The following is a 144179-nucleotide window of genomic DNA, read 5'->3' on the forward strand; positions in this document are numbered from 1 at the left end:
ATGCATCAAATGTATATGGATTAGACACTGTCTGAACCAGACAGAGATGAATATGCAGACATTTAACTAACCTAGTGAGTTACATCCGATTAATTCATTTAAAAGCACGTCAAGGTTATAAGCATTTTACTCATATCAGCTTTGAATCTATTTAAGCATGCTAGGACAGCAGATGCACTAGATTAGACTAGGTTGTCCGTAATTTCCTCAGGATAGACAAGTCATGTTATTGCTGAGAGCAGGCATGGGTGATGAGCTATTAAGCTAGTGTAGATGGAACCCCAAATTTATGGTGGAAGTGCTATGGTAGTATGTCCTACAAATGCATGGCAGAGCTGTAATACATGATCATAGATCCTAAAGTCCAACTAAGGGCTAATCTTGAGATTAATCAAGGCAATACAGGCCCTCACAAGGTAAGAATACAGTCCACCTATCAGGGAATATGAGCCATGATAAACAAATTAATGACCAGCTTATCCCTTTTGAACTCAACAAATTTCATATAAAGTAATACCAAATGAAAGGTTTTCACATTATCAAAGGACTTGCATACAACACAAAAGGAAAACGACATTTGTTCAACCATAGGAGACTGTTTCATCACACTTTATTTGACACAATTCACATATATACACCATGCTTTTAAGTTAACAGCTTCCATATTGAACTTAAGACATGCTTTTGATTCTGAATCGAAGCTTCAATTTGAACATTCAACAAGGGGTGCTTAACAAAATATCAATCTTGGCTTTGTAAGCAAATCTTGCAAATGCACTTGAGCATATTATTACCAGTTTAGTAAATCTTTTCAAAACTCATCTTAAGTAAACACATAGTACATTTGCTCAAGTGAAACAAATCTTTAGACCAATTGAACCTTATGCTTAAACATACACTAACTCATAGTTTCTTGCTAAACATCTGACAATCTTTTATGATAGTGGGAAAAAGCATGTAACTCTTGCTAGTGATATTAATTAGTTCATAAGTCGCATAATTTTAATGACTTATACACAGCTAACGATATGGGCATAATTAAGCAAGTTGTGAGCCTTAGACATGCAAGATTAAGCCATTCAAGTATGCAAATATGATCTTTGAAGCTGACTTAGGCAGATAGCACATCATTTTCAGGGGTTAATCTAAGTTCAACTAAACACAGAGAAATTAATTCTGTTAGAAAGTTTACCAAATAATATAAGACTAAACGTAGATAAAATGAACAATAGGCAACTAGGATGAGCATGCACAATCTACATTGGGTGTGACTAAGATTAGGCATGTACACAATTAGGCAACCAACAACTAACTAAGCTTATCCAGTAAACTACAGATTCAATGCTAAAACAAACATGGCTAAATGAGCCTGATCAGGTACAAATTTAAATAGAAATGATCATATAGTACACAACTAATAGTTTTGTTAACAAAGGATTTTAAGCAGTATTACAGGACTTAATAGGGTGTTGGTGCAGGTTTGCAGACTATGAAGCAACACACCACAAAAAAATTCAGTATATCAACACATAGGTCACAAATGATCTTGAACTTGACCTAACAGATACGGACATATCTCAGATATTCAAAATCAGCTTGTACATTAGTCAAAAGAAAACAGACAAAGGGTCGAATATGCTAATCATGATGCCAAGCAGGAAAGCTTATGTATCATCTCACATGTATTTAACTAAGCTGATCAAATCCAGCACCCATTAATCCAGGTTTGACATAAGCAATTGACAGGCATAGCAAATTTAAAACCATATTAGCAGAAGGGGTAGGCTTCTGGATCGTAAATGAACACAGTACTCATTAGAGGTCATAATGGTGAAACGACAACCCCAGATTTTAGAGGACAGGCAAGGATTATCACCACTCTTCTAAACAATATGTAGAAACAAACAGAATAGGCATTATAATGGTTCTTATTAGATTCTAAACGGATGAGATAGAGTCTAACTAATCATAAAAAGAAACTAATGCCCATAAACACGATTAACAGGTCTCCTAATCTGAATCTACACATGATTAATCTAATGACATGCTAACCAACAAATATAAGCACCAAGTGAATCTAAACTTGCATATAAGGCTAACATACTCCCATAATTAAACTAAACAGGACCGAACATGTTTAATTCGACCAGAATAACTACAAACACAATTAAAATACGACTACGCAAACAAATCGACAAAATAGCTTAAAACACTCAAACGATTACTAAAGAATTTGAAGGAAGAGAATTCACCTTCTTCGGGTGCAGCGAAGTGGGTGCGAGGCCTTCGATCTACACTCGAACTTATCGAATCTGGGTTCGTGTACCTCGGATTCAATGCAATACCAAAAGGGCGAAATAAAATAGAAAATCGATTTAGTATGTTAAATCGATATCAAGAATGTTACGACTGCTGCTAACTTAATGCTTTCTAGGGGGATTTTTGGCGACAAAACGAAAGCTTTCAATTTCTATGGAATTTTTTAAGCTAAAGGACTCATTTTTTTCAAGGGATTTTGTGCGGCTCAGAACTTAGTTCTTGGGGAATTTTCTCAATCCAAAAAAAAAACCCCTTAAAACGATTCAAACGCCCCTATTTATAGGGTTTTGCTTTGCATTGTGTTGAATAAAAAAAAAAGACGCGTGGGGGACAGAGAGAATGGGGATGGCAGTGAGCCTGGGGAGACAAGGGGAAATGGAAGAGACAGAGGCAACGTGGGAGAGAGAAAGGGGCGGGAGAGAGGAGGAGAGAAGAGAGCGGAAGAGGAGAGGGAGCGGCGGTGATGAAAGTGAGCAAGGAACCCTAATGGTTCCTTGTTAAACGAAAGGGCGGGTCGGGTCAAAAATTTGGATTGGGTTGGCTGAAAACATTGGGCTGGTTAGTTAAAATGTGGGCTGAGAACAAAATATGGGCTAATGAATAAAATGTGGGCTGCTTGACAAAATTATTATTTTTTTTTCTGAATGTGGGCTGCCGTGCAATAATATTTTGAAAACAAATAAACGCTATCATTTAATTGTGCGAAATAAAATGCGATGCGTATGCATAAGGTGGTAAAAAATGTTGAAACGCAAATTATGATGATACTGGTAATAATAATAATAACAAATAATAATAATAATAATAATAATAATAATAATAGTAATAATAATAATGGTAGTAGTGACGGTGGTAAAAGATAATGACAGGATAATGAAATGCCGGTATTAATAAAAGCTAATAATTATAGTAAAAAACGCAAATAATTATTTTTTAAAGTTGCCAAAATATTGGAAGCGAAAAATAGGTATTTCGGAGGAAAGGTGGGACAAAATTGGGTGTTAACAGAACTCCACAAGAGTTTAATTTTGCTCTTAATCGTTTTCGCGAAGAGAACAATCGGATGCAAATACGTTACCGTAGGGTAGAATATGGTATACATGGTAGCACAAGATTTAGATCCAAGTGGGATTCGGACTGTGAAATGTCCGATGAAGATTAATAGTTTTCTTACAATAAGGTAAGTAGGTAGGGTCAAAAAGACCCTCCCCCCTCGCCCCTCGCCCCCCTCCCCCCCCCCCCCCCCCCCCCCCGCCCCGAGAGTACTTGGGGGTTTGCAACTATATAAGTAGCCCTTTTTTTGTTATTAGACTACACCATATTCAATGTCTAGTAGTAGAAACTCAGCTTGGTCTTTACTCCGTCCAAAAGAACCAAATAGCAGTGATGATGAGAGTTCAAATCATAGCATTTTTCGAGCGATACCAGTTATTTCAAACTAGATGAGCTAAATCCCCACCTTCTTATAGAGCGTAATGATGATTTCTGCAGTGTGAAATATTCAGATCCGCGGGAATATTATTGCGGTTTACGCCGAGAATGGTCACATCGGCTTGCCGAATCAGAACGTCTTGTTCGTGACTTGGAAAATCTCAACGCTCCAATCCCAACAAGGTACTCCTTAACCATGCCTCAAGCAGGTCCAGAAACTTGCGAGCTTGCCATGCAAAGGATTAGAAAAGAAAACAACAGAGTGCTGGCAAGTCGATGTAGATTTTACATGTTAAAGTTGGCCGAAGAACAAGCATCATCAACCGGTAGAGAACTAACTGCTACTGAAAAAAGATGTGTCTTAAGAAACCGCCAATATTTTTCTGAGGACGATATTGAGGACTTGTACTCTGATGATGATTAAGAATGTTGTGATTTTAGTTTTAAGTTTAATTTATGATTATGCTGTTATTTTGAAGAATATTAGTATGTTAAGTATTTTCATCTACTCAAGGTTATGAATGATGCAATTTAATTAAGTTTATTTTTTTTTGTATGAATGCTGCCATTTTGACTAACTTTTGATTAATTATTAATGAACAAGTTTAAGTATTCGTAAAGAACTTCAAGCTAATGTCACCGAGCCTTCAAACGAAAATGGCGTTCGAGCACTTTTCAACCACTAAAACGGCCATCCGAACTTTTGTGTATCCTTGATGTATTGATCCTACCTTATTAATCGCACAAAAATAAGTAGGGTTCTATATAAAATATTGAAGTTTTGGGGTCCCGAAGCATGATTAATCTATGGTCAAAGTACGTTAAAAAGTGTAATGGAAGAAGGGTTAACCAAAAGGGCAAAAAAAAAAAGGGAGGGACTATAGCGCAGTAATTTACTGCGCTATAGTAGTTAACGGAGCCGTCCCCGTTAACTGCTTTAGCGCAGTAAATTACTGCGCTAAAGGCATTTTGATAACATTTTTTTTTATTGGGATATTTTAATTCAAAATATATTTTTTTGGGGCATTTTGGTTCCGGACTCGAGAGAGACACCGTCATCTTCAAAAAAAAAAAAAAAACCATCATCACCACCATTTTTATCTTTCGTCCCATCCACCGCTAAAAACACCACTTCTCTACCTATCTCTCTAACCCTCCAAAACCAGCGACCAAAACAAACCACCATCTCCTTCCCTATCCCATAACTACCACCGCACCACCTCCTTGAAACCCCACTGAACCCACCTGAAAAACCCTACCGTCAGACCTCAAACCCGTCACCCATATCATCACCACCAACGTACCACTTTCAAACCGCCACCAACCCGCCACTGCACCGACATAAACCAATAACCAAACACCACCCCGAAACAGACCTATTAAAACACCATGCGTTTTAAACAATTGTCTTTCCTGTTTGTTTTGGTTGAGTTCTAAAAGGTCGAAAGGTTCGTTCGTATTTTGAAAGGTCCGAGTTCGAACTCCGTTTAACTTTCCGGCGAGCTCGAGGTTCTCAGTCTGACGGTCCTGTTCTCAGTTTAGAACTACTGTTCAAGTAAAAGGAATAAAAATCGCTTCAGTTGAGGTCCATCTCTTTCCCTTTCACTGTTGCATTGAACTTTGATTAGATCTTGCATGTTTGTGGTTGCTGCGATTACTTCACTGTTTTTCGAATTGAGTCTTTCGTTATCATATGTTCATTTTTTGGATTGCTTTTGGTTAACTGATATTAAAAGAAGGATATTTAGTTTGGCTGAAGGGAATTAACTAGAATAGAGAGGAGTACGTACTGATGGAATATGGTTCAGTTTGTGGATTTCCTTTTAGTCTCAAATGCTAAAGAAAGGGTAATTTAAAGTTGACTAAGTTGGGTTTAATGATTAATACGTTTTTGCTCTCATTTTATTGGGGTTGGGTAGGCAAATATTAGGTCTGTTAATTGCTCGCGTGCTTTCATTTACTCGCTTTTGAATATTATGTATTCATTCCCGGGTGGGATGTCCCGGAAGAAAACAAATGTAAAAATGATGGCCGCTCGTGGAGAAGACCCCGGGATGTCGGGGATGGCTTAGAATAAGTTAGCATAGGATAGTATAGGTTTATTTTATTGCAATTTTCTTTTATTTTTTGGGTTGTAATAATTCTTATTTTGAGTTTTCTCGTGCGTGTGCTTGTTTGTTTTATGTGATTGAGTTTCCGCTTAAGCCAATATGAGTTAATTAAAAACCACGGGACTTGAGGGATGCCTCACACCTTCCCCTCGGTCAACAGAATTCCTTAATTGGAATCTTCTGTCGTTGATCAGTTTTAGAGTCAAACTTGTTTTGAAAGGGATATTGATTTTACGGTGCCTTGGCACACCAAAACTCAATACCAGGTGGCGACTCTTTTTCTCTAAATAAAAGCCCTTTTCGAAACACAATTTTCGTCACTTTCGATTTGAAAACCCTTTTGAACTTAACATAAATTAATCACTTTTTGTGGAAAAAAAAGGGTGTGACAGATGTTATTACATGGCATGCAAGATTAGGTCACATAGGGCAAGGCCGGATGAATAGAATGGCAAAGGAAAGGCATTTAGGTCCTTTCTCTAAAATTGAAATGCCAACTTGTGAATCGTCTTGCCGAAAAGATTACATGTAAACCATTTGGGAAGGCTAAGAGAGCAAATTCCCCATTGCAATTAATCCATTCTGATATCTGTGGTCCAATGAATGTGAGGGCAAGGTCTGGTGCTATGTACTTCATTATGTTTATTGATGATTTCACACGTTTCGGTTACGTCTATTAGCTTTCTCACAAATCTGAAGCACTTGAATGCTTTTAAAGATATATGAATGAAGTTGAGAACCAATTAGCTAAAAGTATAATGACTTTAAGAACTGATAGAGGCCGTGAATATTTATCAAAATAGTTGGAAGAATTATGTAATGAAAAAAGCATTACCAGACAGTTAACAACTCCTTACATACCTCAACATAATGGTGCAACAGAAAGGAGGAATAAAACAGTATTGGACATGACAAGGTCAATGATGGCGCAGGCAAATTTACCTATCTCTGACTGCGGCCTACATACTAAATAAAGTGCCTTCTAAATCAGTTACTTCCACTCCCTATGATCTATGGACTGGTCATAAACCGAACCTGAATGATCTACGACCTTGGGGTTGTGCTGCACATGTAAAAGATCATTTTGGTAAGTTTGGAAAACTGAGTCCAAAAGGGAAGAAATGCATCTTTATAAGATACTCAGAACACTCCAAAGAATATGTGTTCATTGGTGAATTAGAAGATGGAAATATAACTGAAATTGAATCACGAGATATCACATTTTTAGAAAATGATTTTCCCAAAAAGGAAGAAATAAAAGAAGGAGAGCCTATTTACGAAATGTTAAATTCAGATGATCAGACAATGTCTTCGGACATGTTTGATAGTTAAATAGATCAAGGATGGGTTCCTGGCCAGTGGGAGTTTTGAATCCCAAAATCCTTTAGAGGAATCTAAATTTAAAAAACGTAATAGTACCAGAAAAAGTGTACCTAAACGATCTTATGAGATTGAAGATTACGTTTTCCTAGTTTCTCCCACATAATTGGATGAGCCTAATTCTGTGACTGAAGCTTTGACTAGTCCTGGAAAACTTGAATGGATGAAAGAAATTTTGGAACGCTTTTGAATGAATAGTTGCAAACCCATGGATACTCCTATAGCAAGAGGTGAGACTTTAAGCCTTGAAATGTGTCCATAGACTGAAAAATAAAAAGAAGACATGTCTTGAGTTTCATATTCTGGTGTTGTCGGGAGCTTAATGTATGCTATGATGTGTACTCGTCCGAACATTTGTTATGTCGTAGGTCTAGTTAGCAGGTATCAGTCCAATCCTGGAAGAGATCATTGGAAAACTGTGAAGAGGATCTTCCAATACCTGAAAGGAACTATTGATTATTCACTATGTTATAGCGGAAATGATTTACACTTGAGATGATATACAGATGCTGATTGGGGTGGTGACCGGAACAATAGAAAATCAACATCTGGTTATGCTTTCTTACTTAATGGTGGTGTTATTTCATGGAAAAGTACGAAGCAAACTTGCACGACTCTTTCAACTACGGAAGCTGAGTTTGTGGCTTATGCATCTGTAGTACAAAAAGTTTTTTGATTAAAAAGATTCTATGAGCATGTGGGGGTAGCAAAGAATTCTAAAGGATCAATGATTTTACATTGTGATAGTCAAGCGGCTATTGCATACACAAAGGATCCTAAGTATCACAGCAAAACCAAACACATTGACATCAAGTATAACTTTGTAAGAGACACAGTAACAAGTTGAGACGTAACTTTGCAATACATACCTACGCGAGAAATGATAGCTGATCCTTTTACAAAGGTGATATCTAGAGACTTGTTTGAGAAACATGTTATGGATTTAGGTTTGCGTAGGATATGATTATATTTTTGTATTGTAAATGACTTGGTTGTTACAATATTTCCATCAATATTTGACTCTTGAATTTGTGTTCATATCTTATATGCATGTGATGATGTAATTTTATTGATAAAGTGTTTCAAACAAGTCGCGAGATTAGCTCTCTCACACGAGTAATCACCTCTTACATTGAGTAACGTGAAGAGATGAGTTGCACCACCATGTTATGACTTGTTTTCTAAGCCAGATATGAGTTTCTCTAAGAAGATGGATTTGAGGATCATTGAAGAGAGAAGCTCAGGTTAGACATCTGGAGGTTTCTAAATCAAGATCTGTATGGTGTTGAATAAGTAAATGAATGAGACACACGCACCACTAGAAAGTGAGAACACCATAGCACGTGTTTCATACCACGTGTGCTAAGTGACTAATGGGTTAATGGAAGAATGGATCCCTGCTTCTTCATTGTGTGAGACCTCAAAAAGTTACATTAACTTTTCAATGGAATACCCTTCGACCTTTGACTGCTTCTTAAAGTTTCAATCAGTGTTGCTATTTTAGCATGTTACTAATAGTCATGAGTGATTCGGCAATGCAGTGCATGTCTAGGAAAGTAGTTGATCTGGAATAGATAGATTCGAGTGGAAAGGGAAGACACTAAAAAATTAGTATTTTGACTTGTATTCGCAGGCCGGCCATTACACTTACCATAAGGTTGTCAAGTGTAATTGTTGATATAAAGTTAAGCATGAACTCGAGTTCACCTCTTAGAAGGATTAGGGATCGGATAAATAACTACTGGTAGCCGATGATGTCTGGGGTATTGCGAGTAATATGATCCATATATTTGTAGTGGATTCTTTCCGCACGTGATTGAATTCCCATGTAGAGCTTTTGTAGCTCTTGATGCACGCAGGTCGCACGAACTATTTGCCGGTATGAATTGTGTGTAATTCTTACATGGTGCTTGCTTGGGTCTAGCCCATCATGATCAAAGTGGGAGATGTTGGATATTGGGCCGCGGGTGGCTCCATGTGGGCTGACCCGACCCGGTTAGTAGAGATAAAGAATAAAAGAGGTTATTATGTGAAAAGTTATATTTTAAATCAGATAACCCCACTAAGGAGAAACTGTATTACGTAGATAATATGGAACGGTTTCTTCTCCATAACCTCTGCCTCTCTTCTTAAAAAGAGCAGAACAACGCATATATGAAAATATGCAAAAATTATACACATATAGAAAAGGCATTTTCTTTGTGGAATACTAACTTTGTTTCCTGGAGAATCGAGGTTGGACTTGTGGCAATTCTTTCGGTAATTATAACGACTTCTGCTGCAACAAAGAGGTACGCAATCTGTTATTCTTGCCCTGTTATTGTTGGTGATATTATAATGAAATTACAATTACAATTGAAAAATAAAAAACGAAGAAATAAAATTATTTTCGGCTGAGGCGCGAATATCTCGCTCTCTTTAAGGAGATTCATTCCCACTGCAACAAATCTATCGGTCCAGCAGTAATCTTTCTGACTTGTCCCCTCCAGGATACAACAGCCCGATCACGTCGTACAACTCAACAAACTCTGGACAAGATGTTGAGTCCAAAGCTCCACCGAAAAGAAGAACACCTTCCTTCGAACTAATAAACTATTTTTTTTCTCACCTTTTAAGAACTCTCCAAAGTATATATTTTTCTCTACTCCCCACAAGTTAAGGATGACAAACTATTTATAGTTGAAAAATTCATCCTTGAATTAATTTGATATGAATAGGGTAGTAAAGGAGATAGATAAATAGGAAAATTACTATTTAGAGGTTACATAAGTTACACACATAAAGAGGAAGAATGAGGGTGAGTAAAGGATTAGAGGTTACACAAATTTAACAGAAAGTTTATGGCTATTTACTGCCACTTACTGCCACAACGTGAATGACATGGTCAAAAGGAAGAAAATGAGACACTAACTGAAAGGAGTAAAAGTGATAAATGGACAAAGGAGTTTCAAATGCATTAAACTCCACATTCTGCCAAGAACTGAACGTGGTGGACCATTTCAAAGACACTTTAAAAGGCAACACTTTAATATAATCATTTGTAATATTAAAATGCTAAAAAAACACTTACAATCCCCCACTCATTTTAATATTAACATAAGAGAGTTTACCAGCTGAAGGTAGATTATTATGCGTAATGAAGGTGTGCTTTGCATTGAACTTCCACTTAGTAAAACAATAATCTTTACTCCAGAGTCGTAGCGGTCTCAGACTTGAACTATGACTGCTTAAGGGAAATAAAGAATTATTGCTCACACATAATAATCAAGGTGTTGACATGAGCTTTAACAGCCAGCACATTACGACCTTGTGCTATCCCGGTTTTCATGAGTGCTTTTGAGAACGAGCCTAATTCTCATAGGAAGCGGCCTACTTCCACACTCACATAGGTGAAATCTGTCAAGGATGCTTCTGTAACTTAACACCCCACTAATATGAGCTACAGAATTTCATTAAGAGTTTATATACTCAACCTCCACACACTGTTACAGAATAATGCACTCACAACATAGGGAAGGAATAAATTAAATAGTGCATTTTTCTCAACAAGTCATTATATGATTCGTTTTTCCCATTGAACCTGGTTATAGGATCTCTAGTCCCCAGGTTGGGTTTCCTCATATACAACTCATGAATTTATGGGCTTCAATCCCATCCCCCTCGATGTGCTCCAGACCTTTTCTCTCGCCAAGGCCTTGGTTAGTGGATCTGCAAGATTATCACAAGATTTAACGTAATCAACATTAATGGTACCACTTGTCAAATATGATCTCACAGTACTGTGTTTTCTCCTTATAGGTCTGGATTTACCGTTATAATAACGGTTTTGAACTCTACCAATTGCAGCGGTGCTATCACAATGAATTAAAATATGAGGAATTGGTTTTTCAAAATAAGGAATTTGAAATAATAAATCTCTTAACCAATTCGCTTCTTCACTAGCTGAAGCTAAAGCAATTAGTTCAGCCTCCATGGTAGAGTTAGCAATAATAGTTTGCTTTTTTGATTTCCAACAAATAGCACCACCTGCCAACGTAAAAATATAACCAGTGGTAGAACAGGAATCACCAGATAAAATGTTCCAATCTGCATCAGAAAAGCCTTCAAGTACAGCAGGATATTTTTTATAAAACAAGCCATAGGTTTTTGTAACTAAATATTTCATAACTCTCGTTATGGCATGCCAATGCTCACTATCTGGCTTGCTTGTAAACCTGCTAAGTACTCCAACTGCATATGCAATATCAGGCCTAGTGCAATCAGTCACATATCTCAAACTTCCAATTAAGCTAGCATATTCCTTTTGATTTATCACATCATTTTCACTTTGAACAGGAAACAAGTGAACACTTGAATCAAAAGGAGTTACAGCATGCTTGCAATCAAGAAAGTTATATTTTTTCAAAATTTTCTCAACATAATGTGACTGGTCAAGGAATATTCCATCACATGTTTTAGTAATTTTTATTCCAAGAATTAAATTTGCCTCGCCAAGATCTTTCATGTAAAATGGCTTCTAAGAATATTTTTAGTTTCACCAATAACATTCATGTTAGAGCCAATGATCAATAAATCATCAACATAGAGGCAGACAATAACATGTGAATTATTCCAAGACTTATGATAGATGCACTTATCACATTCGTTTGTTTTAAAACCATTTTCAATCATGCAGGAATCAAATTTCTCATGCCATTGCTTTGGTGCCTGTTTCAAGCCATATAGGGATTTAGTAAGTTTACACACTTTGCTTTCTTGGCCTACTTCAATAAAACCTTCGGGTTGCTCCATATAAATTTCCTCATTTAGGTCCCCATTCAAAAGAGCAGTTTTTACATTCATTTGGTGAATATGCAAATCAAAAATTGCAGCAATAGCAATTAAAAGCCTTATGGATGTAATTCTAGTTACCGGAGAAAAAGTATCAAAAAACTCTAGGCCTTCTAGTTGTTTAAACCTTTAGCAACTAGTCTAGCCTTATATTTATCAACAGAGCCATCCGGTTTTAACTTTTTTCTAAGGACCCATTTACACCCAATTGTTTTACAACCCGGTGGTAAATCAACTAACTTCCAAGTTTTATTGGAAATAAGTGATTTCATTTCATCATTTACAGCCTCTTTCCAAAAAATAGCATCATGTAAAGATAAAGCTTCTTGTAAATTGAGAGGGTCATCTCCAATATTAAAAACATAAAAATCAGGACCAAAATCTTTTTCTACTCTAGCTCTTTTACTTCTTCTTAACTCAAAATCATCACTTTCTTTATTTTTCAAAACAGAAGTAGAAGAACTAGGTAGTGATAAAATATTTTCGTTAGTCTTATGACCCCCACTATTTTTAGAACCAAATGGAAATTTATTTTCATGAAAAATAGCATCTCCTGATTCTATTATTATATTATCTTCAAGACTAAAAAATCTATAGGCTGTATTATTTGAAGCATAACCAAGAAAAGCACAAGTAGTAACTTTTTTACCCAATTTGCTTATTTTGGGAACCATTAGCCTTACATAAGCTAGACAACCCCAAACTCTTAGATATCCCAAATTTGGCTTGTGACCTTTCCACAACTCAAATGGTGTTAATTTAGTCTTTTTATGAGACACACGATTCAATACATAACAAGCAGTTAAAATAGCTTCACCCCAAAAATTTAGAGGTGCACTAGACTCAATAAGCATGACATTTGTCAACTCAACTAAAGTTCTATTTTTTCTCTCCGCCACACCATTAGACGCAGGAGAGTAAGGTGGAGTAGTTTTATGAATTATTCCCAATGATCTAACAAAAGAATTAAACTCATTAGACTCATATTCACGGCCTCTATCACTTCTAATTCTTTTTATTTTTCTACCAAACTGATTTTCAACTTCATGGAGATAAATTTTAAAATTTTCAAAAGCATCACTTTTATTTTTCATCAAGAAAACATATGTATACTTGGAAAAATCATCAATAAAAGTAATAAAATATCTATTTCCTCCACGAGTTAAAATTCCTCCAAGTTCACAAATATCAGTATGAATTAACTCTAATAATTCAGTTTTTTCTTTCAACTTGAAAATGAGGCCTTTTGTGATTTTGGCTTTACTACAAGCTTTACATTTTTCAAAATCCTTTTTAATCATTGGGATTAATCCTAAACTACTCATGATTCCCACATAACGATTATTAATATGACACGAACGAGCATGCCAAAAATTAGTGGAAGAAAGCATGTAAACAGAATTATTAACTTTATTCATCTCAACATTCAACTTAAACATCCCATCACAAGCATACCCCTTTCCCACAAAAATACATTTTTTCACTATTACAAATTGATCAGACTCAATAATTTGTTTGAAGCCTGCTTTATTAAGAAGAAAACTAGACATCAAATTTTTTCTCATGGAAGGAGTAAAAAGTACATGTTTTAAAGTTAACACCCTTCCTGAGATAAAGCTCAAATCAACATCTCCCTTTCCAAGCACTTGAGTAGTGTGAGAATATCCAAGCATGATGGTTTTGGGCTCCTCAAATGGAGTATACACTTTGAACCAATCTTTGTCATAGCAGACATGACGGTTTCACCAGAATCAGCCCACCATCCATCAACATTTTCAATCATATTTATGTTTGTTTTCACCGTCACAAGTGGCTCTTCGGTAACGTTCGCCTGAGGTGTAGGACCACGTTTCCGAAACTTGCAAAATCGAGCAATATGCCCACTCTTGCCACAGACAAATCATGGTCCTCCATTTTGTGCTTGTTGATTTTGTGCTTGATTGTTACCACCATTATTTTTCTTGGGAGGTCTACCATTATTTTTCTTGAATATTTTCTTCTTAGGCTTCATAGAGGTATTTTTGTTAGTATTAGGAGCAGCATTATTTGAAGTAATTAAATTTACCTTATTTGTGACGGGTTGTAAGTTGCTCTCTTCCGTTTGCAAAAGCGCATCTTGGCCTCTTGCCTCTTCCTCCATGCGGATTCGCATAATCAACGTCTCAAGAGAGGTTTCCTTTTGTTTGTGGCGCATAGTTTTTTGAAATTCCTTCCATGAAGGTGGAAGTTTATCTATTATGCCACAAACAACAAGGTTATCTCCAATTTTGATCTCCTCGGATCTAAGCTCTCCAACAATCATTATAAAGTCTTGAGCTTGATCTACAATTGATTTATTGTCCATCATTTGAAAACGAAAAAATCTACTAGCAGCATATTTTTTCGCTCCAGCCTCCTCGGTATCATATTTACTCTGCAACGCTTTCCAAATTTTCTTTGCAGTAGAGTAAGTTCTATCATAATAATCATAAAAATTATCTAATAGAAAATTAAGTAAATAATACCGACACTTGTATGAATCTTCATCGTACTTTTCAGTTTTTTCTTGAAGAGAAATAAGTTCTTCATCATTCATGGAAGAGTTGTCTACTTTATTTGGATTCTTCTCAGTTAACACAAAAGAAACATTGAGAAGACTTAAGTAGGAAAGTACTTTACCCTTCTATCTCTTAAAATGAGTACCGTTGAACCGAAATGGCTTGTTAAGATCTCCTACTTTGACATCCGCCGATTTTTCAATTGTAGCCATTTGAATCTCCTTAAAATTGTTGGTGATATTACAATGAAATTACAATTACAATTGAAAAATAAAAAATGAAGAAATAAAATTATTTTCGGCTGAGGCGCGGATATCTCGCTCTCTTTAAGGAGATTCAAGCCCACTGCAGCAAATCTACCGGTTCAGCAGTAATCTTTCTGACTTGTTCCCTCCAGGATACAACAGCCCGATCACGTCGTACAACTCAACAAACTCTGGACAAGATGTTGAGTCCATAGCTCCACCAAAAAGAAGAACACCTTCCTTCAACTAATAAACTCTCTTTTTTTCCTCACTTTTTAAGAACTCTCCAAAGTATATATTTTTCTCTACTCCCCACAAGTTAAGGATGACAAACTATTTATAGTTGAAAAATTCATCCTTGAATTAATTTGATATGAATAGGATAGTAAAGGAGATAGATAAATAAGAAAATTACTATTTAGAGGTTACATAAGTTACACACATAAAGAGGAAGAATGAGGGTGAGTAAAGGATTAGAGGTTACACAAATTTAACAGAAAGTTTATGGCTATTTAGTGCCACTTACTGCCACAACGCGAATGACATGGTCAAAAGGAAGAAAATGAGACACTAACTGAAAGGAGTAAAAGTGATAAATGGACAAAGGAGTTTCAAATGCATTAAACTCCACATTCTGCCAAGAACTGAACGTGGTGGACCATTTCAAAGACACTTTAAAAGCAACACTTTTATATAATCATTTGTAATATTAAAATGCTAAAAAAACACTTACAGTTATTAATTACTACAAAGATATACAAGTACTCAAACAGACTAGACTCCATATTGAATAGTTTGTCCAAAACGAAAGAAATCAACAATTTAAACGCAAATGGGACCAAGAAGCAAATCCTTGCAAAATTGTAAACGAAAAATAATATCCATAAATCACATTACATACAATGAAACAAAAACCATATTACATTACAAGTCCTCAAATGTTACCCATCCTTACCAGACAATTTAAAAAGCTACAACTAGAAATTGACCAGTAAGTTGGCAAATAATGTGAAATTAACTATTCCTGATATATTATATAAATATGCATATACCAAAACATCAAAATATAGACATATCATAAAATCATGTGGATCACATTTATCCTCACCTCAACTCCTGCAAAATACAATTGCAAAATAGGACTTGCAGTAGAAACATTCTTTGGGAAACTCACAAAGAGCAGTCAGTCCAACATAAGATGAGTTCCCAACACGTTTGGACCTCATAGTAGTGTTGGAAGTGAAGGAACAATGCAGCGAGCTACACTGCCAGTTCTTGGTAAGGCAAGTAAGACAAGGGCTTTAGGACCCAAAATTTTAAGAGCCCCATTTTTCACTAATATTTATGAATTATTTTTTTCTCAAAAAATTTGAGTATTTTAAGTAAAGATTATATAGTTTTAATAAAAAGAAAAAAAATAATAGATTTGAACCACTCGAAACGTATGAAAATAATTTGTTCTTTTCTAAATGTCCATGTTGCTCATAGAATAATGTTAACAATTGCATATAAGAAAAGAAGCTTTTTTTTTTTAAATGATAAAATCAAAATCCAAGATCAACATTATTTTAAGAAAAATGATATGTGTAATTAAGAAAAAAAAAAAGGAACTCGTAATAAAGAAGGAAACGTGAGAAAAAATTAAATATATTTATGAATCAGATAAATATTTTAGTTAGAATTGGGGGATTGAAATTTTTTTTAGAGTAAATAAAGGAAATAATTATTATTCTAACCATGATTAAGATTTTGCTTTGGACAATTAAATCCTAACTTTTAATTCTTAACTATGACATGTGTCGCTCATCTAAGTAGAAATTTGGGGAAAATGATAAGAGTGGAAATGGGGCTCCTTCATCCATCAATATATATTCAAGATGCAATATATTCCCTTCGATTCAATTGATGTGATGGTATTTTCTTTTCTATTAAAAAAATTATATCTTTTTATATAAACAAAATTTAATTTTAATTTTTTTATTTCATCCTTAATAAGATGATTATGGTCATCAAATATTTATGGGTTGTTTAGACCATAAATTCCAAAAATATTTGATTTTTTAAAACTATATGCCCAATAAAATATATCATGACATAAATTGAAATGATTGTATTGATGACAATGTGATCAATGACAATGACAGAACCCTTTCGTCATGTACATAAAACAGTCGTGCGAACTGGATTAATAATTTACCTTACACTAGTTTAACAATTTTTTCCTCACATTTTAATATTATGAATTTATCCTTTTGTATCATGGGCTAGAGGGGTCTTTTGGAAACAACAAATGAAATTGGATCTTGGGCTATATGAAAGGCATCCCCAAAATGCTCAAATGACATGGCTGAATTGACGATGCTATTACATTGCATGGATTACGAATTGCATTTGACACAATTATCAACAATTGGAGATTGCGACTCACTCTATATAGGTGATAAAATTCCTAACCGTTAATAATCAAACTTATTTCACTATTTTTTCATGAATGCAGATACTTGATGACATTGTTGGGAACCCTGAGCTGAGCCATACTATAGCGAATAAAAGGGAGTAACAAACTTACTAGCTAAAGAAGGAGCTAGGAATTAAGTAGCTATGTGGCGATTTTCTCTTTTTTAAAGTAAAAATGTATTCGTGAAACTTTTACACAGTAAATTTTGGCGATCCCTCAAGATCCTTGACAATAAAACTTTTTCCCATTAATGTCAAATATGACAAGATTTATGACCAAATTCTTGCGATCCATTAAAATTGACATCACGATTTAAATTTTTCCCAATAATTTGAAATTTTGGCAATTTGACAGAATTTTATTACCTAATACTGGTGGTAAATTTATTCTTATAAGGTTTTCAAACGAAGGTTAAAATTTAAATAGGAGTAGTACTAGTAACACTTAACATCCTATTTATACGAATCACACAAGAAAAAGAGGGAAAAGTAGGTGCCATTTGACAGTGATATGGACATTATCCCAAATTAGAGAGGTCTCTTTTAAGGGGGAATTGGTTGTCATTTGTTGAATAGCCCAAAACTACTACTGACCATTCTATGAAATTTAACTTTATTACTGTACATGACACTTTGAGTTACAACACAAGGCAATTAGGAAGTTTCTTAGAGGTGCTTCATTAATCTATGATATTGAAACTTGACCTGTCCGTCAATGAAGAGTTTAAATTATATATGCTGGTAGTATAAAAGAAAGAAAAAAGATCAAATGTCCTTAACATGTTGAAAATGAAACTAAAATTTACTTTTCTTTCACCTATTTTAACATTAATTTTTGTGTTTAAATGCGCTCCTTCCACTTAGTGAACCCTAATTGACCTTAATGTGAACTGTAACCCCCACCCCCACACCCCATGTCGTGCTTTAATTAAATAGGTGACACTGACTTATTAGTCTACGTGGCTCTAACCATAAATAACCCCACTCTTCCGGGCTAACCTGAAATAACTAGAAACCTTTTGTTTGTATCCAGCTCCTTCGATGATTCATGTATTGCGATTTAATGAATTCAAAAGACAACAATTATCTTCCGTTTGAAGCTACAATTTTTGGTTCAGAGCTAGTGCAAACAAGTTCCAATTCGTTCTAGATCTAAGTTCAACTCAATATCTTCATCCTTTAACAATGGTCGATTCTACTTAATTAGAAATCAGCCCCAACAATTCCGAAGAAATAAATTCTGATGAATTAGATTATTTTGACTTATATAAAAAGACAGTTTGTTTTATTTGAAAAGTAACTAACGAATGGAGAAAACATTACTTGTACAATAATTAATTTAACAAATGACCAAATGAATTGTAGCAACGAGTTGATAAAATAGTTGTGTATAGAAAAATGAGAGAAAATGTGGTGAGTTTAAAAGAACAAAAATGAATATCTCCTTCGATGGAGAGACGGCCTAATGTTATGCCTAGCGACAAAGATGTAAATTTAACCAAGTGTGTGTTTAGTTAATTTGGTAGTAAAAATATGTTTACGGCCTAAGTTTTGCCTAAACGAATATTGAATTTGAAATAAACACAATACTCTCTCGCCTGACATTCCGAAAATAAAGTGCTCATTATACTATGAGTTTATGTTTTGTCCAGTTTTGAAGGATGCAAGAAATAAATACAAATAGTGATTCAATGAAGATCTTTCCGAGTGTTGTCTTCGGGATGTATCTCCGGATACCTGCATTAACACTTAGTAAAATGTTAGTAAATAATAAATATATATCAAAAAATAAAATATTAATATACATATATAAAAAAATATATGATTTTGAGATGGTGGGGATAGATCTATAATCGAATTTAAACAAGGAGAATTTAGACGCGCCAAACCCGGTAGCTAATCGGGTTGCAGCGCCAGGATATGAAGTCCTTATTTTCCGTTCTATTCGACAATCTAGAGATCTCGTCCTCGCCCGAAATTATTTTTGTTACAAATGTATGTTCGTCTTTTATTTGTGGAGGCCTCAAAAATTGATGGAGATTTAATTTTTTTCATGGCAAAATACATCAAAACACTCCTAAACTATACCCAAAATGTCGATATCACACCTAAACTATACGAGCGACCTATTACACACCTTAACATCTTAAAAGTGAATTTAAGACCACCCTACAAGGTATTATACCACTTTCACAGCGTGTGGTGTTCCACACACGCATGCCACGTTAGTGCCACGTGAAAATAAAATAAAATTTATTATTTTCAGTATTTTTTCTTTTTTCTTTTTAATTTGCACTATTTTCTTTTTCCTTTTTCTCCATTTCACCCCCACCACCCCCTACCCCGCGCCCCACCCAGACCCCCGACTCCCCAAGCCCTTCACGCTTCACTGCTGCAATCACTGCTCGTCCTCTCCGTCACTGCCAAGGAGGAACCACTGCTCCGCCTTCTTCATTTTAATTTTGACTTCTTCATTTTAAAGAGAATGACAAGGAGGATTGACGGACAACAGATTAGAAATAAATGGCACCAAATCTCTACTGTTATCAACCTCAAATGGCACCAACAAATTAGAGATTTGGTGCCATTTTGGACGGAGTAATAAATTACTGCTACTGCTACTATCAACGTTAGATGGCAACAAATTTGCTATCAATGTTACATCAATGGAAATTTCACAAGTATACCAATGGAGGATTGTTGCTTTGGTGGTGGAGTTTGACCGAGAAGGGAGAGGAGAACGGCGGTGGGGTGGGAGGGGGGAGGGTGGTGTTGGTGAAATGAAGAAAAAGGGTTTGGGGGTGTAGGGTGGCGTGAAGGTGGAGGAGAAGGGAGGGCGGGGTGGCAGTGGCGGTTGTTTGAAGCTGGAAGAGATGGGGGTGGCGTGGGGTGGGGTTGTGGGGGGGGGGGGGCAGTGGTGGTGGAGGAATAATTTTAAAAAAAAAATTATTTTAATTTTGACTTCACTTGCCTATTTTTGAATTATAAATTTTATTTATGCCACATCAGCTCTGGAGGGGTAAAAAATATCACTTTTGAATATATTAGGTGTGTAATGGGTCGCCAGGATAATTTAAGTGTGAAAATGACTTTTGAGTTATAGTTTAGGGGTGTTTTGATGTATTTTGCCTTTTTTTCATTGGCCATGAAGTTTAAAATTTATTGAACATCCACAAACCAGCAAATAAAAAATCCGTTCCTACCCTCAATCTCCCTTTTAAAAAAAATACATATGTGCAAAGTATTTAATAATTGAAAAACATCTCAAAAATAAAAACAATATGTAAATAAAAATGTCAAGCATACAGTAAAAGAGATATGAAATGCAGAGCAAAAACAGAACGCCACATTTCAAAAAAAATTATTCGTATTGTATGCAAGTGTAGAGATTGAAAATTCCTTTTTCGGTAGAATATGAGAGATTTGTTTTTTCTTTTTTCTTTCTTTGGAAGATGGATGTGTGAACGAGCTTTTAAGAAATGAAGATCTTGTTATGAAATATAGTAAATATAGAGTATGGATGTCCACTACACAAATATAATGCCTCTTCCATTATCTTCCACCATTTTAATGGATCTTCCACCATCTTAATGGTTCTTCCATTATCTCATATATTGAATGCATATGTAGATAAATAGAGGCATAAGTTTTCATATGGGATATACTTGAACACATTTGGATGAATAAGAAATCTCTCCTCTCTTGTCTCTCTATTTCTATTGTGTTCATCCTTTACTATTGTGACTCTTTTAGCTTCATTTTACAACACGTTATCAGCACGAGTCTCTAACTTCATTACCGTCGCTCCAATCACTCCAAGTTGAATCTACTTTTTCATCTGGTATGCGTTTTTACCACCCTTCTAATATAAGTTATGCAAACAGAAAGTTAATTAGCTTCTAAGTCATCTGCCAATTCTATTTTTATGCAAATATTTTTGTACCATACATTTGGTCTGTCAATTGATATTCCGCTGCCAATTCACTTTTAGTGTTCTCATGAAATAATAAATCTTTATGTGCTATAGTAGTAAACATTTAACAGTTAACAACACTAATATGGTAATTTTTATAAAACAGTACTTTAAATATATATATTGGTTGGTGGTTGTGGATTAGTTGTTCTTTTAATAAGACCATGATTATATGTTACTGTTAATTTGATTGGGTTATATTGACTACAAGTTTGAGAGAAGAAACAGGTTGTTTTGTGAAAAAATAAATAAAAAAAGTATTGTTTGAAAAAAAAAAATGTTTTTGTGAAAAAAAAAGGAAGGTACTGTGTTTGTAAAAAGGTATTGTTTTGTGGAAATTAAACTTACTATTTTTGAGATTATGTTGTTTAACTGTATCTAACTCAAATATTTCTATGATAGTTTTGATCATCATGTCGAATTTGTCGAAGCTTGAGTTTGTGGCACTTGATATCTCGGGAAAGAATTACCTATCATGGGTACTTGATGCTGAAATTCACCTAGACGCCAAAGGTCATGGTGCCACTATTACTCAGGATAATACAACATCAAGTCAGGACAAAGCGAAGGCAATGATTTTCCTTCGTCATCATCTGGATGAAGGATTGAAGGTTGAATACCTGACAGTGAAAGATCCACTTGAATTGTGGACTGGTTTGAAGGAAAGGTATGACCACATTAAGGTAACGGTATTGCCCAGGGCTCGTTATGAGTGGATTCACTTACGGTTACAAGATTTTAAAACTGTATGTGATTATAACTCTGCTGTCTATAGAATTACTTCCCAACTGAAATTATGTGGGGATAATATAACTGACGAGGATATGTTGGAAAAGACTCTTACGACTTTTCATGCCTCCAATTTGGTATTACAACAACAGTATCGTGAAAGGGGTTTTAAAAAGCATGCTGATTTGATATCATGTCTTCTTGTGGCTGAGCAGCACAATACCCTTTTATTGAAAAATCATGAAGCCCGTCCCACTGGAACTGCTCCATTCCCGGAAGTGAATGTGGTAGCAACACATGGCCCAACTGAAAGAAGACAAAATAATCGAGGCCATAATAATGAGCGTGGGCGTGGCAGGGGCAAGGGACGATATAATAATCGTCGTGGTGGTGGTCACCATAAAAGGGAGAACAATATGGGTTATCAAGGCAATCCTTCAAGGAACAACTGTCATCGTTGTGGTTTGAAAGGTCACTGGAAAAATGAATGCCGGGCGCCTGAACATTTTGTCAGGCTTTATCAAAATTCCTTCAAAAGAAAGGCAAATAGAGGTGGTGCCTCTTCTGCTAATGCCCGGGTGGAGTCACACATGACTTTTAAAAATAACGATGAGGCAGGGCCTTCACGAAAATATGATGATAATGTTGAAGCTAATTTGGCTTTGAAAGATGATGATTTTGATGGGCTTGATGATATTACTCATTTGGAAGTTGAAGACTTCTTTGGAGATCGAAATTGAGATTTGATCGTTTCACTGGGGAATGTGTTATGTTATTATTTTTATTTATGTGTTTTAAGTTGTCTTTATGTTGTTTTATTTTCGAGAAGTACTTAAATTCTCTATGTTGTTTTATCTTCTGGATTAGTAATTAAGTTTTATATTGTTAGTTTCCGTATTTCTTACGATGTATTTTTGTTTTTATGAAGATAAATAAAATTCCCCAGTCTTTAATTGGATCCAAGATGAGTAATAGAGATATGTGCCTTTTGGATAGTGCTACAACTCACACTATATTAAGAGAAAAGAAATATTTCTCTCATTTGGTTATGAAAAGGGCTTGTGTTAATACAATATCTGGTAGTACAAAATTAATTGAGGGCTCTGGAAAAGCGACCTTATTACTACCTGGAGGAACAATATTGGCCATTAGTGATGCACTATATTGCAGCAAGTCTCGAAGAAACTTATTAAGTTTCAAGGTTATTCGCCAAAATGGTTATCACATTGAGACTGCCAATGAAGGAAAAGTTGAGTGCCTTTATATTATTACAATGAAAGCTGGGGAAAAGTTTGTGCATGAAAAATTACCCGCACTTTCTTCCGGGTTGTACCATACAAGTATTGGTGCGGTTGAAACACATGTTGTAGTAAATAAAAGGTTTAATGATTCTAATGATTTTATCATTTGGCATGACCGGTTGGGCCATCCCGGTTCTAGTATGATGCGCAAAATAATTAAGAATTCACATGGGCATACTTTGAAGAACCAAAAGATTCTTCAATTTAAGGAATTCTCTTGTGCTGCTTGTTCTCAAGGAAAATTGATTATTAAACCATCAGCAACAAAGGTTGGGATTGAATCCCCCGCATTTCTGGAACGTATACAAGGTGATATATGTGGGCCAATTCACCCTTCATGTGGACCATTTAAATATTATATGGTCTTGATTGATGCATCTACAAGATGGTCACATGTGTGCTTATTATCAACTCGCAATATGGCTTTTGCGAGATTGTTGGCTCAAATAATAAGGTTAAGAGCACAATTTCCAGATAATGCGATAAAGAAAATTCGTCTTGATAATGCTGGTGAGTTTACATCTCAGACCTTTAATGATTATTGTACGGTCACGGGAATAACAGTTGAACATTCGGTTGCTCATGTTCATACTCAAAATGGTCTGGCAGAATCAATGATTAAACGCCTACAATTGATAGCTAGACCATTGCTAATGAGGACAAAACTTCCTGTTTCGGTATGGGGACATGCTATTTTGCATGCAGCAGCACTTGTGCGTATAAGGCCAACCAGTTATCATGAATTCTCCCCATTACAATTGGCTTTTGGTCAAGAGCCAAATATTTCCCATCTTCGAATTTTTGGATGTGCGGTATATGTTCCAATTGCTCCACCACAACGCACAAAGATGGGTCCCCAAAGAAGGATGGGGATATATATTGGGTATGAATCTCCTTCAATTTTAAAATATTTAGAACCGATGACTGGAGATTTATTTACAGCAAGATTTGCCGATTGTCATTTTGATGAATCAGTATACCCAACATTAGGGGGAGAACATAAGCAGTTGGAAAAGGAGATAGATTGGAATGCATTATCACTATCTCATTTAGATCCTCGAACAAATCAATGTGAGCAAGAGGTTCAAAAGATGATTTAGTTGCAAAATGTCGCAAATCAACTGCCAGATGCATTTACTAATCTTCCAAGAGTTACTAAATCTCATATTCTAGCTGCAAATACTCCAGTTCGAGTTGATGTCCCGGTAGGACAAACGGTTAATGCAAATGATTCCAGGCCACGTCTGAAACGTGGTAGACCAATCGGTTCCAAGGATAAAAATCCTCGAAAAAGAAAAGAAATAAATGATCAAGATGATCATCCTGTGAGGGAAATTGCTCAAGAAGAGGCCCGAGACATAATAAATGATAAGCCCACAGAGAAGGTCCAGATACTTCAAAATAATGATAGTGAAGAGATCTCGATAAGTTATGTCTCGGCGGGGAAAAGGTGGAACCGAAATGATATTGTGGTCGACAATACTTTTGCATATAATGTTGCTGTTGAGATAATGCAACAAGATGAGGATCTTGAGCCAAAATCTGTTGATGAATGTAGACAGAGAAATGATTGGCCAAAATGGAAGGACGCAATTCAAGAAGAATTGACTTCACTTGAAAAACGTGAAGTTTTCGGACCAATAGTCCGAACACCTGAAGATGTCAAGCCAGTGGGGTACAAATGGGTGTTTGTGCGAAAACGAAATGAGAAAGGTGAAGTCGTAAGATATAAAGCACGACTTGTGGCACAAGGATTTTCGCAAAGGCCTGGCATTGATTATGTGGAGACATATTCTCATGTGGTGGATGCAATTACCTTTAGGTATCTAATAAATCTGGCAGTTCGTGAAAAGCTTGATATGCAACTGATGGATGTTATCACAGCCTATTTATATGGCTCATTGGACCAAGAAATTCTTATGAAAATCCCTGAAGGATTCAAAGTGCCCGAAGCATACAAAAGTTCGCAGGAAACCTGTTCAATAAAACTTCAGAAATCTTTATATGGATTGAAACAATCAGGGCGGATGTGGTACAATCGTCTTAGTGAATATTTGCTAAAGGAAGGATATAAAAATGATCCTATTTGTCCTTGTGTTTTTATAAGAAGATATGGGTCTGAATTTGTCATAATAGTTGTGTATGTTGATGACTTGAACATCATTGGCACTCCTAAAGAGCTTTCAAAAGCTATAGAGTGTTTGAAGAAAGAATTTGAAATGAAAGATCTAGGTAAGACAAAATTTTGTCTTGGCCTACAAATTGAGCATTTGACAAATGGAATATTTGTCCATCAATCAACATACACTGAAAAAGTTTTAAAGCGCTTTTACATGGATAAATCACATCCGTTGAGTACCCCGATGGTTGTGAGATCGCTTGACATAAATAAAGATCCATTTCGACCTAAGGATAATGATGAAGAGCTCATTGGTGATGAAACTCCATATCTCAGTGCAATTGGGGCATTGATGTATCTAGCCAATAATACCCGACCAGATATATGTTTTGCAGTAAGTTTATTGGCAAGATTCAACTCCTCCCCAACAAAAAGACATTGGAATGGTGTTAAGCATATATTCAGATATCTTCAAGGAACAATTGATCTGGGATTATTTTATTCTTATGAATCCAAGTCAGATATGATCGGTTATGCAGATGCAGGATATTTATCTGACCCACATAAAGCCCGATCTCAAACAGGCTATTTATTTACATATGGAGGTACAGCTATATCATGGCGTTCAATGAAACAAACAATAGCTGCCACTTCTTCAAATCATGCGGAGATAATAGCCATTCATGAAGCTAGTCGGGAGTGTGTTTGGTTGAGATCAATGACTCAACATATTCAGGAAATGTGTGGTTTTATTTTGAAAAGGGATATTCCAACTATATTGTACGAAGATAATGCTGCATGTATTGCTCAACTGAAGGGAGGATACATTAAAGGAGATAGAACAAAACATATTTCACCAAAGTTCTTTTTTACTCATGATCTTGAAAAGAAAGGTGAGATAGATGTTCAACAAATTCGCTCGATCGATAATTTGGCGGATCTGTTCACTAAAACATTACCAACCTCGACATTTGAGAAGCTGATATACAAGATTGGAATGCGTCGTCTTCGAGAATTAAAGTGATCTTTTCATCAGGGGGAGAAAATACGCGCTGCACTCTTTTTTCCTTGGTCAAGATTTTATCCCATTGGGTTTTTCTGACAAGGTTTTTAACGAGGCAGCAAATAATGTGTAACGAGGCACATATATGGACATCCAAGGGGGAGTGTTATGAAATATAGTAAATATAGAGTATGGATGTCTACTACACAAATATAATGCCTCTTCCATTATCTTCCACCATTTTAATGGATCTTCCACCATCTTAATGGTTCTTCCATTATCTCATATATTGAATGCATATGTAGCACTATAAATAGAGGCATAAGTTTTCATATGGGATATACTTGAACACATTTGGATGAATAAGAAATCTCTCCTCTCTTGTCTCTCTATTTCTATTGTGTTCATCCTTTACTATTGTGACTCTTTTAGCTTCATTTTACAACATTGATAGTGTTTTTATGCCCCGTCCACTATTACATTTTAGTGGGAAGGCATATCAATATTGTATGTCATCATTACCAACAAATTGAAAAAGCTAAGAGATAAGGGAAGGTTAAATAATGTTTACGGCTATATAATAAGCTTCTGAAACTTTTGCGCGTGTTTTATCCAGTTGGAAGATTGGCACGCGCGAAAACTTGTTTTGTTAAAAAAGATAGTGGTATTCAATTGATGTCGGATAAATTAACGCGGCGTTTTGATCCTTTTGTATCAAGGGCTAGGGGTTTCTTTTGGGACAACAAATGAAATTGGATCTTGGGCAATATGAAAGGCATCCCAAAATGCTTAAACAACATGGCTGAATTGATGAGTCTATTGCGTGGATTGCAAATTGCATTTGACATAATTATCAACCATTGGAGATTGTGACCGACTCTATATAGGTAATAAAATTACTAACCGTTAATAATCAAACTTATTTCACTATTTTTCATGAATGCAGATACATGTTGGGAATCCTGAGCTGAGCCATACTATCTATATCTCTCTCTATAAATATAAAAGGAGAGTAGTCTAGCTTAATATTAAGTCAAGTGGCGTAATATAAACAAGCAACTTGACAACAAATTCTATTTGCATTAATTATTAAAGAAGTTATTAATTGTAGTTTAAAATATTACCTAATTTAATAATCTACTACTACTACTACTACTAATAATAATAATAATAATAATTATTATTATTATTATTATAATTATAATAATAATAATAATTATTATTATTATTAAAAATATATCCTAATTTAATAATCTTCTTCTTCTTCTACTACTACTACTACTACTACTACTAATAATAATAATAATAATAATAATAATAATGAACTCACGTAATATACTCATGCGATATTATTAACACATAGTAGTAGTAGTTGTTAATAAAAATAATAATAATATATATATATATATATATATATATATATATAGATATATATATATATATATATAAAAGGAGAGTAGTCTAGCTTAATATTAAGCTAAGTGGCGTAATATGAATAAGTCACTTGGCACCAAATTCTATTTGCATTAATTATTAAAGAAGTTATTAACTGTAGTTCAAAATATTACCTAATTTAATAATCTACTACTACTACTACTACTAATAATAATAATAATAATTATTATTATTATTATTATTATTATTATTAATAATGAGCTCACGTAATATACTCATACGATATTCTCAACACATAGTAGTAGTAGTTGTTAATAATAATAATGAACTCACCTAATATACTCATACGATATTATCAACACATAGTAGTAGAGTTGTTAATATTATTATTATTATTATTATTATTATTATAATAATAATAATCTCTCTCTCTCTCTCTCTCTCTCTCTCTCTCTCTCTCTCTATATATATATATATATATATATATATATATATATATATATATATATAAGGTATATATATATATATATATATATATATATAAGGAGAGTAGTCTAGCTTAATATTAACCCAAGTGGCGTAATATGAACAAGCCACTTGGCAACAAATTCTATTTGCATTAATTATTAAAGAAGTTATTAATTGTAGTTCAAAATATTACCTAATTGAATAATCTACTACTAATATATATATATATATAAAAGGAGAGTAGTCTAACTTAATATTAAGCCAAGTGGCGTAATATGAACAAGCCACTTGGCAACAAATTCTATTTGCATTAATTATTAAAGAAGTTATTAATTGTAGTTCAAAATATTACCTAATTTAATAATCTTCTACTACTACTACTACTACTACTAATAATAATAATAATAATAATGAACTCACGTAATATAGTAGTAGTTGTTAATAATAATAATGAAAATAATAATGAAATCACCTAATATACTCATATGATATTATCAACACATAGTAGTAGAGTTGTTAATATTATTATTATAATATATATATATATATATATATATATATATATATATATATATATATATATATATATATATATATATATATATAAAAGGAGAGTAGTCTAGCTTAATATTAACCCAAGTGGCGTAATTTGAACAAGCCACTTGGCAACAAATTCTATTTGCATTAGTTATTAAAGAAGTTATTAATTGTAGTTCAAAATATTACCTAATTTAATAATCTACTACTAATATATATATATATATATATATATATATATATATAAAAGGAGAGTAGTCTAACTTAATATTAAGCCAAGTGGCGTAATATGAACAAGCCACTTGGCAACAAATTCTATTTGCATTAATTATTAAAGAAGTTATTAATTGTAGTTCAAAATATTACCTAATTTAATAATCTTCTACTACTACTACTACTACTACTAATAATAATAATAATAATAATGAACTCACGTAATATAGTAGTAGTTGTTAATAATAATAATGAAAATAATAATGAAATCACCTAATATACTCATATGATATTATCAACACATAGTAGTAGAGTTGTTAATATTATTATTATAATATATATATATATATATATATATATATATATATATATATATATATATATATATATATAAAAGGAGAGTAGTCTAGCTTAATATTAACCCAAGTGGCGTAATTTGAACAAGCCACTTGGCAACAAATTCTATTTGCATTAGTTATTAAAGAAGTTATTAATTGTAGTTCAAAATATTACCTAATTTAATAATCTACTACTAATATATATATATATATATATATATATATATATATATATATATATAAAAGAAGAGTAGTCTAACTTAAAATTAAGCCAAGTGGCGTAATATGAACAAGCCACTTGGCAACAAATTCTATTTGCATTAATTATTAAAGAAGTTATTAATAGTAGTTCAAAATATTACCTAATTTAATAATCTACTACTACTACTACTACTACTACTACTACTAATAATAATAATAATAATGAACTCACGTAATATAGTAGTAGTTGTTAATAATAATAATAATGAAAATAATAATGAACTCACCTAATATACTCATACGATATTATCAACACACAGTAGTAGAGTTGTTAATATTATTATTATTATTATTATTATTATTATTATTATAATAATAATAATAATATATATATATATATAAAGAGAGTAGTCTAGCTTAATATTAAGCCAAGTAGCAAAATATGAACAAGTCACTTGGCAACAAATTCTATTTGCATTAATAATTAAAGAAGTTATTAATTGTAGTTGAAAATATTACCTAATTTAATAATCTACTGCTACTACTAATAATTAATAATAATAATAATTAACTCACGTACTATACTCATACGATATTATCAACACATAGTAGTAGTAGTTGTTAATAATAATAATGAACTCAGCTAATATACTCATACGATATTATCAACACATAGTAGTAGAGGTGTTAATATTATTATTATAATAATAATAATATCTATATCTATATTATAATAAAAGGAGGCAGTCTAGCTTAATATTAAGCCAAGTGGCGTAATATGAACAAGTCACTTGACAACAAATTCTATTTGTATCAATTCTAAAAAGAAATTAATTGACATTATTAAATGAACTCACCTAATTTGGTGTATTGATTGGACAAAATTATTAATTGATATTCTTGGATTCTAATTTATAGTCAACAATTCTCCTTTAAATGGTAAGATATAATATTGTCCTTTATTACTTTCTACAATTAAGATAAATTCAAGCCCATATGAAGAGCACCCATACGATTAAATTGAATGCAATATCAAAATTAAAATGTATCAAAAAATCATGATTGAAATTCATTTGTTTAATATTTTCACTTTTAAATGTTAACGTGTAAGTAACCTATTAGGAATATAGAAAATGATAAGTCTAAACGAAATTGAGATACCGACAATTAGATTTTATCACCTGTCTTATTACTAATAAAACGAATCAATAATAGGATAATTAGCAGGAAAAAAAAATATAATGCTACTTTGAATTTTAAACCAAGTTCATACTATCTATAGATGTAAAACAATTTAAACTTAAAATAAATAAATAAATAAATAAATAATAGGATTTGAATTAAATTGAAAGACAATTACCTTTTTTAAACTAATCAAATGACTATCCTTCCTAAAAGTAAAAAAATGGAACACATCAAAGTTTTTTTGGTACATCCTTTTAAGAAGAGGATTTTCTTTCAAGCTATGGTAGTAACAGAATCAAATCGACAAGTTTTATGGCTCTGATGAACTAAATTTTATAAATAAATATCGATTTCCTTTTCTATATTTCTCTTTCTATGTAGAGAAAATATTCTAAGACAAATATTTGAACTGAAATAAAAAAATTGAATTTGAATTAAAAGTTAAAACATGTGCAATTCAAATATCATCATGTAAGGAATATTAGAATTTTTCCCCCCATAGATTGGGTTATCTTTGTAAAAAATTTATAATGCAATAAAAATTTAAAATTTATTATACCCCCTAAAATTGTAACTGATTATAAATTCTAAAATGTTTGATTCAAATTCTGAATTTGAAGTAGTTAGCCATATATTTCTGTGGAAAAATGGTTAAAAAATTGTCTCTTTTTTCGGCTTTTCTCTATTTATATATATTTTTATTTTGCATTCTCTCTTATTAATCTGCTATATCTTCTTTAAATAAATAATTTAAAAAAATCACTAATTAGAAAAAACAACTGATGCCTTATATGAGTCCAGAAAATCTTCCCAAAATTTGTAGAGATAATTAAGTAATCAATTACATAAAATTAAGAGAGATTTAAGGAGAACTTCATTAAGAAGGATTTGAGTGGAAGTTACAAAAATGATGAAGCGGGCACATAAATAAGGTGTGAAATAATAGAATATCAATCAATAATGATACATAATTATGGTATATTTATTTTTGTGCAAATTATTAAGCAAAAAAAGGGTGATAAATTTCTGGAGTCGTTCTATTTATGCCATCAACCAATTCGCCAAACATCCTCCTTGCTTTTGCTTTTCATTACTTAAAATTTTTAGTGTTTATAATCTGTATTACATGTGTAGTTTCTTGATTTTATGTTGTTTTGCATAATTATGATATAAAGGTGATTGACTTTCTTGATCTTTTTCTTTTTTATCCTTTCAACACCAGGTTTTGGTAGAGTAGGAGATCAAGAATGTTGATGAGAAGTTTTCTCAAGGACATCACTAATTCAAAATAAGAGTTAATGGAGGTTGAACGCTGAATTCACAACGTATGTTTGGAACAAGAAAATTATTTGTCGCGAATGATTTGAATTATTCACAGTGTTGATAGTTTGTAAGTTTGGTGAATGCTTGATTTGGATACAAAAGTTTATACTTCCTCTATCCCAATTTATGTATACTTTTCGCTTCTCAACATCCAAACTGCATGAATTTTGATCATCATCTTGACATATTTTTTTTATCAAATTGATATGGTAAAAGTTATAACTTATTTTTCATGTAGTTTTCAAATAAAATATTAATTTTCAAATATTGAGTTAATCTATTCCCATTTAACTTTAAAGTTTAATTAAATTGACTCTTGAAAAGTGAAAAGTATCTCATAAATCACATTTTAATATGCTCAATATTCTTTAATTTTGTCCGCGCATCGCGTGGGTACGAATACTAGTTATAATAAAAGGAGGGCAGTTTAGCTTAATATTAAGTCAAGTGGCGTAATATGAACAAGTCACTTGACAACAAATTCTATTTGTATCAATTCTAAAAAGAAATTAATTGACATTATTAAATGAACTCACCTAATTTGGTGTATTGATTGGACAAAATTATTAATTGATATTCTTGGATTCTAATTTATATTCAACAATTCTCCTTTAAATGGTAAGATATAATACTGTCCTTTATTACTTTCTGCAATTAAGATAAATTCGTGCCCATATGAAGAGTACCCATACGATTAAATTGAATGCAATATCAAAATTAAAATGTATCAAAAAATCATGATTGAAATTCATTTGGTTAATATTTTCACTTAAAAATGTTACCGTGTAAGTAATCTATTAGGAATATAGAAAATGATAAGTCTAAACAAAATTGAGATATCAACAATTAGATTTTAGCACCTTTCTTATTAATAATAGAACGAATCAATATTAGCATAATTAGCAGGAAAAAACATATAATGCTACTTTGAATTTTAAACCAATTTCATACTATATATACATGTAAAACAATTTAAACTTGAAATAAATAAATAAAAAATAGGATTTGAATTAAATTGAAACACAGTTACCTTTTTTAAACTAATCAAATGACTATCCTTCCTAAAAGTAAAAAAATGAAGCACATCAAAGTTTTTTTGGTACTTCCTTTTAAGAAGAAGATTTTGTTTCAAGCTAGGGTAGTAACAGAATCAAATCAACAAGTTTTATGGCTCTGATGAACTAAATTTTATAAATAAATATCGATTTCCTTTTCTATATTTCTCTTTCTATGTAGAGAAAATATTCTAATACAAATATTTGAACTGAAATAAAAATTTTGAATTTGAATTAAAAGTTAAAACATGTGCAATTCAAATATCATCATATAAAGAACATTAGAATTCTCCCCCCCCCCCCCCCCCCCCCCCAAAGATTGGGTTATCTTTGTAATGAATTTATAATGCAATAAAAATTTAAAATTTATTATACCCCCTAAAATTTTGGCGAAACATATTATTTCTCATTCAATGTTACATTTAATAATTAGGTCATCAAATGTATGAAAAAAAGGATGTGATTATGATTAACTTTTCAAATTTAAAATGAGATTTGGTGGTTTTAAGTTTAACCTCCTATATATACCCTTCCAGTAACACATAAGTTAAATTAAGTTTGCTCCTTAAAGTTACTCTTCCTGCCATCACCGCTTCTTTCAAAATTATTTTTTCTCCGTCTTCCCTTTCTGATAGAAGGATCTGCCATTATATATGTATATTGATTAAATAGGTCTCCATTATTTTTTAAATTATTTTCACTATGTTTTATAGCGCCACAAATGTATGGGAAAGGATGAATATATAATTTTTTTTGTGTGAACTGATTGATTAATCTTTTTTAGTTTTGTTTTCGAATGAATGACCATATGTGGCTTTATCTTGTGATATGTCGTTTTACATTCTAATTTGCATTATTTCTCTACCATTTTGTTGCATAAGTTACTTTCATGTTCTTAACTTTTTATCAATATCTCCAGAGAATTTATATCGTTAGTTCGCTTATTTGTAAATATTTTATGTAAATGCAGGTCATATTGCTTACTTATATCATATTAGCAAAAAAGAAATAAGAAACTTTATTATAAGTATTTAGTTTTCTTAGTTTCTTTTTGAATTTTAGAACATCTCATAATACTTCGGATTATGGAATGCATTAATTTATTTTTATAGTGTTTGAAACTTACATGGAGGAGCAGGAATTGGCGATGGCAATGCTTAATTTGTCGTAATTTCAAGCTATTGTTTGATCTTTTGGTTGATTTTATGTGTTTTTTTTAATTATTATTATTTAATGGTGGTGATAATTTATCTATTAATCCAATTTTGAGAGAAATATGGATAGATTAAGTAATGTATAATACAATAACAATAGACAAAAATTGTAGAAAAGATTTTTTTTCTAAAATTATCTTCTTATAGTGTAGATATATTTGGATAAGATTTTATTTGAATATGAGATGAAAATCATTTGACTTATCATTAAAAAGTTATATTATGGATAAAGTCTCGTAACTGAAATCATAACAGATAAAGTTAAAAATAAGAAATATTGAACAACAAAAGCATTTCAAGCTTTGACAATGTAATGATACCAAGTAATAAATATAATACCTATAATGATAAACAAGGAATACAAACGTAAAAAACTTTAATGTAGAAATATAGAGGAATATGACTTAACAATATATAAAAAGATTAAGCATAAAATTAAATAGTTAATACTCCCCACGCATCACGCGGGTACGTACACTAGTATCTAATAAAAGGGAGTGACGAACTTATTAGCTAAAGAAGGAGCTATATTATGTGGAGGTTTTCTCTCTTTTAAAGCAAAAACGTATGCGTGAAATTTTTACACAGTATATTTTGGCGATCCCTCAAGATCCTTGACAATGAAACTTTTGTCCATTAATATGAAATTCGTCAAGGTTTATGACCAAATTCTTGCAATCTGTTAAATTTGATATCACAATGCAAATTTTTCCCAATAATTTGATTTTTTTTGCAATTTGACAGAATTTTATTACCTAATATTGGTGGCAAATTTATTTTTACAAGGTTTTCAAAATGAGGTAAGAATTTAAACAGGAGTAGTAACACTTAACATCCTACTTACACGAATCACGTAAGAAAAAGAGGGTAATGGGGACTTAGGTGCCAATTATTGGTCGGTGATATGGACACTATTTTCCAAATTAGAAAGGTCTCTTTTAAGCAGGAATTGGTTGTCATTTGTCAAATAGCCCAAATCTACTAATATGATCATTCTATGAAATTTAACGTCATTATTGTACCTGACTCTTGAGTTATAGCACAAGGTAATAAGGAAGTTTCTCAGATACTCCAGATTGATGTTAAGCTTGACCTGTCCGTCAATAAAGAATTTAAATTATATACGCTGATAGTATAAGAGAACGAAAAAGGATCAAATGTCCTTAACGTATTCAAAATGAACTAAAATTTATCTTTCTTCCACCTATTGGGCCGCAATCTTTAACATTAATTTTTGTGTTAAAAATGCTCTCTTTCCACCTATTGAACCCCAAGTGACTGTTAACTTTTAGGTTAAAATAAACCCCCCCCCCCCTCCCCCCCTATTGACAAAATTAAGAGATGAAACATGTGGTGCTTTAATAAAAAAGGTGGCACTGACTTATTAGTCTACGTGGCTCCAACCATAAATAACTCGACTCATCCGGATTAACCAAAAATAACTAGAAACCATTTGTTTGTGTCCAGTTTCTTTGATGATTCATGTGTTTGCGACTTAATGGATTCAAAAGACAACAATATATTCTGTTTGTAAGCTACGATTTTTGGTTCAGAACTGGTGCAAACAAGCTCCAATCGATTCCTGATCTAAGTTCGACTTAACAACTTCATCCTTTAATAATGGTGGATTTTAATTAATTAAAAATCTAGCCCCAACAATTCCTGACAAATAAATTTGAATGAATCGGATAATCTTTTGGGCTGCTTTTAATATTCACGTGAAACCGATAAACCCTAAAGGGCAGTTGTGGTTCAATAAGTAGAAGGAGAGACATTTTTACTCTGAAAGTTAATGTTAAGAGCAATTAGGGTCCAATAGATGGAAGAAGGACAAATTCAATTTGAATTATTTCCAATACGTTAGGAGTATGTTTGATCCTTTTCTGGTAAATAGTTTCTACACCATCATATTAATATAATTGGTTGTAACAGGTTACTCTTCTAATTTTCAAGTTACTGGATGAGGTTTGCCATGATTACCTATTACTATAAGTGACTTGATAGCGTTATTACGTTAAAAAACTCGCGAATGAATTCCAAGTCCACCCCGCAAACAAGTCAACAACCAGCAATAAAGTGAAGTCTTTGTACTATAATTAAAGGGATGGCACCATCTATAAATTTGCCTTCTCTCAACTTGATGAATTGTTCGATTTGCATAATGCCTGGTTTAAATATCCCTTTATGCCTTGTGCTTTTCTTCATCAGTAGCACAGTATCAGATGATGATACCTGTTACTGCCCAAACACAACTACTTACAATACAAACACCTCTTATCCTTCCAACCTCCGTTTGCTACTTTCAACCCTTTCTAATGCCTCTAAGGAACATAACTTTTACAATTCCTCCACTGGTGGCAGCGGTAGCAATGGTAATTCTGAAAGATTTTACGGTCTGTTTATGTGTCGAGGCGATATTGCCAGAGGGTCATGTCAAGATTGTGTAACTAGTTCTTCTAATAAAATAATCCACAGCTGCCCCGGCGGAAAAATGGCTGTATTTTGGTCGGACGGTTGCTTATTACGTTATTCTAATCAATCAATATTCCCCGAGCCAGATTATCAATCCATAATAAAAACACCAGATAAACCTTATATGCTACATAAAACTATTCAATTTACCACTGATGAACAGAGCAGGTTCAAACAGAAGCTACAAGAAATGATGGATGATGTGGTGACTCAAGCTGCCAGTGATCGTTCGATAGGCAAGAGATTTGTCACTAGAGAAACCAAATTAAACAGCGACATAACAATTTATGCCTTAGCTCAATGCATTCCTGATATTTCTTCTTCTGATTGCCACAAGTGCCTTGGAAATGCCACCAATGTTTTCCGTAAGTGCTGTGATGAATATAGGGGTGCTAGAGTTCGATTTCCTAGTTGTGTTATGAGGTATGAAGAGTACCAATTCTACCATAGCCAAGGTACGTTTTACTAACACTCTATGCATGTTGGATAGGTTTGAAGACATAATAGTTTTCTTTATGTTGAACCCAATGTCTATGTTTTTACAACCATGGTAACATACACAACAAAGGGTATAATAGGTAATGGTAGATTCAGGATTTGAATTTTACGGGTTCAAGTTCGAAATTCTGCTATCCTGTTTAATTGATTCTAAATTTATTATTTGTACTATAATGTGATGTTCTTTTTAATACATATACATGATCTGAGTTAAAGTTATTGGGTTCAGATAACCAATATCTATTGCCCTACATCCGTCCCCTGTAATGAGATAGTTAATTGGGATTCTTCCATCTTTCAATCTTTAGGTAGGGAGCACTACTATCCGACACAAATCTGAATTGGTCCGGCTGTGAGCTTCAACTTTTGGATTGTTAAAAATAAACATGGCAAGATTTACCAAAACATTAGTAGTTTTATACAAATGAAATAAAAAATATCACATCGAAGTTATATAATAAAGCAGTAGATGAATTTGAATTCTTGAATTGTTGATGCAGGGCATGCTGGAATCCTAAAACAATTAGCACTAATTATTTGTGTAGTCGCTGTTGTCGCTATTTTGTTTCTACAATCCAGTGGAGTCTTTCCTTTAATACTGAGGAAAAGAAGGAAGAAAAGAAGTAATACTCTAAAGGAGATGAATGGTAAATTAAAATACCAATATTCTTTATGCCTTTATAAGTACAATTGAAGTCCTTCATTTTCCTTAATTTTTTTTTCTATTTATATATATTGCAGATGATCTTGGTGGGATTCTAACAACTGAATCCTTGCAATATGACTTTAGTACAACTGAAGCTGCCACTAACTGTTTCTCGATGGAAAACAAAATTGGTGTAGGTGGATTTGGTGATGTCTATAAGGTAAAGTTGTAAAGGATTTAACTTATATATAGTCATTGTATAATTTTTTCTTTTACAGTTTTCTAATCCTAACCTTTTATGGATGTTTACTTTTCATAAGTGATTAGACGCTATATATATATAAATTTCTTTTTACACGATCAATGTAATTTAACCTACTATTGTAGGTCAAGTATCATTTTCATTAGGTTATCAATTAGTTATGTTTATCATTAACATTTACTTGTAATTACCTTATTAATGACCTGATTGGTAAGTGTTTCTTATACCATCAATGCATAAGACTTAAACTCAAAATTCTTTTATATTGTCTATGTATTAAAGTTAGATTTGATTGTAAATCCAAAATGTCTATTCATAATTCTTTCATTCAGGGGGAACTTCCTAGTGGACAAGAAATAGCTGTAAAAAGGCTATCAAGAAGATCAAGCCAAGGTGTAGATGAATTTAAGAATGAGGTTTTACTTGTAGCTAAGCTTCAACACAAAAATTTAGTGAGACTGCTCGGTTTTTGCTTGGAAGGAGAAGAAAAGATACTCATCTATGAGTTCATGCCCAACAAAAGCCTCGACTATTTCTTATTTGGTTGGTTTGTTTATACTTCTCCTTTCAATTTCTGAGTCTTACTTTTCTTTTTAGTTTGTCTACAAAAGAAAATTAGTTTCTATATTTAGTAACTCTTATGATATGTTTTAAGATACGAAGAAGCAAGCAACGTTGAGTTGGTCAGTTCGTGACAAGATTATAAGAGGAATAGTACGAGGATTAGTTTATCTTCATGAAGATTCTTGTCCTCGAATCATACACCGTGATCTCAAAGCAAGCAACATTTTGTTAGACAAAGACATGAACCCAAAAATTTCAGATTTTGGCATGGTTAGAATATTTGGAGTTGATCAAACTGAAGGAAGCACTGACAAAATAGTTGGCACATAGTAAGTATTTGTCAACAACTATAGATATGCATTCATATACTCCTTTCTCCTTTTTACATCCATCATATCAATTAAATTCTATTGCTACGGTGTTGACAAAAAACTTGAACTTTTTTTAGCGGATCCGTTATGGGAGAGTGTTAATTAATGTGATTTATTTTTCTTTGTTAGCGGCTACATGTCTCCAGAATATGCGATGCATGGTCAATTTTCTGTGAAGTCTGATGTATTCAGTTTTGGTGTGCTTCTTCTAGAGATAATAAGTGGAAAGAGAAATAGATCGTTTTATCAAGAAGATAAATTTGACGACCTTCTTACCCACGTAAGAGCAAATTAATTGTATTTAAGAGTTCCCATTATTAACATTATATTTCTACAACATTCAACTTTTCTTTTTTTACAACCTGATCTGGAGGACATTACGAATGCTATGTTGATATTTTTAGGCTTGGAAGTTGTGGAAAGATGGCAAAGCTATGGAACTTGTAGATTCAACTCTTATCGGTGACTCAAATTCAAGGTCTGAAATCATGAGATGTATATATATTGGACTCTTATGCGTTCAAAATGATTTGGATGAAAGACCTACAACTGTGTTGATAGCTCATATTTTCTGTACAGATTCTGCTACTCTGTCAGAGCCAAATCAACCAGCATCTTTTAAGGATTATACTAGAATAGGAAAGATGCATCAACTCACAAGAAAATCCATTCCATCGTCCGTTATTCAAGAATCAATTACTGAAGTCTATCCGAGGTAGTATACCCAAGATCACCACGTATAGAGAATATTCTCAACTCTTAAAATCATCACAGCAAGTCTTTTGTAATGAATTTTTCACTTTCTGTGACAAATACGAAAAGACTTATTTCTTGTAGTGATAACTAGCTAATGACTCTCAATATTGAGCATTTTGGAATAGAACTTTATTTTGAACTAGTGAATTTATCTGAGCTTCGCGCGGTCATAAGTATCAACATTCCAATAAATATTGTCACTCATTTCTATTATTAAAAAAAAAAAAAACGTTCAAGTCAATTCAAAAGCTAATTCATGCACTTATATAATTTTACTTATTATCTAATTAAAAAAGATTCAATGAGTAGTTAAAAGAATTAGTAGGTAAAATTAGGATTACATAAATTTCATCTTACAACTCTACTTAGCATACAACATATCTAAATATATATATATATATATATATATATATATATATATATATATATATATATATATATATATATATATATATATATATATATGTATGTATGTGTGCGTGTGTGTGTGAGCGCGCGTGCGCTTGATCCTCACAAAAAAATGATCAAAGCAATCCATTATACACCGCTTATAACTTGTAATTATATATAACATAATTTTACAAGTATAAACAATACAATGAAATAAAAGCTTTTATGAAATGCAAATCAATTCTAACATTTTAACTTTCAAACACGGAAAAAAACACAATTTCTTAAAACACTATTACTATCATACTATTCATTTTATCTCCCTATAAGCATATAATCAATAGAATTTATCAATATTACAATTAAAACATAACTTCTTCATGAACAAAAAATAAAATTATATGATAATTCTGATACATAGGACTTATGACCAATGACAAGTGAAAATGTACAATTCCGCTATGTGTTTTTTTTTAAAAAAATTAAGTGATATTCACCCTCACGACGTTCTCAAATAGTAAATATCCAATACTACGACTTGTTATATGAGTTACACCCAATCTTCTATTTCTATAGATGAAAAACTATTAAGTATCATTATTTTGTTAAACAATTATGAGGGTGAATGATTTTAATTAAGGAATTTAAAATATAATTTGTGTAAGAACTGTTAGGCGAGCCCTGGGCGTTGGGCGTTAGGCGTGTTTAGGGCGTACGGTTGGGCGCTTAGGGCGTAAGCCTCATAGGAACTAAGCCCCGCACGTTAGCCCCAGGGCGTTTTGCCACTGCCCTGCCCCGGGGCTCGCCCCGGGGCGAGTCCTGACACTGCCTTTCAAAACAATGATACATATATCTCTGTCAATCCATGTGCAGTGCAAAATTTCTTGTTTATAACCTCATTGTATATTTTCAACTGATAATTAAATGAAAGACTTAATGTGATTTCATAAAACAGGGCATGAATTAATTCATCACTAATTGACTATAACCCTTAATTCACAAGTCTAAGATCTGCTTTAAAATAAATCATAATTTTCATAAATGAAACCTAAAATTATGGGCTTTAATCAAAATCCTAATATCGAACATAGTGCAGGTGCGTGTGATATGTTTCAAAGAAACACAAATTATCATCTTCCAGAACAGAGTATGGGAAGCTGATTTTCTATTTAGATGTACTAAACATTGCAATCATCTACTCCATTATTTAAAAAAAAATAAAAAATTGCAATCATCTACTCATGTTTTATTGTGAGATTGTCTGCAGGGAAAGGATATGAACTATTTCATCCATAACTAGGTGATATTTACTGTTAACTTGTTAAAATCGTGACAGGAACGAGAATTTAGAGAGATAAGAAAAATTAGAGAATTCTTTCTGCTTTTCATTCATCACAATGACCTCTTTATATACAAGTAAGGTCCTCCTTACCCTAGTCTAATAAGGTAACCCTATTCCAATAGAACTACAAATCTTATATTACCATAATTACAAATCACCATAAATAAGACCAAATCTATTACAATTAGATTGGAATAGGGTTCCCACCGACTTAGGGATTTTCCGACTTAACCGATGTGACAGGACAAACTGATTTGATCACACCCGGTCCCATTACCCCCCTTAAGTTGGAGCATGAGGGTCACGAATGCCCAATTTGCCAAGCAAATATTGATGCTAAGATTTGCCCAACGCTTTTGTAAACACATCAGCCAATTGCTCACTGCTTGACACATGACTGAGAAGTATTATACCGTATTGGAGTGCATTCCGTACATAGTGATAGTCTACTTCAATATGTTTAGGCCGTTCATAAAACACCGAATTTCACGCAATATATACAGCCGCTTGACTATCACAATACATTTTCACTGGAGATTTATGTTCAACTCCCATACTATGCAAAATTCTCGTTAACCATTTCAATTCACAAACTGTCATTGCCATTGACTAGGATGCCACCTCCGCTGACGAGCAAGAGACAATGTGCTACTTCTTGGTGTTTTATGATACGGGTGAATTCTCGAGGGAGATAAACCAACTGGTAAGGGATTTTCAAGTCAACGGACATCCGATCCAGTCCAAATCACACCATTCGTACAACTGGAGATCACAATCTTTTGTCATTACAATGCCTTGTACTGGGTTCTTCTTCAAGTAGTGCACCACATGAAGAGCCGCGTTCCAGTGTGCTTTATTCGGTTGTTGCATGAATTGGGATATAACATGCACACAATATGACAACTCTGATCGCGTAAAACTGAGGTATATCAACCTACCGACCAAACGTCGGTATGGTTCCGGATCTCCCAAATTGGCTCCTTTGGCCAACCCCAAACTGTGATTCTATTCCATGAGAGTATTGATTGGTTTAGCTCCTAGTAATCTGGACTCAGAGATTATATTCAAGGCATATTTCCGTTGATAAAGAAATAGTCCAGTTGGTCCCTGTGAAACCTCAACTCCCAGAAAATACTTCAGAGAACCCATATCTTTCATGTGAAAACATGCACGGAGATAGTCTTTGAATCGTTCAATGGACCTATGGTCGTTTCCGGAGATAATCAAGTCATCCAAATATACTAAGACATTAAGTTGCATACCTCCTTGGTGCATCGTGAAGAAAGAATAATCGGAATACGATTGTTTGAACCCATATTTCATCAAAGCACTGGAAAATTTTGCAAACCAGCACCATGGGGCTTATTTAAACAATACGAAGATTTCCAGAGGTGACATACTTGGCCCGGAGAGGGAACATGAAATCCTGGTGGCAATTTCATATAAATTTTCTCTGTAAGGTCACTGTGCAAGAAGGCATTATGACATCCATCTAATGGAACTCCCAATTATGCACAACCGTAACTATCAGGAAGGGCTGAATGGCTACTGCCTTAGCAACCGGAGCAAACGTTTCATTATAGTCAATTCCTTCATCCTGTTTATTCCCGAAAATGACCAACCGAGCTTTTTATCACTTGATTGTGCCATCAGAGCTATACTTGATCTTGTATACCTATCGACATTCGAGCGTTTTTTTATCCAGTGGAAATGTTTCTAACATCCACATTGCATCATCCTCCAATGCACAGATCTTTTCTTGCATGGCTTTTCTCTGATGTTCCTTTTTCATTGGCTCTGAGAAGGTTTTTGGCTCGGTTCCTGTAGTGATTGCTACAAGAAAGATTTGGTGTTGTAAGGAAAAATTATCACAAGATATATAGTAAGCTAAAGGATAAGGTGCACTTGAGGGTTTAAGAGGATCGGACGGAAGCATTGATGGGATTTCTTTTTGGAATGTTTCAGGGACATAGTCATGCAACGGAATCGATTCATGTTTCTGACGTTTACCCCGACCCAATTGTTCTACCGTTGGTATTTCATCTGCCCAGACATCTTCCATTCGTACTTCCTCCACGTTTTCTTTTTCTGGAACAGTGTCTGTCCGGTCCAATTCTGGCTATTTCGTGGGTTTATTCTCTAGTGTCAGTACTTCGTCCATTCGAGTTTTATTCTTTATTACATCATTAGTCCAGTCCATATCGAAATCGTGTTGGTTTCTTTCTTTCTCCGTTTCATCTGGGTTCACTTGCATGCTATCGACTAAGTTACCTGATCCTACAGCAAAGAGGAACTTAGTCTCGTAGAAGTCCACATCTGTTAAGACTAAATATTCATTGTTCTCTAAGTCATACAATCTCCAGGCCTTTTGTCTGTAGAGGTATCCCAGGAAGACACACCTATGACTCCGACTCTCAAGTTTGTCCCATATTATTCCCTTTCTGTGGGCATAACATAGTGACCCCAGCACCTTTAAGTGGTCATAAAAGGGTGCTTTCCCATATACAACTTCACAGGGGGTTTTCTGATTTAAAACCGAAGATGGTGTTCTATTGATCAAATACCCCACAGTCAAAACACATTCTCCTCAGAATCTGATTGGAAGATGACCCTAAAATCTTAATGCTCGCGCCATATTAAAAATGTGACGGTATTTTCTTTTGACTCTTCTATTCTACTGTGGTGTCCCTGTACAAGAAGAATTCCATGTTCGAAGGAGTAAGTCTTCATACATGTGAACTCAGTTTTATTGTCACTTTTAACAATCCTCACCTTCTTACCAAACTGTCTATCAACCAAGGTGAAGAAATTTTTCAAGGTTTGGGACACTTCTTTCTTATCAATTAAAGAAAAATCCACACGGCTCTAGAACGATAATCCACAATAGTAAAAAAATATGAAGTACCACAAGAGGAAAGGGTTCTATTTGGTCCCCATAAATCATAATGAATCATATAAAAAATATCCGAAGCTATATTATCACATAAAGGAAAAACACTTCTTGTTTGATTTGCCCTTTGACATACATCACATTCTTTATCTAATCTAATACTACTCTCTTTTAGGCCTAATGCGGTAATAGACTTCTTTACTTGTGCTGAAGGATGACCAAATCATTTGTGCCAACAATCGAACCAATTGACTGCCTCCACCTTCATAGCTCGTATCTGCAGCACATTCCAGAAATAGCAAAGTCCACCTCGACACTTACCTGTTCCAAGCAGCTTCCTCGTGGTTTGGTCCTGTATAACACACATAATTTTGTTAAATTTTACATCACAATCTAAATTATCAACAAGTTATGATACAAAAATTAAATTGCATGTTAGATCCGGAATGTAAAGGACGTCTTTCAACCAAATCCTATTATTTAGCTTAGTTGTTCTTCTCTCATGGCCACCGAGTTACTTCCATCCGGAAGCCCAACCGAACACTCAGGAATGTCCTGCTGATCGCTTAGTTTCTCCGGATTACCTGTCACATAGTTGGTAGCTCTGGAGTCAATGATCCAAAATGAGTTTTTGGTCTTACCGTCCATCTTGCCATTTGGGTTTATTCCTTGGGAATTTAACATGTGAATCATAATCTTCCGGATCTCCTCGTGCATATGGTGATGTCCTGTCCACCTGTGTTCACCAGCCCTATCTCCACTCGATCTTTCTCCTTGGCAACCACGACATTAGCCTGGTAGTTGCCTCTTCCACGACCAGATCCCAGTCCGTCCCTCTGTTATTGTGGCCCTCCTCTTTTTCTTCCTCCAATTTTTTCATCTTCTTTTTTATTTCCTAGCCAGTAATCTAGATAGCCAATGAATCAAAAACATCCATCCTCAACGTGTTCGGATCTCTTGCAATGTGTGCAGAATGCACCATCGTTTTTTCTTTCACTTTGGTCATGGTGAGGGTTTCTCCTTTTCACGGCAAAAGCCATGGTTTCACTTCGGTCCTCCATTTTTCGTGTGATTCCTCTCACACGCTCTTCTTACACCAGCTTCGAATAGAATTTGTTTAATAATGGAAATGGTTCCTGGGCCAATATGTTGGACCTCACTATTCCATACATTGCTCAATCCAATCCCGTGAGGAAAAGATGCACTTTTTCTTCTTCTCTTTTAGTTTCTAGGGCTGTCCGTAGATTGCACATGAGCTTTCCACACTTGCAAGTTGGAATCTGTTCGTAATTTTCCAATTCCTCCCATACCTTAGTGAGTTTTCCATAGTAATCCACTATGGTCCTTCCCTTCTGCTTGCACTCCGTGAGTTCAGCTTTTAGTTGTTGCATCCGAGGGCCATTTATAATGGCGAACCGTTCTCGGATGCCATTCCACAATTCTTCAGCTTCCTCTTTATATGAAATTGTTAAGCGAAGAGTTCGTTCTATGGTGTTGCAAATCCACAACACCAATAGTGAGTTTATAGTCTACCAGTCTTCTAAGTCTGGAGACTCTTCATCCAGCTTCTTGATCGTTCCGTCAACGAAGCCAAATTTCTTCCTCGCTCTTAGGGCTGTCCTCGTAGATCTAGTCCATTCTTCATAATTTTCACCCTTCAATTGGACTCGTGTCACCACAATTATAGGGTTACCGTTTGACTTAGTGTTATAAGGAGAGATCTTTATTCTTTGGGTTTTATTTTCTTCAGTGGCGATTCGTTTGCTTTTATCGCTGATTTCTCCATCACCTGCCATTATTTTAGGATTTTTATATTCTTTCTAACGTGGCTCTGAAACCATGTTAAAATTGAGACAGGGGCAAGAGTTTAAAGACAAGAATAATGGGAGAATTCTTTCTGCTTTTCATTTATCCTAATGACCTCCTTATATACAAGTAAGGTCCTTCTTACCCTAGTCTAATAAGGTAATTTTATTCCAATGGAATTACAAATCCTATACTAACATAATTACATTCACCATAAATAAGACCAAACTTATTAAAATTAGACTAGAATAACGTTCCCACCGACTTAGGAATTTACCGATTAGCTGACGTGACCGGACAAAATGGTCCGGCCACACCCGATCTCAATATAACTGCCATAAAAATGTGGGGCAGACATTCAGTCTGGATAGGGAAGAAACAATCACTTTTTGGCTACATTGCTGCTGGAGATTAAGCCGGACGGTTTTACTTATAAGTTCTAATTCAAGCCTTTTTAAGTAATGTTTATTATGAATATGCTTTGAATTAATGAAACTAAAAAAAAAATGTCGACTTTTATAATGAAAACCCGTACTAATAAGCTGGACTGCTAGAGCAAAAGTTAAAAGTTTAAGAGGAACAATCAGCAAAATGAAAGGTACTTTAAATGTGTTTTTCAACGAGTTCCTGAAAAGTTAGTGAACTGAAGTACATTCCTTATAATTGACTTTGTAGTTCTTAAAAATGTGACTGATAAATTTAAGATAAAGCTTAGAGCGGATCAAATAAATTTGTGGTCTAAATCAAAATCTTAACAAAAGGCCTTAAATGATATATTAAAGATAAAGCTACAAGTCTCCTCGCAGTGTTTGTTCTCGTGCCACATTTTGTAGAATGTAGCAGGGCTGCGTGTAATTAGGGTCTAAATCAAGATGTGTGTTCTAGAAAACTGTCACCTATCCTATCTTATATTCACCGGATATGTTAGTCATTGTAACATTATTTATTTGGATTAGTAAGTTTCTCTTTGTTCTTCTGGTGCTTTTTGTCACGTTCTTAGTCTTCTACTAAGCGCACGAGCGACACTTGACAACTTGCTCACGATCTTGTTATGCCAAGTCGGCCTAGATCACTACACCCAAGATCGCTAAGAGAATGGTAATTAAGGAAGACGAGAAATTTGTTAAAGGAATCTTTGTATTAGAGAGAACTTGAATTGTTTTGCTCTATAGTTTTTAAAAAATGAATGCCCCTCTATTTATACTACTCACTTAGGGGCTAAGTGTAAATATTAATTGTTCTACAAGTCCATTAGTATTTACAACATAAGTCCCTGTTCTAGAAATCTCTACAAAACTAGAATGTTCCAAGGACATATGCAAATCCATGGAATTTTAGGGTCTTCCAAGGGAAATCCCCAAATTTCTCTAGAACCTTCCCAAATAAGCTAGCTTCTTTTGTACACATAAGCTTCCTACATGGAAAAACTAGTTACAAGTGGTACCAAGTGTTGACACCTAATTTTGGCTCGACGTGCTTAAAATTAACGTTTTCGCGGGGGGGGGGGGGGGGGGGGGGGGGGGGGGGGCTGATTCGTTAAAGAGCGCGAAATACATTTTTTTTTTACACATTTTTACATTTTTCGACAATTTATTGATAATTGTCCTTATTGTAGGAATTTTATCAATTTATTGTCATTTTCCAAGAATCATTATTTTGCACATGTACAGCGTAATACTACCATTTTTGTGCAATTAATAATTGTTTCTTAATTTTGTAGCAATACATTTTCATATCTTACACATTAATATTTATATTTTATACTTACACATGTATTAATTAACTATATTTTAGTACAGTCCATTAGTACAGAGAAAATCGGAGCAATTAATTTTTAAACGCAGAACAAAAATTCGATCAAGTCAAGGTCTCGTCACCTTTTTAAAAGTTGACATTTGAGGTGATGAGTTGGATTCTTGATCCATTGGTTATTGTATTTTTACATAAGGGTTAAAAGGGGTAAAGGGGACAAGAGAGGGAAGATCATTATTTTTTGGACAAAAGGGGGTATTTGTTTACATTATAAGAAAAGGGGAGGGGTTAATTTTTTTTTTTTTATCTATTACACAACACACACAACATTCAGATTTTTTAAAAATCCTAAACATTTTTTTTCTCCCTCTCCTCACTCCTCCCACAGCTGTCGCCGCCACCACGCCGAAGCTCGGACCTCCGGCAACGCACCCAAACCACCCCCACACCTCCTTCTTCGTCTCCCAACCACACCACCACGACAACACCTCCAAACCACCCCCGCTGCCCCACTTCGTCTCCCTCTCTCTCTTCTCAACTGCCGCCGACCCTCCACATCGGAGCTCCGGTGAACTTCTCGCCACAAACAGCCCTTGCCATCTCACCCACTCCACCAGAAATCGCCACACAACAGCCTTTGTTTTCCCTCGCCACTGCTCGGAGAGGAGCTCCAAACTCCGATGAACCGGAGCAACCACGAACCACCCACGCACCATAACACCACTACGTCCTCCGTTCCCCATCCCCCCACTGCTTTGAACCACACCAACCACCGCTAGCTGCCCGTCGCTGGCAAACAGCCTCCACCACCATCTCCGACGACTCCCGTTTTGTTTCATTTTTTATACATTTTTCGTATACGTATGATTTTGTTTGTTTGTTGCACTACTGTTGGGCTATTTTTTGCGTTTTCAGGCAATCCTTTTGTCCCGTTTCAGATCTGGCCGGAGTTGTTATGCTCCGGTGACTGGTTGTTTTCCGACGTCTACCATGGCTGTCTTCAATATTCCTAGCTTATTTTCGTTTCCAAGTGTCCAATTGTGCTTGTCTCTGTTTGCTTGGCCATTGATGTTTATTTTGTGGTTGTTTTCATATCTTGACTGTTCTGGTTGTTTTGGTTTATGATTTTGGCTAGAAAACGCTGTCTCTTTTGCCCTCTATTGTTTCTCGTTACTGCCTTTCCCGGAGTTTCGACGGAGATTGTTCTCTAATAACCATGGCTGCCCCGTTTTTTGACTACGTTTGCTATCGCTGCTATGTTACATTAAACCATTGCCATGTTTATTATTGTCTTTTAATAATTTTTGTGTTGCCTTAACTGTTTCGAAAAATCATTGGCGCTGTCTTTGCATTTGTCAGGCGTATTCTACGAGTTCATTTTCTTAGTTATTGCTGCTGTTGTAATCTAGCTATAGCTAATTTTGCTATTGGTTTTGTACTACATTCATCCCTGTTACGTTGCTATCGGACTGATTTTACAATTCTTTTACTAAATAAATATTGGCTTTGTGCCCGAAAAAATATTTTTGGCGATCAATGGTACTGTTAACTTTTTATCGCATTTAGTTAAATTCATTTGGGCGAATACTAAACCCAAATGGCCGATGAAGAAATTTCCGTCGATTTCCAAGGCCTCCCATGTACAAAAGACGGGTTTTTATTTTAAGTTTATTTATCATTTCTTTAATTCATTAGATAGTTATTTATTCTCTTACTAACACTTTTATTAAGTATTTATACAGGTACCCGGAGATACATCCGAAGACGACACTCGGAAGGAACTCAAAGACTTCATCGAATCACTGTTTGTATTTACTTTTCGTTTTTTTATAACTGTACAAAACATAAACTCATCGTATAGTGGAAACTTTATTTTTGGAATAACGGGTTGATATATTTATTTACTTGTCGCCTTGTTTGTTAAAGTTAAAATTGTCTTTCGCTCTAGGCAAGACTTAGGCCGTCAATACTTTCATAACTGTATTAAATTGACTTGGTATAAATACTTTGTTGAATAAATTCACACTTTTGACGTTTAGGCAAAAAATACTAGTCCGTCCTTTATTTTATATTATTTATACACTCTTAATACAACTTACATTTTATATTGTTTCGTGTACACTAATACATATTTTAATTAAGTTAAATTCACATTTTGACGCTAGGCAAATATTAAGTCTTCTATTCACAAATCTTTTATTCTTTAGAGGCATTATACATTTTCACTCATTTTTTATTCACAATCCCTTATACTTATTTTTTGCCAATACCTTTTACAATTATTTTGTTCCTTATTCTTTTGATAGGATATTCATTAAACAAACACTCTTTTTAACTAAACGGTAGAAACAAGTCAAATAAACTTTACTTTTCTGAATAATTTTGCTGTATAAACTCTTTACACCAATGAATATTCGTAGATTATTTTTACATTCTTTATGGACTAATATATCTAGTTATACAATTCTTTAGACATTTTATGTTCGATATACACTCTTTTATTCTTGAAAATACATTCTTTATTTATTTAATATCCATACGTTCTTACATAGACGCACATTATTTATATCCTTGATATATTTATTTTTTACATAGTCTTACATTTTTTTTATATTCTTTATATAATTATACATTCTTCACACTAACATATATGTACACCCTTTGTACTAACATATACACTTTTATACTTATGAGGTGCATTCTCTTTATACTCTTTTATATATTTTTTTTTTTACTATACATTCTTTATGAATACTTGATACTTGATATAAATACATATTTATACACCGTATATACTTAATATATTATCACCTAGTGTAGGTTTTCGTGAAATCATAACATTTTGAAATAAGTAATAATAATGATAAGCAGATAGATAATCCCCCTCTAGTGCTCAATTAAACTAAGTTTAAGAACTGTCTTCGGACAGGCTCTGAGGGATGCTTAATACCTTCCCCTCGGGGTAAATAAAACCCTTATCTATAATCTTATAGGTTTCATGGACTAAAATGGAGTAGATATACATGTACATATAGGTTTCCTGATTTTCCTAAAAAATAAGGTGGCGACTCTAACCCTTTTCAAACCAGTTAGAAGAACCGTGAAGTTGCAAACTATATTGGACCCAGTTCATAATAGGGCGTAACACCAAGGTGGCATGATAACGTGGTGGGTCATCACACTATCCCTCACATGATGTTGTGACGACCGCGACATAATGTTGCTGCATAAACTTGCGAATCTTGTCTTTGAATTGCCACAAGTCTTCATATCTCTCCTATGTAGCCTCCTTTGTGATTTCCTCTGCTTGAACTTGTCACGTTGGCACACAAGACAAGTCTGCACATAACACTTTATAACCTCTCGTATATGCGATCAATAATAGACCGACTCAACCAAGGCCCTAGTGTGAGGTTGGCCTGGATGACCGGGCCATATGGTGTCATGACTCTTCTTTATAGTACGTCGCCTAATATCTCCAAATTTAAGCACATAGACCCTCCGACCTGTGGTGAGCAACATATCATCTTTCACCTAAAAATGTCTTGTCTTTCCCTGGGTGGCTATACTCCATGAGTTGCTTGGCTACTGGATCATGTTGTATGCCCTCTACTATAGCCTCTCGAATGTCACAACTTGCTGAAGTGGTGGCGAGAAGCTCGGCCTTCCGACTCAAGGCATCGGCCACAACATTACACTTGACTGGCTTATACTCTGACTTAATCTTATGGTCCACCTCATGCTTGGAACACCAGTGCTTAATAAGATCTTCGGGCATAACATATTTCTTTTCTCTTTGACCAAATTATCTATCCAAGGCGGCAGTGCCTCTTGGGTGCCATTATTTCCTCCACACTTGCAATGGTTGTCACAAAATTCGACTCTCCTTTCTGGAGCCCCTCGATAAGCTGCATAGCTGAAAGTTATGCTTGACCCCGATGCATGCAGCATAGTCATTATAGGCTCCATGCAAGCTCACTCTTTCTTTAAGACCAAGAGACATTGGAGGTAGGGGTCAATTTTCAAGTGCTAATGTCTAAAGATTTCTTGCCCCAAAATAATGTCAATGCTATCCATAGTAGTGGCGGTAAAGTTTGTCGTCCCTTTCCAATCACCCAATTTGACACCACCACAATTGGCTACACCACGGGCATTTTGTGGCTCAGCATTCATGGTCTTGACGTGGTCGTTAATTGGAGTGAGCTTCAACTATAGTCTCTTTTCTTCGGCCTCGGGTCACAAAATTGTGAGTCGCTCTAATGTCCACTAAAGCACGAGCGAGCTTGTTGTTGATGGTAAGGTCCAAGCATTGATTGTCATTCTTTTCAGGCTAGTTGATGTGTTTCTTGATAGCAGCACATCATCTGATCGTCCCTAATTGTGCGGTTCCTGAACTTTGTCCTTGCGTCTACTCGTTCCTTTCACACACCATAGCACTGAGGCTCTTTAGGTTGGGGCAATTTTTAAAGATGTGCGGCCCTTCGCATATGTACTATCCCTTCTTCTCGATCTACGCATTCTTTTTGGAATATCCCTGACGACCACTTGACTTCTGGACATCGAACTTGTTGGAACTTTAAATCTTGGATTATTATTGTTGCCACTCCTTGCACTCGTCATAGTCTCCGCTGCTTTGGTATTGCTACCCCTTTACTTATTGCCTTTGCCTTTGTTATTCTTTCATGCCTGAAGTCCATCAAAGACTCGACCTCCACTATGGCTTGGTCTATGTCTTCAACTTGATGGTAGTCCAACTTCTGCTTAGCCCAATTCTACAACCCGTCTATGAAGTTAAACCATAAGTCATTGCTGGAGAGGTTGGGAATTTGAAGCACAAGGGTGGTGAACTCCTTGACATAGTGACATATGCTTCCTATTTTCTACAACTCCATAAGTTTGTATCTTGACTCGTAAACACATTATTTGGGAACAATTGATGGTTGAACTCAGCTTTAAACTGGTGCCACGTGTTAATGGTGCATAGACCTCTCTTAGCATCGGCAACCTTTCTTCTCCTCCATAGCATGGCAGTCTCTGATAGGTACAACACTGCAGTGTTGATCTTGGCCTCCTCGTCCCTCACTTTTCCATGCCTGAAATAGTTCTGCATGTGCCAAAGGAAGTTCTCCACTACATCATGAACCCCTTTGAAAAAAGGTGACCTAGGGGCCTTGATGTTAGCCCATCTCATCACAACAACATTACATGCTGCCTCGGTCACGCCATCATCAGCCATTTCCTTGAGTGCCACTATCTTTCCATTCGTGGCATCAATAGTACTCAACGCCCCCGTCAGACTGTACTCTAAGGCTGTGCTGGTTTGCCTTAATTTAATCTTGGCATATGTACGCCCCTCCAAGTCATTTCGGATGCTCTCAATCTCTTCAAGAGTGTGCCTTTCAAGAATGCTGAGGGTGCCCTCTACCTTTCCCAAACATTGGCCAAAGATGTCAATGGCGTCCATCCCCACATTAACCTTTATAACCCACTCTTTACCGAGCGAGACGTCCTCGGACATGACCTCCACATCATCATAGCTTGCCTCAGTGGTAGATGGTTCTTGAGCTATAAGCCCTTCATTTGACACAACCTCTGGAGGCATCTCCTGGCTCTTCTTGGCGGCGTTCCTCTTTTTGTTATGGCCCTTCTTGCCAGTGGCATCCTGGGTGACATTGTCTTGGGGTTTAGTAGCATTGATTTCTCCGTCGTTTTCCATTAGCTCTGATACCACGTTGTCACGTCCTTAGTCTGCTACTAAGCGCACGTGCGGCACTTGACAACTTGCTCACAATCTTGCACAATTTGCTCACGATTTTGCTATGTCAAGTCAGCCTAGATCACTAAATTCAAGATCTCTAAGAAAATGGTAGTTAAGGAAGACAAGAGAAATTTGCTAAAGAAAGCTTTGTGTTAGAGAGAACTTGAATTGTTTTGCTTGGTGGTTTTTACAAATGAATGTCCCTCTATTTATACCACTGGCTATAGTGTAAATATTAATTGTTGTACAAGTCTCTTAATTGTTACATCCCGTATTTTCATGTGTTGGAAAGGGTGCGAGTTAAATGATATTAGTAACGAAAATGAGGTTATCCTCCCAAGTTTGTGGGTGGTTGTAGTAATGATACAGATGTGTTATAAATATTTGAAGTTAAACAAATCTAAGAAAATAAGTTTTGTCGAGGTTCGAAATTTATTTGATGAAATACGGTCCAAGCTATAATATCCCGTATTTTTGGACTAAAAAAATTTAATCGTCCAATATGAGCAAAATTTACACGAGCACGGAGGATTTGATCATATTCAAGTATGCAAATTAAGAACTCGGTGTATAAGAGGATGAAGTCCCGAAATGATTTAAGACGGTAAAAAGTGACATCGATGATTGGAAATAATATTTTATGTGTGGCAAAAGAGGCCATGAACTAGTGACATATCATAGGAGCATAAAATGTGTATATAAGGTGTGCTAAAAAATGATTACTATTTAAGTGAACTGAGAGCAAGAGACTAGTTATGTGGATAAATTAAAAGTGGCCGAAGGTAGCGTGAAACAAAAATGATTAGTCAAAATATTTGGATGATGCTAAGAGGACAACATTTATATGCGGGTCCCATAAAGGGATAATCATTATAGATAATATTGGACAAGGACATATGTTTGGTCCAAGGGCAGTACGTGTTTCATTCTTATACAATTACAGGAAGTTGCATAATTCACCAAATGCTACGTTAAATAATAGTAATGAGTGTCATGTGTCCTTGTCATGTGAATTACACAAAAGTGGCATGAAGCGTTATGGGTGAGTCATAAAGCACATAAAGTGCATGGGGATACGTTTAAGGCCAAGGAAGTGAATGCCTTTTTGCATTTACAATGGCTGCACATTACTTTCTACTTGGAGAATTCCCATTTTTACATTGCTTTCATTTTTGCTTCTTAAGAAACGTACCAGCACCCCTAAATTAAACCATTCTCTCTTAGCTAATCATTTTGTTTCTTAAGAAAATTAGCATTAACCATGGCTGCCAAGCTCACGGCCATGGCAGTCCACAATAAGGCTCAATATTTTGATAGCAAAATAAAATAAAATAAATAAATAAATAATCTCCGAGGTGTTCTAAGTGTTTGAGGGAGCAGCAAGATCAGAAGTTAAAGTTGAAGAAGATGAAATGGGCAAATTGTGCAAGTTATTGGAAGATCTGTCCTAATTATATTTGAGGTAAGACTTCTTCTTTTGTCATGAAATTAGAGTTAATGATGTTGTAGTGGAAAAATTAAATTGTATTAAGTGGAATTGGAAGGAAGAAAATTGCATGATTAAGTGTTGGTATTGTTGTTGTTGGTATTTTTATTGATGTTTGGCTAAGTTGGAATTTCGAGGATTGTTAAGTTTACAGGGGAAATGCTGCCCGAATTTTGTTAAGTTTCATTCGTACTTGGATTGGTTAGTAAGTGATGTGGATAATCTAACCGTGGCCTATGTTATCTTAATTTTAGACCTGCGAGCTCGAGAAGTAGACGTTGGACATTAGATAGAGTTCAAGGTATGTGAGGCTAGTCCTTTCTTTCTATGGCATGAATCTTATAGCTTGACTCTCTTTTTATCCATGAGTTTCCTTAAGTTCCGAAAAATACGAGTCTATGCCCATAATTAGACACACAAGGTAATGAGTAAAGTATAGAAATCTCAATACTCATGTTGTGATGATCCTATGATGTTAATGATGTTATTTATTGCTTACACTCACCTTATATGCTAATTCCTTCAAGGTGAGGCAGGATGTCAATGAATGTTCCATAATGACGTCGGAAGCCACCGACTTTACGTCACTCCGATATAGTTATGGCTTTTGATTGGGATCTTATGCATGCTTTATATATATACGTATGTATTTTCTCACACCGCGCCGCGCTATAGTCGGCCGGGCATGCACGTAGATGTGCACACCACTATAGTGGGCAGCTTATACCCCGGACGCGGGAGGCCTGGACGCAGGCTATGATTATCACACCGCTCCTACCTGGACGGGCAGTTATACATTATCACACCGTACCTATATGGACGGGCAGCTTATATGTGTATACATACATGGTAATGATTATGAGTAAGTGAGCATGCATTATTTCAGTTATTTTTGATATCCAGTACAGATTGCCCTTTCTTGATGCCTCCTTATCTCATTGATGCCTTCATATTTCATTGATATATTGCTATTGTTTATGCCTCTCATACTCAGTACAATATTCGTACTGACGTCCGTTTTCTTCGGACGCTGTGTTCATGCCCACAGGTAGACAGGGAGGTGAGCTTGATCCAGATTCTTAGTAGCTGTCAGCTGATTGAGAGCACTCCATTGTTCGGAGGTGCTTATGTTTATTCTTTTGGCTCCTTTATGTATTTCGCGCACGACGGAGTCTTGTTCCGTCTATATGTATAATATGTCAGTAGAGGCTCGTAGATGCGCAGTGTGGGTTAGATGGTCTCACAAGATTACTATGTTATATTTGTATATGTTATTTTGATGGCCTAAGGGGCACATGTATAATAAAATCATTTGTGTTGTCAAATGAAAAATGGTTGTCTTATGATTATGAGATTATGAATGATAAAGAAATGTAAAATGGTTATGACGAGTGAGGAAACGAGCGGTGCTCGGTGGTTAGTCCCGGGTACCCATCGCGGCCCTAGTCGGGTCGTGACAGAAGTGGTATCAGAGCAGTTCAGTCCTACGAAGTGTCTACGAGCCGTGTCTAGTAGAGTCTTGTTTATCGGTGTGTTGTGCACCACATCTATAAACAGGAAACTACAGGACATTTAGGATGTTACCTTTCTTTCATTTTTAAGATCGTGCGATAGAGCCCAGCCATAGGAAATGACATTCCTTATACTAACCCTTGATTTCAGCTGAAGAACGGCATCGTCAGACGAAAATGACTAATGATATTGGAAGCTACAAAGTACACATGTAAGCAACGGTGCGAAAGATGCATGTCGGATAAGGTAAGAATACTGAAGCATGATTAAAATGTAAAGTTGGCGGATGAAAGAGAAAATAAATAGGAAGGAATAACGGGTACAGTTTGAGTTGGACGTGCGAGGTTATTCCTCAAGTTTATAAATGTGTTAAAAGTGGTTCATATTTAAGTAAATCATGATCAAGAAAATAAGTACATGATTAACTGGTTAAAGACATTGAACTAAAATGGAGGGAGAGGAATTTATTTGTTATATTATTAGGTGAGGATTAAAGTAGTTTAAGTATTGTACTATGGATAAATTTTGATGTGGCAACACTCTATATACTTGGAAGCATGGCAAATAAATTAATAGTGACTCAAGACATTCGTACAAATGCCCACAAAGTTTTATCTTTGGATGCCATTTCAGTGGTGGACCCCACGGCTATGATGGTGAATAATTTAAATGTTCCTCAATTGATATATCATTATCTGTGTAATTGAGTAAATTGGGGATCATGATAGAAGTAAATAAATCAATTGAAATGGCTGGATAATTTTTTTTGAATGAATGGGCATATGTCCGTGTGACTCATGGCTAGGTGGCAGAAGGTTGAGGTGTGTTTGTGTTTATATAACTGATGGCAGCCTTAAGTGATTATAATTTAAGAGATTGTGGACAGGAAATTATTTAATAATTGTAGTGGGAAACAAGTCTATTAGTTAAAGAATAAAGTGACAAGTGCCATAATCAACATGACTACGTGTCTCCATAAATGTGATTAAATATTTAAGTTAAAAAAAAAATATATGTGTATAATTGACTAAATGAGGAATATGGTGGAGGAATGAATTAATTTGTTAGTAATGGATAAGTGTAAATGTAACACTTCCAGGTGGTACCATTTTAAGGTATTAGTGACTAAGCAATTAATTCATTAGTGGTGACATTTGATAAACAATTTTCTGAAGTGGTATAAAGTTATACGGGCCCCAAGGTCAACTAAGGGAACAAGTAATTAATTACATGAGATAAAGTGAAGCAGTTACAATTAGCATAAAGGGGACAGGTGTGATATTTTACATGCTACGTGTGGGCATGTCAAGCAAGCAATATATGACTAAGACTATTTGGTAGAATTGGTGGCTGATTCAATTGAGATAATAAAGTCTAATAATATCAATGGGTTGGTTAAGTGGATGGGCACCACTGGAAAGTAAACGTTGGACCCTTCACCATTTTATATAAGTTTTATATAGGAAAAATTAATACATATGTATGTAGCAGATTGCATTTTCGAAATATTACGAGAATGGTTACTTAGAGATCTGAAATGCATCATAATAAATTGAAGGGAGTCGACCAACGAAAGAGGCATGTGAAGAACATAATCCAGTAAAAGAACATTTAAGGAAGTATTGGGAGCGCAGGGCTAATTTAACATTCGAGGACGAATGTTCTAAAGGGGGGAAGGATGTTACATCCCGTATTTTCATGTGTTGGAAAGGGTGCGAGTTAAATGATATTAGTAACGAAAATGAGGTTATCCTCCCAAGTTTGTGGGTGGTTGTAGTAATGATACAGATGTGTTATAAATATTTGAAGTTAAACAAATCTAAGAAAATAAGTTTTGTCGAGGTTCGAAATTTATTTGATGAAATACGGTCCAAGCTATAATATCCCGTATTTTTGGACTAGAAAAATTTAATCGTCCAATATGAGCAAAATTTACACGAGCACGGAGGATTTGATCATATTCAAGTATGCAAATTAAGAACTCGGTGTATAAGAGGATGAAGTCCCGAAATGATTTAAGACGGTAAAAAGTGACATCGATGATTGGAAATAATATTTTATGTGTGGCAAAAGAGGCCATGAACTAGTGACATATCATAGGAGCATAAAATGTGTATATAAGGTGTGCTAAAAAAATCATTACTATTTAAGTGAACTGAGAGCAAGAGACTAGTTATGTGGATAAATTAAAAGTGGCCGAAGGTAGCGTGAAACAAAAATGATTAGTCAAAATATTTGGATGATGCTAAGAGGACAACATTTATATGCGGGTCCCATAAAGGGATAATCATTATAGATAATATTGGACAAGGACATATGTTTGGTCCAAGGGCAGTACGTGTTTCATTCTTATACAATTACAGGAAGTTGCATAATTCACCAAATGCTACGTTAAATAATAGTAATGAGTGTCATGTGTCCTTGTCATGTGAATTACACAAAAGTGGCATGAAGCGTTATGGGTGAGTCATAAAGCACATAAAGTGCATGGGGATACGTTTAAGGCCAAGGAAGTGAATGCCTTTTTGCATTTACAATGGCTGCACATTACTTTCTACTTGGAGAATTCCCATTTTTACATTGCTTTCATTTTTGCTTCTTAAGAAACGTACCAGCACCCCTAAATTAAACCATTCTCTCTTAGCTAATCATTTTGTTTCTTAAGAAAATTAGCATTAACCATGGCTGCCAAGCTCACGGCCATGGCAGTCCACAATAAGGCTCAATATTTTGATAGCAAAATGAAATAAAATAAATAAATAAATAATCTCCGAGGTGTTCTAAGTGTTTGAGGGAGCAGCAAGATCAGAAGTTAAAGTTGAAGAAGATGAAATGGGCAAATTGTGCAAGTTATTGGAAGATCTGTCCTAATTATATTTGAGGTAAGACTTCTTCTTTTGTCATGAAATTAGAGTTAATGATGTTGTAGTGGAAAAATTAAATTGTATTAAGTGGAATTGGAAGGAAGAAAATTGCATGATTAAGTGTTGGTATTGTTGTTGTTGGTATTTTTATTGATGTTTGGCTAAGTTGGAATTTCGAGGATTGTTAAGTTTACAGGGGAAATGTTGCCCGAATTTTGTTAAGTTTCATTCGTACTTGGATTGGTTAGTAAGTGATGTGGATAATCTAACCGTGGCCTATGTTATCTTAATTTTAGACCTGCGAGCTCGAGAAGTAGACGTTGGACATTAGATAGAGTTCAAGGTATGTGAGGCTAGTCCTTTCTTTCTATGGCATGAATCTTATAGCTTGACTCTCTTTTTATCCATGAGTTTCCTTAAGTTCTGAAAAATACGAGTCTATGTCCATAATTAGACACACAAGGTAATGAGTAAAGTATAGAAATCCCAATACTCATGTTGTGATGATCCTATGATGTTAATGATGTTATTTATTGCTTACACTCACCTTATATGCTAATTCCTTCAAGGTGAGGCAGGATGCCAATGAATGTTCCATAATGACGTCGGAAGCCACCGACTTTACGTCACTCCGATATAGTTATGGCTTTTGATTGGGCTCTTATGCATGCTTTATATATATACGTATGTATTTTCTCACACCGCGCCGCGCTATAGTCGGTCGGGCAGGCACGTAGATGTGCACACCACTATAGTGGGCAGCTTATACCCCGGACGCGGGAGGCCTGGATGCAGGCTATGATTATCACACCGCTCCTACCTGGACGGGCAGCTTATACATTATCACACCGTACCTATATGGACGGGCAGCTTATATGTGTATACATACATGGTAATGATTATGAGTAAGTGAGCATGCATTATTTCAGTTATTTTTGATAGCCAGTACAGATTGCCCTTTCTTGATGCCTCCTTTATCTCATTGATGCCTTCATATTTCATTGATATATTGCTATTGTTTATGCCTCTCATACTCAGTACAATATTCGTACTGACGTCCGTTTTCTTCGGACGCTGTGTTCATGCCCACAGGTAGACAGGGAGGTGAGCTTGATCCAGATTCTTAGTAGCTGTCAGCTGATTGAGAGCACTCCATTGTTCGGAGGTGCTTATGTTTATTCTTTTGGCTCCTTTATGTATTTCGCGCACGACGGAGTCTTGTTCCGTCTATATGTATAATATGTCAGTAGAGGCTCGTAGATGCGCAGTGTGGGTTAGATGGTCTCACAAGATTACTATGTTATATTTGTATATGTTATTTTGATGGCCTAAGGGGCACATGTATAATAAAATCATTTGTGTTGTCAAATGAAAAATGGTTGTCTTATGATTATGAGATTATGAATGATAAAGAAATGTAAAATGGTTATGACGAGTGAGGAAACGAGCGGTGCTCGGTGGTTAGTCCCGGGTACCCATCGCGGCCCTAGTCGGGTCGTGACAGAAGTGGTATCAGAGCAGTTCAGTCCTACGAAGTGTCTACGAGCCGTGTCTAGTAGAGTCTTGTTTATCGGTGTGTTGTGCACCACATCTATAAACAGGAAACTACAGGACATTTAGGATGTTACCTTTCTTTCATTTTTAAGATCGTGCGATAGAGCCCAGCCATAGGAAATGACATTCCTTAGACTAACCCTTGATTTCAGCTGAAGAACGGCATCGTCAGACGAAAATGACTAATGATATTGGAAGCTACAAAGTACACATGTAAGCAACGGTGCGAAAGATGCATGTCGGATAAGGTAAGAATACTGAAGCATGATTAAAATGTAAAGTTGGCGGATGAAAGAGAAAATAAATAGGAAGGAATAACGGGTACAGTTTGAGTTGGACGTGCGAGGTTATTCCTCAAGTTTATAAATGTGTTAAAAGTGGTTCATATTTAAGTAAATCATGATCAAGAAAATAAGTACATGATTAACTGGTTAAAGACATTGAACTAAAATGGAGGGAGAGGAATTTATTTGTTATATTATTAGGTGAGGATTAAAGTAGTTTAAGTATTGTACTATGGATAAATTTTGATGTGGCAACACTCTATATACTTGGAAGCATGGCAAATAAATTAATAGTGACTCAAGACATTCGTACAAATGCCCACAAAGTTTTATCTTTGGATGCCATTTCAGTGGTGGACCCCACGGCTATGATGGTGAATAATTTAAATGTTCCTCAATTGATATATCATTATCTGTGTAATTGAGTAAATTGGGGATCATGATAGAAGTAAATAAATCAATTGAAATGGCTGGATAATTTTTTTTGAATGAATGGGCATATGCCCGTGTGACTCATGGCTAGGTGGCAGAAGGTTGAGGTGTGTTTGTGTTTATATAACTGATGGCAGCCTTAAGTGATTATAATTTAAGAGATTGTGGACAGGAAATTATTTAATAATTGTAGTGGGAAACAAGTCTATTAGTTAAAGAATAAAGTGACAAGTGCCATAATCAACATGACTACGTGTCTCCATAAATGTGATTAAATATTTAAGTTAAAAAAAAAATATATGTGTATAATTGACTAAATGAGGAATATGGTGGAGGAATGAATTAATTTGTTAGTAATGGATAAGTGTAAATGTAACACTTCCAGGTGGTACCATTTTAAGGTATTAGTGACTAAGCAATTAATTCATTAGTGGTGACATTTGATAAACAATTTTCTGAAGTGGTATAAAGTTATACGGGCCCCAAGGTCAACTAAGGGAACAAGTAATTAATTACATGAGATAAAGTGAAGCAGTTACAATTAACATAAAGGGGACAGGTGTGATATTTTACATGCTACGTGTGGGCATGTCAAGCAAGCAATATATGACTAAGACTATTTGGTAGAATTGGTGGCTGATTCAATTGAGATAATAAAGTCTAATAATATCAATGGGTTGGTTAAGTGGATGGGCACCACTGGAAAGTAAACGTTGGACCCTTCACCATTTTATATAAGTTTTATATAGGAAAAATTCATACATATGTATGTAGCAGATTGCATTTTCGAAATATTACGAGAATGGTTACTTAGAGATCTGAAATGCATCATAATAAATTGAAGGGAGTCGACCAACGAAAGAGGCATGTGAAGAACATAATCCAGTAAAAGAACATTTAAGGAAGTATTGGGAGCGCAGGGCTAATTTAACATTCGAGGACGAATGTTCTAAAGGGGGGAAGGATGTTACATCCCGTATTTTCATGTGTTGGAAAGGGTGCGAGTTAAATGATATTAGTAACGAAAATGAGGTTATCCTCCCAAGTTTGTGGGTGGTTGTAGTAATGATACAGATGTGTTATAAATATTTGAAGTTAAACAAATCTAAGAAAATAAGTTTTGTCGAGGTTCGAAATTTATTTGATGAAATACGGTCCAAGCTATAATATCCCGTATTTTTGGACTAGAAAAATTTAATCGTCCAATATGAGCAAAATTTACACGAGCACGGAGGATTTGATCATATTCAAGTATGCAAATTAAGAACTCGGTGTATAAGAGGATGAAGTCCCGAAATGATTTAAGACGGTAAAAAGTGACATCGATGATTGGAAATAATATTTTATGTGTGGCAAAAGAGGCCATGAACTAGTGACATATCATAGGAGCATAAAATGTGTATATAAGGTGTGCTAAAAAAATCATTACTATTTAAGTGAACTGAGAGCAAGAGACTAGTTATGTGGATAAATTAAAAGTGGCCGAAGGTAGCGTGAAACAAAAATGATTAGTCAAAATATTTGCATGATGCTAAGAGGACAACATTTATATGCGGGTCCCACAAAGGGATAATCATTATAGATAATATTGGACAAGGACATATGTTTGGTCCAAGGGCAGTACGTGCTTCATTCTTATACAATTACAGGAAGTTGCATAATTCACCAAATGCTACGTTAAATAATAGTAATGAGTGTCATGTGTCCTTGTCATGTGAATTAGACAAAAGTGGCATGAAGCGTTATGGGTGAGTCATAAAGCACATAAAGTGCATGGGGATACGTTTAAGGCCAAGGAAGTGAATGCCTTTTTGCATTTACAATGGCTGCACATTACTTTCTACTTGGAGAATTCCCATTTTTACATTGCTTTCATTTTTGCTTCTTAAGAAACGTACCAGCACCCCTAAATTAAAACATTCTCTCTTAGCTAATCATTTTGTTTCTTAAGAAAATTAGCATTAACCATGGCTGCCAAGCTCACGGCCATGGCAGTCCACAATAAGGCTCAATATTTTGATAGCAAAATAAAATAAAATAAATAAATAAATAATCTCCGTGGTGTTCTAAGTGTTTGAGGGAGCAGCAAGATCAGAAGTTAAAGTTGAAGAAGATGAAATGGGCAAATTGTGCAAGTTATTGGAAGATCTGTCCTAATTATATTTGAGGTAAGACTTCTTCTTTTGTCATGCAATTAGAGTTAATGATGTTGTAGTGGAAAAATTAAATTGTATTAAGTGGAATTGGAAGGAAGAAAATTGCATGATTAAGTGTTGGTATTGTTGTTGTTGGTATTTTTATTGATGTTTGGCTAAGTTGGAATTTCGAGGATTGTTAAGTTTACAGGGGGAATGCTGCCCGAATTTTGTTAAGTTTCATTCGTACTTGGATTGGTTAGTAAGTGATGTGGATAATCTAACCGTGGCCTATGTTATCTTAATTTTAGACCTGCGAGCTCGAGAAGTAGACGTTGTACATTAGATAGAGTTCAAGGTATGTGAGGCTAGTCCTTTCTTTCTATGGCATGAATCTTATAGCTTGACTCTCTTTTTATCCATGAGTTTCCTTAAGTTCCGAAAAATACGAGTCTATGTCCATAATTAGACACACAAGGTAATGAGTAAAGTATAGAAATCCCAATACTCATGTTGTGATGATCCTATGATGTTAATGATGTTATTTATTGCTTACACTCACCTTATATGCTAATTCCTTCAAGGTGAGGCAGGATGTCAATGAATGTTCCATAATGACGTCGGAAGCCACCGACTTTACGTCACTCCGATATAGTTATGGCTTTTGATTGGGCTCTTATGCATGCTTTATATATATACGTATGTATTTTCTCACACCGCGCCGCGCTATAGTCGGCCGGGCAGGCACGTAGATATGCACACCACTATAGTGGGCAGCTTATACCCCGGACGCGGGAGGCCTGGACGCAGGCTATGATTATCACACCGCTCCTACCTGGACGGGCAGCTTATACATTATCACACCGTACCTATATGGACGGGCAGCTTATATGTGTATACTTACATGGTAATGATTATGAGTAAGTGAGCATGCATTATTTCAGTTATTTTTGATATCCAGTACAGATTGCCCTTTCTTGATGCCTCCTTATCTCATTGATGCCTTCATATTTCATTGATATATTGCTATTGTTTATGCCTCTCATACTCAGTACAATATTCGTACTGACGTCCGTTTTCTTCGGACGCTGTGTTCATGCCCACAGGTAGACAGGGAGGTGAGCTTGATCCAGATTCTTAGTAGCTGTCAGCTGATTGAGAGCACTCCATTGTTCGGAGGTGCTTATGTTTATTCTTTTGGCTCCTTTATGTATTTCGCGCACAACGGAGTCTTGTTCCGTCTATATGTATAATATGTCAGTAGAGGCTCGTAGATGCGCAGTGTGGGTTAGATGGTCTCACAAGATTACTATGTTATATTTGTATAAGTTATTTTGATGGCCTAAGGGGCACATGTATAATAAAATCATTTGTGTTGTCAAATGAAAAATGGTTGTCTTATGATTATGAGATTATGAATGATAAAGAAATGTAAAATGGTTATGACGAGTGAGGAAACGAGCGGTGCTCGGTGGTTAGTCCCGGGTACCCATCGCGGCCCTAGTCGGGTCGTGACAGAAGTGGTATCAGAGCAGTTCAGTCCTACGAAGTGTCTACGAGCCGTGTCTAGTAGAGTCTTGTTTATCGGTGTGTTGTGCACCACATCTATAAACAGGAAACTACAGGACATTTAGGATGTTACCTTTCTTTCATTTTTAAGATCGTGCGATAGAGCCCAGCCATAGGAAATGACATTCCTTATACTAACCCTTGATTTCAGCTGAAGAACGGCATCGTCAGACGAAAATGACTAATGATATTGGAAGCTACAAAGTACACATGTAAGCAACGGTGCGAAAGATGCATGTCGGATAAGGTAAGAATACTGAAGCATGATTAAAATGTAAAGTTGGCGGATGAAAGAGAAAATAAATAGGAAGGAATAACGGGTACAGTTTGAGTTGGACGTGCGAGGTTATTCCTCAAGTTTATAAATGTGTTAAAAGTGGTTCATATTTAAGTAAATCATGATCAAGAAAATAAGTACATGATTAACTGGTTAAAGACATTGAACTAAAATGGAGGGAGAGGAATTTATTTGTTATATTATTAGGTGAGGATTAAAGTAGTTTAAGTATTGTACTATGGATAAATTTTGATGTGGCAACACTCTATATACTTGGAAGCATGGCAAATAAATTAATAGTGACTCAAGACATTCGTACAAATGCCCACAAAGTTTTATCTTTGGATGCCATTTCAGTGGTGGACCCCACGGCTATGATGGTGAATAATTTAAATGTTCCTCAATTGATATATCATTATCTGTGTAATTGAGTAAATTGGGGATCATGATAGAAGTAAATAAATCAATTGAAATGGCTGGATAATTTTTTTTGAATGAATGGGCATATGTCCGTGTGACTCATGGCTAGGTGGCAGAAGGTTGAGGTGTGTTTGTGTTTATATAACTGATGGCAGCCTTAAGTGATTATAATTTAAGAGATTGTGGACAGGAAATTATTTAATAATTGTAGTGGGAAACAAGTCTATTAGTTAAAGAATAAAGTGACAAGTGCCATAATCAACATGACTACGTGTCTCCATAAATGTGATTAAATATTTAAGTTAAAAAAAAAAATATATGTGTATAATTGACTAAATGAGGAATATGGTGGAGGAATGAATTAATTTGTTAGTAATGGATAAGTGTAAATGTAACACTTCCAGGTGGTACCATTTTAAGGTATTAGTGACTAAGCAATTAATTCATTAGTGGTGACATTTGATAAACAATTTTCTGAAGTGGTATAAAGTTATACGGGCCCCAAGGTCAACTAAGGGAACAAGTAATTAATTACATGAGATAAAGTGAAGCAGTTACAATTAGCATAAAGGGGACAGGTGTGATATTTTACATGCTACGTGTGGGCATGTCAAGCAAGCAATATATGACTAAGACTATTTGGTAGAATTGGTGGCTGATTCAATTGAGATAATAAAGTCTAATAATATCAATAGGTTGGTTAAGTGGATGGGCACCACTGGAAAGTAAACGTTGGACCCTTCACCATTTTATATAAGTTTTATATAGGAAAAATTCATACATATGTATGTAGCAGATTGCATTTTCGAAATATTACGAGAATGGTTACTTAGAGATCTGAAATGCATCATAATAAATTGAAGGGAGTCGACCAACGAAAGAGGCATGTGAAGAACATAATCCAGTAAAAGAACATTTAAGGAAGTATTGGGAGCGCAGGGCTAATTTAACATTCGAGGACGAATGTTCTAAAGGGGGGAAGGATGTTACATCCCGTATTTTCATGTGTTGGAAAGGGTGCGAGTTAAATGATATTAGTAACGAAAATGAGGTTATCCTCCCAAGTTTGTGGGTGGTTGTAGTAATGATACAGATGTGTTATAAATATTTGAAGTTAAACAAATCTAAGAAAATAAGTTTTGTCGAGGTTCGAAATTTATTTGATGAAATACGGTCCAAGCTATAATATCCCGTATTTTTGGACTAGAAAAATTTAATCGTCCAATATGAGCAAAATTTACACGAGCACGGAGGATTTGATCATATTCAAGTATGCAAATTAAGAACTCGGTGTATAAGAGGATGAAGTCCCGAAATGATTTAAGACGGTAAAAAGTGACATCGATGATTGGAAATAATATTTTATGTGTGGCAAAAGAGGCCATGAACTAGTGACATATCATAGGAGCATAAAATGTGTATATAAGGTGTGCTAAAAAAATCATTACTATTTAAGTGAACTGAGAGCAAGAGACTAGTTATGTGGATAAATTAAAAGTGGCCGAAGGTAGCGTGAAACAAAAATGATTAGTCAAAATATTTGCATGATGCTAAGAGGACAACATTTATATGCGGGTCCCACAAAGGGATAATCATTATAGATAATATTGGACAAGGACATATGTTTGGTCCAAGGGCAGTACGTGTTTCATTCTTATACAATTACAGGAAGTTGCATAATTCACCAAATGCTAAGTTAAATAATAGTAATGAGTGTCATGTGTCCTTGTCATGTGAATTAGACAAAAGTGGCATGAAGCGTTATGGGTGAGTCATAAAGCACATAAAGTGCATGGGGATACGTTTAAGGCCAAGGAAGTGAATGCCTTTTTGCATTTACAATGGCTGCACATTACTTTCTACTTGGAGAATTCCCATTTTTACATTGCTTTCATTTTTGCTTCTTAAGAAACGTACCAGCACCCCTAAATTAAACCATTCTCTCTTAGCTAATCATTTTGTTTCTTAAGAAAATTAGCATTAACCATGGCTGCCAAGCTCACGGCCATGGCAGTCCACAATAAGGCTCAATATTTTGATAGCAAAATGAAATAAAATAAATAAATAAATAATCTCCGAGGTGTTCTAAGTGTTTGAGGGAGCAGCAAGATCAGAAGTTAAAGTTGAAGAAGATGAAATGGGCAAATTGTGCAAGTTATTGGAAGATCTGTCCTAATTATATTTGAGGTAAGACTTCTTCTTTTGTCATGAAATTAGAGTTAATGATGTTGTAGTGGAAAAATTAAATTGTATTAAGTGGAATTGGAAGGAAGAAAATTGCATGATTAAGTGTTGGTATTGTTGTTGTTGGTATTTTTATTGATGTTTGGCTAAGTTGGAATTTCGAGGATTGTTAAGTTTACAGGGGAAATGTTGCCCGAATTTTGTTAAGTTTCATTCGTACTTGGATTGGTTAGTAAGTGATGTGGATAATCTAACCGTGGCCTATGTTATCTTAATTTTAGACCTGCGAGCTCGAGAAGTAGACGTTGGACATTAGATAGAGTTCAAGGTATGTGAGGCTAGTCCTTTCTTTCTATGGCATGAATCTTATAGCTTGACTCTCTTTTTATCCATGAGTTTCCTTAAGTTCCGAAAAATACGAGTCTATGTCCATAATTAGACACACAAGGTAATGAGTAAAGTATAGAAATCCCAATACTCATGTTGTGATGATCCTATGATGTTAATGATGTTATTTATTGCTTACACTCACCTTATATGCTAATTCCTTCAAGGTGAGGCAGGATGCCAATGAATGTTCCATAATGACGTCGGAAGCCACCGACTTTACGTCACTCCGATATAGTTATGGCTTTTGATTGGACTCTTATGCATGCTTTATATATATACGTATGTATTTTCTCACACCGCGCCGCGCTATAGTCGGTCGGGCAGGCACGTAGATGTGCACACCACTATAGTGGGCAGCTTATACCCCGGACGCGGGAGGCCTGGATGCAGGCTATGATTATCACACCGCTCCTACCTGGACGGGCAGCTTATACATTATCACACCGTACCTATATGGACGGGCAGCGTATATGTGTATACATACATGGTAATGATTATGAGTAAGTGAGCATGCATTATTTCAGTTATTTTTGATAGCCAGTACAGATTGCCCTTTCTTGATGCCTCCTTTATCTCATTGATGCCTTCATATTTCATTGATATATTGCTATTGTTTATGCCTCTCATACTCAGTACAATATTCGTACTGACGTCCGTTTTCTTCGGACGCTGTGTTCATGCCCACAGGTAGACAGGGAGGTGAGCTTGATCCAGATTCTTAGTAGCTGTCAGCTGATTGAGAGCACTCCATTGTTCGGAGGTGCTTATGTTTATTCTTTTGGCTCCTTTATGTATTTCGCGCACGACGGAGTCTTGTTCCGTCTATATGTATAATATGTCAGTAGAGGCTCGTAGATGCGCAGTGTGGGTTAGATGGTCTCACAAGATTACTATGTTATATTTGTATATGTTATTTTGATGGCCTAAGGGGCACATGTATAATAAAATCATTTGTGTTGTCAAATGAAAAATGGTTGTCTTATGATTATGAGATTATGAATGATAAAGAAATGTAAAATGGTTATGACGAGTGAGGAAACGAGCGGTGCTCGGTGGTTAGTCCCGGGTACCCATCGCGGCCCTAGTCGGGTCGTGACAGAAGTGGTATCAGAGCAGTTCAGTCCTACGAAGTGTCTACGAGTCGTGTCTAGTAGAGTCTTGTTTATCGGTGTGTTGTGCACCACATCTATAAACAGGAAACTACAGGACATTTAGGATGTTACCTTTCTTTCATTTTTAAGATCGTGCGATAGAGCCCAGCCATAGGAAATGACATTCCTTATACTAACCCTTGATTTCAGCTGAAGAACGGCATCGTCAGACGAAAATGACTAATGATATTGGAAGCTACAAAGTACACATGTAAGCAACGGTGCGAAAGATGCATGTCGGATAAGGTAAGAATACTGAAGCATGATTAAAATGTAAAGTTGGCGGATGAAAGAGAAAATAAATAGGAAGGAATAACGGGTACAGTTTGAGTTGGACGTGCGAGGTTATTCCTCAAGTTTATAAATGTGTTAAAAGTGGTTCATATTTAAGTAAATCATGATCAAGAAAATAAGTACATGATTAACTGGTTAAAGACATTGAACTAAAATGGAGGGAGAGGAATTTATTTGTTATATTATTAGGTGAGGATTAAAGTAGTTTAAGTATTGTACTATGGATAAATTTTGATGTGGCAACACTCTATATACTTGGAAGCATGGCAAATAAATTAATAGTGACTCAAGACATTCGTACAAATGCCCACAAAGTTTTATCTTTGGATGCCATTTCAGTGGTGGACCCCACGGCTATGATGGTGAATAATTTAAATGTTCCTCAATTGATATATCATTATCTGTGTAATTGAGTAAATTGGGGATCATGATAGAAGTAAATAAATCAATTGAAATGGCTGGATAATTTTTTTTGAATGAATGGGCATATGTCCGTGTGACTCATGGCTAGGTGGCAGAAGGTTGAGGTGTGTTTGTGTTTATATAACTGATGGCAGCCTTAAGTGATTATAATTTAAGAGATTGTGGACAGGAAATTATTTAATAATTGTAGTGGGAAACAAGTCTATTAGTTAAAGAATAAAGTGACAAGTGCCATAATCAACATGACTACGTGTCTCCATAAATGTGATTAAATATTTAAGTTAAAAAAAAATATATATGTGTATAATTGACTAAATGAGGAATATGGTGGAGGAATGAATTAATTTGTTAGTAATGGATAAGTGTAAATGTAACACTTCCAGGTGGTACCATTTTAAGGTATTAGTGACTAAGCAATTAATTCATTAGTGGTGACATTTGATAAACAATTTTCTGAAGTGGTATAAAGTTATACGGGCCCCAAGGTCAACTAAGGGAACAAGTAATTAATTACATGAGATAAAGTGAAGCAGTTACAATTAGCATAAAGGGGACAGGTGTGATATTTTACATGCTACGTGTGGGCATGTCAAGCAAGCAATATATGACTAAGACTATTTAGTAGAATTGGTGGCTGATTCAATTGAGATAATAAAGTCTAATAATATCAATGGGTTGGTTAAGTGGATGGGCACCACTGGAAAGTAAACGTTGGACCCTTCACCATTTTATATAGGAAAATTTCATACATATGTATGTAGCAGATTGCATTTTCGAAATATTACGAGAATGGTTACTTAGAGATCTGAAATGCATCATAATAAATTGAAGGGAGTCGACCAACGAAAGAGGCATGTGAAGAACATAATCCAGTAAAAGAACATTTAAGGAAGTATTGGGAGCGCAGGGCTAATTTAACATTCGAGGACGAATGTTCTAAAGGGGGGAAGGATGTTACATCCCGTATTTTCATGTGTTGGAAAGGGTGCGAGTTAAATGATATTAGTAACGAAAATGAGGTTATCCTCCCAAGTTTGTGGGTGGTTGTAGTAATGATACAGATGTGTTATAAATATTTGAAGTTAAACAAATCTAAGAAAATAAGTTTTGTCGAGGTTCGAAATTTATTTGATGAAATACGGTCCAAGCTATAATATCCCGTATTTTTGGACTAGAAAAATTTAATCGTCCAATATGAGCAAAATTTACACGAGCACGGAGGATTTGATCATATTCAAGTATGCAAATTAAGAACTCGGTGTATAAGAGGATGAAGTCCCGAAATGATTTAAGACGGTAAAAAGTGACATCGATGATTGGAAATAATATTTTATGTGTGGCAAAAGAGGCCATGAACTAGTGACATATCATAGGAGCATAAAATGTGTATATAAGGTGTGCTAAAAAAATCATTACTATTTAAGTGAACTGAGAGCAAGAGACTAGTTATGTGGATAAATTAAAAGTGGCCGAAGGTAGCGTGAAACAAAAATGATTAGTCAAAATATTTGCATGATGCTAAGAGGACAACATTTATATGCGGGTCCCACAAAGGGATAATCATTATAGATAATATTGGACAAGGACATATGTTTGGTCCAAGGGCAGTACGTGTTTCATTCTTATACAATTACAGGAAGTTGCATAATTCACCAAATGCTACGTTAAATAATAGTAATGAGTGTCATGTGTCCTTGTCATGTGAATTAGACAAAAGTGGCATGAAGCGTTATGGGTGAGTCATAAAGCACATAAAGTGCATGGGGATACGTTTAAGGCCAAGGAAGTGAATGCCTTTTTGCATTTACAATGGCTGCACATTACTTTCTACTTGGAGAATTCCCATTTTTACATTGCTTTCATTTTTGCTTCTTAAGAAACGTACCAGCACCCCTAAATTAAACCATTCTCTCTTAGCTAATCATTTTGTTTCTTAAGAAAATTAGCATTAACCATGGCTGCCAAGCTCACGGCCATGGCAGTCCACAATAAGGCTCAATATTTTGATAGCAAAATGAAATAAAATAAATAAATAAATAATCTCCGAGGTGTTCTAAGTGTTTGAGGGAGCAGCAAGATCAGAAGTTAAAGTTGAAGAAGATGAAATGGACAAATTGTGCAAGTTATTGGAAGATCTGTCCTAATTATATTTGAGGTAAGACTTCTTCTTTTGTCATGAAATTAGAGTTAATGATGTTGTAGTGGAAAAATTAAATTGTATTAAGTGGAATTGGAAGGAAGAAAATTGCATGATTAAGTGTTGGTATTGTTGTTGTTGGTATTTTTATTGATGTTTGGCTAAGTTGGAATTTCGAGGATTGTTAAGTTTACAGGGGAAATGCTGCCCGAATTTTGTTAAGTTTCATTCGTACTTGGATTGGTTAGTAAGTGATGTGGATAATCTAACCGTGGCCTATGTTATCTTAATTTTAGACCTGCGAGCTCGAGAAGTAGACGTTGGACATTAGATAGAGTTCAAGGTATGTGAGGCTAGTCCTTTCTTTCTATGGCATGAATCTTATAGCTTGACTCTCTTTTTATCCATGAGTTTCCTTAAGTTCCAAAAATACGAGTCTATGTCCATAATTAGACACACAAGGTAATGAGTAAAGTATAGAAATCCCAATACTCATGTTGTGATGATCCTATGATGTTAATGATGTTATTTATTGCTTACACTCACCTTATATGCTAATTCCTTCAAGGTGAGGCAGGATGTCAATGAATGTTCCATAATGACGTCGGAAGCCACCGACTTTACGTCACTCCGATATAGTTATGGCTTTTGATTGGGCTCTTATGCATGCTTTATATATATACGTATGTATTTTCTCACACCGCGCCGCGCTATAGTCGGCCGGGCAGGCACGTAGATGTGCACACCACTATAGTGGGCAGCTTATACCCCGGACGCGGGAGGCCTGGACGCAGGCTATGATTATCACACCGCTCCTACCTGGACGGGCAGCTTATACATTATCACAATGTACCTATATGGACGGGCAGCTTATATGTGTATACATACATGGTAATGATTATGAGTAAGTGAGCATGCATTATTTCAGTTATTTTTGATAGCCAGTACAGATTGCCCTTTCTTGATGCCTCCTTTATCTCATTGATGCCTTCATATTTCATTGATATATTGCTATTGTTTATGCCTCTCATACTCAGTACAATATTCGTACTGACGTCCGTTTTCTTCGGACGCTGTGTTCATGCCCACAGGTAGACAGGGAGGTGAGCTTGATCCAGATTCTTAGTAGCTGTCAGCTGATTGAGAGCACTCCATTGTTCGGAGGTGCTTATGTTTATTCTTTTGGCTCCTTTATGTATTTCGCGCACGACGGAGTCTTGTTCCGTCTATATGTATAATATGTCAGTAGAGGCTCGTAGATGCGCAGTGTGGGTTAGATGGTCTCACAAGATTACTATGTTATATTTGTATATGTTATTTTGATGGCCTAAGGGGCACATGTATAATAAAATCATTTGTGTTGTCAAATGAAAAATGGTTGTCTTATGATTATGAGATTATGAATGATAAAGAAATGTAAAATGGTTATGACGAGTGAGGAAACGAGCGGTGCTCGGTGGTTAGTCCCGGGTACCCATCGCGGCCCTAGTCGGGTCGTGACATTAATATTTACAACATAAGCCCCTGTTCTAGAAATCTCTACACAACTAGGGTTTTTCAGGGACCTTCCATGCAAATCCATGAAACTCTAGGGTCTTCCGAGGGAAAGTTTCTAATTTCTCTAGAACCTTCCCACATAAGCTAGTTTCTTTTTTACACATAAGCTTCCTACATGGAAAACTAGTTCCAAGTGCCACCTAGGTGCCATGATGACATGGCGAGTCATCAAATTTCTATACATGAATTTCATTAAGCTATAAATCCTTCCTTCCACAAGTTAAAGCATGGTCCCTTTATATGGTACATTTCAACAGTGGTCATCCAACTTTGAGATTATCTTATAAAATCAATTTTCTATTTTTTGTTACATAAAGCCACTTAACTTTAAAGTTTATCACATAATATTTTTTTTAAAAATTTCTTATGACATAAAAGGCATCAAACTTTAAAGTTTATCAAACAAAAGTGATTTTTCCTATTTATTGTCTCATAAATGTCATAACTTTGACCAAATTAACCAAAAAGTAGATTTTAGCTGAATAATTATATATTTTATCGAAAATAGACCTTTAGTGATACCTAGTAGTCAGATTGCGACTCGGGCTGCTAATGATTCTCACCAGTCAAGTCACTCGCCACTAGATATGAGCTCAAAAAGAAAAGAAATAAAATAGAGTATTCTAAGGAACAGTTTGTGAGTTCCTGAACAAACACTCAAGTTGAGAGAGAATAACAAAACAATGAAATTTCAACTTTCTCATTTACGACTTCCAAAAGTGAGTACTGAGTACAATGATCCCAATCACAGCCTTTATGATCGAGGCAAATGAAGAGAAGAATTTGAGTTGGAAAATTAGTTATAACTAATTTTGGGACCTGTGTAACTAACTCCACGTGCAGCTCACGTGACTTTAACAAACTCTAACCAATTAAGTAACTAGACAGCTAATTAAATGGGATCATTAATGGGACTAAATTGTATTCATAACAGAGAAAACAATTTTACATATAACACAATAATTTATGTGTCATGCCCCAAATATGAAGAGGCGTGCCCGACACCCGATGTTGTACTAGGCCCGAGCGAACCACTCTGTGATGGTGACTCTAGAGGGGTAACCCTCAACTTAGGCCGACGAGACCTACCTGCAAGCAGACAATACCAACCACGGTCGACAAAACTGTTTCATCTGTAAATATCAACTATCATACTTACAGGGCACACATACCCAAACATATTACGTAACTACGCAATCCGACGAGGCCGCCATAAACATCTGCAACCAATAGTACTAAAATGAACATAGACAAAGTCTGCAAGGTCATTATACTGACATATATATTGTACATGAATATGTCTACAAGCTTCTAAAGAGTAATGATTGTACTATGACCAGGATAGGGCCCTGACCTACCCATCATCTGTATATACACACAACACTGGACTGGGTAATTTCAAATGACATGGATTTTATCTTTCTAGCTGGTACCCGACAATCAACTAAGGCGATCTCTCCAACTGCTTATCTGAACTTGCAGGCATGAACACAGCATCCCCAGGCAAAGGGATGTCAGTACGAAATAATGTACCGAGTATGTAAAGGGAATGAGACTAATACTGAAATGAAATATAAGATAACTGAACATAAACTGAAAAGTCAATAAAGAATCTGGCTATACTTGCATGCCTCTGATATCTAATAACTAATAATATGACATCAAACTACTCAGCCTAGTATAAGGCATCTAGACATGCGTGATTAGCCTCGTAGGCACTCAATGTAACCCTGAAGGCGACCTGTATGTATAATCATAGCCCTGAAGGCAATCGTGAGTCTGTATAGCCCCGAAAGCATCTGTATGGCCAATAGCCCCGTAGGTAAGCATCATAGCCCTGAAGGTAAATATCATATCCCCAAAGGCAAACATCATAGCCCCGAAGGCAAGTATATACTTCTATAGACTCTACAATATCACTTCTACCTACTAGTTACCTGAGCAACAATGCTAACTGAAAGTGAACTCCCGATGAGGGAAACTACTATACCAATATCATGAAACGACGTAAACATAGAACCTCTATGAGTGGAATGTCACGCCCCGAACCTGGGCCTGGAAGTAACACGGCACCCGGTGCCTGGCTACATGTGACCGAGCGAACCAACTGGCTGGCTGAATCAACAAGTGATATAAAAAACATAACTGAATGTGGAAACAACTAAACACATGCTGATATACTAAAGGTCTGACTGAAATCATAATGCAGAAATACTTAGACAATCTGAAATATCTGAACGTAGCCAACATGGCTTAAACCAAAACAACTGAACAACTGCCAACAAGGCTAACATAATAAATATCTGACTGTCTGAACTGTGTCTATGAATCCTCTAAGAATACTGAATAATAGAGCTGTCTATAAACTGAAATAACTAGATAGCTGACAACGCCCCGAAGGAATTTGGGGCTCACCAGTAGCTGATACGTGCACTCCTAAAGAGCTGAGTTGTCAACCTGTATATCGTTGCCTGCATCGCGAGATGCAGGCCCCCAAGCAATAAAAGGGACATCAGCACATTTGAATTGTACTGGTATGTAAAGCAACTGAAGCAATAAAATACTGGAACTGAAACTGAAACTGAACTAAACAGGAAAGCAAGAAGCTGAAGTACTCCCTGTTCTGGATGAAGAATCACCTGTAAAACTATAAATATAACTGTGGCCTAGGGCCCAAATAATGTGCACAAAAACTGTGGCCTCAGGCCCAAGCAATACGTATGCATAAACTGTGGCCTAGGGCCCAAAAATACAGATACAGGTGTTCAACATTAACAATCTACATGACTGAGACTGGCTATAGCTGATAGCATGATAATTGTTTCTGATTATGGGACTCATGCAAATAACTGGTTATACACTGACTGAGACTCATGTGATAACAATGCATAAGGCTATAAAGATTACGTGTTGAGTTCATAATGTTCAAAGTGACAACCATGAACGAATTCTATAACTGCAACCGTAGAAGATAACAGTTCTACATCATATCATGAAACTCGGGGCTAAACTATATTCTGAGTCAAATTACTGAAAAGTATGAAGAATGAGGCGTAGGGAGAATCATGAATATTCCCTAACGTAGATAGTTAGCCTCACATACCTTAATTCCAGCCTTTGAGGGTAATACAATGTTCGTCAACCCTTTCAACTTTGATCTATATCAATACAAGTCAAAGGGATTCTATATTATCAATAATATTCATGCTTTGGTTATCTAAGCATTTTATCAAACACTTAGTGGGCATAAAGCTCCACAATCTCCATTAATGGTGTTTCTTCACCTAATTCCCATTCTATTACTTCTAGGTGATTCTACGATCTCAATTAGGTGTAATTTACATCATTCTCCATCATCCATATCATTATAACAATCTCAAGTCAACAATCCAAAACCCTACTATAGTTCGTGTAATTCTCTTTACTAAACCCATTTACTATTCTCCCAAGAACTCATCAATTCACTATTATGAATGATTAGAGTGTAGAAGCATTACCTTTTTGACGTCCAATCCTCTTGAATACGAAGTCTAAGGTTTCCACGCCCAACAATAATGTTTTAGGGACTTGAATTCAACCTAGAATCATGATAAAACTTACCTTGAAGGGTTCTTGAGGCTTGGTACTTGTACCCTCTGACTTTAGGGTGATTTTTCGTGACTAGGGGTGTTAGGGAAATAAACCCCAAGCTTAAATATAACCTAAAACGCGAAATCCCGACTTTTGACCCGAAACCCGACCTGTTACGCGATGGGTCCGCGATGCACGTACATCGCGCGACATTCTGCAGGTCGATGCTCAGATTTGCGAGAGCGGCCCGCGATGCGGGGCCATCGCACGTGCCCCCACGCGCCCAGAAAAGCGGTGTGTGGTGGTTCTATGCAGTGTTCGGTAAAATGGTCATAACTTCTTGTACAGAGCTCTGTTCGGACTCCACAATATACCGTTGGAAAGCTATTTCAAAGGGATACAACTTTCATGTTTTCAGTTTCCTCAAATTCTCAATGAATTTTCACTAAATTTGATTGGAAGGCAGACGTATCGAAAACTTAGCCGATTCTATAGAATTTTTAAGTGCCTCACTATTAGCCAAATTGAGACGATCATATCTCCTTTCTCCGATCTCTCATTGGACTGGTTCTTATATCATCAGAAAGATATTTCTACATACTACAACTTTTATTAAGGGTACTTTCCCAAATTGCCAACTAATCAAGGAGTTATCGCTGCCCGAAGTAGGCCTATCAACCATTTTCGCAAAACGTTCAAACCTTCAGTTTTTCCACTAAAACTCTAATGATATGATTCTAAACTTAGTTCCAAGATACGGGGTGTTACATGGAACCTCTTTGTGCACTTGGTCAGGACTCGCTTGATAAGAAATCATGCCAAACAAAGAAAGAAAGATAGCCTTTACACACCTTTTGTCGCCTATATGAACTCAACAACAGAACTCGCCTCGAATAACACTTTAACCTATAACAATGTTAATATGTTTGTCAACTCGGTGAATACTAGTATACGTTGTATATTGAATGAAAACTCTTTTTTATAAAAAGGGTTGATCAGTATTTTCCCTACTTTATACACATCCACAACTCAATCATAATATCAACAACATTAAAAATAGGTCACAACTCAAGAACATATCCAAATCAGTCCAATATACATTATATACAACACTGCTATACATACTTCCTCTTTACATCCATGGAGTATAACAACAATAACAAAAACAAGTACACCTATTTCTCATGTCAATCCATCCACTTTAACAATATTAGAATGACCATTAAGAACAGTCTACACTCCGACAACAACAAGACCGTGATATACAATATATCTTCCGTTATTTCTCATCAAACAAGTTAGCTAAAGGTTACACAAGCTCAAGTCAGAAGACCCTGCTATCGACTCAGTCGGCTGAGCCATGCCACCCTGCTTATTCATTGGTAATCCCTCATCCTATGCCCCTCACAATCGGATGTATAACATGCGGTTAAACCAAACCTACACCTTCCATAATTCCCCCCACCGCAAGTATCACATCGCGGAGGAATCTATCTCGTCTGACCCGAACCTGAATGTTGCTGCTACTCGATGCCCTTGAATTCTCGTCGGGTCTTGGTGGAATACACCAATCTGATCTATAACTCTGGGACTGGGGTAGTGATGGCCTACCATGATAACATGACCTGAAGCCACCCTAAGAATCTTAATGATCACCCGCGGACCTCGCTCTCTTATGTTGCTCCCTCTCTATCCTCTCGGTGACCCACTGTTGGTGCATATGATCCTCACAATTATGGATATAACCCTGTTATAAACCTGTGAATCCTAGCCCTTCTATAAATCTTTGAATCTTATCCCTCATCGATTCAACCAAATATAGAGCATATCTGGCCAAAGAGTCAAACCAATGATAATACTCACGGACACTCGAACTACCCTGCCAACTAAGAACTGATCCATCTAAGCCTCTCGTATCTCTAATTATGAGTAATGGTCTAAAAAGGCCTTTGAGAACTCAGAACAAACTACCGGAGATGCGTTGGCCCCCTATAATTCTCCCATTCCTCATACCACAGAACTACTATGTCCCGTCACCTGAAAGCTGCTAACTCCACTGCCTCGGTGCTCGAAGCATGCATCACTTTGAAGATTCGGTAGAGCTGATCAATAAAATCCTGCGGGTCCTTATCCAGCCTAGTCCCTGTATGCTCTAGAGGCTCCAATTCCAACAACTCGCAAACCCTCAATTACGGGGCCCTTCTAAAGGTTCTGCACTAGCCAATGCTCTTTGCTATCTCTGGGCAGCTACTATCTGAGTCAGTAACTGCATCGTACTCCTGATATCTTGATCAGATGGCACATGTGGGTGTACTGGAGGTGTTGTCTCCCTCAGAAGCTCCTCAGGTGGTGGAAGAGTCGGTGATGACAATAATACAGAAGATTTACATCCTGCTCCTACTAATCTCTAGATTTAACTAATAAAAAAGTTGGCCCTGTCGAACCTAGTTCTTATACTAGAGATTCGGCACTTGTCCAAACAAAATGTTCCATTAGCATCTTTGGGGAGCTCTTGGAATTTGTAGAAGTAAGAGTTGTTTCTAGAGTAAGAGGCAAGTTTTGCTAGGCAGTCGGTAGCTTGATTGGCCTCTCTAAAGTAATCAGTGATCTCGACATTAGCCAGATTCAGGTTCTGCACAATCTCTACAGTCACTTCTTTCAACTTTTAATTGTTGATCTGTCAATAAGGATGTTAGTAAAATAATGAATTTAATTCCAAAAACCCTGTTGACACACCAATAAACACCCAATTTTGCAACTAGAGCTTCACACATATTGTTATTATTGCATTTAACAACATCAAAATGCCATACTGAGATCCCTTTCATTGTTTCTCACAATCCATTCTACTCCAGCACTTACCATTTTCAAGCAGATAATTAATCCTATTTACTAATATAGGATGATTCCACACACATCTCAAAGTTCTCTTACTGCATTGTTTTGTTCAAAGGTGGCAAATTAACCATGAGTATATGATACATCCAACTCACTTAAGTTTGGACGAGTTAATGATGCTCCCATTTATTAACTCAGCCAATATTGTAGGAAAAATCAAACAGTATTGACCAAAAACAAATAAAACAGGAAAAAAAAACAATAAATAATAACTTATCTAATTAACGCTGTGTCATGGAGCAAAGGATTTCGGTCCGACTGTGGTGCAAATCGTTTAGATCGGTCATTTCTAAGGTTTCACCCAAATAAGTCCACTTGTGGTTGGAAGGTTGGAGTTCGCACAAAACTATTGCCCAGTATAGAATTTCGAAGAAGAGGAAGAAGAAGAGGAAGGAAGAAGAAAAGGAAGACGAAGAAGAAGAAGAAGAAGAAGAAGAAGAAGAAGAAGAAGAAGAAGAAGAAGAAGAAGAAGAAGAAGAAGAAGAATGTGACCGAATAATGAGATAATATGTAAAATTAAGCAAGATAATTATAAAGAAGAAGAAGAAGAATGTGACCGAATAATGAGATAATATGTAAAATTAAGCAAGATAATTATAAAGAAAGTTAAAGTACAAGCGAACAATCAGATCTTTGCTTAATTGAACAAAAGCAATTAGAAACTAAGAGCAAAATAATAGCAAGGTAATTCTTGTATATATTTTCAGATGATTCTTACAATGAGATGAGCACATCTATTTATACTAGAGCTATGGGGTGCATGATTCACAAATCATGCCCTCTTTATTACCAATATTAATTCCAAATGTAATAGAAGGTAATAAAGAGATTTAGTGATATGACAATGAAGGGAAATAATGCACATTTAAGACTGGAGGAAGACTTGGGGTTTCTTGTAACGGTTGCATATTGAATGACGTTTGACCAGTGAGTTGGCATGCTTCTCCGGACCCTTTGTAGTTTCTGTCTCCAGTAGCGGCTGCCAAGTTACTCCTCTGGAGCGTCGTTATCCTTTTCCGGAGCCCTTTGCTTGCTCACTCAAATATTACATGTCACCATTCCCACATGTCATCCTTTGATACTTCCACTTGGTGTTGATAGATTTTACCTTATATAGACATCTAAACCTATATATATAGATAGATGACAACTAAAGGTCAAGCTCACAAATGCCTCTTAACGTTGGAAAATAAATATGTCATTTTATTCTGAGTAATGGACAAAAATAAAGGTAATCATTTAACTCTGAGTAATGAACCAAAATAAAGGCTGCCATGTAATCTTGAGTAATGAGTGTTGATCGACTTATAATTCCAGGGAACGAACTTGGACATTAATCTAGTAAAAGTGTAGTTGGACCCATTTCTCATGTGCACGAGGCCACTCTCATTTACAAGCTCTTTATAAGTTAATAATGCACAATTCAATATAAGGAGGAAGAATGTTCTTTCCCTAATCAATGAGAGAGTACACTTTGTCTTTCACTAAGACAAGAAAGAATTACACAAAGGGACCCACAAAGAATCTTTTGGCTTTGCATTATTAAAACAGGAGAACAATGACAAATAAGGTAATAACTCCTACAAATATGACCTGCCAAATTTAGCTATCCAAAAGTTGGGTTGGTTATGAAGGGTCATTTGTATGAGCTGGTCTATAGTCTTTTCCCTTCAATTGGGATGGTCTTTAATTGTTGCCTTTGAAATCAAACTTTTGCCTAAAGAGGTATAAGTTATGCATCATAATATGTTACACCTTGGAATTTCGTGCCGGTTGCGTTATGAATAGACTAACGTAAGCGTAAAATGGACATGAAGCCTTTATAAGTTTAATAATGGTATTTGATAATTTTAAGACTATACCTCAAGGTTCCAAAGCCATATGAGGCAATGGAAGTAAGTTCGTCGAAGAAAGTTGAGGTTGAGTCATGTTTGAAAAGCTTTCATATCATATGAGCTACACATTACTTGGTATCACTTTGAGGGAGAGATATAGAGCCCCTTGGATGGTTAATGAAGTTCTAGACAAGTTCTAAGAAGGTTCCATAAGGATTGGAGGTAGAACGAATAAAAAAAAATGCATTTCCGCGAAATCGAAAAAAAAATAGACAGTGTGTGGTCACACACTCAGTGTGCTGAGCCGCATACTGGTTGCCAACTTGGAAAATTAGCTGACATCACTGCCCAAAATCATCCCCAAGATGAGGATGAAGTGAGTGTGCGGCCGCACACTCAGTGTGCTTGGCCGCATACTCATCACAAAGTGGGACCGGGGGGGGGGGGGGGGGGGGGGGGGGGTGATTTTGCCGTCTTTTTAAATCCCAAACGAACCCAACTTCATTTATAACTTTCCACACTTATTTGCCTACATTTCTAGAGACTTCTTCAGATCTCTTGAAGGTTCCCTAACACTCCACACCTTTCCATAGCATCTAAAGAGAGAATCAACATCAAAATCTCAAGGTAAATCCATAGAGAGTGATGGTTCTTGCTTCCTTTCAAAGTTATGGTGAAATTAGTCTTGAGGAGAGAGTTGAGTAAGGTGAAATTCTACTAATACAAGGTATTTCTCCATCTTATTCTTATGGTTGAGTTGATGTAAAGGTTTAGTACTCCTTAGAAAGGAAAAAGAATTAAAGTGGGGAAGTTATGAGTGTTGTAATGAAGAAGATGACTATGAGGTGAACTCGAAAAGGGGATTTTGGTTAAATTTGAGATTAAATTGAATATAATTCCTTGATTATGATATTAGGGATGTTGTTATTGTTGTTTGGGAACTGCTTTTATCATATAGTGGAAGTTGACGAATAGGAATAGTGCGGCCCAAATTCTGTTAGCCTTTTAGTTGCTTTAGTTTGAACTTAAGCATGTTTTCAAGACTTAACCTTGTTATGAATCCTCTTGAATGTAGATTTTGCGGGCTTGGGAGGAAACGTTAGTAGTTAAGGAGACGTGAAGGTATTTAAGGCTAACCCTTTTCTTTTTAAAGGCATGACTCCATAGCTGTGAACCTCCACATGATATCTATAATATTCTTATTCCTAGAAACACTAGAAGCCCATATATCGTCCCGAACGCGGGATATATGGATCGGGCATGTTCCGCAACAATATATATAATGATGATATGATACATGGATCGGGCTGCACATTCTGTAGCAATATATATGTATGAAATTTTTTATTTTTCTAAAGTTAAGCATGCATCATATCCGCCTTGAGAGGCAATCAGATATACAGGTTATCTCTTTATCTCATGCTTCTTTATTTCTTGATTATGCTATTATTCATGCTTTACATACTCAGTACATTATTCGTACTGATGTCCTTTCTTGTGGACGCTGCGTTCATGCCCGCAGGTAAACAGGAAGATGAATCTGATCCTTAGGAGCTTCATCAGCGGAGTCTCAGGAGCGCTTCTTAGATAAAGTATCTAAAAGAATTGGATTCTATCTCCTCTTTTTTTTTTCTCCTATCGTTCAACCTTTATTTCGGAGCCGCAGTCTATTGGTACTTTCCTTTTGTGCACATATTTGGGCATGGCGGGGTCCTGTCCCATCCTTATGGTTTCCAGTACTCTATATAGAGACTCGTTGACATGTGTGGATAGTTAGAAGTTTCATAACCTTACCGGAGTATATACTGTATATCATTTTTATAACCTTGTGGGCTTATATATATATATGGGCGGAGTTGATGATTATTATATAGAGGAGTTTTATTTGAGAATTCATGTCCGTACAGATTATGATGATTGTTAGTTAGGTATGTGGTCCTCCGAGGTATGATTGTATGAAGCAGATTAAGTGCTGCTCGGTAGGTTAGCTCCGGGTACCCGTCATGGCCCTTCGGTTGGGTCGTGACATAATATCCACCAGATATGCCAGCTTCTTTAAAAAATTTATGCCCCACTAGGCAAAGGTTCAATTTTGAAGGACAAAAATTAAAGACCAGTCCATTTGAAAGGCAAACCGTGCAATTTTCTCGGTTTTGAATTATTACGTAGTTCATTTTGACAGTCTATTTTTGCCTAGGTAACTCTTTGATGCGTAAATGACTATACCATTATTAACCTAGCCCATTTTGATCTGCCCAAAATTCTGCCGAACCCGCTCATTTGTAAATTGTTAATAGTGCCGACTTATGAGATATTAAATGTTTTGCCATGAAACCTATTGGGTTTAAGTTAATGCGAATGGGAAATGCTTCCCAATAGCTATATAAATCTGGCCAGGTCATCAGATTTTCCTTACGAAAAATCTGATCATCTTTTTCCTTCTTTTCAACACTTCAAATATTTTATGTGTGTGATTTCTACCGTCTGTTGTGTTCGTCGTTCATCAAGGTTTGAGGTATATTACTAGAAAACACGGAATTAGCACTGAAAAAAACTCCGTAGCTAAACAACAAAAATTTCATGCTAATCCCATTTAGCTACGGATTGTAAAAATTCAATTAGCTAGGAGCTATTTAGCGACGAATTAGCTAGGGATACAGACAAATTCTATAGCTGATCGCGTGTTCTCTATTAGTATACCGCTACACTAGTAAGTTAATTTGTTCTATCCTGGGAGGATATATTCCATAACCTCGGTTACATTGAGAGGAATAATTTCCTTAAGGACACACTGTGAAGTCAGTGGACTCAAATTTATTTTCCGTTCTTTCCAGATTTTGTTTTAGATTATTTTTCCAAATACAGAATTTCTACAAAACTTAACTTTTGTATCATACTGGTCACGTTTGTTTAAGCAGACCAATACACCAAGGGGTCGTTTGGTTGGGAACAAGTTATATTAGGATTATTTATTCCGGGATTAGTTATTACACCTTCTCACATGGATAAAATAACACTACAATTTCGAAATTACTAATCTCGAAATTAATTATACCGCTATTTTATTCCAACCAAATATGATATAAACTCATCTCAAATTAATTTCAAAATTATTTATCTCTTATTCCTCGTACTAAATGAGCCCTAACAGAAAACATTTATAGTCAAGGTTAACATGTATCCCGAGTTAATGGAAAAAGGTATTTGTCACGTGTTAATGTACTTACACATTTACACTGCCACACTTAAAACATAGTCAAAAAGAAAGAAGTAGAAGTAGGAAGAACGAAAGAGAAAACTAGTGGAGACGTATGAAGGAAAAAGTCAAAGCGTGGAAATGGAAATGGACCAGCGCTTCCCACACACACTTGTCGGAATAATTTCGAATAAAAGAGAATTAAACAATTTCTACGGCTTTTGTACGAGCACCAGTAGCATGTGGTCTTCGCTCAAACTTTCATTTCTATAAACACTAATAAAGCAATAAGGTTAGAAATTATAGTAGTGTTTGGCTGTGCCTCCCCTTTTCGAAGTCATGCTTGTTAGTGCTTTTATAACTAATAGTATGTTTGTCCAAGCTTATTTTTTTTAAAATGTAATTATTTTTTTAATAAGTGCTTATTTTAAAAAAGTGAGGTGTTTGACTAAGCTTTTAGGAGAAACTAAATGTTTATGAGGAGTAGCAGAAACTGTTTTTAAGAAGCTAAAAAAAAAAAATCACCCGAAAACACTTTTTTGAAAGCACTTTTGAGAAAAACACACTTAGTTTCACTTTTTAAAAGCTTGGTCAAACAATAATTACTGCTCAAAAGTGTTTTTTAAATTAATTGGCCAAACGCAAACTGCTTTTTGTCAAAAGTACTTTTTTAAAAAGCACTTTTCAAACAAAGCTGATTTTAGAAGATTAGCCAAACAGGCTATTAAATACTCCCTCTGTCCCATAATAAGTGTCACCTTAGCCAAAAAAAATTGTCCCATAATAAGTGTCACCTTAAAAAACCAAGACATAAATTAACTAGTTTTTTCAAATTCTATCCTTAGATAATAAAATAATATTTAAATGACGATGAAAAAAACCACATAGTAACATCTAAATGTTCTGCTATAACGTTGCTCACTTTGATTACAAGTTAAAGACCATTCAATTTGGTCTTAGTCACCTAACGTTTGTATTTAAAATAATGACTCATTAATATATACTAAAATAATGAATTAAAAACTTCTTTTTGAGATATTTAATTTAATATTTTCACAACATCATGTTGAGTTATAATAGTAAATTACCTATTTTCCAATAATTGCAGTTATTGGCATCTTGCAACTCTTCAGCTGCATCAAGTGAATCACCAAAAATTTGAAACAACTAATTGGTTCACTCAAACAACAACTTTGCATTATTGTCTCTCCAGCATCAAATTACTATAAGATCAAACTTATCAAGTCGCATATTATCGATATCAAAACTGACGTAAGAACATGAAATGCAAAAAATAATAATATTTTGTGCACGGGCTTTTCATATCTAGTAGCTATAGTAATAGAAGTATCCTCTGACTCACTTTTCAGTATTCTGAAAGTACTGCTTAGAGAGATTGAATTCAGTGTCACAAAACATGCTAATTAAAATTTTACACAATAAGTTATCGCGATCTGTCAGGATTTGACCAAATTTTGATATTCGTCGGAATTCGTGAAAAAAATAAGTTTTAACTATGAAGTGAAGTTCATCAGAATTTGAGGGGAATGGACACTAGCCCAATTAGAAAGGTAGTATCTTTTAAGGAGGAACGTGCTGTCATTTGTCAAATAGCCCAAATCTACTACTCGCTCCAGTCACTTTTACTTGTCTAGTATACTAAAATTATATTTTCAATTTTACTTGTCACTTTTAGCATGTTAAAAGAAAAATATATTTCTTTTTTATATTTTACCCTTAGCATTAATTAATCATTTCTCATGACTTAAGACTAAACATTAATTAATATGCATACGGTGGGAAAATACCATATCAATTATTGATTGTTTCTTCAAAGATGTGCAAAGTCCGAACTTAACAAGTAAAAGTGGACGGAGAGAGTAATATGATGCTTCTATGAAACTTTCACTTTATTACTGTACCCGACTCTTGAGTTACAACACAAGGCAATAAGGATGTTTCTCAAAGGGGTGCTCCATCAATCATTGATGTTGAAACTTGACTGGATAGAACTTAAACTCGAAAATGAAATCCAAGTCACCAAGAAAACAAGTCAACAACGAACACTAAACTAAAGACTTCGCACTGATTAAACGGTCCTTTACTCAGCATCTATAAATTTGCCTTCTGTCAACTTGATGATCGTTCAATTTGCACAATGCCTAGTTTGAATATCCCATTATGCCTTGTGCTTTTCTTGATCAGCCAAAGTAATAGAATTACAGTATCAGCTCTTGATGACTCTTATTATTGCCCAAACACAACTACTTACAGTACAAATTCCTCTTATCATTCCAACCTCATCTTACTACTTTCAACCTTTTCTAACGCCTCAAGCAAATATGGTTTTTACAATTCCTCCACTGGCAGCGGCAGTAATTCTGAAAGAATCTATGGTTTGTTTATGTGTCGAGCTGATATTTCAAGGGGGTATTGTCAAGATTGTGTGACTACAGCTGCTAAAAATATAATCCAGTTTTGCCCCGGCAGAAAAACGGCTGTATTTTGGTCGGACCGGTGCTTATTACGTTATACGAATCGATCAATTTTCCCCGATCCAGATTATGGATCCATAATTAACAAACCAGATAGACCTTATGTTGTACGTAATCCTATTCAGATTACCTCTGATGAACAGACTATGTTCAAACAGAAGCTGGGGGAATTGATAGATGACGTGGCGACTCAGGCTGCTAGTGATCCTTCGATAGGCAAGAAATTCGCCACTAGAGAAGCCAATTTTACTGTTAACAAAACAATTTATGCCTCAGCTCAATGCATTCCTGATCTTTCTTCTTCTGCTTGCCTAAAGTGCCTTAGGATTGTGATCAAAGTTTTCCATAAGTTTCATGATGAACCTATGGGTGCTAGAGTTCAATTTCCCAGTTGTCTTATGAGGTATGAAGAATACCCCTTCTACAACAGCAAGCCACCTGCTCTGTCCTATAATCAAGGTACTGTTTACTATACAATAGCAAAAGCAAACTGCTTTGTTCTTAACGGGCCTATCAGGCACGAATTTTAATTTGTCGAGAGGGTAAGCTTCATAATCCGAATGGTAAAATAAAATGGCAAAATACACCAAACTATTAGTAGTGGTACATGAAAAAAAACGTAAATATGAATTTGAATTCTTGAATTGTTGATGCAGGGCATAATGGAATTCCAAAACATGTAGTCCTAATTTTCTGTGTAGTCGTTGCCATCGTTCTTTTGTTTCTACTATCCAGTGGACTCTTTCTTTTGCTACTGAGGAGAAGGAGGAGGAAAAGAAATAATACGCTAAAGGAGATGAATGGTAAGATGCTACTATAATTATGATCTTTATGCTTTTAGTAGTCAAGTCCTTTGTTTTTATTAATTATTTCTTCTCTTCTATGTATTTACATAAGTTACAGTTGATCTTAGTGGGATTCTAACGGCTGAATCCTTGCAATATGACTTTAGTACAATTGAAGCTGCCACTAACTGTTTCTCTATGGAAAACAAAATTGGTGTTGGTGGATTTGGTGATGTATATAAGGTAGAGTAGATTCATGACTACTCCAATTTATATAACACGTTTTATTTTCCTGATCACTAATCCCATTTCTTATGGATAATTACTTGTGTTAGGAGACTTGATAATATAAAACTCAAAATATTCATTCACAATTCTTTAAGTCATTCAGGGTGAGCTTGTAACTGGACAAGAGATAGCTGTAAAAAGACTATCAAGAAGGTCAAGCCAAGGTGTAAATGAATTTAAGAATGAGGTTGTACTTGTAGCTAAGCTTCAACACAAAAATTTAGTGAGACTGCTCGGTTTTTGCTTGGAAGGAGAAGAAAAGATACTCATCTATGAGTTCGTGCCCAACAAAAGCCTCGACTATTTCTTACTTGGTTGGTTTGCTTATACTCCCTTATTCAATTTATGAGTCTTACTTTTCTTTTTAGTATGTCTATAAAATAGTGTCAATTTCTATATTTAGTAACTCTTATGGTATGTTTAAGATACGAAGAAGCAAGCGGCTTTGAGTTGGTCAGTACGTGACAAGATTATTAGAGGAATAGTACGAGGATTAGTTTATCTTCATGAAGATTCTCGTCCTCGAATCATACATCGTGATCTTAAAGCAAGCAATATTTTGTTAGACAAAGACATGAACTCAAAAATTTCAGATTTTGGCATGGCTAGGATTTTTGGAGTTGATCAAACTGAAGGAAGCACTGGCATAATTGTTGGCACATAGTAAGTGCACCGGGCTTTGCCCTTTTTTTTAAAAACTATTGATGCTACACATGTCAAGTGTGCATGCGCGTACTTAGTGTTAAAAAATAACTTCAAATCTTTTATGGATCAGTCTTTTTATCATATTGTTAATTAATGTGATTTATTTTTATTTGTTAGCGGCTACATGTCTCCAGAATATGCGATGCACGGTCAGTTCTCTGTGAAGTCTGATGTATTCAGTTTCGGTGTGCTTCTTCTGGAGATAATAAGTGGAAAGAGAAATAGATCATTTTATCAAGAAGATAAATTTGATGACCTTGTTGCCCATGTAAGTGTAAATTAAAAGTATTGAATAGGTGATCCCCTTACTTACCTTTCAATAGTATGTATTTTTCAGTTCTATTCATGTTTCTCCCAACTGCAATAGTAATGTCTTCTGCATCATGTATGTTTGTACATAATATTATCATGTTCAAATCCTAATATATATTATTGATTTAATAGATATTGCATATAAGTTTATGCATAAAGCCATTTTAACATTATCCTTCTACACCATTCAATTGTTTTTTATAACCTTTAGAGGACACTATGAATACTTTGTCGGTATTTATAGGCTTGGAAGCTGTGGAAAGATGGCAAAGCTATGGAACTCGTAGATTCAACTCTTATCGGTGACTCAAATTTAAGGTCTGAAATCATGAGATGTATACATATTGGGTTGTTATGTGTTCAAAATGATTTGGATCAAAGACCTACAACTGCTTTGATAGCTCATATTCTCAGTACTGCATCTGCTACTCTGCCAGAGCCAAATCAACCAGCATCTTATAAGGATTACACTAGAATAGAAAAGATGGATCAACACACAAGCAAATCCATTCGATCGTCCGTTATTCAAGAACCAATTACTGAAGTCTACCCAAGATAGTATAGCGAAGATCAGCGCGTACAGAAACTAGTATAATCTTTTAAAATTCAAATCGCCATGAAATGTTTTTATAACGATTTTTTCACTTTCTACAAAGACTAGAAAAAGTCCTATTTCTTGTGGTGATAACTAGTGACTCTCAGTTATTGTATTAGGAGTCTGTTAAAAGACATCTTTTGATTGTGTGTTAATTATTTTGTTTAATTTATGTACGTTTTTCATTAGATAGTTATAAGATTTTGGTCACGACCTGATTTTTAATCAAGTCATGATTGGTAATCGATGCCTTAACTTGACCAAACGAACCAACATGCCCATTCTAACTTCTACTATCATATCACATACTCAACATGCGTTTACGAAACTTAACCTTCTGTTCTAAAACTTTATACGGAACAATCTTAAATAATCGCAAGCGGCATTTTGGATTTTTCCCTGAATTATTGGCGGGTGATGGAAATCACATTTAAGCAAAATATTAGAGTCTTCTCCTTTCCTTTTGAGACTGTTTTGTAGGATAAATTAATGAAGTGTGTTGAATTGCTATTTTCCTGTCATATCTTTTTCTGCGTTGAATTCCTTATCTTTTATTTTCCTATCTTTTCTTTTGAGACAAGGGTTTTTAATTTCGGAAACAACCTCTCTGCCCCCACAAAGGTAGGACTAAGGTCTGCGTACATTCTACTCTCCCCCGACCCCCACTTGTGGTATGTTATTGTTGAATTGATTAAATCATCTTTGTATTCCCCCCCCCCCCCCCCCCCACCTCCTCCCTCTCCCCTCTTTTGTCTAATTCCTCATCCCTATTCTACCTTTTTCTACATACATCTAGACTGCAATCTCGTCAGATGGAGGTGATTTTATACTACTATAATTAAAACTGTTCCTTAGACACCAATTCAAGTTCAGGGGAGGTTATCAAGGAGGAACAATCATAGTCACTAAATCGTATGAAACAAAGCAATCACGATCGTACATGTTCTAAAAGAAACATATTCCACGTCAAAGGAAGAAACAACACACACACACTTAAAACATAAATAAGTGAAGTGTGCTCACATTGCCATCCCATATAGCAGCATGAAATCAACCGGGGGATGTGAGAAAGTGTGATGTGTCTCCACAAACATGCTTAAGGAGTCCTCGCGTTGGACAAGCGCAAAAGAGAGTATTGCCAATTTTCCATATCCCCAATGAATCACTAAAAAATTTCCAGTAACCAAGACAAACCAAAACTGGGGGTGAAAATGTTGTAAATTGAAATGAGGAAAAGGGAGAATTCATTGATAGACTTGTATTGAAGAAGAAAAGAGTAGAATTTCAATATATTTTCGTGTGTATACACTCAATACACAGTTTTATATATAGCTGTGTGAAGTAACTAACTCTAGGAGTTGTAACTAATTTTGGGATATTGTGTAAAGACTAAACTACCCTGCTGCTTCTAACTAACTTTAACTAATTTTCTCATCACTAACTTATATACTCCCCCTTAAACTAGGCAGTGCAAATATGCTTTGAACACCTAGTTTGGAACTGAGATAGTGATGCTGAACATTGCTTAGCCCCTTGGTTAGAAGATCAGCTGGTTGATCTTGTGTTGGGATGTATTTTGTGACTACCAAGCCTTGAGTGATCTTTTCCCTTATAAAGTGACAATCAATCTCAATGTGCTTAGTTCTTTCATGGTATACTAGATTTGCTGCTAGTTGCATTGCTTCCTTACTGTCAGTTAACACTTCAATTGGTTTCTGAATTTCAATTCCCAAGTCCTTCCTCAGTCCTTGTAGCCAAATGATCTCTGTAACTGCAGTTGCCAAGCTCCTATACTCATCTTCAGCTGAGCTCCTATATACATTTGATTGCTTCTTTGACTTCCAAGCCACTAGAGAATCACCTACCATCACTAAGTAACCAATACAGACCTTCTAGAGTGTGGACAAGCTGCCCAATCTGCATCACAGAATGCAGTGATAGTATTCTTCCTTTTGCTTGATAGAAGATGCCTTGGCCAGGCTGATCTTTTATATATCTCACGATTCTCAAAGCTGCTTTCATATGTGACTGTTTGGGTTGTTGAAGAAATTGACTCAAGGTTTGAACACCATATGAGATATCAGGTCTTGTCATCAAATAGAGAAGTTTACCAATTAGCCTCTGATAGCCTCCTTGATCTGCTGAAGGATCACAACAGAATTTCTCTGTGTCTTTAATAAAATCAGCATATTGTTGTGTAGTCAATTTGCAATTAGTCCCAATAGGAGTGACTGCACGTCTTACACATAGTCCTATTTCTGCAATAAGTTCTAAAGCCTACTTCCTTCGATTCATTAGAATCTCTTCTTTTGATTTAGCAAATGCAATCCCTAGAAAATACATCAGCTCACCCAAGTCCTTCATTTTGAAAGACTGTTTCAATTTCTCTTTTGTTTCTTCAATAAATTGAATGCTATTTCCTGTGATAAGCATATCATCCACATATATAAGCACAAATACTAAACTTGTTTTTGTTCTTTTGATGAATAATGAGTGATCATGTTCACTCTGAGTAAACTGGTAACTAAGTAGTGCCTCAGACAGTTTTGCATTCCACTGTCTAGGTGCTTGTTTCGGTCCATAAAGAGATCTAATGAGTCTGTATACTGTCTTCTCCACTGACTCTTAAATCCTAGAGGTAAGTCCATGTAAATTTCATCATGTAGATCACCTTGTAGGAATGCATTGAACACATCCATTTGGTCGATGTGCCAGTTATTCTGTGCAACAATAGAGAGTACAGTTCTAACAGTCTTCATTTTAATTACTAGGCTGAATGTTTCTTGACAGTTAATGCCCTCTTTTTGGCTATAACTCTTGGCTCCTAGCCTTGCTTTAAACCTTTCAACTTCACCTGTTGACTTATACTTCACATTGTAAATCCACTTGCATCTGTAGGGACTTTTCCTTCAGGTAACTTGACATTTTCCCAAGTGTGATTGCTTTGTAAAGCATCAATCTCAGTTTTCATTGCTTCAATCCATCTTGGATCAGCAGCTGCTTCATTATAGGACTTAGGTTTTGTTATGCTAGACATTTTGGTGAGATAGGCTTGATATGTAGCTGTCAGGTTGTCATATGTCATGTAGTTGCAATGGCATATGGTGTATCCTTCACATTCAATGACACAAAGTCCCTCATCCATATAGGAGGTTTTTTGGTCCTACCTGATTGTGTGGTAATCTCTTGTTGTTGCTGAACTTGTTGAGCCTATTGCTCTACTTATTCTAGTTGTTGTACTTATGGAATATCTGGTTCTGGTGTTGGAATGATATATTCATTTAGGATTATGGGTTCCACAACTAGTGCTGGTTGAGTGGCATGATTTGGTCGAGACTCGGTGCTCCTAATTTGAATGTCTTCAAAAGTAGTATCCAGTCCAGTATAGTTGAATATAGGAACAGTCATGTTGCTATCCTTGTCTTTAAGCTTGAAAGAGAGAATATCTTCTTTGAAGACTACATCTCTATTGACAAAAAAGGTGTGATTAATAAGATCATACAACATGTAACCTTTTTTAGTTCTGCATAGCCCATATGAATGGCGCGACATGCTTAGCCCTTGGTTTGAGCTTATCAGCTTCATTAACCACTTTGGCATAGCATAAACAGCAAATAACTCTCAAGTGTTGAAGAGATGGTTTTCTGCTATGCAGTTTCTCATAAGGTGACTTGTTTCCAGTCACAACACTTGGCATTCTATTTATAATATATACCGCAGTTTTAACACACAGACCCCAATATCTAATAGGAATACAGGATTAAAATGTTAATGCTCTTGTTATTTCTAGGATATCCCTGTGTTTTCATTCTGCAGTTCCAATTTTTGTGGTGAATATAAGAGCAAGATGTTTGATGTATTATTCCTAACTCTTTGAACATTCTGTTGCATATGCTATTCACAAATTCAGTTCCATTGCCACTCCTAGTTATTTTTATTATCTTATTGTACTGAGTTTTATGACAGTGCTTACATCAGTTTTGATTTTGAGTAAAAATATCCGGGTCATCCTGGAATAGCCATCCACTACAGTCAAGAAATATTTATTCTTATCAAATGTAGGGACTTTGTAAGGCCCCGATAGATCCGTATGTACTAAATCAAAGCTACTTGCACTAGTGTATTACTAACAGGAAAAGGTAAACAAGACAGTTTGGCACAAGGACAAACTGAGCATTTATTCACTGTATTTGTAATCTCATCTAGTTTTACAGATAGTATCTTTTTAAGTACTAAACTAGATACATGTCCAAATCTTTTGTGCCACATATCTATGTCTACTCTAGAATTGAACTCAGACTCATAATTAACATTTACAGACTCAGAATTAATAGTGCTAGCTGCTATAAGTGCTTCTTTGCAATCTCTATTGGCTGATAGTAAGTAAAGTCCTTCTTCCTCTTTACCAATCATCTTCACATTCCTAGTGTAAAGATTCTGAAACACAAAAAAGTCAGGAAAGAAAGAAGCTGAACATTTCAACTCTTTGGTTAGTTTAGCTATAGACAATAGGTTAAACTCCCACACTCGGCCCGCTACTTTCATTAGTCTCCTATCAAAACAAATTTTATAAGATAAAAGTTTAGTCTCACTTTTAAATTATAAATCTAAATGCGTATTTTCAGTTTTAGATTTAACTATGCCAGGGATTTCTTGGTGTAATTTTTTTTTCTTTTTGAATCCCCTTAATTTGATCTTCCTGCTTCCACGACAGCCTACGAGTCACTTGTATGGAAATGATTTTCTTCATAATAAATGAAACACTTATCCAATTGTAGCAATAATTTACAAATCCTTGGCATAGTTGAAATTTATTTTGCATGTTATGATGCATAACCAAACAAGTTTGTAACCGTTAATCCTAATGTACAATGGCGATCAGTTAAAAACAGTTTTGGAGAAATTGAGAGTTGAAGGTGAAAGTCAATCAGAGTTAGAATTTAAGAGAAGTTATCTTACTAGTATGAATGTACTACAGACTGGATAGAAAAGATAAAGAATCTCACAAGTGGTGTAAATTTAGTATTCCTGGGGTTTGGTCAAGTATAACACAATAATTTGTGGGTTAGACGTGTACGTCACCTGTTTGAGCCGAGTAAATAAAAGTTTGGTATTTAAGTGAAGAAAGGTAGAGGGGCAATGCCTATTACGCATATCGAGTTCAAATAGGGCGTCATTGGCCCACGAGGATTTCTTGATTATTAACAAAATGCAGTGCAAATTTGAGTCCGCGACTTTTGTGGGTGAAAAAGAAAAGTTGAACCAAAATATCACTTAAAAAAAAAAAAAAAAAAAAAAAAAAAAAAACCTAGGTTTCACGCACGAATTTTGTGCGTGAAAGGACCAAAATGTAAAGTTAAAAGTTTGGTCCTTTCACGCACAGAATTCATGCGTGAAAGAGGGCAACATAAACTGCCCCCCTGCCTTTGTTCTTTGGCCAATTTTTTTAAAAATTCACATTTTTTCCGTACTTTGACTAAAGATTAGTCATGTTTCAAAACGCCGGAATATCAATATTTTATATAGAACTTAATATCTTTTTTTGCGTACAATAATGTTGGCTCATTACATCAAGTACTCCTAAACGTTTGGATCGTCGTTTTAGGGGTTCTAAAGTGCCCTGAAGTAAGTTTTGTTTGTTTGGAAACTTGTTATCTTTAGGTTTAAGTGTCATATTTTATAAGGTTTTGATTAATATAGGACGTCGCACGAGTTATTATTAATCGACAATAAAGACTAAGATAACAAATTATCATTAAGAAAATAATAACCAAAAATATATATAATATTAACATAAAATGTACACTTTATTTACAAATACACAATCTCAGGTCCCACATCTAGGAGCCTTTAGAGTACGGCTAGGCCTAAGGCCAACCCCACCACCATCACCATCATCGCCATCCCCCTTCTTCCTCTTAATCTGTACATGCTCTATGACATGATCATCCTTGCTTCCCTTCCTTGCCTTCTTTCGACCCGGACCCCAGTTCATAACATACTTCCTATGGGAGATGACGGTGGGCGGTGGGAGTGGGACAACAACATTAGGAGTCTGGTCAATCTCATTAGGAGACCCATCCACAGGCGCAGAAGAATGAACCTGAAATAACATATAAACAATTTACTTTAGATTTATTCTAAACTAAACATGAAATAAACAATTAACTAATAAATTAGTTTATTTTATTGTAAAAATCAAACATGTGTGTCGACGGCCTCCTGAGATGGCTGGTGAGAGGGATCCTGAGCTGGCTCCTCAACGGTCTCCTGAGTGGGGCCCGGAGCTATAGCTGGAGCCGGAGATGGGTCCACAAGCGCAGAGGAATGAACCTGAAATAACATATAAACAATTTAGTTTAGATTTATTCTAAACTAAACATGAAATAAACAATTAACTAACAAATTATTTTATTTTATTGTAAAAATCAAACCTGTGTGTCGACGGCCTCCTGAGATGGCTGGTGAGAGGGCTCCTGAGCTGGCTCCTCAACGATCTCCTGAGTGGGACCCGGAGCTGTAGCTGGAGCTGGAGATGGGTCCACAAGCGCAGAAGAATGAACCTGAAATAACATATAAACAATTTAGTTTAGATTTATTCTAAACTAAACATGAAATAAACAATTAACTAATAAATTATTTTATTTTATTGTAAAAATTAAACCTGTGTGTCGACGGCCTCCTGAGATGCCTGGTGAGAAGGCTCCTGAGCGGCCCCCGGAGCAGGAGATGCAGATGGTGCCGGAGCTGCAGCAGGAGATGCAGATGGTGCCGGAGCTGCAGCAGGAGATGCAGATGGTGCCGGAGCTGCAGATGGTGTTGTATCAAACATGAAGTCCTCGAACATGGCGTCGAAGTCCAGATGTAGGTCACCCTGTAGATCACGAATCGGCCGCTCACCTTGTGGATCACGAATTGGTGGATGTGGAAATGAAGGCCAAGGCACATAATCTGAAAAAGGGTCCAGCGAATACAAAGGTGTCTGTGAAGTCGACGGCCGAGAAGAAGAAGTCGATGGGATATCTGTAGTCGACGGCCGGTAAGAACTCAGTGGGATCTTTGAAGCTTACAGAGCCTCATCACCTCTGCCAGCCCTACCACCTCGGCCACCAGCTCCTATGGTCCTACACTCTCGGCGACCACGACCACCCGCTGTCTGAGGTGGGGCACCAGGAACACGCTCACCGAGACGCTCAAAGTCATGTACCAATAGCATACCAGTCTCGGCAAGCTCAATCATCAGTGCTGCATACTCCGCTATCTCGGGGGCCTCCGTACGGGCAGTGCTCTCATAGCACATCGTCTGAACGGTCCGTACCTGCATATGTTTGCAAATATTAACAATTGAATAAATTTGTAAAGTAGTACATAAGACGATGGATTAAGTTTAAGACTAATAAAACTTACCAGCGCCTCATAAGCTCCTGCGAGAGCTACATATCCTAGGCCATCTGGATGACGCCTAGTGGGGTTGCCAATAATGATTCGAGTGATCCGCATGTACCACTCCAGTACACATGGATCGGAGTGTCATATCCGACCACCTCCAGGCTCGTCATCCTCGCATCCTAACTCTGGACCTGCTGCTGCATATGGAGCCGTCATGCATCAGTGACGCCCGAACGCTCGTCCTTCACATAGTGGTCGTACTTCCAATCCGTAGTCGCGGGTATATTTTGTACATACCCAAACTGCCGTAACACACGGTCGGGCACGTGATACTCATCGATATCCATATGTATCAATGGACACCGCGACATCCACATGTGCTGACCAGCCCTATAAAACGTCGACAGCTCATCCAAAATATGGTCATACGGCGTCCATATATAAGCCTGTAAAAAGAATTGAACTAATTAAAAATAAAAGACTAAAATAGTATCTATGTGGTCTAGCGTGTGGATCCAAAATATGAACATACCGTCTGTGCCGTCATGCGTTCTAGCTGATCCCTAAACGGGAGAAGGTTGTGTTGCGTCTCCGCACATCGGCGTACATCTCGCGACCATCTCTGCGTGTATGGCATCGGCTCAGCAAGAGAGTGAGCAGGTGTGGGCTGAAAAGGTCTCAACCTAGTCCACACACATATCTGATATCGTCATTAAAAAAATTATTTTATCAGTCGTGTTTCAAAAAAAAAATTGTGTTTAATTACACACACTTAAATATATTACCTGAAAGAGCCAGCAAAATGCAGGGACCTCTACCCTCGTGCCCATAGAACATCGAAAGAATCCTCGATAAATATAGCCTAGCACAGCAGTGCCCCAACTATAACATCCTAACTCAGCGAGATCGTCGATATACCGAAAATACCTCTAGCTCACATGCGAACCCGAAGTGTTCCGGAACAGGGCCCCCGAATATGATGAGTAGGTATAGACGCGCACGTCGGTCATCATCAGCCTGATGCGTGTCCTCTCCAATCAGATGCTCCATGTCTATGAGGCGCAAGTGAGCATGAAGGGCCAACATCAAAACCTGACTCTTGCCCAAAAAATCATCAGCCGGAGCCTCGAAATTGGTGAGCCTAGTCAACTCATCCAGGTAAGGCGGCAGTACCTGAGGCTCCTCAATATACAATGGGCGTCCATCAACCTGTAGCCCATAAATGACCTCCACATCCTGGAGGATAATGGTAGCCTCACCGGTGCAGAGATGAATTGTGTGCATCTCCAGTCGCCATCTCTCAATCAAGGCCGTCACTGGTGACCTATCGTGCTGTACCCGACCAACATCGACGCACCGGTAGATATCGCCACAACGTCATATATCCAGGATGCAAGGATGTGAGGGGTGAGCAGCTAAGATCTCCCATTCTGAGTCCCCCAACCGAGTACGGACCTGAGCCTCAGGCTATAGGTCGGATGTCCATATATGTTGCGACCTATGCTCCGGCTGAAGATATAGTACCTCTCGGTCGAAGGACCCCAGATCAAAAGGGTGGTGATCCATCTGTTTTACGCATTTTAAATCAATCATTAACAAGTAGTATGATAGCATCCACGGTGGCATACCTCCGTTAAAGGTGGATGGGCTTCAATGGGAAATCAAGAAGATAATTATCGTGGAAAGAAATCCCAAGAATTGTGGCGACGACGTGGCTAGATGCCACACATATTTTATGGTCCAAGTCCAAACTCAAAAGAAGGATGATTTGGACACACATGAAGCCCAAAAAAGCTGCACATAGGGGCCCAAAGGATAGTGATAGGAGCTGCCACATGGAAGGACTAAAGGAGCCCAAAAGAGTTGACTCTACAAGCCCCAACAAGGACTGTTTTGCACGTGCAATTAGGCCCAACAAAGGGCTGGTTCTCACGCCCAAATGTGCAAAAAATAGGCGTGTATTTTTGGTGTTATTTGGTTTAACTTTCCTTCGATTTTGTTAGCTAATTTTTAGGAAGAATTTTGGTATTATTTTTACATGCTTTCCTAGTTTAATCCTAGTTAGGTTTTATTATTTATTATTTCCATAAGAGTAGAATTCGAATCCCATTCTATTTGGGATAGGTTTCCCTTTATATAGGGTTGGATTTTGTTATTTTCATTAGACAAATATTAATATTATTGAGAGTTTCTCTATTTTACACCTTTGTGTGGCTACTTTGGATTTATCTTGCAACCTTATAAGAACGATTCTTTTTAAGAGGTAAGATTAATTCGTACTTGATATCTTTGGTTGTTATTCGTAAGTTAAAAAGGTAATTAGTCTTATACTAATTATTGTCTCTAATTTCTTCGAAATAGGGGTCTAGATCACCTTTTGATATAAGTTCTTGAATTGACTCTATTAGTATCTTAATTAGTCTTCCGCTAATTTTGAATACTAAGACCAATTAGGGTTCCTATCACTTAATCTTGAAATTTGGGGATTTTATTCTTGAATTTCGCCTATCTTTATATTCTTGTCTTTAATCTTCATATTTTCGCTTCCGCATTGTAATCTTGTTTTGTTCAAGTAACCCGATTCTTATCATAGTATTAGTTATGTAATCTCTTATCGAAAATTATATTAAGGATTGTGGTGATCCATCTGTTTTACGCATTTTAAATCAATCATTAACAAGTAGTATTAGTTATGTAATCTCTTATCGAAAATTATATTAAGGATTGTGGTGATCCATCTGGTTTACGCATTTTAAATCAATCATTAACAAGTAGCATTAGTTATGTAATCTCTTATCGAAAATTATATTAATGATTGTGGTGATCCATCTGTTTTACGCATTTTAAAATTAATCATTAACAAGTAGTATTAGTTATGTAATCTTTTATCAAAAATTATATTAAGGGTTTTCAATCCTAAACTACGGGTTTTCCATCCTAAACTAAGGGTTTTCAATCCTAAAATATAAATGTTAATAATTAATAAGTCAAATAATTAACAATTAGCTAGCAAACAATTATCATATATTTAATAAATAAACAATTAACCAACTAATCAAACAATTAACAAATAAACAATTGGCTTAACAAAAACTAAATAAATAATTAGCTAGTCTAACAATTGAAATAGCTAATCTAACAATTAACAAATACTTAAGTCGCTAATCTAACAATTAACAAATACTAGATAAAAAATTAATAAATAATTAACAAATTAACAACAAATAAACAAATTAAAAAAAAAAAAACGGGGCTGTTTGGCACGCAAAAAAAAAAGGGGTAAAAGTTTTTTTTTTTTTTCGAAATCAGCAATAATTACACAATAATCATGTTTAGGGTAATAATATATTTAATAATGTAATAGAAAATCTGTAGTGAAATACCTAGATTGAAGCTTTTTTTGAGTTTTTGAGATGAGTTCTACGCCGCTCTATTCCGAAATTCAACCTTAGAAACTTGTTCCTACACTTCAATATACTAAGAATATTGACTTTCGGGTTGAAAAACAACACGAAAGCGACCTTTTAAGGGCTTGGGGGACCACAGAAATCGCCTTTAATGGCGGGTGGATTTTTTTTTTTCAAACTAGGGGGACCGTGGTGGGGAAGGGAAGGGGCAGCTTATGTTGTCCTCTTTCACGCACGAAATTCGTGCGTGAAACCTAGTTTTTTAATTATTATTTTTAAGTGCTATTTTGGTTCAACTTTTTTTTTTTTTTTTACACCACAAAAGTCGCGGATTCATGCAAATTTAGTAACCACAATTTTGAGCGTTTGTTGATTTATATAAAAGGATGAACTGGATTGAAATGACAGAGAAATTTATAAGTGGCATAATTCATAAAGCTAGTAAAGATAATTTTTTGATAATGTTAGAATATATGTAAATATATTCCTTAGGTGTAAAATAATGTAAATGATTTGTTAGCATAATTAGTCAAATATTGTTAGCATAAGTAGCCGTAATTGGCTAATTAGAATTAGGTTGGATCTCTTGTATATATGGATACCTCAGCTAATGAAATAGGCACGGAATATAATTCTTTCATGGTATCAGTCAGCTAGGGTTTTCTTCCTCTTCTTCCGTTGTGCCCTAACTGCTTCTTCTTCTCCCTCCGTCATCTTCTTCTCTAAGTCACCATGTCTGACGGCAACTCTGATGGCAAGTCCACTGGTGGTTCTTCCTTCCATCCGGCTCTAATGGTTTCGAATATCCGAAATCATATCTCCATCGTTCTCGAGATGGAAAACGTGCAATATGGGACGTGGGCGGAACTTTTCAAAATCCATGCTCGCTCACACAAGGTGCTCCATCATATCATCCCTCCACCGCCAGGGAAGGAGAAGCCGGCTCCTAAAACCGATGTTGAGATCGAACTTTGGTCCACCCTTGACGCAACTGTTCTACAGTGGATTTATTCCACCATATCCACGGACCTCCTGAACACTATTCTTGAACCGGAAGCCACAGCAATGGAGGCATGGAATTGTTTACGGGACATATTTCAGAATCATCAGAATGCTCGAGCGGTACTTCTTGAACAAGAATTCACTCATACCCGTCTGGAGGATTTTTCGAATGGTTCTGCCTATTGTCAGCGTCTGAAAAGCCTCTCCGACCAGCTGAAGAATGTCGGCGCCCCAGTCACCAACAGCCGACTCGTGCTTCAGTTAGTTTCTGGCCTCAGTGAGGCGTATAAAGGACTTGGTACGCAAATTCGGCACGCGAAGCCTCTTCCACCATTCAGCGAGGCACGCTCCTCTCTTCTCTTGGAGGAACGCGAACTCGCGGCACAGGCGGCGCTTGGTGGCAGCACTGCAATGCTGGTCGCGTCGGAGGACGCTGCTTCCCCACCCGATAACTCTCACCATCATCGTGGGAAAAATAAACACCACAACCGCAACAACTCCGAGCGGAAAGGTGGGTCTGGTTCTGGCGGCAGGAATACTGGTGGCGGCAAACATGGGTCCGGCGGTTCCGGTGGCAGGAACAACGGTGGCGGGAGACACGCTGGTCGACAGTCTCATGGGTCAGCACCCACGGGTCAGGGTTCTTGGCAGTGGCAATGGGTGCCTTACACCGCTCCACCTTGCCCATATCCAACTCAAAGTTGGGCTTGTCCAGTTACAGCAGCCCCAACACGGCCACAGTACCAACAGAGTGTGTTGGGCCCTCATCCCCAACAGTTGTACACTGCCACAGCAGCCCCTATGGGCTCGTATGTTCCAACCTACGTTCCAACGGATGTTGAGTCAGCAATGCACACGATGAGCTTGAATCCACCCGACCCAAATTGGTATATGGACACCGGTGCTACCTCTCATATGACATCCACATCTGGTAATCTCTCATCTTATTTTAATTTGAGCAATCATAATTCTGGTATTGTTGTTGGGAATGGTCATTCAATTCCAATTCGTGGTTGTTGTCATACTAGCTTGCCTTCCCCAAATCCCCCCTTAACCTTACGAAATGTCCTTCATGCTCCTAAACTCATTAAAATTTAATCTCAGTTCGTAAGTTTACCACTGATAATTCTGTGACTGCTGCATTTGATCCTTTTGGGTTTTCTGTGAAGGATTTCCGAACGGGGATGGCTCTAATGAGGTGTGATAGCCGGGGCGACCTTTATCCCATCACCACATTCAAAAATCCTTCCACCACTCCATCCAGCTTTGCATGATCGTTTGGGTCACCCGGGAGCTTCTATTTTGGACTATCTTAGACTCAATAAAAGCATTGAATGTACTAAATCTAGTAGTTCTAGTATTTGTCGTTCTTGTATTTTTGGTAAACACATTAAGTTGCCATTTAATTCATCAATTTCTGAAATATTGTTGCCGTTTGACATTATTCATAGTGATTTATGGACATCTCCTGTTTTGAGTTCCATGGGACATCGTTATTATGTTTTGTTTTTGGATGATTTTTCCAAGTTCTTATGGACTTTTCCAATAGCTAAGAAGTCTGACGTTTATGCAAAATTCTTAGCTTTAAAAGCCCACATTCAAACTCAATTTGAGCGTAATATTAAAAATATTCAATGTGATAATGGGCGGGAGTATGACAATGGTCAGTTTGGGAAATTTTGTGAGTCTAATGGGATGTCTTTCCGTCTATCTTGTCCTCACACTTCTTCACAAAATGGGAAAGCCGAACGGAAAATTCAGTCTATCAATAATATCACTAGGACTCTTCTTGCCCATGCATCCCTTCCTCCTTCCTTTTGGCATCATGCTTTACAAATGGCAACATATCTTATTAATGTTTTACCAAGCAAGCTATTGAGTCATGCTTCTCCTATTGAGGTCTTGTACCAACGGAAACCGTCTTACTCTCATGTGCGGGCTTTTGGGTGTCTGTGTTATCCTCTATTTCCGTCCACCACTATCCACAAATTACAAGCACGGTCCACTCCTTGTGTCTTTTTGGGATATCCTACGAACCATAGGGGCTACAATTGCTATGATTTATCGTCCAACAAAATCATTGTTTGTCGCCACGTGATCTTTGATGAGAGTGTGTTTCCCTTCTCCAAAATACATTCCCCTTCCTCTCACACTTATGATTTTTTAGATGATGGACTCTCCCCATATTTGATCCATCATTTAACCACTTCTACTGCTGCACAGTCCAGCCCAGGCCACAGTCAAGCTAACCAGCCGGCCTCCCCTTCTCCTCCACATTCGGCCCAGCCTCTCCCTTCACACTCCTCACCACCCACTCCAATTCCTCCTTCCCTGCCAATCTCCACGAATCAACCCCGAATGGTGACCTGTAGTCAAAGAGGTATTTTTAAGCCAAAACAACTGTTTAATTTAAATACCACGGTTACGAAGTCTCCTTTACCTCGTACCCCTTTGCTCGCCCTTCGTGACCCGAATTGAAAAATGGCTATGAATGATGAATTGGATGCTCTTATTACTAATAAGACGTGGGAGTTGGTTCCCCGTCCACCTAATGTGAATGTTATTCGTTCAATGTGGATTTTCTCTCATAAGGAAAAAGCTAATGGTGATTTTGAGAGGCATAAGGTCCTTCTTGTAGATGATGGCAAAACTCAACAGGTTGGCATTGATTGTGGGGAAACTTTCAGTCCGGTAGTTAAACCGGCAACGATCCGCACGGTTCTTAGTCTCTCCTTGTCCAAGCATTGGCCCATCCATCAACAGGACGTTAAAAATGCTTTTCTCCACGGTGAACTTAAGGAAACAGTGTACATGCATCAACCTATGGGATTCAGGGATCCCACTCATCCAGATCATGTATGTTTGTTACGTAAGTCTTTGTATGGACTTAAACAGGCTCCACGGGCATGGTATAAACGGTTTGCAGATTATGTAACTACCATTGGTTTTACTAACAGCAGATCTGATAATTCTTTGTTCATCTACCAGAAGGGGTCCCGTATGGCATACATATTATTATATGTTGATGATATTATTCTCACTGCTTCCTCAGATTCACTCAGATGCTCGATTATCACACTTCTAGCCTCAGAATTTGCTATGAAGGATCTAGGTCCCTTGAATTATTTCCTTGGCATTGCGGTCTCTCGTCGCAAGGATGGTATGTTTCTTTCGCAACGTAAGTATGCGAAAGAGATAATTGAACGTGCTGGCATGTCTTCCTGTAAGCCATCTTTTACCCCTGTTGATACTAAGCCAAAGGTGAGCAGCAGTTCTGGTGCTCTGTATGATGATCCGAGTCATTACCGCAGTCTTGCAGGTGCTCTTCAGTATCTCACATTCACACGGCCGGATATTTCTTATGTTGTTCAACAGGTTTGCTTACACATGCATGCTCCGACTGATGATCATATGCACGCCCTCAAGCGTATTATCCGGTACATTCAGGGCACACTTGATTATGGTTTGCATCTCTATCCCTCCTCAGTTGCTGATCTCATTTCTTATACGGATGCTGATTGGGGAGGTTGCCCAATCAGCAACAAGAGTGTGTTGGTATAGTAGCATTTCTATTCGTTAAAACAGAGTATGCAATGCGCTAAAGAAGAAAGAAAAAACATACATTTGAACTTAAAGATTAAGAGCCCGTTTGGATTGACTTATAAGTTGTTGAAAACAACTTATAAGCTAAGCTGTTTTCAGCTTTTTTGAGTGTTTGGCTTGCCAGCTCAAAGCCATTTTGTGTTTAAAATAATCCCAAAAAATAATTGAGCCCATTTGGCTTAAGCTTATCTAAAGTAGCGAAAACAACTTATAAGCCAAAAAAAATAAGTTGGGCTATCCCAACTTATTTTATAGGAAAAATTTACCTGTCATAACTACCTCTAAGACTTATTTATGAATAATAACTACCTTATTTTTTATTTAATTTTTGTAGCTTTATTTTTTCAAAATTACATTTCATAACTGGTCCAATAACTTTTGAAATACATGTACCTCTCTATTCTCCCTCACTATACATTTAAGATTTATCATCTTCTTCAAACCCTAAAAAAAATTCTCTCTCCTCTCTCACCTTCCCCTTACTGCCGCCTCTCTCCCTTCCTTTCTCTATCTCCAACCTCTCTTCTCCCTCCCCTCACTAAGCCCTCCCTCCTTTCTCTATCTACACCACCCACACCGCTGTGTCATCAGAGCCACCACCACTATTACTACAGTCTCCATCTCCGATGAAACCCAAGAAGGCGGCAGAGTCTTGAGCAAGTAGCAGACATGGCCTATTGGCTTGGATCACCAAATGTTATTCCTATACATGCTGATGTTTCCAAAGTTGAAGATTGCCAACGATTAATCGAAGCAGCCATAAACAACTTTGGTAGATGTAAGTGTAGAAATATTAATAAATTAAACCGCGAATGATTTTCTCTTGAGAAAATCTGATTGGGCATCTCATCCTTGCACAAAGTGTGTAAATGTCTCCAGGTGTGTTCGGTTTATGAACATTTTGGAAATCAAATCAGATTAATTTTGCGTATTTTATATTCTCAGGACATAAATTCGTCGGAGCCGCCATAAATTCATCGGAGCCGCCACCACCACCATCACTATTACTACCATCTCCATCTCCAAACTCGAAAAAAACCTTAAGGTTCTAGCTTTTCAGATCTGAACTTTGTATGCTTCATGTATTAAGGGTTTTTGGTGGTGGTTCGGTATTGTTTTTGGAGTGGAGGAGGACAGTGGTGGATCGAAGAAAGGCGACGGAGGAAGGAGGAGGTTTTTTCCAGTTGTTGTAGTGGTTCGGTAGGATTTTTGGAGTGAAGCAGGATGGTGGATCGGAAGAAAGGCGGCGGAGGAAGGAGGAGGGTTTTTCCAGTTGTTGTGGTAGTTCGGTAGAGTTTGTGGTTGTGGTGTTTCAATATATTTCAGTATATTTCGCTATATTTCAATATACTGTTTTCAGTATATTTCAGTGTACTGTTTCAGTATATTTCGCTATATTTCAATGTATTTCTAATTTACGACACAGTTTCTGATACATTTCATTGTATTCCATTGTATATACGCATATTGCAATTTTATATTTCTTAAACAATCAACCATATTTCATTGTATTCGAGTGTATATTTTTCTGTATTTGTAAGTATTTCTAAAAGTTTGGAATGGAGCAATTTGGAGAGAGAAATGTGAGATGTTATGGAACTTCAGCCGTTGCGTGATACATGGTTGATTTAATTTGACTTACCATTTAAAATGAAAGAAGAGAATATGTTCCATAAATACAGCCTATTTTTACTCTGTCAAACTTTGTATTTTCGTATATTTCAAAAACACGAAATACAACCGAATACAACAAAAACCAGCAAAAAACTTTTGAATGGAGTGATTTTGAAAGAGAGACGTTAGCTGTAGTGGAACCTCATGAGGTTTGCATGAATCATGGAACCATTAATACAAATTACCATATAATTTGAAAAAGATTTTTATTGCCATAAATATAGCCGTTTTTTTTTATTCAATAGCCACGCTTTATTTCACTGTATTTCGCTATATTTCACTGTATTTCAAAAACGCGAGATACAACTGACATACAACCAAAAGCAACTACGAATTGTAAATCTTCAACTTATAGCTATAGCTTGTTAGAAGCTGTTAAAAGGTAGTTATTTGCGTAAGTTTTACTCTTTTTTTTTTTTTTTTGCTTATAAACTGCTTTTTTTAAGCCCATCCAGATAGGCTCTAAGAATATTGTCCTTTTTGTCTACAAATATTTCTAGCATTTCTTTTTCTCCAAATAGTCCACCAAATAGCAGTCTTGTGTGTACGCCTCTCTGGCCCCTAACAATCCACCCATATAGGAGATCCAAAAACTTCTAGGCATATGGTCAATTTGAAGCCCGAAAGAGTGAAACATATACCAAGACCATCACACGTTCAAACCTTACCGCAGTTCAAAGACCTGGTATTTAAGTAGAGAAGGGTAGAGGGGCGAGTCCTTATTCACCGAATTTCAAACTGCTAGTCACTGGCCCTTAGAGGTTTCTCGGTTATAAAACCAAGAAATATTAATCAGCCTAACCTCTTACAAATGTTTGTTGATTATTCTTAGGGGTGTTCACGGTTCGGTTTGACTTGATTTTTGATTAAAACCAAACCAAACCAATTAAGTCGGGTTTTTTTAATATTCAAATCAAACCAAACCATTATAGTATAAATTCTATCGGTTTCGGTTTTTTTGGTTTTATCGGTTTGGTTCAATTTTTTCAAATTTTAAGAATGTATTAATACAAAGAACCTTTGAATTAAATGGTAACTAAATACGGCTTTGTCGTGAGCCACTCAAATCTAAGAATCTTCTTAATTACTCATTTACTTTATTTAGGTATAGGCCTATGGCTATGGGTATAGGAATTACAGAATCGTAACATCTACTTTTCATGATTCTAGTTATCTCCCTACATATAGCTTTTTGATATTACGCAGCCCTCCTGAATTTTTGTTATCTAGACTCATTGTGATTATAAAGCATTGAGAAGAAAGCACAGAAATTAAAATGGAAAATGATAAACAGAAAGACAAAGTCATCTACCAAATCTTTTTAAATTCCAAATACCATTTTTTTCCCTTTAATTTGTTACTGATAAAATGCTAGTTTATTAGTAGTAATTCAGATGGCATGTAAAAGAGGGAACCGTAACACTGGATTAGGGGGGGAGGGGGGGGGGGGGATTTTTATTTTACCTTTAGCAAATTTTTATTTTATTTTACTTTAAACTTAAATGGGCTACACTTTTCTTTCTAATTATTTGAATTTATGTTGGACTTGGTTTGAGCCAAAACTTTGAAGAAGATATATATATATGTGTGTGTGTGTGTGTTAGTGTTAAATATGTATGTATCTATCAGTTTGGTTCGATTTTGGTTCGGGTTTTTTGGTTTAACACCAAATCAAACCAAATTTTATCGTTTTTTTAAATTTAAAACCAAATCAAGTCAAACCAAGCCGATTTTCGGTTTATTAAGTCGGTTTGACTTGGTTTACCGGTTCAGATCGATTTTTCGGTCTCATTTGAACACCCCTAATTATTCTAATCAAGATTGTATGGTGAAAGTCACCCATCTTTGATGACAAGTTTTCACCATTCCTTTTAGAGAGAAATGTTCGCAGAGCCAACCATATGCAATTTGAATTAACACCCCTTAATCTGTACTATAGTAGTTTCTATATAACCTAGAAAAAATAGCATTTCAAAGTATAAACGAAAAAATTCCAAAAAATAAAAATAAATATAAATAGTCTTTGCTCTTATTATACCTCCTCCTTCCTTCTTTATTTCTGATCGATGACGAAAATATTATTGGAGTTTTTTCCAATGTATCGCTAAAAACTGGATCATGGAATAGTGTTAATATTCCAAATAGAAGTCATCGATCTGGAAATTATAGAAGGAAGGAGTGTAGAAATATTATTAACAAATGGAAATTCAGAGGTTAAAAGATTTGTTGTTATTGTGGGCAAAAGTGCAAACTAATCGAGTTGCCCTCGTGGGTGGAAATCACACAGCTGCCAGGTTTTGCACACGCTAAAATAATATTCTTATTCTCTCCATTATTAATATTGTAGCTCACCCATCTCTCTCTTTTTTTCTTTTTTAAACTAATAATATTCAACTTTCTTCGAGTTTTCTTCAACCTTCTTCCTGTAACCGTAGTGTCTAGCTAGCTTGTTTCATTACGCATTCAAGATTTTTCGTGATCTGTGCTCATTCTCATTTCGTGTTAAACATGAGGTACAAAGCGATGAATAATATGTTGCAAGGTTTTTACACCAAGCAACACAACAAAATGAGAGGTTTACACATAGATGGACTAATGGACTATCATTGGGACACAAAGTTGGTGATTATAAGAATAGACCATTCTTGGGTTTTGAAGTTTATGGCTCGTGCAACAATTTTAGCATTGGTTATTGTCTCTTTACCTTGGATTAACACGATAATCGGGTACTTATCACGGTTCCAATCTAATGATTTCAAAGTAGAGATGGCTAATAGTCCAATTAATTTGGAGTTTATGCCTATTATTTTTCAAGATCTGGCCAATGAAGGACTTCTAAAAATGGGTGATAGGTCCCTTCTTGTTAGCAATGGCAATGAGGAAGAAACTTACAATTCTCAATTTGTTAAAGATTACAATCCAGATTTGATTTCTTTTTCAGATTCTACACAACAAAATCTTGTCCCTAATGAGAATTTTGACTTTGTATTTGCCTATGGCTACCCTCAATCATCAAATTTTATTGAAAGAGCATTGAAGGTTGGTGGTATTGTAGTTGTACCACTTAATGACAATCCTATGGTTGATGAATTTCCACATCCATCAAATTACAAGATTGTCTATGCTAGAAAATTTGATTCAACTATTGTAGCCATGAAGAAAATAAAGAATGCCTCAAGCGACTCTTCGACGCGGCGACGACTTTTCACTCTTGCAACTAATGCAGAAAAAGTTTCAGGTTTGAGTTCTGGGAACAGAAAACTTTTTTATGGGGAGCACTTTACTTCCCTTAGTCGGCCTGCTCAGAGCGAATCCGAATTAGTCAAGTCAGTTGATTTTGAATATCGGATGCCTAAGGCAAAGAAAATTACAAATGCAAAAAAGGCAGCACTAAAGAAACTAGAAAATGTACTACTTGAACCACCAAGAGCAGCATCAAGAAAATCAAGTAGATATTTAAAAAAGACTCATTTTTTACCAGATTTAATGGGAGTTTCCCTTGAGAGTTACCCAAGAAGGGTCTTCATTGATGTTGGTTTACAAGACAAGAATGAAAAATCAAGTGATAATTATTATTCTACTTGGTTTTCAAAGCATTATCCTACAAGAAACACAAGATTTGAGATATTCAAGATTGAGACTGTGAATGAAGAATCATCTGGAAAAGAGGTCCCGTTGACTATTATTAGCATGTCTGATTGGTTAAAAAATAATGTAAAAGAAAATGAGTATGTGGTAATGAAGGCAGAGGCTGATGTGGTTGAAGAAATGGTGAGAAATAAAAGTATTAGGTTAATTGATGAACTTTTCTTGGAATGTAAACATCAAGGAATTAAAAAAGGCGACAAGAAAAATAGGAGAGCATATTGGGAATGTTTGTCATTGTATGGATTGTTAAGAGACGAGGGTATTGCTGTGCACCAATGGTGGGGTTGAGAAAAAATGCAAACAAAGATAAATAATGCTAATAAGATAGGTGGGGTGAGCATAATAGAATATTGAAGTTTTTTTATTTTAATTCCTTGCTGGTTTTGTGTGTATTCACTTGCTAGTATTCATTGATGTATGTACTATTACTTTTGAGCAAAATAATATGATAATGGGGTATATAAAAAGAGATTAAAGATACTTTGTTGTGACTCTTTTTGCCTTACTTTCTTGTAGTTACTCTTATCTTTTCATTTCCTTCTTTTATTTCTATCACACTACAAAGCTGAAGGGATGTGTCAAAAATTGTTTCTTTTTTAATGCTTTTTTCAAAAGTTGTAAATTGTCAATAGTGATGCTAATAATTTTTGTTGGTGGGATCACATCACTGTCCCTTGATCCTCGTTAATATCATGAGATAAGTTTCTTTTTTATTATTAACTATGTTTCTTTTTTTTTTATTAACTATATAGAAAGATGAGTTTGATGTAGGATCGTCGACATAGTATACTATTTAGAAGAGGTTAGAGCACATTTCTTTAACATTCTTCCTAACTATTTAGAAGAGCCGGTTGGGCTCCTTTTTCGTCGTCCAACCGGCTCCTTTTTCGTCGTCCCATATTAAAAAAAAAAAAATTACGGGCCTCATATATATTAAATTAAAAAACAACAACTAATATTAAAAAACAAAAATTGGGCTCCATATTAAACACCAACCAGTATTAAAAAAAAAAAAAAAAGTGGAACCCACCACATCCAAACTCGCGGGAAAAAAAAAGTGGACCCCATATTAACAAAATCAAACAATATTAAAAAAAAAAAGTGAATCCCATATTAAAAAAATAAACAATGTTAATGCTTAGAAAATCAAACAATTAAATCAATAATAATAGATTCATTGCCACATGCGTATTAACCCATTAGTGGGAGCAAATGAAATTATTATACAGCAATATACTTAAAATACTTATATATTAAAATAACATAGAATTTAGTTACTTTTTCATTTTTCCCTTACTCTAATAAATGTGAAAAAAGATTAATGTCATAAAATAAAAAATAATATTAAATGAAGATCAAATAATTAATAACGTAAATTAATGAAATTATAATTCTAATTAACGTTTCCTTAAAAAACCGTGTAAAAAATAACATGACAAGTAAAATGAGTTAAACAAAAAATATTTACTAAAAATTAAAAAATAGAAGTTCTTCATTTAAATAGAAAATCAAATTTCTACTTTGTTTCATTTTAAACATGTAAAATTAATATAATAATTTGAATTAGAATTATCCAAATCAAAATTTGATAAAAGAAATTATATGCATTACTTTACTATTACTACTATATAGAAGAGCCGGTTTATAAAGGCAAGATCGTCGTCCGTGTTCGGTCCTACATTTTTATTTAAGGGCAAAAAAAATCTTGTGGTCCCACCCACTTTTTTATTTAAGGGTAAAAAAATGACGTTTTATATTTTATATTACCAACTCTTCTAAAAAGTAGATAGAAATACTTTATTATATTTCTATTTTTCTACTATATAGAAGTTTCGGTTTACCCATGCTTCGTCGTCAATCACTCTTAAAAAAAAAAAAGGTGGACCCCACCCCCTCCAAACTCATGAAAAAAAAGGTGGACCCCACCCTCTCCAAACTCATGAAAAAAAAGTGGATCCCATATTAAAAAAAAAAAAAGGCAACGTCAAAAAAAAAAAAAAACGTGCACCCCATATATTAAAAAATCAAACAATATTCATGTAATTCCCAAAGTATCCCCATCAAGTCAATAATAGTGGATTCATTGCCACGTGTATATTAACCCATTAATGGGAGCAAATGAAATTATTGCAACCAAAAAAACATGGACCCCATATTATTACTTGTCTTCAAAATATTTAATTGTTGTATTTGCTATTCCGCCATGTCATTTATTTGTTATGTTTACTAAAATAAATATACTTAAAATTTATATATTTAAAAAATAAGATACAACTTAATTACCTTTTTATTTTTATTCTTACTCTAATAAATGTTAAAAGAGATTAATATAAAATGAAGATCAAATAATGAATAAGGTAAATTAGTCAAATTATAATTCTAATTCTCGTTTCCTTAAAAAACCATGCAAAAGACAACATGACAAGTAAAATGAGCTAAACCGAGAATATTTACCAAAAATTAAAAAATAGCATTTCTTCGTTCAAATAGAAAATCAATTTCTACTTAGTTTTGTTTTAAACATGTAACATTAATTTAATAATTTGAATTAGAATTATCCAAATCAAAATTTGATAAAAAAATAATAAGTATTTTACACCTTTAAATTAATCGAATTAAAATTGAAAGTATCAACTGATGCTTAAATATTACTATTATTTTATCTCAAAGAGAGGAAAATAGTTTTCTTTTAAATGATTCTTCTCTTTTAAAAAGTATTAATAAATTTTCGTAGCAAACATGAATATAATAAAGTTTTAGATACGGAGCACAAACTACAATGTTATATTAATCGTATTTTGAACGCAGTGTGTGTGTGTGTATATATATATATATATATATATATATATATATATATATATATATATATATATATATATATATATATATATATATATATATATATTATTACTATTTAAATACAACTACATAAGTACATATACATAGATACACTATTATCCGAAGTGTTGGGTTCGTGCGCAGCACAGGCATAGGCCATCTAGTTTACACTATATAGAAGAGCCGGTTGGGCTCCCCTTTCGTCGTCCGTTTGTGGGCCCAACCGGACTCATATATATTAAATAAATAGTGGGCCCATATATTATTTATTATTAAAAAAATGGTGGGCTCATATATTATTTATTATTAAAAAAAAAAAACAACAACTCATATTAAAAAAAAAATTGTGACCATATATATTAAACAATAACTCATATTAAAAAAAAATTGTGGACCCCATATTAAACACCAACCAGTAATAAAAAAATAAAAAAAAGTAGAACCCACCACATTCAAACTCATGGGGAAAAAAAAATGGACTTCATATTAACAAAATCAAGCAATATTAAAAAAAAGTGAATCCCATATTAAAAAAAAACAATGTTAAAAAAAAAAGTGCTTAGAAAAACAAACAATTAAATCAATAATCAATAACTCATATTAAAAAAAAATTATGGGCCCCATATTAAACACCAACCATTAAGGAGAACCCACCACATTCAAACTCATGGGGGAAAAAAAAGTGGATCTCATATTAACAAAATCAAGCAATATTAAAAAAAAAAAGTGAATTCCATATTAAAAAAACAAACAATGTTAAAAAAAAGTGCTTAGAAAATCAAACAATTAAATCAATAATGATGAATTTATTGTCATATGCGTATCAACCTATTAGCATGAGTAAATGAAATTATTGTACAACAACATACAATAAAAAAACTCATATTAAAAAAAAAAAGTAGAACCCGGTGTTGACACCCAATTTATCCCTTTCCTATTTAATTTACCCGGGTTTCTAAATTTACTAATAAGCTAAATACTTTATTTTCACCGCTATTATTTTTGCTACTTTTATTTTTTCAACATTACAAGTATTACTTTATCACAAATTTTAAATGCTCGTCATCGTTTCATTTTTCGAGTTTGGAATCGTTAAATTAATTACAAGACAACATTTTTGCAAAATCTTTATTTTCTTCTACATATTAATTATTAATTACATAATATATATTATACCAGTTAGAATCCCAAAAATAATTAAATAGCGGAGGAAGGACCAATATTTTTCAGCCAAATTAATGGCCCAAAATACAAATATAATATCATTTCCCTACCCAATTAAACAACCCCACATTTTAATACCCAACCCATATTTTTTCTACCCAGACCAGCCCACATCTTACCCGGTCCAGCCCAAATGAATTTTACCCGACCCGGTCCAATTCCCACCCCTTAAACCTAATCCCTCTTTTCTTTCTCTTTCTTTTTCTTTTCTTTCCGCCTCACCTCTCTCTCTCTTTACCCTCACCTCTCCCTCTGTCTCTTCCTCCTCTTTCCGCCGCTACCCTCCATCCCACGCTCCTCGTCCCCACCTCGTCGACGACCCCACTCTCCACCCACAGCCGACACACGCTCCTCTCTTTCCCTTTTTCATCATTATCGCCTCCACTTCAGCCGCCTCCCTCCTTTCTACCCTACCTCTCTTTATTTTTCCCTTTTCATCATCACTGTCGCTACCCCACCCTACCTTACGCTCCTCTCTCCCATACGCTCCTCTCTCTCCTCATAGCTTTCTATTAAAAAAACATAATTACTCAACATTGAGGAGAGGTTTTTTGGCTTAGCGTTCTTGAAAAAACGATTATTCAGCGTTTCCCAAAGCTTACCCTTATATTTCGTACACTTTTGATCAATCATCATCTGTTCTCGAACATTTACTCGACATAAACTTTCGGGTCTGTTTCAATCTGAAGTTCGAATCGTTCGTCGTGTTCGGGTCTATTCATAACGAGAGAGTAGATTCGACGACCTCAACGCCCCACTTCACTGCACCCACAAAAGGTCAGTGTATTCTTTTTATTTCGAATCTAAAGTCTGTGATGTTGTTCGTGTATGTTGTTGCTTCAGTTTGGTTAAATTTCAGTTTAGCAGCTGAGTAGTACTGTGTATGTTCAAGTTTTAGTTAGTCTAATTTCGGTTTAGTAACGAGTAATGTTTAATTTACCTGTTGGTTATGTTAGTTAAACAATGTTTGTGAGTTGATGTTTTGATCAAGGATTGTTTTATTGGGTCTGAATTACTGCTATTATGCGACCAGATATTGCATTATGCCTTAGCAGGGCTAATTTCAACTGCGATTAAGTAATCTGGTACAGAAAGATTTTCTATAGTTCACAATTTCAGCTTGATATAGAAATAAGGTTGTTTGAAAATGTCAGTATGTAGAAGAAAATAACAACTTTCCAATCCTTTTCCTTTATTTACTTTTCTTGCTTCAGTAGTTATTTGGTTCTGCGACTATATGTTGGTTTTGAATAGATCAGTTCAGAATATGGAGTTAAACGTGATGGCTTCTCTATTCAGTCCGTCCTGGTAGTTAGTCGCATTTGCGGATTAGTAGTCACAAATATGCTTAGTGTTGTTGTCTCGGTCCCAATCTGTTCTCCGAGTTTAATGTGCCTTGTTTGATATGTCCAACTGCCAGATCCTACTTCGAATAAATAATGGGTAGAATAAGATAAGGCAATCTGTCAATAGTAGTTATAATATGAGGACATCATCTCACAGTTTAACTGTTAACTGAATCTTGGCCGAATATCGCGTTCGAATTTGAAGGTGTTTTGATGTCGGATTAGTAAACCTTGATATAAGTCTAATCTCTTCTTTCACTTTTCATCTGAAGAGAATCCTATTTAAGGAGTTGTAACGAACCTGTAATACTAATCTTTATCATTTTAAGCATAGACCAAATTATATGTTTCAAATAAATAGCTTCACTTGATATCAGTTAGTATTAGATGGCTTTTCTTGTGTTCCTGTCATTATGATGTATGAGATTGTCCTTCACTTATGCACGAGCACTTGTCTCCGCGTGAACTAAGTCATTTTCTGTCACTAAATAGGAAATTAAAGTATTCTGGTTGATGTCGTTGGTATTCGAAGATGACCTTACGGAAATTTGGGTATTTGTGAGGATTAACGTTAAGTATTCATCTGGGTTAGTTTTTGCTTGGTATGTTCACATTTTAGTTGCAAGGTTGTTTGGAGTTGTATCAGAATAGAAATTATAATGATAATGGTAATGTCATGATGTGGTTAACGAAGAACATCTCAGGCTCCCAATAGATTTCCCTACCGGTAGTTTTGGTAGGCATCATACTATAAGCAAATGTAAGGTGCTATTTGTTTAACTACTTACTAAATGATAAAGTGAGAACATACAGAATGGATTTTGATTTTTTTAAGAGTTATTCATTCGTATAAAGAGTCTGTGCTTGTTCTTTCTTAATGATACCTTTTGCGATTGCTAAAAAAAAAAAACTGGAAATGGGGAGTGCTGCAAATATTGACGAAAACCAAGTCATAATTTAGTTCTTGCAGTATCTTTCTTCCGCAGTCACTGCTGAATACTGAAAGTAGCAAGCAGTTTTTCAACGCTTCATACTTCGGTAACCGTTGCTTGAATTTATGACACAGTGCATACTCAAATATACATAGCATGTATACAAGTCACTGATTTGCTTGCTTTGAATTTTATATTTTATAGCCGTATTTATTGATCATACACTAACTCCTTCCCTTTTGTTTTATACATGAACATCGCATACGAGTCCGAGGGGACTCGCCTTCTCCCGCATCCGGTGTTGGGTCAAACCCCAACGAAATTTTTCTCTCGAGTCAGCCCACGCGCAAAAAAAAAAAAGAAGAAGAAACTGGGCCAAAGCCCAACAGCGACATGCCGCAGTAGTTCTAAAATGGGGTTGAGCCCATTAATTATATTTGCTCCCCTTATTTTATTTTGTGGGTCTAACTTGTATTATACAACTAACATTTTACTTCGTTTTAGTTTTCTTAGCTAGAATGAACCTCAGTAGGATTAATGGGTTAATGCTAGTATAATGGGTGGTTAATCTAAAAGAGAAACCAATAATTAATCCCATAAATTTCATTTTCTTCTTTTTTATATTAAGTTATTTATAATACTCATAATATTTATCCTTCTTTGAATTATTGGTTTTCAAAACAGCATGACTACGTATGTTGAGTCAAAGGAGTCATACTTTATTTTTACTATCTTAAAATTTGAAAACGTCACTAATAGGTAATATTAATACAAGTATACTTTATAAACATTATTTTTAAGACGTATTTAACTATGCATACTTTTAGCCGAATATAATTAAATAAAGTTAATGAAAGAAAACTCACCTCCTTTTGCATCCTATTTATAAAATAAGTCTAGATTTTTCTACATCGTCATTAATCATATAATGTAATTTTATCTAAAATTCAAATTTGTCAAATTTCTTCCTAAAAGCTGTTATTTATATGAAGACTACTATATTTTCTACAAGTCCTATTTTACATAGCATTCTTATATATTTATCTGTAACTTTGGTAATACTTATAAATTATTTCTTAAATGTTATAAAATGATACATTTACGTTTTTAGCCTTAATTAATCAACTCTAAGTCCGGTCGGTTAACCATTGTTAATGGGTCTTAAAGGATGCCTAATACCTTCCCTTTAGACTAATTGAATCCTTACCTAGAATCTTAAGTTTCGCAGACCTTAAACAGAGCTAACTTTAAAAAATAACTTTAATAAATTTTAGGTGTCCTAATTCACCATAAATAATTAGGTGGCGACTCCTTAAAATTAAACAAAAAAAAACAGGAATCTCCAATATGTCGTACTTCTACTTTAACCCGGTTAAAAAGGGGTATGACAGCTTGGCGACTCTGCTGGGGAACTAAACCTAGGTTCTAACCATAACGGACTTAGATTTAATTAGGCTTTGTGTGCTAACTTAGTTACTTTATTTGCCTAAACTGTTTTACATGCTACAAATTGTGTGCGTTATTAATTGTTGTTTGATATAAACTGTCTAAGTGTTACTGCTTTGATAAATTGTCATTCCGTTCATATTTCTTCCACTTCTGAAAAACTCACACTATCACACGTACACGCGAGGTGTGTTTTGCGCACCCGCAAATTTCTTTCGTAGAATCCAAATTTTAGGAGAGTTGGCGTATGCGCGGGGTGCCCGAGTAACGGGGACCGCGTAGCCTTCTCACTCGAGTAGTCCGCTCGGGAACCTTGTGTCTAGTAAACCCACTCTTAGTCAACCTAAGATAGAGCTAAACCAACACCCTTTATTAAGAGCATACATTTCATGACCTAGGAGGTTTAATACCCTTGGTGTATTAAGCCCATTAGATGACTTTACCTAAACGTCCAAGCGGGTTCACAACCCCAAGCGACAATAATCATACTTTATATGCATATTTGAAGGATAACTGTGCCTATATATTGACTATTTGCAGAATTAATTAAACTTTAGGAGGGAGGGAATGACTAACGTTTCTATGACAGGTATGGATTTGCATTGGAGTACAATGAATGACGAAAACATCACAAATGGAGTTAGAAGTTAGACATAGGAAACTGTATTTACTTAGATTAGGAAACACTCCATGTTGTATTCATTTGATATGTAATAAATATTACACAACTTTTGTACTTTATTTTTGGGAAATAGAATTTGTTTAATTAATCAAAGTAACGGGATGACGTATTATGGCACACTTTACCCTTCAAACAAACGTTAGGCCTACCTCTGGCACAAAGAGGTCACATGCGTATTAGGACGCGTTATTGTTTGATATACTTGTTTGACTCTATTTGATGAATTATTTGCTACATGACTTACTTGACTCTATGTGATCATGACTTTACCTAGATATGTTGTGAGACTGACATCATTTTGCATTTTTATGTTCTTATATCCCCAAAAAAGTTGATTCGGGTCGACACCAACCATCCGGAATGCCGAACCAGGAGAGACTTTGAAGAATTGGATTCTTACTCCACGAGTCTTGGTAGTTTGAACATGTAGAAAACTTTTGAAATAGCACGATTTTGAAATTGAGGTTTGAATCATGCTCAAGACTTTTGTTGCTTTACCTTATCTTTTGAAAACTTAATCGCAAAATCTATGCATTTCTGATTTTCCTTAATCATCTATTATTATTTTCTACTTTATTTATCAAATCTATCAACTCTACGATTGTGACATAAAATGAACGAATGAATAGCATACGTCTCGAGAGAACTACAAAGAATCTAGGGGACAAGACAAGATTCCCCTCGAAAGAAATTGAAATAGCCGATAGGTGATGACATACGCCGGAAAGCTAGAAATCCAAGAAGAAATCAAAGGACGACATTAGGTAAGACAACCTAGTTTGCAACCTTTCCTTTAACAACCAGGTACGAACTACGTTCCGACCTGATTCCCGTGGTGGGATACGTAGGCAGCCCATATAGGGTTCGGTTGTATTATAATAGAAAATCCAAAAATCCTTATACAAGGAGAACTACATATAGCCTGATTCCCTCGGCGGGATTCGTAGACTATTAACATACAGGTCCGTCACGCTTAGATAAAAATCCAACAAATCTTTTACCATTTGTATAATAGAACTACGCTGACCTGATTCCTTTGGTGGGATACGTAGGCAATACATATCGGGTTCGGTCCCCTTATTAGAAATTTTAAACCATTCTTATATACCTTAGGAACTACGTTCTGACCTGATTCCCTGGAAGGATACATAGGCAACCTATATAAGGTTCGGTCACACCACAACATAAGTTTAGCATACCATTTCTGAACCCAAAACTGGGGCATATTTTGAAAAATATAGACGAAAGAACGGTTGGACATCGACAATATTGAGGCTACCAGACGGGAAGTATTATAGACCAATTACTTTAGAAGTGTCACAATCTGAAGTTGGCAGAATATTTTACAACTTACATATATATACATTTACATATATATCTTTCCTTACATACATACATTTATATATACATATTTCACAACTTATATACGTATAGTTACATTTCCTTATATATATACTTACATACCTACCTTTCAAATGAAATACTTTCTTTTAATTATTTCACTACTGTTCATCTACCGAGGTTTGAACGGAGATCGCAAGATCCAAACAAACAAGACGAATGGAGCGCCAACAACGTCAAACTTCGAGTCAACACGAATCAACTTCCCCCTCCCAAACTAAGAATTTTTCTTTGAGTGCAGGAATCAAAAGGCCACGAGATCAACAGTCAAGTCTATCGATCACGGCTAAAATCATCGCTTGGCCATTGTGGCCTCGCCTCAAAAGCCATACGGCTTTACTTCCAACCTTATCTTTTAATTTATTTTTATCACAATAGTTTTATGACTTTATATACCTGTTTTTGTAGGTTGACGAGATTGAAGGCGAATTAAATCAAGATTACGTGTCCTGAATTTGGCCTGTCACGATACCATCAACATCATAAGCCAGACGGCTATTCCACCACTTTACTCCATACTTTATCAATTATTTTATCATATACTTTACCAGCTTTAACCATTTTACTCTGAACGTTGCAGGAATCATTGTTAAGTTTCCAAAGACAGCTGAAGGCATCTCCCAAGACCGCTGGAGGCATCAATATCACATCCCGAGAATAACTATACATTTTAGGCTCGTTCGCCTTTAATAGGACATCATTTCTTCAAAAGCATCGCACTGCATATGCACTACTGCTTTCAAATGCCCGCACTGCAAAGGCACCGCATCGCATTATTACATTTAAATGCCCGACAAAGGGACAACATCATTGTTCGCAAACACACCGCATTTAGGCTCGTCCGCCTTTAATAGGACACTTTAGGCTCGTCCGCCTTTAATAAGACACTTTAGGATTGTCCGCCTTTAATAGGACACTTTAGGCTCGTCCGCCTTTAATAGGATATCATTTCTTTAAATGCCTCACACGGCATATGCATCATGTCCTCGAAAACAACCGGAGACATGCTTGGGTTCGTCCACCCTAAAATAGGACATTTTAGGCTCGTCCGCCTTTAATAGGATATCATTTTCTTTAAATGCCTCACACGGCTTATGCATCATGTCCTCGAAAACAATCGGAGACATGCTTGGGTTCGTCCACCCTAAAATAGGACATATCGGGTTCTTCCACCCTAAAATAGGATACTTGGGTTCGTCCACCCTAAAATAGGATATCGGGTTCTTCCACCCTAAAATAGGATACTTGGGTTCGTCCACCCTAAAATAGGATATCGGGTTCTTCCACCCTAAAATAGGATACTTGGGTTCGTCCGCCCTAAAATAGGACATATCGGGTTCTTCCACCCTAAAATAGGATACTTGGGTTCGTCCACCCTAAAATAGGATATCGGGTTCTTCCACCCTAAAATAGGATACATTGGGTTCGTCCACCTTAAAATAGGACATATTGGGTCCTTCCACCCTAAAATAGGATATCGGGTTCTTCCACCCTAAAATAGGATACTTGGGTTCGTCCACCCTAAAATAGGACATATTGGGTCATTCTACCCTAAAATAAGAATTCACATATTAATAAAGTCAAGCAATATTAAAAAAAAAATGAACCCCATATTAAAAAAAAAAAATAATGTCAAAAAAAAAGTGCAGACTTTGTATTCGTAGTAAACACTAATATAATAAAATTTTAGATATGGAGTACAACTTTTCCATAACTAGCTCATTTTAGTGATTCAATCTTCATATGATGAAAAGATGAAAAAATTTATCATGGGAGAGACATATGTATGACATGGTGTGTGAGGAATTATTTAATTGAATTATAATATGGGGCCCACCACTTTATCCTCTCATCCTCCTTCTTTTTCGTCCTCTTCAATTTCTCTATCCTCTTTTCCTCTTTTTTCTCATCTTCTGTTTTTCATTAATTTTTAAACCTTTTTCCTCTCTTGTCATTTTCTGTTTTTCATTAATTCTAAAATCAATTCTATTATACAGAGATCAAAATTCTTTAAGATATTCTTCCGTTTCATTATCCAATTTCTTCTTAATAATTCAGTTAAACTCCGAACTACCTTAAAAGAAAATATTTGGCCTTAAAAAAAGTTTTAAATTAAAAAATTGATAACTAAAGATGAAATTTAGGATACTTCAAAAAGTTTTTTTTTTAATTAAAACCCACACAGCATGGAGTTGTTGGTGCTTTACACAAGTAGACCCTGAATCTAGAGTTGTGCAAAAATCGGTTAACTGATAAACTGGACCAACAAAGTTTTCAAACATAACTGGTTTGGCCTCCCGCATCTTCACAAAGATATATCACTGAAATATACTTAAAAATATAATTTTAATAAGATCTTATGTTCTGTAATGACCCATTTGGTCGTTTAGCACTTTTAGACCTAGTATTCCTAAAACACCCTTTCCGTGATCTTATTTTAGTGTTTATAGCTTGCGGTAATGGGTGACTCGGTTGTTTAATTGACGGGGAAACATTTGAATATTTATTTAATTATTTATCGTGCGCAAATAGTTTATTTATAGGAATATGTGTTTCACACATATAGAATATAAGTTGGTAAATAAGGTATTTAACGGAATGATTATATTTTATACATATGGTTAAGTGAATAAGTAAATTATAGAAATTATTGAAATAAATTATGGGGCTTAACCCACTTTTTATGACTCATATATCTTACAAGCTTAGAGTTTAAAAACAATTCATTTACTTTGGGCAAAGAAAGAAAAATAAAATAAAAACGGAAACCCTTTGGCACAGTAGTAGCGGAAGAAAACTACCATGAACTTCTTTGTGCACAACAGTTGAGAGGCATCAAAAGGCATCAGGTAGATGGCCTTTACATTTTGTTGTTGATATTCACTGTAATCATTACGTGACTGATTTTAATTATACTACAAAGTTATCTTCTTCAAAATTCATGAGTCTGCCAAGTTATTATTTATTTTTTTGGTTACGGCAATTGGGTGTTTTATGGTCCTAGCTTTTGGTGCTATTAGAATATTGTGAGAATTGTTGGATTCATCATGGAATAATGATTACACGATCATATGAGGGCTAAGTGTAATGATTGTCTAGTAATTGAGCAATAACAAATGGGTATGGTTTACAATTCCTGTGTATCTTTGCTTCTTGGTTTGAAGTACTGTTTCCATCACTTAGTTCAAGATTCGGATTTTCCCATATACTCTTATATTAAAACTACAACCGTAGCATATTAGGTTTATGAAATTAAATACTAGATGCATTGAATTGTATGTACACCTTTAAATGCATGTTATTTGAGTTGTGGAAGTTAGATTTTAATCCTAAGTTAAGATTTTGGGTTAATTGAAGGTTTCGAGTCCTAGTCCTAAAAATGTGTATATATGTATATATGTATGTGTGTGTGTGTGTGTGTATATATATATATGAGAATTTATGAATTGTGAGCCTATTTGTGGATGGAATTGTAATTTATTAACATAGAATATTCAATCGTTAGATTTCGATCGTTCGGAAGCGTTCCGGAAGGGTAAAGCTCAAGTTTGATTGTTCGTGGCTCTCGTTCGGCTTCGAGGTAGGTTATGGCTTACCTTTTTGGTTAGACTTCGATTAGCGAAACATATGTATAGTTAGATACTGTCGGAGAAAGCATGTACGCTTTCGGGTACGAAGTTGGGATGGACTAGGTTAGTATTGTTGACTGATTTGTTGGCTTGTAGCCTTATATGGTTATGTTGTGACTTGATTGGAAGTGATGATAAGGAAGAGAGTACACGAGGCCCGAGGTCCTTACCGGGATCGTGAGAGTACACGAGGCCCGAGGTTCTTACCGGGATCGTGAGAGTAAACGAGGCCCGAGGTCCTTACCGGGATCGTGAAAGTGGTACATGGACTTCGCGAGTCCCCCATGGGTCATGGCTGTTGGGCAACGATCTACACCGCCATAGCATGTGTGTACGGGCATTGCAGTGCATTGTATTATATTGCCTTGCGTTGCGTATTCATTCTTCATATCATTCTTTTATGCCTTGGATTCTGTATATATATGTCTTTCTATATTTAGACTGATATAATGGATTGTGATTTCTACTTGTACTTGATTGCGAGCATGTCTATCTTTCAGTTTCTACCTGTGTATATGTTAGCTAGTTGTTGTCGGCCTATGATATCTACCAGTACTTTTGTTTGTACTGACCCTACCTTGCTGCATCCTTTTTTAGTGCAAAGTACGAGATCGGTACCACTTCTGCACCTCGACATTGATCCCGAGTCTATCTGCGGAGTTTGCTAGGGTGAGCTTATTGGACGAGTCCGCCACCCCTGGGACTCCTTCTTTACTACTTGTCTTACTTTGATCCTTAGACAGTATTTCTAGTTTTGAGACTCATGTATTATTCAGACACGTTGATCAGTGACTCTTGTACTATTTCTGACCATTTTCCTTGGGTGGTATTTAGAATTGGGAATTCCGCACTTGATATTTATAATATATGTTAGACTCTCCATTAATTTCGCTTTATTTAGTAATTATTGTTGTATAACTGATTAAGGGAAGGGTTCTCCTACCGATGTGGGATATAGTAGGTGCCCGCACGACTTAGCGGCATTTAGGTCGTGACATGTTCTTATTGGGTTACTGGTTATCCGTTAATAAAAATGTGAAAATCAAAATCGAACTGGTAGTTCAATAAAAAAAATTACAAAATCGTATAAAAATCATTAACTCAATAACTTTATATCGGTAAATCAATAATATTTTTTTCCTTCAATTTTATCGGTTAAACTGATTTTTACACAGCCCTATTCAGGGTCTACTTTGATGACACTTAAAATTTTAAATTTCTCGGATGTAGAATGTAGCAACTTTGAATTGAATATATACTTAAAAAAAAAAAAAGGGAAGCACAATAAATTTTCCAAGGTGGTAGCGTAGCATGTGAAGAGAAAATGAAAGGTCACTTGTGAAAAGGGTAAAAATGCAAGACCCACTGTGCACTTGTCAATTAATAGACACCCTCACACAAATATGAAATGGCATACCTCACACATAGTAAAACTTTTGTGAAAAGATGAGCTTGATGTAGGGTCGTCGAGTAGTACTATTTAGAAGAGGCTAGAGCACACTTCTTTTAACACTAGTGGCCCCACCTATTAATTTTGGATCACAATGCATTTGTCTTTTCAATTTGCCTGACAACTTTTTCATAACTTGCTCATTTTAGTGATTCAATCTTTCATATATTTCAATTGTTAATTACTCCACTACTACGATTTTATTTACACGACATATTAAAGATGAAATAAGAAACTCAAATATTATAATATTGTTGTTGTTCTTAATAATATTTTTACTAATGTTAAAAATATTTATCCGGTATTAATTTTACGCTTAATAAAATAATTTACTACCACACAAATATATAAAGTCTCAAAGCATTTCAAATAATCTGAAAAAATATACTATAACACAAATTATAGAACCCATGCTTCCAAAACTTCTAGCTTTTCACACGTGACTTTCAAAAAACGACGTCAAATGTGTCGAAAATTTCTTAAAATTGCATAGAGATAAAATTGAATTAGTTTTGAAATGTTGATTAATTGTAATAAAGAAACATCGTAGAATATGTTGAAAGATTCTTATAATTACATCGATTTAATTATAAATATATGTTGGGCCCGTGCTGGCACGGGTTCCAGTATCCGGTAATGTTATATAAAGGGATGTGAAAAGACCACAAACTATGAAAAAAATCTAAATAAATTAAACAACTAAGTGCAATTAAGCCCAAAAAAGGGAATCTATACAAATCATAAATCTAGAAGAAGTATTAATTTGTTTAAGTAGAATGATTAATGGTAGTGTGGATAATAACTGTTTTACACATTTAAAAATTCTCAACGCACACATTACTTTAGAACAGATTTTACCCATAATTGAATTTGAGTAAATATAAGAAATTAAAAGAACTGATAATTTTCTTAAAATGCACCAAATTATTTCATTAATTGCTGAATGTAACACATACATTCCAAATAGTAATACAAGTGAAATACTTGATGAACTTAAATTTATATGTGAAAAATTATTAAAATTGCAATAAATAATAGATATGAACCCCTAACTTTAAAAATATAATGGGTTCAATTCTAAAAATCTATAGATTGAACCCATAAAATTTAAATCCTGGATCCACCTCTGTCTTCAGTACCCCCACACCCGACCCCGTAGTCCCCATTTCTCACCACCACCACACCCCCACCCCTAGCCCCACATCTCATAGTACTTCTTTAGATTATATACAAATGATTTTAGGATAATATTTTTTGCTTACATACCGAACACAAGAAAATAAATAAGAACACACTTATTTTTCTGAAAAATATTTTTAAAATAATATTTTCCTTAATAAACACACTCAAAGAGAAGAATATGGGGTACTAAGCAGTAAGATCTAATAAATGCTCTGATTGAAAATGAAAAAGTGACTCCAAAGTTGCATAAATTTTAGCCAAATGTATAATAATAAATATGTAAAAGGTACTCCCTCGATTATTTTTATTTGGCACTTCCCTTAAAAAATTATTTATTAGGAATAGAATATGCTCCTTCTGTTTCAATTTATGTGAACCCTTTACTATTTGGGGAGTTTACGAGGTAGTTCTTTGACCACGTTTTTCTTATATTTTTTTCTAAATTATTTGAATTACGAATTATCATAACTTATAGTACTTTTAATGTAGTTTCTAAATACATAAATTATATTTTCACAAACTTGAAAAATCTATGTCGAAATTTAAGGTTAAAGTTATAAAGCTTGACCCTCGTACTCCGAAAAGGTTCACATAAATTGAAACGGAGGGAGTACTAATTACCCTTATTAATTATGCTTTGAAAATTTAAGTTTGACTACTAATACTATGTAGTTACTTAATGATAAAGGTAGTACAGGAAGAATTAATGAATCTTTCAAGATTTGCTAAAATAGACAAGTAAATTTTTTTTAAGTATGACATAAAAACGAATAGAAGGAGTAATTTAATAAGAGTCAACAAGAGATCCACAAAATAAATAAATAAATAAATATATGGTCTAATTTCAAAGGCCCAAGTGGGCATGACTATAAAGAGAGCAAAAGTAAAAATATTAAGGTAGAAGCAGCCACGTGGTTCAGCATCATAGGACAAAGCTTAGAATAGTATTTCTACTTGATTAAGTAAATGAACACGAGTAGCCTTAAAGATGATGAAAAAGAAGGAAAATAGTAATATCAATAACACTAACAATAATAATAATAAGAATAATAATAATAAGAAGAAGAAGAAGAAGAACAACAACAACAACAACAATAATAATCATAATAATGAGAACAATGAGAATAGTATTAATAGTAATTGAGTTACTAATAGTAGCGACGATTCAATATTTGATTTATTACCAACTTAGAAGCTTAAGGAAATAAATTGGAAGAAAGGAGGGTCAATGAGTCGGGGTCGATCCCACAGGGAACAATATCCTAGGCGATTTAAGCAAGGAAGGAATTATCGCTTTCTACGCTGAGCCAAACACTTAATAATATTTTGATTTTTGATTTAAAAACTAACAAAGATAAAACTAACTAGAAAGCGGATAAAATGATCAATGGCCACAAGTATAGATACAAAGGAAATTACGCTCAAGTATCGATGCAATGTATTTCACGAATTTACAACTAAGAGAGGGTTTATGTTAATAGATAATGATTTCTACAATCTCATTGAAAGTCTTCCAACCAAATCAATGAATTTCACTCTAAGCTTTTCCAAGCCTTAGAGTGTGATATTACGCACAATCAATTTAACCTCAAGTAACTATCCTATTCCTAGCTCAAGTTATTAGATGGATTTAATGACCCAAATTCTTGTTAATTAATCTTTCCCAACTAGATTTCCTCTTCCGAGCTCAATCAAAATAAATGGGCGAGTCTTAGGGTTAGCTAATCCCTTAAGAGACATTAAAGAACAAGATTAATCAAAGAAACAAAGACCAACTTCATTAGAAATAAAAATCATTCAATACATAAGCAAAACAAGAGTTTCAATCCAAACTTTAACAATGTATACTTCCATAAACAAGGTTCAAGTATAGAAATGAAATAATACATACTTAGATATTCATTACAAAGCAAGAAATTAAAGAAATGAAGTAAAGGTTCAAGAAAGTGCTCAACCAAATCTTCAACTTCAAAGTGTGGTGTAAACCCTTGCCTCCAAAACTTGTGTGTTTATGCCAAATATATGTTTTACAAACCCTAAAAGAGTATTTATAACATTCCAAAACGGGAACAAATTATGGACAAAAATGCCCTGCATGCAGCACATGTTGCTGCAAGTGCCACTCGCATGCACAACATGTTGTAGCAAGTGCCACTCGCAGGTGCTGCATGCACAACATGCTGCAGCAAGTGCTGCTAGCATGTGCTACCAGAAAGTGATGCTTGTTTTATTTTTGCTCTATTTTGCTCCATTTTGTTCCGTTTTGCTTTATTATGCTCTCTAGACATTTTATCCTACAAAACGACATAAATACACAAAAAGTAACACCAAAAGTGCTTGAAGAGTCACAAAAGCTTAAGGAATTAGCATCGAATATCCCGTAATGCGGCACATCAACACCTCCAACTTAAAGTCTTTACTTGTCCTCAAGCAAATCAAAACTAAAATCTCAATGAGGATCCATCAATACAGGCTTAGGTCATGTTACTATCATTTTCAAAGCACATTCTTCAACTAAGCACAACCCTCATGACTTTGGTTGGTACCAACAATTAGGCTACAAACATGTGAAACTTCAACCAAATAACTCCCTCATTTCAAAATACAATTTCAAAAATGCAATGGAGTTTCAAAACAATCAAGCGACAGCATTCAAGCCTCAATAAGTGACTCAAAACCACTAGCTTACTAGACATGCTCATTTGACTCAATTTGGAATTTTTCAACATCACCAATCTATCGTAATCCATATGCCCTTACAAGAAAGAAAGTCCCAAAATCACTATATTCACAACAACAACACGAGGGACATAAAAACAAAGTCACTCACACTCAACAAAGAAATTCTAATGCTAACAAATATCACACCATAAGCTTGCCCTTATTTTCAATCATCACTAACTCAAGAACATTCTGTTGGAGATCACATAGGGACTTTTTAAGGTTATAATGTGGGCTTAGGGAAGGGTAGGATAAGTATTTGGGATACAAGTGACTACACCCTCCTTGAACACTACACAATACCTTTTGTCCACTTTCCTCTTCATTTCAAAACATCACTCCTTCATTTGCATACTAGTTTCCCGAATTATTCCAACTTCTTTTTGTGCAACCATTTTCTTGATTTCTAATGTTTTTGTTCTTTTCCAGTTCTCTTTTTTTCACAAAAAGTTTGCAACCTTTTTGTATTTTTCAAATTTTCTTCATTTCTTTTGAATTTTCCACAACACCAACCTTCATCACTTCTCAAGCAACACTAACACTCCTAACTTAGGCTTTTGGCCTCAAATTCACAATTTCATGTTCAAGGAGGGAAAGGTTCAAAAGAGAGACTTTTCATAAAAAAGGGTAAAGGCTTGTAATGTGGCAATCAAAGAAAAGGTCATAGGCCCAAATAAGGTTACTAGTGATATTATTTATGCAATGGTAGGCTAGAAAGGCTAAAGAGGCTTTTTCAAAAACCACAAAGATAGCCCAAGGTCATCTCTCCAATCAACGTAATCAAAATTAGCATTGAAAGACTAACCGGGCAAGTTTTAGATGATAAAAGTAAACGCAGGAATTATTTAACAAACACTCACCACACATGGCATATGAACTAGTCAAGATAGATCAATTTCACTTCCTAAGCAAGAATAACTAGAGCAATATCTCATAATCCAAAGTAAATGAAGTTGTGTTTGCTTATACTTTTTATAACTGAGAACTTTTTATTTGAAATTATGAAGATTGAGTTAGAAAACAAGTTGTAATTTGTTTTCCTAAATTTGGAATCGAACTTCAAGTTGGATTTGAAATTTTATGGCCAAACACTGATTTTCAAATAAAGTGAAAAGTTATTGTGAAAACAAGGTGAATACATTTCATAGCGAAGTCGTCCTAAATGCTTGTTTAATTTTCTTTTTCACAATGGGTATCATATTTTAATCTAAGTAGGGTTGTTGGGTACCGATTAGAGCATTTTGCACAAGCCCCGGGTTATGTAAAAGATAATATGCTCCCTCCGGATCAACAACAAAAAAAAAAAGTCCACTTAGCCTTTTTTTTTTTTTGATCAAAAAAATTATTCACTTATCAAATCAAGAAGCAATTTACCTTATTCTTCCAAAATTGCCCTTATTTACATATTTCTAAAAGTCTTTTATTACTCCAATTTTCTATGATATCATTAAATAGGTTCAACATTTATCCGATATACAAAACAGTTTCCATAATAATTATGTAGTTCTTGATTAAACGCTGCAAATACCCATGAGATATCAAGAAATCAAAAAGCAAACAGTAATTAGGGTTTACCCATTTTGACATGTCTTTTTCAGCCCATTTTAGGGGAAAAAAGAGAAGCAAATTGTCCTTCTTTTAGCAAAGTTGAAGTGGTGCCATCCATCCACCCTTAATATCACCTCTGTTTCAAAACTCATTTACCAATTTACGGACCGTCTAATATTTACGGTCCGTAAAACTCATTATATGTTCATTCCAAAAGAGTCTTACAGAGAAGAGGATTTACGGGCAAGTTATACGGACCGTCTAATATTTACAGTCCATAAAAGTGGATCGTGCATCTGACAACTGGAGGAGATTTTACGGAAGACTGTCACTGATTCTACGGACCGTATAAAATGTACGGTCCGTACATTATTCCATCGAGGGCAATTTTGTCAATCCAATTTTTCACGGCTTTGACTCTTATAAATACTTGATTTTAGGTTTCTTGTAAAAAAAATTACTACATAACTCAGTTTTTATTCTCCTTAGAATTAGTTACTCATAGTTTTGAAATCTTTTGGAGATTACAAACAATTGCAAGTAATTTCTCAAGTCCAAGCAATCAATTGTAAGGATTATGATTCCCATTATTTCTTATTGTTCTTCTTCTTCTTCTATGAGTAGCTAATTTCTCTTACTAGGGTTGTGAACCCAATGATGGGTGTTGTGTAATTGGGTCGTGATTGATATACACATAATAGATTATTAGGGTTTATTTATTCTTCATTCTTCATTCATAATTAATGGTTGCAAACATTGATTAAAGCCATAAACCTTGATTTATTTGGGAAAATAATTAGGGTTGGTAAGAATAAATAACAAGAACTCAAAGCTTTAAACCTTTTTTAATAAATTCACTTAGGAATAAGAAGAATTTACTTGGCATGATTAATCGTTCTTCATAGTTACTTTCTTATATTTGGGAAAATCATAGAAAGACATAATCTTTATTTATTGGGAAATAGTAGAGATTCATATAGAGATTAAGTGCATTCATATAATGATCCATTAGAACTATATCGAGATCAATACCCATGATCATACACTCTATCTAACGGGGACACAACCTTAGTTTCTTTTACCATAAATTTCCACCAAAGCAAGTAGATAGCAATTAGTTATAGAAAAATCAACTATTACCAAAATCATCGGATTAAGACATTAGACCTAAAACTTAGTATCCTACGATTTTAGTAACCTTTTCACACCATATTCCCTGTGGGATTCGACCCAAACCTTGTTGGGTTATTATATTTTACAACGTTCGCGTTATACCATTAATAGGTGTAATTTGAGCGTATCAAATTTTGGAGCTGTTGCCGGGGAATACGATTTTGAAATTACTAAATAGTGTTTGCTATATTGAAGTCTTTTGCTTATTCCATCACACCTTGTTTGCTACTCTGTGTAAACCAGGTGAACATGAATCAGAATCAGCAAAATCAACGTGCTGGCAACCAGGGGAATCGGTTGAAGAATCAGGCGAATGAATCAGATGATGAGAATATTTTCGCTGATCTTGTTGCAGAGGAGGATTATGCATCTGCTATTGTTCAGCCTCGAGTTGCAGCTGTTAGCGTGAAAATTGACTCCTCTCTATACCAGTTGTTGAAGCTTGAGGGATACTTTCGGAACTCTACCGAGAATGACCCTCAACGTCATTTACAAAATTTTGTGGATGTGTGTGCTAATCACATCCAGAACAACGTTCCACAAGATTCTATTCGATTGAGGTTATTCAAATATTCTTTAACCGGGGAGGCAAGAACATAGTTGGAGAAGCTGCCCCGAAATTCGATTACTTTATGGGCAGAGATGGTGACTGCTTTTCTCACAAAATGGTACCTGTCACACCCCATTTTAACCGGGTTGATTTAGGAGTATGACGTATTGGTGATTCCTAAATTGTTTGTTTTAAAGGAGTCGCCACCTAATTAATTTAACGGTCAATTAGGACACCTAGATGTTAATTAAGGCAAAGTTAAAACTAAACCTCAATTAATAGTCTGCTTAACCAGTGTGATTCTAGGTAAGGGCTCTATATTATCCTAAAGGGAAGGGGTTAGGCATCCTTTAGAATCCGTTAACTTACGGTTATCCGACTAAGCTTAGGTTAATTAATCAAGGCTAAATACAATGCTTAAATTTTAGAAAATGACTTAAAAATATTGCTAAAGTTTTAAAAGAAAATAATGTTAGTTAAAATAAGATTTACAGAAAATACAATAATTTGTATAAAAGAGACTTTAAATGCCATTTTGAAGACACGACTTATGAATGTTGTTAAGATTTTAGACGAAAGTATAATAGTATTGTTTAAAATAATACTTGTAGAAAACATAATAATTTGCGTAAAAGAAGATTCAAAATATTAAATGAGACTTGAAAATATTGATAAAGCCTTAAAAGAAAGATACTATTTAATAAGATTTATAGGAAATGTGATAATTTGCATGAAATAAAACTTACAAGCATTGTTAAGATAAAAAATGTCATTTAAAGAAGACTTATAAATGTGGCTAAACTTTTAAATAGAATGCTGTTTAACATAGGATTTGTATAAAATATGATAATTTGCCCATAAATAATAGTTGTTGAGAAGAGATTTGGCAATTTTGAACTTTGAATAAATCATATTATTTGATTATAGCAATGTAAAAAAATCTAAGCTTATAAATAGGATTTAAAAGGAAGTGAGTTTTCTTTATCATTTCTTATTAACTATGATAAATATGCTTAGCTGAAAATATGCGTGATTAATTCGAACTTGAAGGGTTATTTATAAAATATGCTTGAATTTATATTTGCGTATTAGTGGTGTTTTGAAATTTTAAGATAGTAAGATAAAATATAATTCCTTTGACTCAAAAGATGTAATCATGCTATATTGAAAATGAATTATTCTAAGAAAAATAAATATTATAGGTATTATAAATAATTTCCACATAAAAATAAAACAAGAATGAAACCTATGGGATTAGTTATTGGTTTTCCTCTAAATTAATTACCCATTACTAAAACTAAACCCCACTAACTTGCTAAGGTCAGATGTTCAAGGCCATTAAACTAAAACATATCAAATAACAATCACACACAAGAATACAAATAACTAAGTAAGCATAGATATGTTAAAATGTAGCGGTCATTTTTCGTCTTCCTCCTCTTCCTCTTGCTTCTACTCGGATTGCTTTCAGGAGAGGGAGAGAATCGAATAAGAATCTGACATGAGTTCCAGATTTCATCTCGACCATCATTATTTCTATTCGGATGGGTTTCGAGGGAACTAAAGATACAAAGTGAAGGAGAGATGCTGTTTGGATCTTGTGGCGCCACCGAGTCTAATTTAAGACTCCTTGCAACTCCGGATATCATGCAATAAGCAAAAAGTAACGAAAGATTAGAGCAACAATACGATTCCCTTTTTTTAAAAAAAAAGTGAGTAAAACAAAGCAAGCAACATTATCCTTCAATTCACAGCAATATGTAAGTTCGAGGAAAACACTGCAAATATATACACGATTAAGGACATAAAGACGTGAATAATTAGTTCAGTTTCACACTAAATGCAACATGTGGATAAACAAAGAAACATATTATATACCCTTTTGGAAATCACTTTTGAGATCAAATAGTCGTTCATTTTTTCCATGGAACAGTAAACATACTACTAAATTTATATACATGTAAAATAAAGAACAGAACTCAACAACATGCTATCAAACATCTCATTCTTTTCATAAAAAGAAATGATAAACATGAAAAGATGCACCATATAGCAATAGGAATGATTTCTTATTTGAAAATTCAAAGGCTTGACCCATTTAAATATAAAAGTCATCTTTTATCACGAAAAAGGAAAAAAAGTAATCATGAGATTAAAAAAAACTGAAGAGTTCACAATACATAGAATTTATAAGCATATATTGAGCTAGTGATATAAGCTAAAAAAAAAAAACTAAAAGTTTTTAGATCTCAAACAGCAAGTTATTTAGTCCAACAAACACACATTAAAACTTCTATTATTTTATTCTAAATATTTCGAATCTGGTAACATACGAACGAGTAAAATTGAATGAGTCCTATAGGCATAATCCTAATATACAAGCTACAAATCGTGAATAACAACAATCAACTAGAAGCTTGCTGAAAATTTATATATTTCTTTTTGATATTTAACATTAGCCTAGCATACTTCATAGCATGAATATGACTAAATATCTTCAGAACTGAAAAGAATAAGAAGAGACACTACTGACCTGCTATGGGTGCAGCGAAGTGGGGCTTTGATTCTCCGATCTATGTTCGAACATGAACGATGCTCAGATTCGAGATTTTAAACTGAGATAATAAAAGAGTAAATAAGCTTAATAAGTGCTTTGAACGAAAAAAAATAATATGAAGGAGATTAATAGTTCGAAGGGGAGAAGTGGCGGCTCCCAATCTCCCCCAATGGCTGCTATAACTTGGTATTTATAGATGCAACCAAGGTTAAGATTTTAAAATTTTGAGCGGGATTTTGGGTCGGCTTTGAATTTGAAATAATGTTGTCGTTCTGCTCCTTTTCGTGAGAGTGGTCTGCCATTGGAGAATAAAGAGAGCAGAAATTGGAAAATTTGGTCAGTTCTTTTTTCTTTCTTTTTTTGAGGAAATAGCGTGTGGAGGAGAAGAAAGAGAAACTTTTTTTGTCTTGAAAGTCAAAAGTTCCCTTTTGAAAAGTATCACTCCACGTGAAGATAGAGGAATTGGTGGTGGCAAAGGCATGGGGACAAGGGGAAATGGAAGAGACTGAGGGGACAAGAGAAGATGGGGGAGATGAGGGGAGACGGGGTGGATGAAAATCAGGAAAAGGAAGGGAAAACTCTTTTAGGGTTTTCCTTATTTTGGAACGGAAATGGGCCGGACCCGGTCCATTTGTGGACTGGGTTGATTTTTTGACCGGGTATTAAAAGAATGGGCTAGTGAATTAAAATATGGACTAGTCTAAAAAAATTGGGATCAAATATGGGCCGGTCCAAAAATATTTATGAGTTGATTGGACTTTGATTTGGGATCCGATAAATCCAAAATACGGACTGAGTGCAAGAAATGGTTTGACTTCTACATTTGAATAAAAGACCCATTTTAATTAGTAATATACTGAGTATGACAAAATATTATCTAATACAAATATGTAATTATTAGGATTCGGGTAATAAAATTATATGATGCTATAATAGCCGTGCGATAACATTTTAACAATAAATAAACACTGTCATTTAAATGCGCGAAATAAATGCGATGTGTATGCGGAGGTTGGTAAAAACGCTGAAATGCAAATTTCAATAATACTAAATAATAGTAGCGAATGAATAGCGGTAATAATGCTGCTAATAATAATAATGATGATGATAATGGTAATAACAAGAATAATAATGATTAATAACAATTAATAATAATAGTAATAATTTAAGAATAATAATAATAATTAATAATAATAATAATGATGATGATAATAATAATAATAATAATAATAATAATAATAATAATAATAATAATAATAATAATGGTACTAACGATAATAATAAGAACAACAATAATTAATAACAATTAATAATAATAATGATTAATAATAATATAATAATAACGATGATAGCTGCAATAGAATAATAAACGTGGGTATTAATAGGAAGCTAATAATTATGGTAAAAATCTAAATGTATATTTTTTAATTTTCCAAAAATATTAGAAGCGCAAATAGGTATTTCGGAGGAGAGGCGGGACAAAATTGGGTGTCAACAACTTGTCCCTCTTTGCCCGGTAATAATGAAAAGAGTTGGCGGGCAAAGACGTTGACTCAGTAGCCTATTTTGTCCCGGCTAAAGGAAACTTGGGAAGATTATGACCGAACTCCGGTCTCTGAGTTGCCTACATATCTCGGGCTGTACGAGAATCAGGTCGAGTGTAGTTTTGGGACAACTACGACACCTTACGACTAATGAATCCCGATTGGCGCGAATCTTTGCAAAATATGGTTCCAGTGTTGAATTATGATGACACTGGGTATTGTGAGAGAACTTGAGAATTCTGAAAATTGAATTGCTGGAATGCAGGAGAATACTTGTGATTTAGAGACGAGTGTTCGAGGTAGATCTTTGACCCGTGTTGGGAAGTCTGATTATCCTTCCCGACAAATTGCCCCAGTTCGCTGCCGAAGAAATAGTTCCACGAGTTGATGTGTGATGCCAACTTCGATATTGTCAAAAGCCAACAGCTAAAAACAATTGTTAGCAATAAAGAAATATATGTGTGAATAAGACGAGGTTGGAGAAGTTACACTTGCAACCCCTGTTTTGAAAGTTGAATCCACATTCGGAGGTGGGTGCCTGAACTGAAATATAAAATACCCGCATTCGGAGGTGGGTGCCTGCATTCGGAGGTGGGTGCCTGAACTGATATATAAAATACCCGCATTCGGAGGTGGGCGCCTGAACTGAAATATAGAGTACCCGCATTCGGAGGTGGGCGCCTGAACTGAAATATAAAATACCCGCATTCGGAGGTGGGTGCCTCAACTGAAATATAAAATACCCGCATTCGGATGTGGGTGCCTGAACTGAAATATAAAATACCCGCATTCGGAGGTGGGCGCCTGAACTGAAATATAGAATACCCGCATTCGGAGGTGGGCGCCTGAACTGAAATATAAAATACCCGCATTCGGAGGTGGGCGCCTGAACTGAAATATAAGATACTCGCATTCGGAGGTGGGCGCCTGAACTGAAATATAAGATACCCGCATTCGGAGGTGGGCGCCTGAACTGAAATATAAAATTCCCGCATTCGGAGGTGGGCGCCTGAACTGAAATATAAAATACCCGCATTCGGAGGTGGGCGCCTGAACTGAAATGTAAATCCACGTCCATTTCCACGATACAAAAATGTAAATCCACATCCACTTCCACGTCCGTATTTCACGGTACAAAAATGTAAATCCACATCCACTTCCACAGTGTAGAAAAGTAAATCTACGTCCACTTCCACAGTGCAAAAATAAATCCACGTCCGCATTTCACGGTACAAAAAATGTAAATCCACATCCACTTCCACAGTGCAGAAAAATAAATCCACGTCCACTTCCACAGTGCAAAAATATAAATCCACGTCCGCATTTCGCGGTACAAAAAATGTAAATCCACATCCACTTCCACAGTGCAGAAAAAATAAATCCACGTCCACTTCCACAGTGCAAAAATATAAATCCACGTCCGCATTTCGCGGTACAAAAATGTAAATCCACATGCACTTCCACGTCCGTATTTCACGGTACAAAAATGTAAATCCACATCCACTTCCACAGTGCAGAAAAATAAATCCACGTCCACTTCCACAGTGCAAAAAATATAAATCCACGTCCGCATTTCACGGTACAAAAATGTAAATCCACATCCACTTCCACAGTGCAAAAAAAATAAATCCACGTCCACTTCCACAGTGCAAAAATATAAATCCACGTCCGTATTATACGGTACCAAAAATAAATCCACTTCCACTTTCGAAAAATAAATCTACATCCACTTTCCACGATGCAAGAAAAATAAATCCACCTCCACTTTGAAAATAAATGCACTTCCACATCCACAATGTTCATATGAATCCAACATTTATATCCACATCCTAGTCCACGTCTCGTTGTGACGGAAGTTAAATCTATAATTATCCCCACAATTTAATATACGACGCAAAATTTCGATCTTGTTACCTTATTAAAATACCACATTCTAAAAGAACTTTGTTAGCGACTTGAAATAAATAAATATGTATAAAGTGATAGCAAAATTGAGGAATTCAAACCAATAACAGATGACCAATGCCAGTATCCACTTTGGAGAAGGTTAAATCCACGATTATATGTACTTGATCCATCGAGAAATGCCACGAGCTAAAACAACTGTTAGTGATAAGAATATGTAAATAGCTGGGTTTGAAAGAATTATGCTCACAGCCCTTGGTTGAGAAGATAAATTCGTTTCCACTGTTGCGATTAAGATTTCATGATGAGTGGAACAACATCCACCGTTTAGCGCAAGCTACCTTTGCATCCACGTTGAAGAATATTTGCCCTTTTGAAGAAAGCTAACTCTTTGATCACGTGCATAATTAAAATTTTAAGAAGAGTCAAATATGCACCACATTCATGTTAATGAACCTGTCTCATCAAAGAAAAATTGTGAGTTTAAAAGAAAATTGGTTGACTTGTGCAGGTCGGGGAACTTGGCCTTTGAATTGATCCTTGTTTCGGTCGCGTTCACGTTCTTCGATACCTCATCCCATATTTTGCCTTGCCTGGGGAGTTTCAGTCATAAAAGTGTATTTTGCAAAAATAAGAATAACGAGATTTGGATGATTTCGAAGGGAAATACTTAGTGGCTCTAATAGGTAAAATGATTAGGAAGACTCTATTTTTGAATTTATCCGCATTTTAGAAATATATCGATGGACTTTTATTTAAAATTGTTAAACATTTAAGACCACTTTTATGCTACTTCTAAAAATTTGTCCCAGTTTTCAGTCCTGAAGACACTTGGCTCTAAACGATTGAAAAGTGAGAACTTATAATGAAAGTTTTTGGAAGCGATTTGACCGATTTCAAAATTTTGTCCCAGTTTCAAGTCCTGGAGGCACTTGGTTCTAAACAATCGAAAAGTGAGAAAGTTGTAATGAAATTTTTTGAAAGTGATTTGACCGATTTCAAAAATTTGTCCCAGTTTCAAGATACTAGGACATATGAATTTAAAAAGTAGGAAGGCCAAAATCTTATATAAAAATCCTTATGTATTTTATAGGAACCAAAATGGTTGGACAAACCGAAGATATTAAAAATTTCAAAATAGAAGGGCCGAACCCGCCTCGGGTTGCCTACGTATCCCAAAGGAATCAGGCCAGACGTAGTTCGTGATAAAAATAAAGACTTTTGAGTTTTTTTTTTTTTTTTGATAAAAAGGGGGGCCGAGCCCTATATGGGTTGCCTACGTATCCAAAAGGAAATCAGGCCACACGTAGTTCCACCCATACAACAAAAACATTGAAATATTTTGAAAAAGTGGCCGAACCCGATATGGGCTGCCTACGTATCCAACGGGAAGTCAGGCCAAACGTAGTTCCAACCATAAACAAAGATACTGAAATGATTTTAAAAGAGTGGCCGAACCCGATGTGGGCTGCCTACGTATCCAACAGGAAGTCAGGCCAAACGTAGTTCGTTACAAAACAAAAATGACAAACTCTGAATTCAAAAAGGCCGTAACAAAACATAGAGGCAGCATGACAAAAGGAACTAAATGTTCTAGTTGATGCCTCCGGCCTATTACAAAGGAAATTTAAACTTAAATTACTGAAACTCCCGGCGGGCTGGGGCTAAGATAGAAGTTCAATTCTGCAACTCAGGTCCTGGCTCAACAGCCTATAAAGTCAATATTTCAGCAAAGTCTTTGATTATCACAGCATGATCATCTTCATCTTCCACGAACAGGTTCTTGATTCCCTCCACGATATCATCATAGGCAACCTCAATAATTAGATCTGAAGGTTTTGAGAAAGTTTGATCAATGGTAGGAATAGGTTTTGGCAATGGAACCTCTTTCTTTTTATTCTTACGTGCTTTCTTCACTTCTTCCTCAGTTGGCTCATATCCCAAACCGAATGTAAACTGTTGCGTAGGGAGAACGACTGGCTCAACCCGCCCATTTAATGTCTTCCCTAGCCCAAATCCAGGTTGGTACCCATTTCTCAGCATTTCTTTTGCAACCATAATCGCGGCGCATGACCTTTTAAACTCTTGAGTTTGACAGACTTCACCCACTTTAGTGACATTCACAACCTCCCAAGCGTGGTAAGCTGCTCCGTCGAACCCTCCTTCTGCCTCAATGAATGGGATGGATTGCTCTCGATAGAAAGACGTATCCCCTTCTCCATGTATACATATTTGTTGCTGATCCCACTTGAATTTGACAGTTTGGTGCAAAGTAGATGGTACAGCCCCAGCCAGATGTATCCACGGTCTTCCTAACAGCATGTTGTATGTCGTGGAAATATCCAGTACTTGAAAATCCATAATGAATTCAACAGGACCAATCAACACTTTCAACTCTATTTCTCCAATAGGGCGCCTTTGAGCCCCATCAAATGCTCGAATATTCACATCACTTGTCTTGAGCTCACTAACATTATATCCGATCTTCTTCAGACTTGTTAATGGACAGATGTTAAGTCCAGAACCCCCATCAATCAACACTTTAGCCACAAACATGTTACGACACTTGACAGTTATATAGAGCGCTTTGTTATGCATGCATCCTTCTGGCGGCAGTTCTTCATTATCGAAACTGATTCGATGACTGTCAAGCACGCGCTCGATCATCCCAGCTAGCGCCTCACTAGTTGATTCACTTGGAACATATGCTTCATTCAAAATCCTCAACAGTGCATTTCTGTGCATATCTGAACTCAAAAGCAAAGAGAGAATAGGAATTTGAGCATTGGTCTTTTTCAACTGATCCACAACTGAGTACTCACTAGCTTTAATTTTCCTCAGAAATTCTTCTGCTTCGAATTCAGTCACGACCCTTTTGGGAGGTACGTTGGTTTCCTTAAGTTGCCCCAATCTAACTAGTTCTTCTGGAGAATAGCACCTCCCAGACCTTGTCATTCCTGACGTCTTAACCTTGTCAGTGATCGTGTCCTTTCCTCGACACTCCATCACAGTTTGTTGATAATTCCATGGTACGGCTTTTGTATCGAGCACTGGCAACTGATTTGGTGCTCGAACTACTTCCACAGGTATTGATGAAGCTCCTAATATCTCGACAGGCACACAACCCCTTATCACTACAGCCGGAGAAGCAACGGCTACAAAATCATGATCCTCCACACGATCCACAGGCACTATAAATTCGGCTGGGTCGTCAACATTTTCATCTATTCCAATCATATTTATCGTGGCCCCATCATGGGTCGGGAGTGGATTGTTAACCACATTTGGTGTTGGTGGTTTGACCGTGATCTGTTTTGCTTCAATAAGATCCTCAACCTTATGCTTCAATGCGTAACAACGATCAGTGGAATGGCCTTTTACCCCCGAATGATATGCACATGTTTTAGTGGGATCAAAGCTTCTGGGTAATGGATCTGGAATTCTACCTTCCACAGGATATACTAAGCCTGAAGCTTGCAGTCTTTCAAAAACAACGCTCAGTGGCTCTCCTAATGGTGTGAAATGGCGAAACGGTTTATTTGGGCGAGGTGCGGATGCATTGTTTGGATGATGAGTTTGTGATGGTGGAGCTGGATATGTTGGTGGTCGTGGAGCTCGATGTGCTGGTTGTGTGTGGTAAACAGGGTAGGATATTTGTGGTGATTGAGGTTGGTAAGATGACAAAGCTTGGTCGTAGGGATGTGGAGAATATTGGAAATATTGTGAGTGGTGAGCGTTAGGCTGGTATCGCGGGGGTCGTTGATGGTGGTATGATGTGTTTCCCAAAGCCATTACCGATGCTGCTTCTTTTTCTTTTTTCTTTCCGTTTCCGAGAGTACCAGTTTGTATGGCCCTACTAGTAGACTGTAAAGCCGCAAGACTTGTTATTCTCCCTGTCTTAATGCCATCTTCGATCATGTCCCCGGCTTTGATCACCTCTGCAAAAGTTTTTCCGCCCATTGTCACCAAACGTTCATAGTATTCCGATTCTAGTGCTTGAATGAAGAAAGTAACCATTTCTGTCTCCTCCATGGGTGGGTGTACTCTAGATGCTTCTTCCCTCCACCGTATAGCATATTCTCGAAATGATTCAGTTAACTTCTTCTTCA

At 35.6% G+C, this 144179-nt stretch overlaps 4 protein-coding genes and 4 long non-coding RNA genes across 12 annotated transcripts; all 8 read left to right on the forward strand.

The window, feature by feature from the left end:
• Positions 1 to 21696: 21696 nt before the first annotated feature.
• On the forward strand, positions 21697 to 22752 carry LOC132601837 (uncharacterized). Its single transcript, XM_060314897.1, has one exon. It carries the CDS (start codon positions 21697 to 21699, stop codon positions 22750 to 22752), a length of 1056 nt encoding a protein of 351 aa, XP_060170880.1.
• Positions 22753 to 36354: 13602 nt separating this feature from the next.
• On the forward strand, positions 36355 to 40099 carry LOC132604005 (cysteine-rich receptor-like protein kinase 44). Of its 2 annotated transcripts, XM_060317315.1 has the most exons (8): positions 36355 to 37291; positions 37835 to 37981; positions 38076 to 38200; positions 38575 to 38785; positions 38898 to 39135; positions 39307 to 39457; positions 39582 to 39655; positions 39757 to 40099. In XM_060317315.1, the coding sequence occupies exons 1-8, from the start codon at positions 36469 to 36471 to the stop codon at positions 39797 to 39799; spliced, it is 1812 nt and encodes a 603-aa protein (XP_060173298.1). In that variant the 5' UTR covers positions 36355 to 36468; the 3' UTR covers positions 39800 to 40099. The 2 variants fall into 2 exon arrangements, with proteins under 2 accessions (XP_060173298.1, XP_060173297.1); XM_060317314.1 differs by having other exon boundaries at positions 39582 to 40099.
• Positions 40100 to 54925: 14826 nt separating this feature from the next.
• Positions 54926 to 56700, forward strand: LOC132604010 (uncharacterized). The gene is made up of 2 exons (XR_009568615.1): positions 54926 to 55333; positions 55612 to 56700. It is a non-coding gene; the product is annotated as an uncharacterized LOC132604010 (long non-coding RNA).
• Positions 56701 to 59342: 2642 nt separating this feature from the next.
• Positions 59343 to 61120, forward strand: LOC132604011 (uncharacterized). The gene is made up of 2 exons (XR_009568616.1): positions 59343 to 59751; positions 60030 to 61120. It is a non-coding gene; the product is annotated as an uncharacterized LOC132604011 (long non-coding RNA).
• A 1540-nt stretch (positions 61121 to 62660) lies between these two features.
• On the forward strand, positions 62661 to 69960 carry LOC132604009 (uncharacterized). Of its 2 annotated transcripts, XR_009568614.1 has the most exons (3): positions 62661 to 64171; positions 65245 to 68591; positions 68870 to 69960. It is a non-coding gene; the product is annotated as an uncharacterized LOC132604009 (long non-coding RNA). The 2 variants fall into 2 exon arrangements; XR_009568613.1 differs by lacking the exon at positions 62661 to 64171 and having other exon boundaries at positions 64227 to 68591.
• Positions 69961 to 71398: 1438 nt separating this feature from the next.
• On the forward strand, positions 71399 to 74369 carry LOC132604012 (uncharacterized). The gene is made up of 2 exons (XR_009568617.1): positions 71399 to 73001; positions 73280 to 74369. It is a non-coding gene; the product is annotated as an uncharacterized LOC132604012 (long non-coding RNA).
• A 13679-nt stretch (positions 74370 to 88048) lies between these two features.
• LOC132604006 (cysteine-rich receptor-like protein kinase 44) lies at positions 88049 to 91374 on the forward strand. Of its 3 annotated transcripts, none has more exons than XM_060317318.1 (7): positions 88049 to 88993; positions 89191 to 89337; positions 89432 to 89562; positions 89711 to 89921; positions 90201 to 90270; positions 90430 to 90580; positions 90869 to 91374. In XM_060317318.1, exons 1-7 carry the CDS (start codon positions 88198 to 88200, stop codon positions 91181 to 91183), a joined length of 1821 nt encoding a protein of 606 aa, XP_060173301.1. In that variant the 5' UTR covers positions 88049 to 88197; the 3' UTR covers positions 91184 to 91374. The 3 variants fall into 3 exon arrangements, with proteins under 3 accessions (XP_060173301.1, XP_060173299.1, XP_060173300.1); XM_060317316.1 differs by having other exon boundaries at positions 88052 to 88993; positions 90033 to 90270; XM_060317317.1 differs by having other exon boundaries at positions 88052 to 88993; positions 89438 to 89562; positions 90033 to 90270.
• Positions 91375 to 110280: 18906 nt separating this feature from the next.
• Positions 110281 to 112447, forward strand: LOC132604013 (uncharacterized). The gene has a single exon (XM_060317320.1). The coding sequence runs from the start codon at positions 110803 to 110805 to the stop codon at positions 112228 to 112230; it is 1428 nt and encodes a 475-aa protein (XP_060173303.1). The 5' UTR covers positions 110281 to 110802; the 3' UTR covers positions 112231 to 112447.
• The last annotated feature ends 31732 nt before the right edge of the window (positions 112448 to 144179 follow it).

This window comes from Lycium barbarum, chromosome 7 (genome assembly GCF_019175385.1).
Source record: "Lycium barbarum isolate Lr01 chromosome 7, ASM1917538v2, whole genome shotgun sequence".
Taxonomy (NCBI): Eukaryota; Viridiplantae; Streptophyta; class Magnoliopsida; order Solanales; family Solanaceae; genus Lycium; species Lycium barbarum.

Excerpts from the sequence above, each read along its gene's own strand:
- LOC132604006 (XM_060317316.1), top strand. The coding sequence starts at position 88,198 with ATGCCTAGTTTGAATATCCCATTATGCCTTGTGCTTTTCTTGATCAGC. Across the intron at positions 89,338-89,431 it reads TACGCTAAAGGAGATGAATG|TTACAGTTGATCTTAGTGGG; the intron begins GTAAGATGCTAC and ends TATTTACATAAG. Across the intron at positions 90,271-90,429 it reads GGCATAATTGTTGGCACATA|CGGCTACATGTCTCCAGAAT; the intron begins GTAAGTGCACCG and ends TTTATTTGTTAG.
- LOC132601837 (XM_060314897.1), top strand. The coding sequence starts at position 21,697 with ATGTCGAATTTGTCGAAGCTTGAGTTTGTGGCACTTGATATCTCGGGA.
- LOC132604005 (XM_060317314.1), top strand. The coding sequence starts at position 36,469 with ATGGCACCATCTATAAATTTGCCTTCTCTCAACTTGATGAATTGTTCG. Across the intron at positions 37,982-38,075 it reads TACTCTAAAGGAGATGAATG|ATGATCTTGGTGGGATTCTA; the intron begins GTAAATTAAAAT and ends TATATATTGCAG. Across the intron at positions 38,201-38,574 it reads GATTTGGTGATGTCTATAAG|GGGGAACTTCCTAGTGGACA; the intron begins GTAAAGTTGTAA and ends TCTTTCATTCAG.
- LOC132604013 (XM_060317320.1), top strand. The coding sequence starts at position 110,803 with ATGAGGTACAAAGCGATGAATAATATGTTGCAAGGTTTTTACACCAAG.